The following is a 141,755-nucleotide window of genomic DNA, read 5'->3' as shown; positions in this document are numbered from 1 at the left end:
AATAATAAGAACCAAAAATACATTTTAACCTAAAAAAAATATTTTAAATTTTATAAACTATTTACTTAATTAGACTTTTGGCATAGAAAAAACATTTTTAAATTTTATCAATTAATTAATTTAATTCCTAATTTGATGAGTCAATCAATTTCAGTTTCTCTGGAAAGAGACAACTATATTACGTTGTAGTGTGGTACCATTCTCAAAAAGTACAATCTGCTAGTGTAGGGCACAAAAATTCACTATTCGCTAAGGTTGCAAACTCGAAGATATGGATTATCGAACATAACATATCTGGACCAGTACGATTTATATTTGGAAACAGCAAGATTCAACCATGGCTTGTAGTTTCCATTGTAGTGAATGACAGCGCCATTCTCTATCTCTGTTAGGTTCAGAGCCGGGTCATAGCCAAGTCCCAAAACATGCCAGCCTCGATCTAACGGATAGGTCAGATTATAAAAGGTGATTAGTCCTGGGGGTAAGGTTCCAAGCTTCCAGAGGGTTCTATCCTCATTCTGCAAAGGATTAATTCTACATCAGATAAGAAGACAACACTACTATCTACATGCACAAAACAGTAAACTTGGCCTTCCAGTATTTGAAGTTGAGGCCTGACAAGAAAATAAACATTGGCATGATGCACACATAGGAATCTTCAGGCAACTAATTTCATAAAATCAATCTTCAGGCAACTACTATATATATATATGGATAAACTATAAAAAGAAGGAATAAGATCAGTGAAATTTACCATATCTTGCCACCGATGATAGATACCAGTGATGTTTCGTTTCTTCCACTCCTTCAAGTCAAACATATTCATGCCAAATGCCCAGCCACACGCCTCAGGACTGAAGTTGTTGGAAATCAGTGGATTACTAAAGTTTAGGTATTTATCAAACCTATGGAAACTCTCCTTGCATGTCTCCACGGCACCATTCACCATACCTTTCAAATCAATTGACCAAAGAGGTGTCAAATCTCTCTGCACTACAATGTCATCATCCAAGAATAGAATTCTGTTTAATTTTGGATAAACTTCAGGAAGGTAGAACCTTAAGTGATTTAGCATTGACAAATATTTAGGATTTCTATATTTTAGATTGTCAGAACCAACAGAGAGGGAAGAAGGATGATTAGCCTTAAAGTAATATTCCTTGATTCTTGCCGATTCAAGCTGACGTAGAACAGAACAATATGAGGAATTCAGCCACTTGAAATCATCAACATTCTGAACTTCAATGGTTGCTTTAGAAGGAGGGTTGATGAGAAACCACATTCTCATAGCTGCAAAATTCAATTTATCCGTCACTATATGGAAAACATGCTTCTCAGGTTCCTTTGCATTCTGTACAGTAGAATTAACAACCACAGATGCAGCCAGTACATTATCAGAGAAGATGGCATAATGATAAAGAGATGGATCTTCAATCTTTTCTTTGTCAAGATTTCCTTTCTTATGATAACCCTGCAGGTAATAATTCGCTGCAAGTTGCAGGGGAAGGCAATGCAATGGTCTAGGCACAGTTTTTGCAGCCAGCTGAATCAAGAATGCACTTCTTTTCTTCTGTATATTCACTTTATCTTCAGTTGATTGAAGCATTGCCCTTAACTTCCTTGACACCAAAAGGCAGTCATAAAGTTGGTCCTTTGCTATGGAAAGAACATGACCCATAGCTTTTGCTCGATCAAGTGCTCTAGCAAATGCAATAAATGGTAACCTTGCATGAAAATTGAAAAAAATCTAATAAGCCAGAGAAAGAAGACCAAGGAAATACAAAAATACCCAAGGTGAAGCTCGGTATCAGAACTGGCTTCTCCTATAGCTTGTTGACTATCTCTGGAGTGCTTGATAAGAGCTTCGTATAGAACAATTTTATTCTTAGACTTTGCAATGTTGGCATAAGCTTTGGCCATTATTATTTGATCTTGCATGAGTTTCAGCGTTGAATCGGAATTTGGGTTCTCATATTCTCTCCTCCATATACCATACTTTCCCTTGATAGTGGTATCAAATCCTTCAGTGTGTTCAATTGCTGCTGATACAATGTGATCGTCATTTTCTTTGTCTTCCCGAGTAAGTTCAGCTGCACGAGCTTTCCTTCTGTCTTGCCGCATTACCTAAGGGATTGGAAAATATTTATAAAAAAAAATCAGCAGGGAAAAAAGAAAATAGAACAAACACTCTTCCACTTATCTCTATCGAGGCAAGATTAGCCATTTTTATTTCTGAAGGGACCAATCACAGGGACAAAATAATTGAGCGAACCAAACATAAAGAAAATAGAAGACATTGATTAAATTTTAAGAAACACTACAAGTAAAATTATAAAAATTCATATATAAGATTAGATTGAGAAGTGGCACCCCTGTCCCTATTATTTTTAGATTGGTTAAGTAGTTAAAGACAAAATTAAAAAATTACCCGGCGCTTGATCTTCATGGGCGTCATAGTCATTGATGAGGAACGGGGAATTTGAACTCTGCTTTGTTCAGGATAATGTTCATCTGTGGAGTGGTTGGGATTGGATTCAGTTTGAAATGATTCCATGAATTCCTGAATAATTAATATTAGCAGACAGGGAGTAGTTAATAGGGGAAAAACCATTTACAGCACAAGACAGTACATACCCGGGAGGTCTTTTGATATTGATGAGTAGGGTTTTCCCAAATCCAGGAATCAGATAAATCCCTCATTTTCAACCTAGCGAGTCGAACATGGCCAGAAGCAGAATCACTGTATGTTGCAATTATACCAACGTCCTTTTCATCGCGGCTTCTAGTTGTAGAAACATCGCGTTCCTTGGTGCGATGGCATTGGTCACAGTCATAGAGGAGGGGAGAAGATCTGTAGAAGAGAAGAGAAAAGAAATGAGGGGTTTGGGAGAAATAGAAAAGCAAAGACTCAAAAAGGAATTCGGAGTTGTTTGTTACTTGGAGTCTGAAGAATCTAGAGCAGAAAACAAAAGCTGCGCAGGTAATTGAAAGAAAGAGTTAATTAAAAAAAAAAAGAGAGAGAGATGGGGGGTGTAAATGCAAACCCTAAATCCATACATACCGAAAAGACGAACAAGATAAGTGGCAGTGGAAGTGGATTAGTCTCCATGCCAATCAATCTTGTGTGATGTGATGATAATAACTAGTTGCCCCCCAAAACCAAACACTTACGAGTAATTTCTGACAAATTTTGAAGTGTAAGAAAATGCAATCACATTGTTAAACAACGTTAGCAAACACTCAAGAATCAATCACATTATCCACCACACAGGACGGAAAACCAAGCTGAAAACCAGAGATCTGAAGGACAGCCACTCCAAACCTCAAATCTGAGATCTCTCACAACAGAGACTCCTCGCCCTCCAAAACGCTGCGTTTGTTCATGCCCTTACTCTCTAATTTTTTGCATTTTTTTTAACTTCAGGTTGTAAGAAGAGACTTAAAAACATTTTTTTTAATTATGTTTAGGAGGTAAATTGTATGATATTCAAGTTGGGGAGACTAAAATAAGATTTAACAAAAATATAAGAATTAAAAAATATATTTCACTTAAAAATAATTTTTTTATTGACAATATTAGTGATTAATTATTAGTATTTTACTATCGAGAGAAATCAACCTCATCATCTTTCTCTTTTTCCTTTCTTTTTTTTTTATCACCAATTCAACCATAAAAAATGTAACTCATATTGAACTTTAACAAGAGATGAATGTGAACTTTAAATATACTATTCTCTTTTATAGTTTTATTTGCTTATGATTATAATTTCATATAAGGAGATAATGTGGCCAGTTATTTTAAAATGAAATTTATCCTGTAAGAAGCCAACTACATTAACAAATAAATAAATAAGGGAGAACAATAAAAATCTACTAATATTATAAGTTGAAATATACAATTTTGGGAGTGAAAATTTCTCTCCTACCTAGTCCCTACTCTCTCAATTGAACGTTATAAATATTCTCTCTCTTTTCTGTTTTGAATGTACATTTTACATATTACTCACACAATTGGCCCAAAATCATATCAAACTACCATTCTTTTATATTTATATGCATAACTTATATTTTTAAATGTTTACCCCTTTCAATTTATCCCTTTTTTATCTCTATCTTTAAATTGAATTTTTTTTTTAAATGTGTCAGTGATTAAAAATAACCTTACACTATAATTTAAATGGTTCATTATAAATCCACAATATATTTCATATATTTAAAAATATTTATTTATTCTGAATTTTAATTATAGTATAATCTACATATTTTAAAAAAATATTATAAATTTTAATTTTATAAAAATAAATATTTATCTTTTGTAATATATAACAAAAATACTAATTTTCTTTTTAACTTTTCCGCACAACATTCATTTTTTCTTTTTTCAATTAAACTATACAATAATCTCAAGATTAACTCTTGCTTTAAGTTTGTACTCCTCGGATATGGGAGATATCAAACTTTTTAATTTTTTTTCTACAGAGATGATACGTACATCTTACTAATGATATTTATACTAGTATCTTTTACGTCTTACAAACATAATTTCACTAATGATATTAGCTTTGTCGTCCTTGATAATTATAGGACTGAATTTTTGCAGGGACTTGTTAGTTATTGTACATCCTATGTGTAAGAACTAAAAAGAAGAACGCCTCTCTATTCTCATACTCGTTTTAAAGTGGCAACAAATGATACGTGATTCAAACCCTTTGCATTTATAATAATAGTTTCCATTGACTCCACGCTTCGCAAATGTTGACGGTGCATATATTATTCAACTGGTATGTTAGACCGTGACTTGCACGGTACATGATTTGATTAGCATATGTACAAAAGAGTTTTCAGAAAATGGGTTAGGATCTTCTCCATTACTTTCTTTTTATTGCTTCTGTCAACAGTCAACTTTCAACCATTCATACATAGCGGCATTCATCAATTCCGTGTGAAAATTTTATGTGATCCAGCAGAATGATGCACGTGCTGCGTTTATTAATGTAAATACATTGCAGATTTGAAGCAGATAAAGTTTTAGGCACTTCAAAAGTAAAAGAATACGACGTTTACAGCGCGCCTCGTCACGAACGAACATGTGCTGATGTGCATCTTTCTGGCGCATGCCAACAACCATCACACCAGGACAACCAATCCTAGGAAACACACCACTTGGGGGCTGCTCCAGTTTAAGATTCCAATATCTGTTGTAAGAATCTAATTATTTTTCGATAACGAAAAATTCTTAAAATACATTTTTATCCTTTGTATTTTTAAAAATGTTTAATTAATTCTTTTATGTATTTAAAATGATTATTTTGAGATAATGATAACTTTTTATTTTGGGATACAAATTCAATTTTTTTAATTGATTCAAAATATCAAATTTGTTGTATTAAAGTTATGTATATGAAAATTATAAAACCCAATTGATATAAAAAAAACACATGATGAAAATCACATGAATATATTGAATCTAATAAACAATTGAAAAATTGAAAATTCCAATATCATATATTTTTTTTATTGCTAGTGAGACTATTTTTTACATAATTTTTATTATGTTTATGACTTTTTATTTCAAACATAAGTTGAATTTTATAATTATCATGTAACCGAATCTAATTAGACAAGTATTATGTCTCAAATTAGTAAAAAAAATAATCAAAATCATGTCTCAAAATCAAAAATCATTATTTCAAAAGGATAGACGCGGTCCTAAGATTTTATGAGCCTAAGACAAATAGGACTCCTTTATATTTGAGTGTTTGAAAACATAAATACATATTATATAAAAATAATAGACACACAATTTTCATTAAAAATGATATGTTTTGTCTCATTTTTTTAAGGATATGTTTTGTTACATTAAATAATACGTTAGCTTTAATAAATAATGTATGTGATATTTTTTTATTCAATTTACTATAGTATTATGGTTTTAATGTAATTTTGATCCTTCTATATTTTAAAATTTGAATTTTAGTTTCCTTATTTTAAAATAAAGACATTTAGTTTTTTATTTTTTTTAAATTCGTAATTTTATTCCTTCTATTTTAAAATAGAAATATTTAATCCTTCAATTTTTTAAATATGATAAAATAATTCAAAATATAAATATAATTTCTTCAAATTTACACATACGAATATTGTCTCTCAATTTAAAATTTCTAAATCCATCACGGCATCACTGCATCTTACCACCGTCCAACTCATGCAATCTCAAAGCATTGGTGAGAATAGTACAGATGAACTAACTTTTTCGATAAATGTTTTTTACTATATATGTACAAGTTGAAACAATGTGAACTAACTTCAATGTTTTTCTAATTTTGAAAAGTTAAATTCACCTCGCATGAAAATAATTTTGTGAAAAAACTTGTCTGAAAAACATTATGGGAAACACTCTTTCTTAAAAATGTTAAGGATATTTTAAAATCATACCAAAAGCTACGTAATAAATTACAATAAATGAATAGTTGGATGTGTATATCACACAATGTTTTAGTGTTTTATTTTTCTTAAGATCATTGAAATATCCACATAGTAAAAAAAGTCACGAGACAAGTTCTCAAAATCATTGAAGTAAATTTTGTATCTTCTAACAAAAAAAAATTCATACTCATAATCAAAGAAGGGAATTTCTATTAGCATAATTAAGAAATTCAATCATTTACTGAGTATGTATTGGATCCAGAGTCCAGAGGAGGCAGCTAGCAAGGAATAAATTAACTGCAACACCCCTCATCTTGTAGGATTCTTTTACGTGAGAAGAAGGAAAATGTTAGCAATATATTTTTTTAATGAGGAGGAATTGTGTTACTTCAAAAATTATTCTATTTATTTTATAAAAAAAAAGGAATTATTTGATTTATTTATATTATTTATTTTTTTGAAATCTAATAGGTATAATATATAATTAATTTTAACCATTAAATTTCAATTTATATTAAAAAAACTATTTATTATTTTGATAAATTTTTTGTAAACCGATAATATAAAGGACCAGATCTTGTACAAAAATCGAAGGAGATCAGCTCATGTGGACTTGGATATCTTTCGTCATGCGAGGGGAAGCTAACAACGTAAAATATAAAAAAACCAGTGAAACATGTAACTGAAGGCTGAAGCATATTCATTAAACTTGTGGCATCTGATTTATCAGACGCCAGAGGCACAAATCCAGTACAAAAATCCCATCACATATTCACACCAACAAGTTGTGTATGTTAACATAATTAAATCTCTTCACCAAAAAAACAGATACAACTGGGCCACACTCACTATCCTCTATATGACTCTATCTTTCCACTCCACCGCAGATGACAGTCCATGCAGAAACCAAAACATCATTTATTTTTCAGTTTTCTTAAGCTTCATAGTGAACTTTAATTGAGTTCTCAACTACTCTCTCCCTCGCTTTAGTTGCCTGCAGCAACCACAAAATACAGTCATTTAATTGAATTTGTGGCAAATAATAACTAGCTAGTGTCTTAAGAATATTATGTTTTCAATGATTTTTTTAGGCTCTCCTATGATCCACATAATAAATATTTTTCATTTTTAGTTCTTTAACTAATACTCTAAGAACACGGGTTAGCATTTGTGATATTTGTACAGGTTACGTAATGTAAGGTATGGAATGAACGAACCTCTTTGTGCCAATCTGTTAGTGCTGTTACAATAGCAAGAATAATGACTTGTGTAAGAGAGCCTGATAGAGTTCCCATCCAAAGGCCCTTGGCTCTTAGTTGCAGATGAAAACCCAATAACAAACCCATTGGAATTCCCACAAGATAATAGGCTCCCAGGTTCACATAGGCCCCTATTTCCTGGAATCCTCCCCCTCTCGCAATCCCTGATAGTGCTCCAATTAGACTATCGGCAGTAACAGACACACACAAGAGTGGAGCCATCTCTGCAACGTAATCGATTACCTCCTTATCATTGCTGTACGCGTATCCTAATACATGTCGGCAACTAATGAAGACACTGCTCACAATAACTGCCTCTGCCACCCCGAGAATCACAACCACTCGAACTGCACCTTTTGCTGTCTTTGGATTCCCTGCCCCCAGTTCATTTGAAACCCGAGTGCTGCAAACATCCATCATCAGATTAAGTGTGTTGGAAGCCCCAAAAAAAGGCAAATTTGGACCAAACCTTTTTTACCTTGCAGAGGCTCCAACAGCATAAGGAATAAAGTAGTGCAATGTGGTTGTGTTAAGGCTGCAAGAAGCGTATGAATGATCAAAAAGTTAATTAGAAGATCACGAGTTATTTCAGCAAGGGTATTCTTAGGGACATTGGTTAAAGAACTAAATGAAGAGTGTGAAAAAGATCATGAACAGTGAAATTTTTCATCTCTCAATAAAAATATTTTTATTTTAATTTCTTAACCAATATCCTTAGCGCACTATTAACTCATGCCTTTAGAGCACCGGTTAACATTTGCCTTTGAGTAATAATAATGGAAAAGAAATTTAATCCACACACCAGACTGACAGAACTGCGGTTTCGAGTTGAGGATTAGGCAAAATCCCCGCAAGTAATGTAAGCACCTCAAAGGACCACCATTCAAAACTATATACATACATAGAAATTAATGTGAAAATGTAATTAATTAATTAATTAGGAGAATTAAAAATGTTATATAAGAAATAAACAAATTTACCAAAACATGAGTCCGGAAGGGATAGCTAATTTCAAGAACTCTGGAATGCTAAGTAAAGCGTTACTAGAAAAGACAATCTTGGTCTTTTGACAAGCCGGAGAGAAGATCATATAAATTGCAAGCCAAACCACATTCAACCAATACGAGACTCCAATGGCTAATGCAGCTCCAATGTGTCTCAGTCCCAACTTAAAAACCAGACCCCAACAAATAGGAACATGCAAACACAGTGCGGTGATTGAGCTGAAAACCATGGGAAAGATCATACTCTGAGTCTGGAAGTAGCGAGTGAGAGCTTGAAGAACAGCATGGCCAAATAGAGCTGGAATAAGGTATATGCAGTACTCACGAGCTGCATGAGAAATTTCAGGGTCTTGACTAAACAGCATGAGTATTTTATCAGTGAATATCCACACCAGAGATATCGGGAGACAAACCAATGTCAGAGTCACAATCGCACACCAAATGTAGTTTCCAAACTTCCTATACTCCTCCGCACCATAGGTTTGCCCACATAAAGTTTCCAATGCACCGGACATTCCCAACTGCAACACAGTACTCATCAGTCAATCAGATTGACTTTGGCATTTCAACAGGGTAGGGTAGCATTAATTAATAATATATAAATATATGCACACAAAGACTAATATTAATGGCTAAACTAGCCAAAATATTGTTATGTAGAATGAGGGCAATTTTTTAAGTTCTCAACCTTTTCAACTGTTTGTACAGATCCAGTTTCAAAAGAAGGGTTATCAACCAAACTGAACTGTATCAAACACAAATAACCAATGGAATGCTATTTATTTTCTATATTAAAATCCAATCCAGCCCAAAATATGGCTTATTAATTAGTTAACTGGTAAATTTATTAAGAATCAACATAAATGATAACCTTAACTGGATCAAGAGCCCTCTGCCCAAGAATCAGAAAATAGCTTTCCAATAGAATACAAGCTTATATGTTTAAAAGATGCTATAGTTGAATGCAAGCAAAAGCTAAATGGCACCTTTTTAAAGTTCAATGAAAACTGAGAAAAACAAGAAAGGGTAGCAATAGCATATATAGAATGAAAAAGAGAGAAAAAGGAGGAGTTGTATATATTTACAAGGACACTAAATCCGGTGACTTCAGCAAAAGAGGTAGCAATAGCAACTCCAGAGAAGGAGACCAGTATCCCAAGATGTCCCACCATCATCAAAGACACAACTTGTAGAAGGTACTGCGACACCGTGACAGCCACCATTGGAGCCGCCATGGAGCTTACCCTCTTGAACTCTTGGCAAAATGTACTCTCCACCCCATTATTATTCTCTTGCTCGCCACTCTTTCTCAGCACTAGCAGTGGTGCTGCCAACTCTCTGGAGCTTTCCATATTGTCAACACTGGTCAATGTTCATGCCACAATGTGTGTTGTGAAGAGAGGAATATATAGGAAGAGAAAGAGAAAGTGGTGCTTCTTTCTTCTACTTCTACCTCTTTTTACCAAACAATTATTTTGTGGTCAACCCAGCTGCGCTACTGGGAAACGCGCAAATAAACTAATCTTGCTACATGCATTATAGCCTCCTTGTTTATTTATTTCAATTATTTATCTTTTTTTGTGATGTAGATCACATGGCCTTTTTGTTAGAGACAATCGAGTCAGTACAACTATTTTGAACAATAATTTTTTTTCAAATATTTAATATAATTGTATATATCTAATGCTCAAATCCAAAATTATTAAGCTGAAATAATCACACACATTAATTGATTTACTGTTTAGCGGTTATTTCAATTGTTTATCTTATCATGAAACTTCCTTATAATTTTAATATTTTATATTTCTTAAAGATCCATGCGGATGCGGTGTATCACAAGATTGCGCGAGATGGTACTAATGGTAATACAATAATGTAATATAGAAACAGAAGCTGAAAGAATAATGCATATAATAAGAATGCAGCGACTACTTCAGTCTATACCTCTTGGCTCTTAGGAAAAGATAAGAGAATTAGCGAATCGTGACAAATGCAGATACCGTAATGGTTCCATAACGTGCATCAAAAACTTTTCTTTTACTTTTCTTCCACGGTTGGACAGAATGGTGTGAAGGTTGATGTTTTACAATATGTTGATAACACACTTTTCTTTGGAGAAGTATCTTTCAGTAATGTCCTAAAAAAAGGGTATGTTGAAAGGGTTTAAGTTGGTTTGGTAAACTTCTTTAAGAGTGCCTTGGGGGAGTAGGGTCAAAAGGAAACACCTTAGATTCTTTTACTAACATTTTACAGGTTGATGTCTTTGCCATTTGTTTATTTAGGGGTACCAGTAGGGGCTAACCCAAGGAAGATGGGGACTTGGAGATCGATTATGAAGAAGATTGACAGAAAATTGGTAATGTGGAAGAATAAGATTTTATCTTTTGCCAGTAAAGTGTGCCTTATTAATTTTGTATTGTCATCTCTTCCTTTATTCTACTTATCTTTTTTTAGATGCCTATGGGTGTTGTAAAATTGATAAGAAAGAGGCACATAGATTTTTTGCGGGGGTGTGAGGAAGGTAGAAGGAAAATTACTTTGTTAAAGTGGGACAAAATTTGTTGCCCTAAGGAGAAGGGGAGATATCGATGTGAAGAATATTAAGATTTTTAATGATTCTTTACTTGCTAAATGGAGGTGAGATATGGGTGTTTAGGAGGATGGTCATTGGAGGTGGATTTGGTTTGGAGAAGGGGGAGATTTGAGTGGGAGAGAGCCCAAACTCGGTAGCTAGAAATGTTTTAGGGGGGTGATTACTCTTAGAAAAGAAGAGACTAATATGTGGCAGTGGACTGAGAATTCTAATGGGGTATACTAAGTTAGTTTCTTCATATAGGGCTCTGCACAGTTTAATGGTTGGAGGAATGGAAGATAAATTCTTTTATGTCCTTTGGAAGATCAATATCCCAACTAAAGCGATTTTTTTTGTGTGGAGTCTCACGGTTGGTATTCTTCCTACTAGAGATAATAAACTTCGTATAAGGAATATTGCGGGGGGCAAGATGTCTTGTGCGTGTTCTGTGATCAACTTCTAGAGCCTATTGAACAATGTATCTTCTCTTGCTCTTCTTTTCATGCCTTATAGAAACAATGGTTTTCTTGGTTGAATTACCCTTCAATGTTAGCTTGCAATCCAAAGGACCATTTTCTCTAGCATCCGTGTTATGGGCGTTCAATTAGAGATATTAACAGATGACATGTGTTATGGTGTGTTATTTCTTGGTGTATTTGGAACCTCGGGAATAGATGTATCTTCCAAGGGGTTGCTTATGATAAAAAAAATTCTTGTAGACAATTTATCAAAGCGTAATGATCATAAACAACTTGATGTTGGACCGCAAACCGGTCACACTAGGCCTGTTAGAAAGAAGCAGCCATTAGTATGGCTGAAGCATTATGTTTGACTCAAGTAGTTGTTAAACTATTTTTTTTATCTATGTCTTTCATTGTCTACTAGACCTTTTTATATTTGGGCTTGTATTTTGTAATTCCCAATCCTAGTATATCATCTCTTACGTGAGAGACTAGGGTAAGCAAAAATTGAATGTTGCCGTTTCCATTATGTCTTTTCTCTAAGATCTTTATGGTTTTTCCCTTGCAATTATTTTTCTTAGTTTAATCAGTAGCATATTCTACCAAATTGGTGCTTCCATCTACCTTTTTCAATGCCTCCCCGCTCAAGTAAGGATGTTGATGATCCATTCAAGTTTGTCCAGGAAACGTTGGCTATGATATAGTCCTAAATGGTAACTCAAGATGCTCGCCAACAGGTGTTGGAACAGAACATGGATTCCAAGCATGACACTCTCACGTCCATCATGTCCACACTTCAGTAGAAGATTACTTCTATTTCCATTCCATTTTCCAATTTGCCTTCATCCCCTAACCCTATCCTTACGTCCCAACCGAACACCCTTAGCATACTCATTTCCACCAACCTTATTATACACACCCAACCTATATCTCATCCAATGGTCATCCCACACACCATCCAACCTATTACCTATTTAGTAGGCATTCCACAAACTATGGGTTTATCCCTACCATGGGAATGCCTCAAACCCTTGGTTTCCAACCTATTTTTGGTATGCCCCATATCCCAGACATAAGTTTAACTACAGATGTCATTCCCACCTAATCATCTCAGCCTTGCCTCAACCCAACCCCTTTCATCATTTTTTCCTTTCCCTCATCCACCCTCGTTGATTACATCCTAACACTAACCTTATTTTTCCGAACTTTAATTTTATTTTTTTTCCCCACCCTCCTCAAACAATACATCATATGTTTGTCCCCCTAAAAATGTAGTTGGTTGTTTTTTATGGATCTAAACCGCTCGATTGGTTGTTACAGACAAATCAATTTTTCTCTCTTTATCAGGTTTTGTTAGACCAACGATTTTATATGGCCTCATTCTACATAAAGAGAGATTCACTTAGCTAGTTCAAATGGATGCATCATAATGCCCAATTTGTTGACTGTGCCTCTTTTATGAGGGCCTTAAAGGTCTGTTTTGGGTCATCTTCTAATGAAAATCATCATGCAACTTTGTTTAAGTTGAGACAATATGGAACTATTGGTGATTATCAAGCCAATTTTGAAAACAAAATGCAATCAAATCGTGGGTCAGCCTCAAGATGTCATTTTAAATTATTTTATTTCAGGACTTCTCTATGAAATCAGATGTTAATTAGCTATACAGAAACCTTCATCCATTTCCCAAGCAATTAGCTTAACTAAATTAATTGAGGCTAAGATCAAAGACTCAAAGCCTAAATCCACTAGATCCTTCCTAAATGCCAACTGAACCTTAACTCTTGTTAATCCTTCAACTTTCATCCCAAACTAAACCCCTAAACACTTATCCATCCAATCTTCCCATTAAATATGTAAACTCCACTCAAGCCGAAGATCGAAAAGCTTTGGGCTTATTGAAAAAAAAAATTATGGCCATAAATGCAACAACCAAAATTGTTTCCTCTTCTTGGTAATTGAGGATGAGCTTAAAACACCTATCAAGGAATCAAAGTCCCCTAACCCAATTATTAAACAACAAACTCTAACCATTTCCACCTATCCATCCAAGCTCTTATAGGTTCACCTTCCCATCAAACCTTACAATTTCAAGGGATTATTGGCCAATTACTAGTTATTCTTCTAATTGATTTTGGAAGCTCTTACAATATTATCCAACCTAGACTTACCTAACACCTTTAATTGGAAACATTACCCACCCCTCCTTTTTTCGATTATGGTTGGAAATGGTGAACACATACAATGTCAAGGTTTCTATCCTAAAGTTTTAATTCATATACAAGCTTCAATTTTTTCTATTCCCTTCTACTTTCTACCCATTGAGGGTGTTGATGTGGCGTTAGGGATTGAATGGTTGCAAACCTTAGGTCTTATCACAACAGATTTTTCTATACCTAGTATATCTTTTACTCTTGACAATACTCCATTCATACTTCAAGGAGACCCTCCAAAACTTCCCTTCCCTACTACCTATCAATAATTTTGCCATCTATTGCACAATGATAACATTGCTTCCCTTCACCTACTCTCCTTTCAAACCACCAACCTTTCCCCCACAAAACCCAATCCTGAACCACCTTTAAATAGCCCAAATTCCCTAATACACTCCCTTCCTCACGAAATACAACAACTTTTATTAACCTATTCCAATGTTTTTAACACTCCACAAGGACTACCACATTCCCATCCCTATGATCATCACATTCCTCTCTTACCTAATACTACCCTTGTCAATGTCAAACCTTATCGTTACCCTTATTCTCAAAAAGAGGCCACAACCACAATCATCAATGACATACTCCAAGATGGTATTACTCAACCCACTACCAATCCATTTTCTTCACCAGTTCTATTAGTTAAAAAAATGGCTCTTGACATTTTATGTGGATTATAGAGCCCTTAATGTTGTTACGGTTAAAGACCAATTTCTTATCCCTATCATTGATGAACTACTCGATAAGTTAGGTGTTGCTATTGTTTTTACTAGGATTGATTTATGCTCGGGTTACCATCAAATTAGAGTTGTACCTCAAGACACTCACAAAATTGCTTTTTGCATAGTTAATGGACATTATGAATTCCTTGTGATGCCTTTTGGCTTAACTACTGCGCCCTCTGCCTTTCAGTCGAGCATGAATGATTTATTACGATCTTACCTGCATTAGTTTGCTATTGTTTTCTTTGATGACATTTTAATTTATATTCCTGATTTTTCTAGTCACTTAGAACACTTGCATGTAAATTTTCAAATACTTTCTAATCATTAATATGTTGCTAAGTTACCTAAGTGCGTTTTTGTTGTATCTACTGTGCATTATTTGGGCCACATGATTTCTTCTTGTGGAGTGGCCCATAATTCAGAGAAAGTTCAAGCTATTCTAGATTGGTCGAAGTCACGTTCTTTCACGGTGTTACACGGTTTTTTCGGCTTATCTGATTTTTATAGAAAGTTTGTATGTCACTATATCACTCTCGTTGCTCCTCTCACCGATATTTTAGGTTCCACTAATTTTTCTTGGAGTATAGAGGCAACACATGCCTTTACAACATTAAAAAAACAAATGACTTCACTCCCAATCCTTGTTCTGCCAAATTTTTTCGAGCTCTTTGTCTTAGAAACAGATGCTTCTACAATGGTCGTTGGAGTGGTTTTATCTTAGAAAGGGCACCCCTTTGCTTTCTTTAGTAAAAAAAATGGGTCCCCACCTTTTAGATTTCTTTGTCTACATTTAGGAGATGTATGCCATTTCTGAATCTGTAAAAAAATGGCATCAATATTTGTTGGGAAGACACTTTCATATATATACTGATCAGAAAAGCTTAAACACTTTACTTTCCCAAACCATTCAAACACTGAAACAATAGAAGTGGATTTGTAAGTTACATAGATTTCAGCTTGAAATTTTTTATAGACCTGAGAAAATGAATGTTGTTGTTGATGCTCTCTCCCACAAGTTTACTACTGACACACCCATTTTTGTGTCCATTTCCTTTCTAGTGCCAAAAATCCTCACCACATTACAACATTACTATGCAGAGCACATAGATGGAAAAGAATGGGTTAAAAAATGTGCTACAAAGGAGACCATGAAAGAGTTTTTCAGATTCAACAATGGGTTTTTATATTTTAAGGACAAGTTGTTTATACCTAACTATGTTGATTTAAGGACCACCTTCCTCACAAAGTTCCATTATACTCCCCTTGCTGGTCACTCTAATCTTAAGCCCACTCTAGATTGCCTAGCTACTTCCTTTCACTGGCCCAGGTTATCTCATGACACCAAAAACTTTACCAAGGCTACTCGATCTACTAAAGAGCAAGTGCCTCCCAATAAAGAAACAGGGGTTATTACAATCTCTATCAATATGGAAGGAGTTGAGTATGGATTTTATTACTCGCTTGCTGAGTTGATTTGACCATAGTGTCATTTGGGTGATTGTTGACAGGTTTCACCAAATATGCTAATTTTTTTGGCATTGCCCACCAAGTTCATTACTCTAGCCATTGCAACTCATTTTTAAGTGGAAATATGTCGTTTGCATGACTTGCCAAAGTCCATTATTTTTTACAAGGATCTACTCTTCCTAAGCACATTGTGGAAGGAATTGTTCAAATTAAAATGGGACCACATTAAAGTATAGTATGACATATCACCCGAAAACAGATGGTGAAATAAAGGTTCTTAACAAAAGTTTGCAGTTTTACCTTCATTGTTTTTGCTGGAGATCGTCCTCGACAGTGGTACAAGTTCCTGCATATGACAGAGTTTTGGTACAACACAACCTTTCGCTCTGCCATCCAAATGACTCTGTTTCAAGCTTTGTATGGTTAACCTCCCCTGAAATTCCTTGATTACATTCCTAGTTCTTCGTCCGTAGGAACATAGTGGGTCAAACAAATAAACATCGCATGGACTGTACCTATTCTATATACAACTAGGTCTGGTTGAAGCTCCATAACTATCGCCAACACACTATTTCACATCGCCCTTCTAAAAAACTTGCTCACTATTTTTTCGGTCCCTTTTGTGTTCTTTGATGATTAAGCGCTTCGGCTTATGAGCTCTAGCTCCTAAAAACATTTTGTGTTCACCCAATGTTTCATGTTTCTCTCCTACGACCCTTTCGTGACATTCCTCCACCATATACTCTACACCCTCTTCCTTCTCAGTTGGTCCACTCTTTGACCCATGGCTCTGGTTCTCTAGCTTCTGGTGAGAACTCAGACGTGAACCCCCCTTAGACCCAACTCTGTTTACTTCGAAGTCTCTCCCCATTTCTAATAACTTAAACTCAAAAGTGAATGGGTTGGGAAGTCAGACTCCCCATCCCTTAACTCAAGTTACCCCTCTGACGCAACCTTTTCCATGTTTTATTCCCCACTGTCTTGATCATCACATTTCCTAATCCCACCCCAATTCTCCACCCTCTGATTTGAACTTAGTTGGCACCCACCAAGAGAGTTACGTTGAGATTCCCTAACGGTCACTATCAACCTATCTTCTCGAGGACTTTTCCTCTTCCCCGCCTAACCCTTCATTAATTACTCAACACCAAACACAACCCTTTCCCCAAGTTCAACTCCCATTGTCCAATCTTCCCCCTATCAAGGGTCGAGACCATTCCTTCCCTTTCCACTTCACCAATTTGTGCCTTTGCTTCTCATTGGCCTTTCTTTGTGGACCCCACACCTTCCCACTTTGAGGACAAAGTTGCTTTTGGAGACGGCGGTATTGATTTTCGACCATAAATGGGCCACATTAATCCTATTAGAAAAAAACAACCATTAGTATGGCTAAAGCATTATGTTGGGCTCAAGTAGTTGTTAGTTATTTTTTTATGTCTTTTATTGTCTACTAGACCTTTTTATATTTGGGCTTTTATTTTGTAATTCCCAACCCTAGTATATCATCTCTTATATGAGAGACTAGGGTAAACCTAAATTGAATGTTGAAATTTTCATTATGTCTCTTCTCTAAGTTCTTTATAATTTTTTCCATGCAATTATTTTTCTTAGTTTAATCAAGTAGTAGATTCTATCAAAACTTCTCATTTTTTTAATTTCTTTCTTCTTGTAATATTACATTACTTTTACCATTCATATATACCTTTCTCTCTAATTAGTAATTAGGTGCATATTAAGATTTTTTTTTCCTACATCATTTGCATAGGATGCAACCTTTCTTTATTTTGCAATTTAGTTAAAAAAATAAAAGTATTTAAATCTAAAACAATTTAGTTTAAAATCAATTAGGTAAACATTCCACCAAGTATATTAAAGTAGTTAATGTAATTATTATAAATGTCAATAAACATGACAATTAATGCACCCTAATTAAATTCTTAAATAAAATTGATTTGTATGTTTAATATATTAAGTAAATGTGTTGTTTCATACTTATGAAGAAAATGGTGTAAGAAAAGATGAGATTATTGTTATTTTAGTGTGTGTGATTATTATTGGTTAGACAAAAAATGAGACAGGATCTTTAGGAAATGATCCGATTCGGTTCCATGCTTAAAAATGCAGAGGGACTCCTTTCTTTGAAATAATTAAACTTTTAAAATAAAAAGTGGTAATATTATATAATCTAATGAATAAAAAAGAAAAGAATAGAAAATTGAAAGAAGGTGTTGAATTTGCATAATGAGGAAAGCGATGGACGGCGTATTGAAAAAGTAAGACGGGGAGGGGAGGGGGAGTTGCCGAAGCGGACTTTTGAAAATTAGAGAGAGAGAGAGAGAGAGAGAGAGAGAGGGGATCTGTTGTTGGAAGGAGGTGAAGTGATGGGGGTGTGGGATGGAATCATGCAAGTAACTAAGTTGGCGCAGGAGAAGAAGACAGACCCTCTTCTATGGTCCATCCAGGTCAGCTCCGCCCTCAACTCCGGCGGCGTCTCCCTCCCTTCCATCGAGCTGGCCCACCGCCTGGTCTCCCACATCTGCTTCGACAATCACCTTCCCATCACCTGGAAGTTCCTCGAGAAAGCCATGTCCCTCCGCCTCCTCCCTCCCTTCCTTGCCCTCTCCCTCCTCTCCTCCCGCGTCCTCCCTCTTCGCCGCCTCCACCCCTCCGCCTACACTCTCTACATGGACCTCCTCAGCCGCCACGCCTTCTCCCTCCTCATCCACTTCCCCAATTACCCCTCCGTCATGTCCTCCATCCATCATCTTCTTCACTTCTCCCAACTCTATTCCTCCCTCGACCCTCATCCCGGCGTCGTTCTCGTTCTCTTTCTCTTCACTCTCGTCTCTCAGCTTCTCGAAGCCTCCTTGTCCGACGAAGGATTGCTCCAGCACTCCCCCCGCTTCCTCCCCGTCGATCCCGCCGATATCGTCATCGACAACACCGATGCCTTGCGCCGGAAAAACACTGCTATGGCCATTCAGATTATTTCTCGCTTTCTTCACCACAAACTCACTTCCCGGATCCTTGCATTGGTTCAGCGAAACATGTATTCAAACCCACACCTTTCATCTTTTTCGCTTTGCTATAACTTTGAAACATATAACTGAATTTCCCTTGTCTGGTTACTCATGATTCATTGGCTGCGTTTAGTATACAGGACAAGACTCATATATTGTTCCTTCCTTACGTGTTCTTCTATCTTAGGAATTTAAGTTTTTAGGTTTTCTCTCATTAGGATGTTCACATTTTTAGTTGGTGGATGGATGTTTATTTGTAGGCCAGCGCATTGGGGACCTTTTCTTCACCAGCTGCAGCGGCTTGCAGCAAACTCCACCTTGTTGAGGAGCTTGAAGCACGTCACTCCTGAGTCCCTCTTGCCTTTGGATTTCAACTCCCCTACTGGGATTAAGCTTCTGTGTTCTGAGTGGAAAACAACACCTACACTGGAACTCAATGCTGTCATGGCCGACTCTTGTGCTGTTCAGTCTCGTCACGATAGTTGGTCTTTGCTTTGGCTTCCTATTGATCTTATCCTTGAGGATGCAATGGATGGCAATCATGTTGCAGAAGCTAGTGCTGTTGAAGCACTTACTGGTATGCAGAAATTTCACTGTTGGAACTGTTACTGAACTTGACTGCATCTAACATTCATAAGACTTTTTGGTTTTTGATGCATGATTGAATTGCTTCGTTGAAGTGGTTGTTGGCTTATTGCAGGGTTGGTTAAGGCTTTGCAAGCTGTTAATGGTACTGCATGGCACAGTGCCTTTTTAGGTTTATGGATTGCAGCACTACGGCTAGTTCAAAGGGTAATATATTGCAGCATATCTATTCTATTTTTATTATGTTTTTAGGTTTACATTTAACTGATTTACTGGTTCTCCACTAAATCCAACCAGTGACTCTAATTTGGATTCTGTTAACTTGTTTTAAGTACATTTTCTCCCCCTTTTTTTAGGAGAGGGATCCAGGAGAGGGGCCTGTACCTCGCCTTGATACCTGCTTGTCTATGTTATTGAGCATTACAACCCTTGTAGTTGCTAACCTTATTGAAGAAGAGGAAGGCGAACTTATTGAAGAAGCTGAACATAGCCCTGCAAATCAAAGGATGGACAAACAGGCTTTGGGAGAACGTCATGGGGAATTGGTTACCAGCTTACAGCTATTGGGTGATTATGAGAATTTACTCACTCCTCCTCAATCTGTTATTTGGGGAGCCAATCAGGCTGCTGCCAAGGCTACCTTGTTTGTATCAGGACATAGTGGATACTTGGAACATACGAATGTGAATGACTTGCCCACAAACTGTTGTAAGTAATTGCTTCTATAATATGAATCTCTAATGGTGTTTGGTTGTAGAAAGAACTCTAAGTTGGAGAGGTCCTAAAGTAAAAATAAATGGACAGTTTTAAGAACAATTAAAAACACTTGTGTCCAATTGTATCTTCTTCATACAGTTATAACTAAAATATACAGCAATTTCATGATAAAAAAATTGACAATATGGTCCACAATATGAGCCTGCTTTCATTTATCCTCATAATTGTTCCTTAATGAATTTCAGGGGCATCCAACTTGACCCTAAGATTGGTCATATGGGATTTAATCATATTTTTGTTGTCAATGATCTATTTTTCTGTTTTCTTCTGTTTATTTTGCTCACAGATGTGGTGGTCTCATAAGGGTATTTTCATGTTTATCTCGGGCTCCTGATTAAACCTCTTTGGTTTGTGAGTGACAGTTCATCATCTTGTGTTTTCTTGCAGCTGGTAACTTAAGGCATCTAATTGTTGAGGCTTGTATTGCAAGACATCTTCTTGATACCTCAGCTTATTTCTGGCCTGGTTATGTGAGCGCACCTTTCAATCAGCTGCCTCATAGTATTCCTAACCATTTACCTAGCTGGTCATCATTGATGAAGGGATCACCACTAACTCCTCCATTGGTTAATGTCTTAGTTGCAACTCCTGCTTCTAGGTATGCTGCTATGTCATGTATCATTTTCTGCTCTCATACATTACATGTGTTCTGTGAGAGTTGCTATTTCCACATGGCAAATCAGCGATGGCAAAACTAAACAATTATTATCTTGTCTAGTTTTTCCATTTCACTTTTTCGTTTCTGAGTCAGTTTCACTGTAATAATCTAATTCCTACTACAGTATTTATCCTGCTTCAATTTATATTACTCAACATCATTTAGTGCTGTACTTTTGGGGAAATCTTTGTTGTTTCTTGTCTAATGTCCATAGTTGTGGTTGTCCTTTTTTTGCAGTTCTGTCTACCTCCCTCACTCCCCCTGAAGGAAAAACAATAATTTTATAGTTATAGTTGTTAGAAAATTGCATTATCATGAAATTTAATAATTTATTCATCCTGAACTGAAGTGGGGTTGAGATGGTTGTTTATTTGGGTATAGGTCCTAATTTCAAGTTGTGGTAACAATTAACAACACGTTATCTGTTATCTCGCTATTGTGTTTTTGGGGTCGGCTGCTACACGCTGCTATCCAGGATTTAAAATATTGGATTGTATGGTTTCCTTTTCTTTTTTTGTTTTTGAAATAGTTGAGTCTTCTCTTTAATAAATAAATATTTTTTTTTATAAAAATAGTTGAATCTTTAAAATATATTATGTTATTAGAAAAATGATAATAAGTGAATGTGATATGCAAAATACAGTTTATGGGTTAATTACTCCCATCCCATGTATCTTGGATAAAGAGGCTTATTTTCATTTAAAGAAAATAGAAAATTACTTGTTTCCAAGTCAAAGTAGAAATATTCGTAGATATTAAATAGAGACACACCGTCAAAGAAATGACTGTGTTTGAAAGTGGTTGCTGTCTAATTGGCTGTAGTATTGCTTAATACCTGGGCTTCAGTTACACCTTTCTGTTTCATGAAGTCAGGTATATCCGATGCTCTATTTTGTATATTTACTAGTGGTAATGCAACTGAATTTAAGCTCATGGATGTAATGGAAGCTTAGCAGAGATTGAGAAAGTATTTGAATTTGCAATCAAAGGCTCGGATGAAGAAAAGATATCTGCTGCTACCATTCTTTGTGGGGCATCTTTAGTACGTGGTTGGAATGTGCAGGTGATCCCAACACCATTTTAATTTGATTTTCTCCATAATTAGAAAATCATACTAGACTACACTTCTTCTTTGTTTTTTTTTAAATAATTTATTTTGTTTGCTTCCCCTTCTTTTTCCTTTTTTTTTTTCTTTCATGATTATAATGATTATCATTGTTTGCAGGAACACATAGTATTTTTCATCATAAAGATGCTTTCACCTCCAGTTCCTCCTAAATATTCTGGGACAGAAAGCTATTTGATTAGCCATGCTCCTTTTTTGAATGTCTTTCTGGTGGGAATTTCATCTGTTGACAGTGTTCAGATATTCTCCCTACATGGCGTGGTATGTATAGCAAGTGGTTTACAATCTTTTTTACTCAAAAGAAAAGGGAAAACTAATATGAAGAAGAAAATGTTTTGGAGAACATCCCTCCCCAATACACACAGACAAGAAAAATTATGTCTTATTCAATTTTAAGGTACTATCAATCAAAACCAATTTTAATATTTTCTTTTCAGAGAAGGGAATGGTTGATAACTAAACCTCACAAAACTGGGTTGTAAGATGAGGACTGGCGAATCATTTTAAGATATGGGATTTCAACACCCCCTCTCATGCAGGATTAGACATCTAGAGCATGGACAAATGTGGGTGGCCCAATGACAACATCCTCTCACACCTCGGAATAGACATTTTGAATGGAGACAAGTATGGGTGGCCCAATGACAGGTCTAGGATAGGTTCTGATATCATCATATAACATGGGATTATGGCAATCTAAGTCAAACCCCACAAAACTAGCTTGTAAAGTGAGGATTGTCCAAGTTTTATAAAAACCACATTGATCATATCTCTAGTTGATGCACACCCCTTCATAAACACTAAGACTGGACATCTAAAGCTTGGGAAAATGTTGGTGGCCCTATAACAACATCCCAACACTTAGGAATAGACAACTAGAGTGTAGATAAATATGGGTGACCCAATAACAAATCTAGAATATGCTCCGATATTGTTTTAGAATTTAAGATTAGGGCCTAACTCAAGCCCATAAAACCGTCTTGTATGGTGAAGACTGCCCAATCCTTATGAGAACTACATTGGTCATATCTCTGGTCAACGTTGGACCTCAATAATAACTATTCCTGCTTTTAGTTTGTTGGCTGATTCTATGCATTTACTTTCTTTCAGGTTCCACTACTTGCAGCTGTCTTAATGCCAATATGTGAAGCTTTTGGATCATCTGTTCCTAATGTCTCATGGACTGCTGTAACCGGTGAAAAACTCACTTGTCATGCAGTGTTCTCTAATGCATTTATTCTCCTGCTGAGATTATGGCGGTTTGATCGTCCACCTGTTGAACATGTGATGGGGGGTGCAGCAACCCCAGCATTAGGATCACAATTAGGTCCTGAGTACCTTTTATTGGTTCGGAATTGTATGTTAGCATCCTATGGGAAATCTCCGAGAGATCGAGTAAGAAGTAGAAGATTTTCAAAAATGATAAGTTTTTCTCTCGAGCCCTTATTTATGGATTCCTTTCCAAAATTGAACATTTGGTATCGGCAACATCAAGAATGTATTGCTTCCACCTGCAATACTCTTGCACCTGGAGGGCCAGTTTCTCAGATCGTTGAAGCACTACTTAGCATGATGTGCAAGAAAATAAATAGAAGTGCTCAGTCATTGACGCCTACAACTTCAGGAAGCAGCAATTCATCTCTTTCTTCATTGGATGATGCTTTGATGAAACTCAAAGTGCCTGCATGGGACATCCTTGAAGCAACTCCATTTGTTCTTGATGCTGCTCTCACTGCTTGTGCTCACGGAAGACTCTCTCCTCGTGAATTGGCTACAGGTTTGCCCAGTTTACTCATGGATATATTCAAGCCTTTTTTAAATTGATTTAATCATTATGTATTATTGAGAACTATTTCAGGATTATACTAAGGCTTTCATGTTTTAAAATGTGAGAATGGCAGAGCTGTGGAATAAAGATGTCCTGTGAAAAGATGAAAGAAAATTGAACATGACCTGTAATTCTTGGAATAACTTGGCAAGTGAAGTGACTATATATATAACAAAAATGATATTATTATACCAAAATCTCATGTAATTGTCTTCTCATTCACAGATTCACTTGATTATCCTTGTTCATTTGTCAGTGAGATAAATACAGTATTTGCCAGGAGTTAGGAAGATAAAGATAGTTAGGACAGTTATTGTAATTAGTTAGTTAGAGGTGATTTGCAAGGTTAATGAGGAGAGGAGGATGTAAGAGAAGAGGAATTCTATCTTGCATGTCTAACTAAAATTGGGGAGGATGTAAGAAAATAGGTATTCTATCTTGATAGGTAGGCATATAGAAGAGATACTCCAAAAGATAATATTGCATGTCTAACTAATGATTGTATTGTTTGGTTCCCAGAGGAAAAATAGTAAATTCCAATTCCAATACTAGACACTTAGGTGGGATCTTGTCACTCCCAGTCATTTTTATTTTTAGCTCACATCAAATTATGAATCATCATTATCATCACCTTCGTCCTCCTCAATTTTAGTTTTCAAGCTCCTTAAGCTTCCTCTCTTCTTTGTTTGGACTGGACACCGCTTTGTTGCAATAGTTTTTATGCCATGGACAAGGACAATTGGTTCAAGATCTTTGTTTTAGGACTTACATTCTCAAATAAGTAGTGTTTGACCTAGCTTTTTTTAGAGATTCTCTTTTCCTTAAAAGGAGAAGTTGATGTAAACATAATTTTAGAGTTTAAAAATAAAAGGAGCATTTTTTTAATGAAAATAAATAAATAAAAGATGGAGCTTTCACATGAGTTTCTGCTTCTCTATTTTGAAAACATACCTCCCTTGTCCATGGCCTGATTGACAACCTCCATGTTTGTCACAAAGCTCCTCTTTGGTGATCTCTTGTTCAACCACCTGCTCTCGCCCAATTTCTATTCCTTCAAAGTTGTGATCTGCTACTATTTCCTCATCAATATGCATGCCCTTGTTTCATTCTATTACCTCATGAGGCTCATTCTTAGTCTCGGCCACGATCCTATCATCCTCAAAGCTTGCTCTTAGTTAAGTGATGTTTTCCTGGGTATCAAGCTCCATATGCATTCTCAAAACCATGCCTCCTGAATCCCAATAGCTTTGTGCTCACTAATCTTGATGATGTGTACTCCAAGTATTGACATGTTTGTAGTGCATGCCAATTGTTTGACAATCACTAGTAATGTAGAAGTTTGCAATTAAGTTAAAAAACCATAAAATACCAAACAACATTAGAATTTTTTTTTAACTTCAACTTAGTAGTAGTATCTTCAAAGATAAAAGCTAGGCCAAACGCTAGGTAAGTTCATGCTCCTTTAAGTTGGCATATATTAACTTATTTGATTAAATGTATGTTAATATAAAAATTGTATGTTTGGGAATTCATTAAACTGGGTTGCCAATGTCTTAACCTTTAAACTTTTCTAAGGCTGTTTGCTTAGGAAGTTATCTGCTTGATTTTATCTTAGGTCTCAAAGATCTTGCTGATTTTCTTCCGGCAACTTTGGGTACCATTGTAAGCTACTTATCATCTGAAGTAACACGTGGCATATGGAAGCCTGCTTTTATGAATGGAACTGATTGGCCAAGCCCTGCTGCAAATTTATCTATTGTTGAGCAACAAATCAAGAAAATTCTAGCGGCCACAGGTGTTGATGTCCCTAGCCTTGCTATAGGTTTGTTAAGTTTACTTTCTTTATTTGTGGAAATATTAATTAAACAGAAATCCTTAGCTAAATCCCTCTTTGCACGTTCATTTTATCCTTTCCTGGGTGATTTTTGCAGCATTGTCATTTTCTCCCTATAGACCAACTAAGTTGTCATGTTTTGCATATTCATATAAATTTTTGGGAGTAATTTGTGGGTGATGAATAAATTCTCAATTAGCTACCTGCTATATGTTGACAGAGAAATATCAACTCACTGTCTTGAGTTTTTGGCAAACCGTGTTTTCATTTTCTATTTATATGGACATCACACATCAGGTTTATTAAATCAATCGGTTGACACTACATTTTTAACTGCTGTAAACAGATGGGAATGCTCCAGCTACACTTCCTTTGCCATTGGCGGCTTTTCTGAGTCTCACAATAACATATAAACTGGATAAATCTTGTGAGCGCTTCGTTGTTTTGGCTGGCCCATCTTTGATTGCCCTTTCTTCTGGTTGCCCCTGGCCATGCATGCCCATTGTAGGTGCTTTGTGGGCTCAGAAGGTGAAGCGCTGGAGTGACTTTTTTGTATTCTCTGCTTCTGCAACTGTATTCCACCATAGCAGGGATGCCGTAGTTCAGCTCTTAAGAAGTTGCTTCGCCTCCACCCTTGGGCTTGGTTCCGCCTGCATTTATAACAATGGTGGTGTTGGCACCCTCCTTGGTCATGGCTTTGGTTCTCACTACTCCGGAGGGTTCACTCCGGTTGCTCCTGGGTTTCTCTACTTAAGAGTTTACAGGTCTATTAGAGATGTGATGTTCTTGACAGATGAAATTGTATCTCTTTTAATGCTTTCAGTTAGAGATATAGCAAATGGTGGGTTGCCCAAGGGTGAAGTGGAGAAGCTAAAGAAGACTAAGTATGGAATGAGATATGGACAGGTTTCTCTTTCTGGATCGATGACACGTGTTAAGCATGCCGCTCTTCTTGGGGCTTCGTTTCTTTGGATATCTGGTGGTTCAGGTTTGGTTCAATCTTTGATTACAGAAACTCTGCCTTCATGGTTTTTATCAGCCCAAGGGTTAGAGCAGGAAGGGGGAGAATCTGGAGTTGTGGTTGCTATGCTGAGAGGTTATGCACTTGCATGTTTTGCGGTACTTGGTGGGACATTTGCCTGGGGTATCGACTCTTCGTCACCAGCATCAAAACGACGGCCAAAGGTCCTTGAGATTCATTTAGAATTTCTTGCAAATGCACTAGATGGAAAAATATCTCTTCGCTGTGATTGTGCTACTTGGCGTGCGTATGTGTCTGGGGTTATGAGCTTGATGGTGAGTTGCACACCACTGTGGATCCAGGAACTTGATGTGGGTATATTGAAGAGAATGAGCAACGGATTAAGACAGTTGAACGAAGAAGACTTGGCTCTGCACCTATTAGAAATTAGAGGGACAAGCGTCATGGGTGAGGTAGCTGAAATGATCTGCCAAACTAGATTATAACCGGGCAGAACTTGGGAGCATGGTGCATATGTGATGATACCAAGACCTTATGGAAAATGACACTTGTTTTGCTAGCTACCTTCTACCATTTCTGTACATAGCAATGTAAATTTCATAATTTTGTATTACCCCCATTGAATTTAGATCAGTTACGTTTAGGTAATAGTATAAACCTTTGATCATAATAAGTATTATAGCAGATATTGTCTTCATGTGTACTTGTAGCGTTAACAGATTTCCTAAACTGTGAGCAGTTGGTTATACATTTAGCAATAGTACTAGTATGTTTTCGGGTATTTTTAAATCTGGATTTTTTACACAAGAAATATCACCATGATTAAACGATGGTATGAAATATATTGTTAGAAAGAAAATAATAAAATAAAGTGTCATTATTATCAAGACAGACGATTTTGTTTTATCACATAAAACTAAATTGAAAAATACTTCTGAAATTAAAGAGTAAATTGCGAAAATAGTTTGAATTACCTATGGTTTAACATGGTATTAAAATTCTATATAAGCTAAACCATAGTATTAAAATTCTATATAAGCTTAAGCAAGGACTGCTTTCAAGATTAATATAAGTTAACAAAAATAAAGGTAATTGAATTGGTAGGGGAAAAAAATAATGATCCAATATGATATCAATGAGTTAATAAAAGTTTCGAAACACATACAGACAACAATAATGAATAACCGCGTAGACCAAAGGAAGATAATTTGCTTTGATTGATATAATTCATTGAAAGCCGCGTATATGAGATGCCCAAGGAAAATATAGAATTTATAATGGGATAAGAAAAAAGAAATAAAGAGAATTAAGAGATGTTAATGAAATGTTTAAAATAAATAGGTGTTCGTGTATCATTCTTCTTTGTTAATATGAGATCATGCAAAAACCCATATAACCCATATAAGCAAATCATTAGATGCTGGACAGGCGGTGCAAGTTTTACAGCTTCATTATTATTTTCTGACACGATATTCCTTCCTTCAATCTAGTAAACGACAACCAAGTTTTTTCAATTAAATCTTGCGATATATGTGAAACGATATACATCTAGCTAAAGTTAATATTAGACACCAGACCAAAGCCAAATGGACATTAATTATAAAATTTCGCTCTTAATATATCCTATTAATCGAAAACCTACTATTGGATTGATGTTTTATGAAATGAAATTTAACAATTGAATATAAGAATAGCCTATTAGCACATGCCTAGAATTAGTTTTAGTAATACATACAATTCCAATCCTACATTAAATGGTGTCGTGTACGTACGTAACTGGTAACTGAACATGGAAGGCAATGAATCACAAACTGAGATAGATGGATCATGATGATCTTGAGCTCACAGGTTCTTCTGCTATGGTCTCAAGCAAAGGCTTCTTTGACCTGCTCATAGACAACCTGTGCATGAACTCGGGGCTAGAAAACTCTTGAATGTCGTCACAATCCAACTTCAACTCAGGTTCTTTCTCTGCAGGAATCACTTTTTTTGCAGATACCCTTTTGGCAGTGAGTAACAAGGCACCCATGTCAGATGCTTTGACCAAAGAGTTAAGCCTCTTCATGGGAAGCATCACATACACGTTACCACACTCAAGCTCTTCATCTGCGTTCAGTGCACTAAACCTTCGTCCAATTTGTAGAGACCGAGTGTCCACCACAAAGAAGCTCGGCATCTCAAGCATCAGTTCTGCTGCTTTAACTCCTTCTTCCAACTGCTCAATCTCCCCACTTGGGAATATCACCTTTATGCCTCTCCAGTGCTTGCTGCTTCCTGCTGTTGATAGAGTGCAAGAAATGTAGTTCCCCATCTTAACTCAACGTGTCTTAGTAATATATGTGTTTTTGAGACCTTCAACTTTCAATGCATGAGATGAAGTAGTGATGTACTTATATATATATACAAGAGGGTGTCAATGTCATGTGAACAAGTCCAATAAGAAATTTCAGATTCAACGGTGGCAGTTAATTAAATACACATAGGGTTGACAGAGCCCGCGTTAGGATTAATGAAAAAGTACCAACGGGAAGCTTCTTTGCCATCTTCGTGATAAGCTATTTGCTTAATTATTCTTTTACATTTAGACAAGCAAGCTTATGAATTATGATCTGTTGCTATGACAATGTACGTACGCGTGGAACCCAAATGCAATATTTCTTATTATTATGCATGCTCTTGACCACAAATCTCATTACCAGTAGCACAAAATAAGGAATTAAGGAAGAGACTTTGTTTATAGTATTTTTGGACGCAAAAGTTTAATTAGAATGCATGTGAAGTCACAGGATTGACATTTTCTAAAATACTATAGAAAGCATTGCGTGACAGTACTATTCTTTTCGGTGACGGTGTCGGTTAGCTAGTCATAATATTAATCCACCACATGATTGGTTTCACACATTTCCAACTTTCCAATACATTCTTTTCTCCCACTATTACATATACATATAATTAAAAAGAAGCAATCATATCATGATTGCAATGAATAATAGGAGGAATATGCTTCCTTGCTTGCTTCTACGCTATTGTTTTAATAATAATATATAGGACATGTTTTTCCATCTAATATATTACTGGTGGTTTATTGGATGACATCTCATTCCCTGTCAATGGCAGGGAGGATCTATCAACTGATATTCATGATTAGATACACATGTTCCGTACACCATTGCTGTGATATTTCTTCTTCTTCATATTAGCAAGATTCTTTTTGCATTGTGTTTCGCGCAAGTTTTGTGTACGTGATGATGGGAAATCTCACGCTGCCTTCGTAAGTATTCAATAATTTTGCTTTTAGTGAGTGAATGCGATAGAGTATCAGCCCATGCCACCACCAATTTTTTAGGTTGAGCCATAATTTCCTTGGCTCTAAATTTCATGTAACGTTAGCCATATCATTAGGAATAAAAAAACACATTACTTCTGTGCCAATGCAATCTATTTAGGATGAGTTTGATTTTGTAGAAAAAAATGAAAAAAAGAGAGAAAAAAATATTTGAATTAAAATAGAGATATAATATTAATTTATTATCATTTTGGGATTCACATTAATTTTTAAAAAAATTTCTCATTTTTTCTCATTTTTTCTTTAACCAAACAAAGGACTAGTCTTAATCAGGGAGTGAATAGTACTAATCCAATACTTTCATCCCTATTTTGTGAAGTGCTTCATGGGAAAAATCTAAATTAAAAAAAAAATCTTGTATCTCTTAGCAATCAGATTAATAACATATATTAAAACAGCACCACTTTTTATTATGGAAAAAAAGGAAAATTTGTCTTTCAACAACACTAACAAAAGCATAGGATGCTAATGCTCTGGTTGGTTAATAGGAGTAAAATAGAATTGAGAAAAATAAAAGAGACATAATTATAGAAAAAGAGAAATCGAGTAAAAATAAATTTGAATTTATGTTGTTTGGTTTAAGGAAATAAATAAAAAATAAAATAAAAATAAGATAGTAAAGTTGTTTGGTTTAAATTAAATGAAAGGACATAATCTAATAAATGTAAGAAAAATACTTCTTAAAAAAAAAGATCACATCTGTGTCATAATTTAGTTTAATCGATTAAAATGTTAATATAATTTTCAAAAACTCGATTGTTATAGAAAGAAGGGAGGCAAATCTACAACAACGTTGGTAAGTTTGATGCCATGTGTAGTTGAAATATTTGTGGATAGGGGACTTTCTCGTGGGGTGCACTTTGGCTTCTCCTTCTACAAATTAACCACAACGTGTCCATGCTCTTTCTACAAATCACGTGAAAAAAGACAGAAATAAGAGCATAATTGATTTTCTCTGTATAACTTAAAATGACCATTTTTTACCGACAAAAGTGTGAAGATAAAATTAAGAAATTGACCCCACACAATTCAAAATGATTTCCCTTATACATCACCTGTACCAAACAACTAACAACTGTCGTCGTTTAAAAGCCTTAAAAACAATATCTCAAGTAAGCATGCTCAAAACTAAATAATTAAACATATTAACTGTGATCCGCAAACATAATAAAACATGACATGCACATTGTCTTATTACAAAGAAACTTAAATAGAGTCTCTGACTTTTCTACACTTTTTTCTCTTTCCTTTGTTATTAACACTTATTATGTTCCTTTATATTATTCTCCTAAAAAGTCATTTGTTTAGCTCCGTTTGGTTCATGTGTTTGCAATAACTTCTTTATCATTGTTATTTGGTCATTTCTTAATTTTGCTTTTCCAATGAACCACATTTTTAAACCCAAACTTTCTACTTCCTTTTCCCCAACACAATTATGTTTCTTGTAGGGACAAAATTCATATTCCTCTTAATCATGGTATAAACTATTTATGTAGACTTATCTATGGAAACGAATTCTACTTACGGTGTCAACTATTTTCATACAAGCAGTCTTACTTGATATACCAAATTTTCAAACAAGTGATGCTTTAGTAAACTAGCTCCTTATCCACACCTATCCCCGAAGGTTAAGAGAAAACTTTGTCATTCATTTGATAACCGATGAACCAACTCTTCGCTTCAATACTATGATCAAGTCTTATCGGGGTATTCATGAACCAATTTACATTGCTAAAAAAATTATTTTTTACTACGTATATTCTAACACGATTATCCAGAATCGTTTTAAAATGTCATACGTTGATAATTTTGTAAATAAGATATTGTTCAACAAATATTATGATCAAGTCTTAGAATGATTATCATTCCTAGACAATTTTCGTAAAACCATCTTAGAAATTAGTGTTTTTATTTTTAAACTCTTTGTCTCCCCTCTCGTGTTTCTCACTGTCTCCCTCTCTTTGTTTCTTACTCTTCCTTTCACTCTCTAACTCTTTCCTTCTCACTTTCCACTGCCAACGCCACTACCACCGCCATCGTCACCGCCTCATGTTCAACCTTAACCTCAACCTCAGTAAGAACAACAACCATAATAGCAGACACAGCAAGGGATGGTTCCATCACAGGCGTCGTCATCGTTTCAGATACTATCTTTGCTTGTGTCGTTGGGGTGTTTGAATTTGTTGCTGGCATCCTACCCTATGCTGTCGTCGGGGCTTCTATTTTCCCCAACCTCCTGTCAGTTAGGGTTTCCACAGCTTTTGCTTTCGCCCACTGTGCCGCTTCCGCTTCCACTTCCACTTTTGCAACAACACAAAAGGTTTTGTAAATTCTTTTTGAAAAATTAGTCTTGCTCATAATTGGTGGCTTGCTACCAGGTTGGGTGGATATATGGTTCTTAGACAGAGGATATCTTGATTGGATTCTCTTCCTAAAGTAATCAGATCGAGCATTTCACATTATCTTTTTTATTCTCTGATTGACAAGGTCTACTTGTTTCATGGGGTTTCAAATGACTTACTCTTTCAATTGATAATTGGGGGGGGGGGGGGGTATTTATTTTTATTAAGAGATTTTTTTATTAATGTATTTTGAAATCTTTAAAATTTGAATATTTGTCAAAAAGAAGTGCAATGTGTTCTAGAAATCTAAATCAAAATGCATTTATTTTTTTTATCATCCTTTTGATATATTTTCCCCCATTTTGCTCAGCACTTGCTCTCATCTTCAATGGACAAAACTGTGCGGCTGTGGCATCTATCCAACAAGTCTTGTTTGAAAACATTTTCACACAATGACTATGGTGAGTAAATTCAATGATTACATGTTGCAGTGCTCTTGTCTTTGCTCTCCCATAATCTAAGTAGAAGTCATATGGGATACTTATGATAAAATGACGGAACACTCTTACACTTTTATTTATTTTTACTCTTTATCCATATTTCTTCTGCTTCTTCCCTACCAAAAATTGAATTAGATTCCGAGTTCATCCTATCCCTATTCAATATACTTCAATATACATCCCGTCTTTGAGGATTGGACAACCACATAGTGGCACACATGCATTTTATTTAAATATCATCTTTATCCCAGATAGGACTAATTGTACAAGAGTTGTTTAATGTTCACTAGGGTGGGTTAGATTTATTAGCAATGAAAACAGTCTCATTCCCTTCCTCTCCTGTTTTTGTTATTTGCTAATTAAGCCTTTTGCCTCAATCTTCTCTCTCTGGCATAGTAACTTGCATCCAGTTTAATGCTATTGATGATAGATACTTCATTAGTGGATCTTTGGGTGCTAAGGTTTGCATATAAAGCATTCATGATCGACAAAGTTGTTGATTGGACCAATCTACATGAGATGGCCATTACTGCTTGTTATACAAAGACGACTCATAACCGTCTTTGAATGTGCCATAAAATTAACGTAGAAACATCTTTTTGTAATAAACTGTAAAATAAATAAATTAAAAGCCAAAATTAACAGGACAAAACAAAAATATTGTGAAGTTTTTTTTATTCAATTAAATAATATTTCAAACCCAAATTTAAAAATTGATCCAATCCACAAATTAAATTGAATTAAATCAGAAACTTTGAAATTGTTTCCTTGCTTGGAAAATAACAGATCTTTCTAATTCATTGAAAGCGAAAGTACAAGAAAAGGATATCTCCTCAGAACTTTAGAATGTTTAACTTCAAGGTGCAGCATATTAATATGTAAACCTTACTTAGAGAATCAGATTGACACGTGAATTAAATCGCTTTAAAAGAATAATGAGGTTAAAATTGTAAACATGTACCATCAAACAAACACAAACAACTGAAACACGGTTATGTCTATTGTTCGACAATCATTTCGATAATTCCCATGTATCAATTTATTTGTCAGCATTGTAAAATTAAAATTGAGAAACTTTGTTAACTCACAGGATATAAAACAAAACCTTAGTAATTATAAAGTGACGCCTACGTGGTTCAACTATCAGGCGAGTGAGGCAGAACAAACTAATACAGTCGAACAGCAACAATTTATGTTTTCGACTCCAGAGCAAAATTTTCAACTGAACCGAACCTGTACCTCATCTTCCCCGGGAGAATAACGGAACATACATGTTTAAATATCAGCTAGAGAGCAAACGCCTTAAAAACAAAAGCTGAGCTCTCAGGGTTTCCTCCCTGAATAGACAGAATCACCTTAAACTTACGCAACCTGAGCAACAGTCTCAGATCTATCTGTTTCTTGCCTGAAAATTGTAGATGGTCAGTAAAATTTTTAAAACAATCAAAAGTACGACCAACCGAGTTCTCAGACATAAAAAACATAATGAGAATTTGATCCACAATTTTATTCTCATTTGTTATTGAGGACATAGGAGGGGATCAGTCACGGAATAGGATGCTGGAAAGCTGAAAAGAAATTAAACTGATCATGAAGTTTCTAAGGATGAAGACATACAATAATTTTAGGTAGGTGAGGTAAGAAATACTTCAGGTTCAGGCTACACACATTATCATATAAAATGGAGAAATTCAATACTTTCAACTGACAATGCCACATTGTTAGAGACACATCAAAGTAATCTCAATTTATGCATGCACTTTAAACCCAAATCCTGTAATTACTGCATGATAAACAAATGCAAAACATAACTTATACAGTAATACATCACTAACTAAACCGCAATATTTAATACAATCTGATTAAACCCTTAAACCACAGAGCAATTCCAACGATTTTTTTCCGGCAGTACACAACTGGACTCTAAACTAAGATAGGAAAAGAAGAGTATCCAAAAAGGTACTGGTTTTACCTTGCAATTCCTTCCCTGACTTCCATTCCGAGAAAGTCAACAACCCTCACAGATGAACCCACCTCCTTGGATAGATTATCCAGCACCGCCTACAAAAAGGAATGAAAGATATTACACAATCAATTATCAAACAAACAAATTGGCTCCATAGATGGATGCTTCACCAAAGGTACACACAATTGTACACAATAAAAACAGAAAATACACATCTAAAGAGAATGTACTTCATAATTCCACTAAATGTATTTTTAATGCTAGTCAAAGGCACAAAATCAGGAAGCTTATCATGAAATCCTACATTGTATTCCTGAGATAAAGAAAAATGCTTACTGGCACCCCACACAACAGAACACCTTCATTTGCTGATTAGTGTCCAGAAGACATATTGCAAATGGCTACTCACGGTTCTATATTGCAAATTTAACCACAAGAAAATTCAAGATTCCCAGCAGCAAATATAGGTTTCTCATTTCCTATTTCTTATCCTTGACTCAGAAGTGAAAGAGACATCATCATTTAAATGATTTGGATTAGGGGCATGTGGGCTATTATGCCTATATGTAAGTTCAATTTTTTTTATAAAAAAAATAGGTTCTAACCATAATCCATGAATGAAAATAGGATCTCAATTATGTGATAGGAACAGGTGGCTTATGGCATTTCCAAGAAAGACAACCAAATTCTTACTCTCAAGTGAACCCTCTCTTTCACCTTTTTCAGCCGTGAAGACATTATAATTGACACCTTACACCAAATTCTCAAGTTACAACCTCCTACCATTTGATGCAGGAGCTGTTTACATATTACTGAATCTCTCACATATCAACCATGGTACTGAATAGTGAATACATTTGATGGCAGCGTAACATACAAAAGAATTATAAATACTACAGAAAACAAATCCTCACACTAATAAGTTTATATTAGTTCAGATGCTCCTCAATATCTTTATTAAATTATTCTATACTGACTGCCATGAAGCCAAAGTCGAGTATCTCATAATTCAATCGGGTAATCATGAGAATCAAACAAGGAGCCACTACTTAAGTATATTGCAAACTTAGACGCAACAAGCTACCTTTGATCCTGAATGAAACTCAGGTCTATATATCTTTGATAGACAATAAAACAAATTGGATATCCATATGGATTATTTCAGCCATTAAAATCTAATTGTGAAGTTAGAAATTGGGGAAAATCAGAACTCTGAAGCAAGATCCACATTTGCCTGTTATGTTTGTTGACAGCTAGAAATCATCTCACAATATGTTTGTTTCAATCCCAAATTCAGCCTTATAAATTCATAATTCATGGACAAACAAATGAAATTAGCATCTATTTCTCAACCCAGGAACTAGACAAACTTTGTTGTTTCCCGTGTTTTATCATTTTTTTTCCGCTAAGCTTTACTACTTCAGGGCCAAGAATGACTTTTCTTTTATTATATCAGTACAGGGTCAGGGTCAATGCTCAATACCGAAAGATCTTTTACTTTTCCATAAAAAAAAACTCATATGCTCATATTGTTGAAATGAAAAATGGTAATTACCACTGTAAATGGCACATTTTCCCACTCTAAGAATAAAGAGTGTCAAATAAAATAAATAAATAAATAAAGAGGGTGATGGATTATGAATAAACCGATGCAGGGGTAGAATTTTCATTTCTTTCATCAATCAAAACAATGACATTGATCAATAAATATAACCATCCTAATTTCAATTCTAAAAAAAATCATAACTGAATCCATTTCAATTCACAGAAACTTCACATACCTTCACATTCATAGTATCATTCATAATAAACTTTTGGTCCATAAATACTGCATTCTCAAAATACTTGCGGAGACGTCCTTCAACCATTTTCTCTATGGCCATCTGAGGCTTACCAGAGGCTTCTGCCTGAAATAATAAAACTGCAATAGTGTTAAAAGTTTTTGTTTGGTTTATCAAATTGCATGAGAACTATATGAACTAAGAAATCCAATATGAGAAAGCAGATTGCATTTGCCAAACCAAGTTTTCTTCAATTCTGAATTTTTTAAGTGCAAGTAAAAAGTGGTTTATCAAAAAGTTGAATTGGTCTAACTAGGTCAATCCTAAACTCTTATTCTATTCATCAAGATGTATGTATATATAGTGAGGGAAAGGAGAAAGAGAAAAAAGGACTATAATTATGTACAAAGGGGTTATCATTCTTGTGCAGGTGTACCTGGCCAATGGCCATAGTCCATAAAGAGAGTGGATCAAGAGTCCGTTTTGCCAAGTGAACCAAACCTTGCCAGTGGAAGTATATTTAAAACCTATTAAACTAGAAGCCAGCTTAAATCACCCAGAAACCCCACAACACAATCTTAAACAACCCATTGAAGAAAACTTAGGGTAGTTTCCATTTGCCATCCATGCAAGCATTGCAACTTTCGTACTCAAATAAATGATGAATTTTCGAACAATTCTTAAAGATCAGAACTTACAGAAGCCTGTCAAGCAAGACTATATCAATTACAATTCATATATTAAGCATGTGCCTATACTTGACTCGTAAAGAAATGACCAAAAACTGAGATTTAAGAATTTCCCGCTCATTTTCTAATGCATCTGAAGGTACAAGTTCCTTTGTTAAAAATAATGGCTTTGCTGCAACTACATGCATGGCCGATTCTGATCCAACACGATGAAGGGCTTCCACTTGCGTTTGACCGTCGTCTACTTGAAGAGACAAAATTCCAGCAATGCGACCCAAACCTAATCGAATCAAATACAGTAGGAGGGAGGTGTTGCAAACAATTTGGTACTCAGCACAAGATAATAAAACAAAATGATAATGGCTTAATTTCAAGAACTTAATGAGTGTAAATAGCGAGCACACTTGTTACGTTGAGGAAAGTCGATATTTAAAAGCATGCGTTGTAAGTATGAAGTGTTGAATAAAATAAATAAATGAACCTGGCTAGGGGATGGTGTGAAGATATGTAGAAATGAAGAAGACATTGGAGGATGAAGGGATGACGAAAACATCTTCGAAGCATGGCATTATCACCCATGATGGCAGCGACATCGGTGGTTGCGTTGTGAACAGTAATATGAAGAGTTTAAATGTTTTGGGTTGGTGCTTTTCAACCTATTTATTATCTATCTTAGTGAAGATCATAGTTTCAGCTATCTAGTAGACTATGATCAAGCAAATTTTTTAACACATGAAAAGATTCAAGTGATTAGTTAGACTTTAATTACTCTAATTCCTAAAGTGGGAAACCTTAGCTGGCTGAATTTTTTTAACCTATGAGTCTTTATAATATTTCCTAAAAATATTGTTACTAAGATATTGGCTCAAAGATGATGAGAAATAATGGACAAGATCATAGGGCCTTATCAATGAAGTTTTGTTCCATGAAGAAGGTAGAGACAATATTATTGTGGCGCAGGAAATCATTCATTTCAAGAAAAAGAAAAAAGAAAAAAAAAGCTTAAAAGGTTGGATGACCATTAAGAGTGACCTTGAGAAAACTTATGACCATCTTAGCTGAAAATTTATTGGAGACACACTTGGACTTAGACATGTCTCACAACTTGGTGGTATCATATGGCATTTCATTTCTATATCTTTCACGAGGATTTAATGGAAAGGAGAAGCACTAGAGGAATTTCAGACTAGGGGAATCCTTTAAGGGAACTGATAAGAACGTGGAAGTTGAGTACGTTTATCACTATAGACATTTTTCATATGTAAATGAAAAAAATAAAATAAAAAAAACAGAAAGGATTATAAGTCACCTTTTATAATTTGAGTACGTTTATCAGTTTATGGATGGGGCTTTAAAGAAAAAATAAACGACACATTTTTTTAAAAAAAAATTGAGAGTTATATGAATGAAAAAGTAAAATAAAAAAAAACACAAAGGATTATAAGTCACCTTTTTATATTCTGAGTACGTTTATCAGTTTATGGATGGGGTTTTAAAGAAAAAATAAACCATAAATTTTTGTAAAAAAATTAAGAGAGTTATATGATATTTATAAAAACAAATAAAAGTTTATAACATTAATTTTATATCAATATATCGTTTAATCAAAACTAGAATGTTCTTTAAATTCGGTGTTGATTTCATATAACTCTAGAGATATCTTTAGTCGTCATTGATGAATAATTTGGTTCAAAGTAGATATGGCAGTGAAACCCGTACTCGTGAATATCCGTTTAAACTCGTTTTGATTTTGATAGGAAATAGAGTTGATTAGGTAGAGGTTCAGGATTACCCCGACTTTTTTAATTGGGATCGGGGATGGAGATGTCATTACTTGTCTCATACTCATTCTCGTATCCCTGATGATAAAATTATTACAATTTTATTAATTATTTATTATAATTTGTACATAATTTAATATTCTTTTCTTGATGCTTTTTTAGACAAATACACTGCAAGTATGAGTCGTTAAAAATAAAGGTGTAACAATCAATCTTTTTAAAATCAGATTTTCAATATAATTTTTTTTACAAATTTAAACCGAGGATGGGATGAGGATATTAGATACCTGACCGGTACGGGGTGAGATAACAAATTTAACCTATGGAGTATCAGGGACGAGTGAATCGAGATCGAGAAATGGGGAGGGAATACCCATCCCTGTCCCGCCCATCCGTTGCCATGTCTAGTTCAAAGTTTACCTGTCAGTTGTCATAGTTCAAAGTTTAGTGAAAATCATAGTATTGCAAAGAAGAAAAAAAAAGACGGAATAACTTAAAAAAAATATCATTATATCATTCTCTGTCTACACAAGATTGGATATGAATTATGATCGAGCAATTAATATATCCATTAATCTCTTTATTATAAGAATAACATATTAGACATTAGAGATAAAATAAATACAAAAATTTAAGAAGCTTAAAATGAACTGCGTGCGTAACATTAAACAAATTTTTTAATTATATTTAATGTATGTTTAAATAACTATACAATTAAATCAAAATATACTAAATAAACCAAATATCCCAAATGCAAGGCTAATTTTGCTGAAAAGATTTAAATGTAGCATTGCATTGCCAGTTATACCCCGGAAAAGGCATATATAATGATTTGAACATTAGATTCGAGCCGCGGCGCACCATCGCAAGGTTTTCTTCTTCTTCTTCTTCCTCTCCTTCACGCCTTTTTTCAATTGCTTCTTGCAGGTACCCTTTCCTTATTCTCAATATCTCCTTTTATTTTTCCTCCGATTAAGATCTACCTATTTTTTTGCATTTTCTCCGATTAAGATCTATCTACACACATAACTAATCCTTATAATAACAACAACATTTATTATGTCTAAAATCAATAATCTGGATTGCGATTTCCAATAAATCTTCTCATAAATCAACCTTTTGTTTGCTTTTTTTAATTTTTTATTCATCTGTTTCGGTGATCTATAATAATAACTACATATTGTGTATTGCCACCATTGTGGGGTTGATTGCTTTGAAATTGTCCCCTTCTGAAGGTGTTAACACCATACGTTTTCTCTGTTGTTGTTGATTTAGGATTCCTGCAAGTACTGCTGTAGCAGATTCCAAGGTGAAAGGTTCACGTTGAACTTTCTTTCATGTTTGAACGGGCTATTATCCATTTGGGAGCAATTGAGTTGCTTGGAGAGTGTTTTTCTTCTTCTAGAAAAAAGAACAGGCCCTTGCCTACAAGACCCACCTGTATGCACTGCCAACCGTACCCGGAATACCCCAACTTTTGTTGTTGTTCTTGACAGCCTTCGCTAATTGCGTGATTGCATTTGCTGCCCAAGGCGTCTGTTGTGATTGTTTTTCTCTTTGGAACTTTTTTTTGTTTAAGTCATCATGGCCTTGCAGAACATTGGTGCTGGAAATAGTGATGATGCCTTCTATCGGTATAAGATGCCTAAAATGATTACCAAGATTGAGGGTAGAGGGAATGGCATCAAAACAAATATTGTCAACATGGTTGACATTGCCAAGGCATTGGCAAGGCCACCCTCTTACACAACCAAGTACTTTGGTTGCGAACTTGGGGCACAGTCTAAATTTGATGAGAAAGTTGGGACTTCTCATGTTAATGGGGCACATGACACTGCAAAACTTGCAGCTCTTCTTGAGATCTTTATCAAGAAATACGTCCAGTGTTATGGTTGTGGAAACCCTGAAACTGAGATATTGATTACTAAGAACCAAATGATCCAGCTGAAATGCGCTGCTTGTGGTTTTGTGTCAGATGTGGATATGAGAGACAAGCTGACTAGCTTTATTATTAAAAACCCTCCTGAAACAAAGAAAGGATCCAAAGACAAGAAGGCTATGAGGAGAGCCGAGAAGGAGAGACTGAAGGAAGGTGCAGCAGCTGACGAGGAACAAAAGAAAATGAAGAAAGAGACTAAGAAGAAAAGCTCGTCCACTTCCAAGGATGAGACCACAAAGTTGACCTCTACAAAGAAGAAAGCCAGTGGCTCTGATGAAGATCATCGATCTCCAGCTCACAGTCAAGTTGATGAGAAAGAAGAGGCTCCTGATGAAGATGATGATGATGGTGAAGTGCAGTGGCTAACAGATACGTCATTAGAGGCTGCTCAGCAGCGTATCCAAGAACAGCTAAGTGCCGTAACAGCTGATATGGTCATGCTCTCCACAGATGAGCCAGAGAAGAAGGAAAAAGCATCAAGTAAGACAAGTGATGGTTCTGAAAATGGTAATGCGATGCACTACAGGAAACTGGTTGGAGAAGTGAAAGCAATCTTGAACAAAGGTGTTGTGGCGAGTGAATTGCAGTCCCATATGGAAGCAATTCCAGCACCAGCTCAAGAAAAGATCAGTGCTCTGATTGAGGCCTTATTTGAGGGTATTGAGAAAGGGTTTGCAAAAGAAGTGGTCAAGAAGAAGCGCTACCTTGCTGCTGCAGTTTCCATGGAGGAGGGATCACATTTGCTATTGCTTCATGCAATTGAGGCTTTCTGTCTAAAGTCCACTTCCAATGCTTTGAAGGAAATTCCCATTGTTTTGAAGGCACTTTATGATTCTGATCTGTTGGAGGAAGAGCACATCGTGCAGTGGTATCAAGAAGGGCTGAATGGCGACAACAAGGACTCTCAGATATGGAAGAAGGCCAAACCTTTGATTGAATGGCTTCAAAGTGCGGAATCAGAAACAGAGGAAGAGTAATCTGCACGAATAGTCTTTCATTTCAGTTTCTTTACTTGTGTCTTTTATTTCCAATAAAGGGTCTTGCTGTAGTTGGCCCATTGAGCGTTGTTCCGTGTGCCTGTTTTTGTCTGGATTTGAGTAACATTACGAGTCTTTTGTGGTGTCATCGTGTTTTATTTTCGTTGCCTATGGAGTATGTATGCAATTTCTATTCTACCTATGTACTTGCAGAAGAAGTCTTTTAGGCCAATTTCAGAATACTTCGAGAAAACAATGGACAGTAGGAAAGTTAAGGGGGTATTTGATTTAACTGTTTTCTATTTTTATTTTCACTAAAAACAGACAATGGTGATGAAAATGTGTTTGGATGGATTTTTAAAAACATTTTCAGTGAAAATGAAAACACAGGAAACAATCAGAAAATGAAAATAATAAAATTTTATTTTTAGTGTTTTTGGTTGAAAACAGGAATCTCATTTTGGGTAAAATGAAAATACGATGACAAGAAATGTAATTTTAAGTAAATCTAAAAATACAAAAAAGACAAAAAGTCAATATATCATAAATTTTCAGTGTTCTTATTTTTTGAAAACAGAAAACAAGAAATCAAATTAAACATATTTTCAGAATTTTAATATTTTGAAAATGAAAACAGTTTTCGAAAAATAAAAACAAATTAAAAACAGAAAATAAAAATACAAACCAAACAGATCTTACGAAATTTAGAGAATGTATTTGGATTATTTTATTTTATATTTAATAATTAATGTTTTTGGAGAATGGCTTTTCATAAATAAAAAAAACCCGCAAAAGTATGCAAAACCAAACATGTACTTAAGAAAATTTATATTTGGATTAATTTATTGTGTTCAAAGTATCTTATGATTGAAATATCTAGTTGAGTGAGTCTAAAAAGTAATCTAATTGAATGACGACTGACGCAAGTTATTCTTCCAGCAGAAAAGAAAGCAGCAATCTTTTTATTGCTCCTTCGGCTAATCCTCATAGCGAAGCAGGAGATTGAGCATCCTTTGTTATTACAAGCACGTTACAAAACAAATGTCCGATTAATTATCTGATTTTTTGGTGGTGTTGTCTGCGAGAAAGGCATCACGACGAAGGGAGAATGTCCACCACCCTACCAGCTACCACCATAGTATCTCATCCTTCACTATAGGGATGATAATGACACGAAAGCACAAGAAATTAAAAACATGAAAATTTTGCTATTGAAATATAATGATCATAGTTTTGTTGTAAAAAAAAAACACTAGCATATTTAATTTATTCAAAATGTATAGTAAACCTTGTTTGATATAATAAGTAATACAGTTTAATTAAGTCCAAAAGATAGAACTAATATTAGCAACTCAAAGAATTGTTTGCTTACGTGCTAAATGCTGTATAGATATATGGTAAGTATTACTGAAGTTACAAAAATTTCTTTCCAATTTCAATCCAAAATCATTTCATATTCAGGACTTAAATTAAATTGAATATTTAAACAGTTCTTACATGGACGTACACAAATAGCATGTTCATTACTCCTCTACAAGTCACAATGTAGAAAATGAACTACATAATGTCGAAATGCAGAAATTTTCATGAAATGAAATGGGGGAAGGGAACTCATAATAAGGCATACATTTTGTCTCAAATAGGATTAAGCAGGCTTTGCTTCCACGACGGACTCACTAGGTAAGCCTTTTACCGTGATGGTTATATGACAAGTGCGCTTTTTAATTGGATGGGCACGCCCTCGAGCTACAGGTTTTACCCTTTTCATTGTTTTCCCTTCATTAACCTCTGCTTTACTGATAACTAAACTTCCTTTGCTTAAACCCAGATTATTGCTAGCATTAGCTCCAGCCGAAAACACTATTTTGAGAATGGCTTCACAGGCTCGATAAGGCATGAGTTCTAATACCATAAGTGTTTCGTCATATTTACGTCCACGAATCTGATCGATCACTCTCCGAGCTTTATTAGCAGACATACGAATATTTCGTCCTACAGCATAGGCTTCCACGTATTTGTTGCTCTCCTGTTCTGCACCATTGAATTAAAATAACTGTCACGTATTTTCCCAATACATTCTAAGCTGCAGATCTCTGACTAGATTAAGATCTATACATGATGGAATATTAATTTAACACCTGAACCCTTAAAATGTAAAGCTAAAAAGTTGACTGCCTAAAATATCTAATTTGAGCCTTTTGTTTTGTGATAGAGGGAGACTCAGAAAGACCTCATACTCATAGTCACTCACACATCTACTTTCCATTTCACACACAAACAAATAGGAATAACTTTCACCCTTAAATTGAAAGAAATGTACATGCATTAATGGAGGTATGCTACACAAGGATACAGTAATTGAATCTAACTAAAGGATACAGTAATCTTTTTTATCCTACACAAGGACTAAAGGCATTGCCACTAAGTTTGTACTGGAAACAGTTTCAAGAAGTAAGTGAATAAAAGGAAAAGACATAAAAAGCACTAGACAAGAGACGTGGTTAACGTGCCCCATGGAAACCTAATGCACATGTTAAAGCCCTTTTAGAAGTTAGAACTCTCATCCACCACAAACTCAACATTAGGCAGCAAAAGGAATTGGGAATTCACAATGCAATACTGAATATAACCATATTCACAACTTGACCAACAATTTTGTCAGCCTAAATACCCGAGTAAAACAATCTGAATGAAGACACAGAACGTGAAGGAAAAGGCCAGTTTGATTCTCTTCTCACTTTTTGATTTGAAAAAAAGTTTTCTAGAAGAATTACACACTACTAAACAATCATCGAAAATCTATTTAAGTTTTGAAAATTAGTTCCAGAATAAGTGTTTAAAAAAAAAAAAAAAAACAGAAACAGCCGGGGGATGTTTTCTCATCTTATTGAATATCTCCTTCAAAGTCCACACTCTGTTGCATTATGAAAATAAAATTGAAACACACCCTAAGTGAGGTTATCTCATCTCATCTAATTGGGGTCTATTATTCTAGGCTGTAGACTAGCAATACTGGGTTGCAACAAACAATTTGAGCATTTAAGAAGAAATATGGTTCCGGGAAGGAGGAAGATATATACCTGTCAAAAACACACAATCCAATCCGTATAGCAAACGATGTGATAACTCAAATTAAAGTATTTCGAGATAAACTATACCAAAACTAGATATGAGTTGAGTCATGTTGGTTCGGATTAAATATCTGAAGTTGGTAACATGACAAGTAAGAAAAATGTACGAGAAGGGAGAGAAAAAAAAAGACGAAATGAAAAGTTAGGGTTGAGAAAAGAGAAGGAAGTACCTCCAAACTGGGAAGCGTGAAAGCGACAAGCGAGAGGGTTGGGATTGAGGTGGGAAGTGTTAGGTGTGATGGAAATGAGGGTTTTGTCGTTGAAAGGGGAGGAGGAGCATCGAATTCCGACGACGGAGGGGAGTTTGGACTTGGGTGGCCATTTGAACGGGAGGAATTGGGGATGAGCAACAGCTAATGGTACATTCTCGTGAAGACCAAGCAGAGGACGGTTCACTGCCAAAGAAACGGCCATTGCAACTCTCTCTCTAGTCTATGCCTATGCAGCCGGATAGATGGATAAGATAAAGAGAAGGCTTTCTCTTCAATTCATGTCCCCTTTTATTTTCATTATTATTTTTTTCACATTAACTGCAGCAATTAAATTATTTTGATAAAAATAAATAATATTTTTTTTGGTTCAATCACCACCCTACTTAGATTATTATGAGATTAATCCTTAATATGAATTTAATTATCTGCAAGAATATATTCCTGATACAACATTTTACAAATTATTAATTGTTATTTTTTTCAATAAATTGACTGATATGTTAGCAAAGATAAATTATGAATAGTACTAGTACATTTTGAAAATAGAAGTAAATGATGAATCCCTTGAGTTTGTGATATATAGAGAGAGAGAGTTATGAGCATGTATAGCTATAGTTGTATCTCCACAAGCACAATGATTCGTCGGTTATGGTGTTTACAGAGCGGCTCTCCCTCCGTGCCCCCCTCGAGCACCAAGAAGAAGAAGCCCCTTGTCTTGTTGGGCGCACCTCATGTAGGTAACCTTTTTTTTTCTTTCTTTACTTGTTTCATTCATTGATTGTCTACTTTACTTTACTTTTCAGGTCTCCGCCATCGTCCTTGAAGCCCTTCTGAACGCTTCTACTTGTCCAGATTCTTCATTTGAGGTTGCGGCTATTGTGACTCAACCTGCTGCCAGAAGGGACAGGGGGAAGAAGCTCTCTCTCTCTCCCTTGGCCTCTCATGCTCTTCAGAGGGGCTTCTCTCCTGATCTCATTTTCTCTCCCCTCCGTGCTGGTGACGTATGTATCTCTTCTACCTTTCTTTATGCTCTTCTTATTTTATTTTCTCATCACTTCTTCCTGCAGGATACTTTCTTGTCTAATTTAAAAGCTCTCCAACCTCACTTGTGCATTACCGCAGCCTATGGCAATATATTACCCACCGACTTTCTTCATATTCCATCTTTCGGTCTGTAACTCATTTTCAAACTCTATCACACTCCCCTCCAATTTCTACATCTTAACACCCAAATTTCTCTTTTCCACTCTCAGGAACAGTCAATATTCACCCTAGCCTTTTGCCATTGTATCGTGGTGCTGCTCCTGTTCAAAGGGCATTGCAGGTTTCTGTTTTCCCCGTCAATCCACAAATTCTCAATGCTTTTATTTCATTAACTTATTTCGGTGCTGGTATACTAGGATGGTGTTAAAGAAACTGGAGTATCATTAGCATTCACTGTCCGTGCCCTCGATGCTGGACCTGTCATTGCTACTGAAACCATTCAAGTTGATGATCAAATAAAGGTATGATTTTCTCTTTGTTACACGTGGGAATGCATCGCGAGCTTTCACTTTATTTATAAAACTCGATTAATGTTTATATATTTAGTCTTTATCCCACATTTGTAATCTAATTTCAAATGTTTCTACTTCTGATTTGAATGTGTAAAACTGGTGCATATTATATCAAGGGTTACAATCTCCTTTGATTGCATTAATAGTATTTCCGGTTCATAATCAGTAAATTTTTCTTGATTTTTGGTATTGTTTAGGGGTTTGGATCTGTTCTTGAATACCCCTAACCCTAACTGTCAACTTGTTTGGTGAAACTTATGAGGCAGTTACTTCTTTTTCTCCCTGCTTTTGACAAAACTTTAGATTTCTATGTAGGCCCCTGATTTGCTTGAGCTCCTGTTTCATAAAGGTATGATTTCTTCTACTTTTGTCGTCCTATGTGCCTTTCTCTTGGTGTTGTATTAGGCTATTCTTATTCAGTCATTTTAATAGAAAGTGTTCTTTACTGAATGAGTTCCTATCTTTATTTGACAAAGCAGGATCTAAACTTCTGATTGGAGAACTTCCTTCTATACTTGATGGATCAGCAAGAGTAAAGGCACAACCTCAAGACGACTCTAAGGCTACATTGGCTCCAAAGGTATGTGATTGTGAGCCTTGATTATGTTACTAGGAAGCTTAAATAGAAAAACATTTCCTATTGATATCAGTCCAATATATGTCAGATCCTCCAAATTTTTTGTCCAATGCTATTTGCTAGACTGGTTAAAGTTTATATTGCATATACTTTTACAAATCTATTGTATTTCTGGCAACAAATTGATGCAAGTCAGTAACATATGTTCCCTTGAAATAATAATCAAAAGAGCACGAATGAGAGGCCACCAGCTCAACTTTATACTATAATAAATTCAAAGGCTCTAGCAAAAAGACACCTTTGAAGATATGGTATTCTGTATTCCTCTTTACACCATACAATACACATTGCCTTAATTTTAGCCTCCATATTCCTGACAAAACTCATACATGAGAATTCTCAGAAGTGGAAGGACACTTCTAGTGAACCCTAACCAATGGTTAGTAAGTAAATTCATGCTAGGGTGGGGGGATTCCTGGTCTTACCAAAAAAAAAAAGCTTCACGATGCAAAAAAATAAGTGGACTACTGTTTCTGGCCACATCTGCTCATAACACATTAGGTAAAATAGCTGTCATTAGGTCTACATCTACAAATTGTCATTTACATTGATCCTATTGTTTAGTGTGTGCCAATATCCAAATGAAAGACTTGACCTTACAGGTTGTTTTGGAGAGCTTTGGTGATTAAGAAAATGAGTTAGAGATCAAGAACAAGATATAAGACTAACCAGAAGAATACAAACACCAAATTGCGTCTTGTTGGAAGGAGAGATGAGTAGAACTGAGACATGGACTTGTTTTTCTATAACTCAGTTTGTGCGAAGAGAGTATAAACTTTTTTTTATGGGTAAATTATGCTTAGAAACAGAGGTGACCATGAACCACTGAAATGAATATTACTCACTTTCCTTCCAAAATGGAATATGTGAACCTTCATCCAACTCAAGAAACCAGTAGCCTATAAGAAGTATTTCCTTGAGAAATAATCTTCCAGGGTGTTGCATAAATTGCAGATATTTAAGTGTTTTCTTTTTCTTGTCTCTGATAGCTTTCTACTGTTGGAGCTCCTGTTGATCAGAAATAGGGTTTCATGCTATTTATTTTTACATGATTTCATTAAGCATTTAGCTGCAGTTCAGTTAAACAATTGTGAATGTCAAATATTGAATTGGGGAGAACTTGTGTTATGCGCCTTTCTGTTCGGTGCAGTAAATATCCTGTTATTCGTAGAAAGAAAAAGAAAATACTCCAGTATATACAGTTGGTAAAATATCTTTCTTACAGGGAGTTGCTCAACTCATACCTTTGTTTTGCTACTTTATGCAGATAAATCCAGATGAATCATGGCTATTCTTTGATCAAGAAGCATCTGTTCTACACAATAAGGTAAACTTCATGATCTTATCTGAACTGCTCAGTTGTGACATAAAACAATTTCAGGTTCGTGCCTTTTCAGGGTGGCCAGGAACTAGAGCAAGAGTGTTAGTGGTTGAGAAAAATGGTCAGCAGAAAACTTTGGAGATTAAAATTATAACCACACGAGTTCGCAGTCATGAAAGTGTGCAGTTCGATGAAGCAGATGACATTGCATTCGTTGAGGGTGCGTTGGTATTTCCATGTGGAAGGGGCACCACACTTGAGGTATGCTTAGTTTTTAAATCTATCTTGAAGTTTCTATCATGTTTGCACCACCTAGGTAGGTGATGATGGGTAGAAGCACAGGTTTAGGTTGTATTTGAGAAAGCCAAGTCAATTTCTATACCTCCAAAATAAAGAAAGAAAGAAAGAAAATAAGGAGCAGTTTTCAGACACAAAGAAGACCAATGTATATTAAGAAAACCAACAGAGAACTACTCCCAAAATTGATATTCTAAACTGCTGAATTTCTTTCTATTTTTTGGTAGCTCTTGCTTATTCTTATATAGGTTTCATTCTTTAGTTTCAGCTAATTTCAAAGTTTTGGCTAGTGACTTCCAGTGCGGAGATCTCCTTGAACAGTTTTTTTTACTCATTTCCCCTCAAACAATTCTTTTTTGGAACTAATTTATCAATCAGATTTTTGGTTCTTTGTTTCTAGATTTGTTTCAAAACTATTTAGACAACAATTTCGGGGAATTAAAAGAAAAAGTTTCCTCCCTGTTAGAGATGGAAATTGGAGACAAATGGATTGTTTCATGTTAATTTCAAATATATTTTTGGTTAGGAGCTTTTTTTTTACTGCGGTAGTTGTTTATTTGCTTTTAAAAAGTAACAGGTAAACAATAATTTAAAGCCAAAAACATAACACTAGTTTGAAAAGTTGCATTTTGAAATTTATTACTGTAGTATGTTCCCTTAATCTGAATCTGCTACTTAATATCTTTTACCGAAAATCACTATTTAATATAGTTCATGCATGAGCCTTCATAAAAAATGGGAAATTCCCGTGCCTCTTGTTCTCATTTTGTCCAAGTACTCTTTGAAATTCTCTAACTGTCTTGCATCTTGAAACTAATATCAAATATAATATTTATGAAAACAAATGTTTATGCACACTTTTTATTCATAGAGAATTTTGTACTTTGAAAATACAAAATTTCTTAGTTTGTAATTATATATATAAAAAAATTGTAATACAGTCAAGCACGTTAGTGAAATTTGCTTGCTTTCTGGGTTACTGTTAACAAGTGTTTAATTGAGGAAGTACTTGCTTTTCAGTCTTCAATCTAAACAAGAGCACTTTCTTACACAAATTTAGCATAGGTATGCAAGACCAGTATTCTTGCAAATCAAATATGCCTTTCTGAATTCAGTGATGTTGTAACACTCAGGTATTGGAAGTTCAGCTTCCTGGGAAAAAGGTAGTAAACTCAGCTGCTTTCTGGAATGGGCTGCGGGGGCAGAAGCTGAAGAAATTATGAGAGGTGGTTCATCAAATAGGAAGCCATATTTTAAATTATTTTTGGCTGTTTAGGAAATCCATTTTTTTTTGTTTTGATTTGATTCAAATTTTTATTTTCTTCTTTCACTTTATATATGATTTATGCTGCTTTTTTTTATGGACAAATTTTATATGATTTATGTATAACTATCAACCTTTGCAATCTCTATAGAAGGGCTTCTCAAACATGCATATTTTTCTATTTTTTGCATCTTTTATTAACACATTGTATGTGATTCCCAAGATAGATTGATAGTTACTTGCTCCAATTACTGAAGTGATTGTTGGGGATAAATATGTATGTCAAAAATTCAATCCATCATATTATCAATTTTAGTAAAGAATTATTTTTTTATTTTATTATCATATTTATTGTTTTATTAAATTATTAATTTGACAAATCTTTGATTAAAATTAGAGACTTGTTATTATGAAAGAGATCATGACAATGAAAACAAGTCTTTTGTAATTTTAATTTAAATTATTCTTAATCGTAGGATTATTGTAAATAAGACATCAATAATTCAAATAAATCAATATATATGTAATGATTTTTATTGGATAAAGATTAATAAATCTCATTTATTAATGTATATGTGGTCATCATTAAATTGACTTAATTGAAAATTCATAATAGTTAATATATCTTGATATGTCAATATGAAGTTCTCAAGAAGAAATATAACAATTTCTTTTGATTTGAGATTATCATAGATTTAACAAATTATTTTTATATTTTAATTCCATACACTTAATGCCTTATGCACTAGTTAAATGAATATTGGATATGATTAAATATTTGTTGAATTAATGGTTAATCAATCAAGAAGGAATCCATCAACTCTAGGTCATGAGTTTGAGCTCTATGATAGAAATAAGACCTTATCGAGACAATTGAATGAAAGAAGAAAAGAGTTTTTCGAGTCATTCATTGATGAAATGTGTTAGCTTATTAGAGTTTGACAATAATACTATACTCTAGAGTTAACCTTGAGCTATAAATGATGGAAGAAAATATTACATCATTCTTTTATTGGTTCTTGAAGGAAGTAAAAGATATTATTTTATGTTATTTGGATGCTAAGGGGTGTTGTTAGACACCTATCTTGATTAGTAAATTAACTATGATTAATTTACTATCAGTTTAGTATTGAACCTATGGAGTCACACAAATGAGTATTCCAATTTTTATAAAAGAAAATAATTTATTTGATAATTAAATTAAAAAAATTTAATTTAATCAAAGAAATATTTTAGTAGAATATTATTATATTTTTTGCTAGCACCAAGAATATAGTTAATATAAAAAGGGAGTACTATTTTATGAAGGTGGAAGTTGTTCATAAAATAAAAATAATATTCTATTGCTACATATCAAGATTAGTCATGTGATTAATTATGAAATATCTTTGTCTTATAGGATGAAGCTTCTTATAATAAAAGGTATGAGATGATTTTTATTTTAAATAAAATATTTCTTTTTTTCTTTAAAAGAAAAACTTAAATCTATATCTCTTTAACATTACAAATAGAAGTATACCTGAGACAAGTATACCAGGTTGGGATCTGGGTGTGGATACGCATAAAGTTTTTGCATTGTTGAAGAAAAATTTTGTTGCTTCAAGAATGCATATCCGGGTACATAAAAATAAATCATAATTTTCACTGCAAGTGTTGGAAACATTTCTATGTAACCATCAGTCCAATTTGAAAAGGAGTAAGAAGAAATGGTTTGATCTTCTTAGTTTTATTTCTCGAACAGAGAGATCCATGAATTAGGATCCTAGTGCATATAGATACAAATGGTTCAATGGGAGCAAAAATTTTGAGGAACATTTGGACTATTTTATTTCTGAACAGAATAAGTATTTTCAAGTAGTGTTCGATTGATTCCATATTAATTAATATTCGATTGATTGGTTTGATCAACAAAAAAGATCTCACCGAAGTTATAATATTCATTGCTAAATGCCTAATTGCATATAAAAAGGTCGCTTAAGGGTTAGATTTACTTCGCTCATTTGAGCCAATCTAACATGAAGTGTTTGGATGGGGGAGAGAGAGAGGATTTAAAACCATTACACAATACAAAAAGTCATTGCAAGAATTTATGCGCGTACTTCCGTGAACCATATAGTATGGGCTTTGTATATTTACATTTGCCATCAACACCGGCTGAGCTTAACTCAGTTACCAGCAAAGAGATGTCTACTTCATTTGTTGCCTCATATCTGTCACTGGTCAGCCATTGTTTTACTCACAATAGGTTTCAGCATTTTATTTTATTTTCACTTTCTGATGATATTTATATATAATTTACTTTGTCTTTTTTACCATTTTTGCACATTCGGAAACTAAAAAATAATTTTAGATCTTTTGAAAATAAGATTATCAATGTTTGACACTTTTAAGGATGAAATTCGATATTTATCCTAAAAAATTAATAATATTTGATAAACAATGAGATCAATTCTAGAGAAGTATTAAGCTTGTCCATGCTAAAATGACCAGATCTTTTAGTTGGACCTCAATGTGTTTTTAAGAGGCCTAGCAAGGTTTGTTATCAATAAAAAATTATTTTAAAATCAAAAGTTTAGGTGAGTTTGATACTTATATATTACTTACCAATATGGTCCTCACATTTGCAACGAAAATGTAACTTGCATTCTTGTGATGGTGGGATGAATCAATTCCTTTACAACTTTCAATAAAAAAATTAAACTAATTAAAAAAAGCAATAAATTAAAAGATCTCCAATAGTAACACTCACATTAATATATATTTTTAAAATGTATACCACCTCCTTCTCATATATTTTGATGTTTAAGATTTTTATTTATAAGGAATTGGTGTTTAAGGTTATTCCACATGGATTAAGAAATATCTAAGGGGGTGTTTGGTTTGGTTGTTTTCTATTTTCATTTTCACTGAAAACAGAAAACGGTGATGAAAATGTGTTTGGTTGGATTTCTGAAAACATTTTCAGTGAAAATAAAAACAGAAAACAACTAGAAAATGAAAATAATAAATTCTCGTTTTCAGTTGAGAAAAGAAATCTCATTTCGGGTAAAATGAAATGGTGGCAATGAATGTAATTTTAAGCAAATCTAAAAATACAAAAAGACAAGAAGTCAATATATCATAAATTTTCAGTATTTTTATTTCATGAAAATAGAAAACAAAAAGTCAAACCAAACGTATTTTCAAAATTCTAATCTTTTGAAAATGAAAACAGTCTTCAGAAAATGAAAACAGGAAATAAAAATAGAAAATGAAAATGCAAACTAAACACATCCTAAGGGACCTAAAAATTGCTATACTTTGACTATGTCTTTATTTAATACTCCCCCTGTTCTCTCTTATGAGAAAAAAAACAAATTTTTGTTGTCCTTTATAAACAAATTTTCACTATTTTTACTTCATTTAATGAGATTCTAATCAAAATAACCTTCATTTAATAAAATATTTATGTTCAATATCAAGTTCCAATAAATGGTAGTTTAGAAAAAAATATTTTTTAATTAAAAATAACATAATTTAATGAAATTAATTAATTTTTTTAATAAGTGTAAAATTAAATTTTTTCCTTATAAAAGAGAGCGGAGGCAGTACATTGATATCTGATGCCTAGAAACTAAACACTAGTAATGGATATTAAATAAGGGTATATTTAAGAAGAAGAAAAATATTAATTGGACTTTAAAATTCTAGAACATCAATTATTTTGTGAGAAAAAATTTGATTGTCCTTATCGTTGCTCCGTCATTAGTTATCCTATGACTGGTTCAAAATTTCGAGATCCAAGGTGAATCTCTGATTAGAGGGCTTGTGATCATGTCCATGGGGATACTGAACTGGTACGCAAAGAAATTATCCCTGAATTTCCATGCTAAGAGTCAATCAGCTGGGAAGAATAGCAATGCTCATATTAGCCGTACCCTCGACTATAAAAATATGTAATGCAAAAGATTGGGATCATAAGTTTGCATACCATAGTTCATTTAATAGTTTATGCTAATTCAGACGCATAATGAATCTCAAAAAAATAAAAATATATAATAATAGTGAAGAATTGCACTGTTATGACAAAACAAACTCCTCGCCTTCTCCAAATCACCACTCCAGAGAATAACGTGAATGAGTAACAAAAGTTAGAATAGAATGAAAGGGTTACAAGCAAGCAGCATTTCTTCCCGAGGAATAAAACAACTATCTTTTTCTTCAATAACCCTATTGCTCAAACAATTTAGAAGCACTTTCTATGAACAATTGATGGTCCAGACTCGTCGTACTCTGCCTTCGCAATCCACATCTGCACTCAAGCGATAATTTGTATCATTAGCAAGCATTCAAAGCAATAGTTCATTAATCATATTAAAGAACAGAAACATACCTGTTGGAAGGTGCTCAGGGATGCCAAGATAGAACCTCCAATCCAGACACTATACTTTCTCTCAGGAGGTGCTACCACCTTGATCTTCATGCTGCTTGGGGCTAAAGCAGAGATTTCCTTGCTCATTCTATCAGCGATGCCAGGGAACATGGTTGTACCTCCTGAAAGGACAATGTTACCGTACAGGTCTTTCCTGATGTCAACATCACATTTCATTATGGAGTTGTATGTCGTTTCATGAATGCCTGATGCTTCCATTCCTACCATGGATGGTTGGTACAAGACCTCCGGACACCTGAAACGCTCAGCGCCAATAGTGATAACCTGCCCATCAGGCAACTCATAGCTCTTCTCCACTGAAGAGCTGGTCTTGGATGTCTCTAGCTCTTGCTCATAGTCGAGGGCTATGTAAGCCAGCTTTTCCTTCATATCCCTCACAATTTCACGCTCTGCTGAGGTGGTAAAAGAATATCCACGTTCAGTCAAAATCTTCATCAAGAAATCTGTGAGGTCACGGCCAGCCAAATCAAGACGAAGGATTGCATGTGGGAGGGCATAACCCTCATAGATAGGGACTGTGTGGCTGACACCATCCCCAGAATCCAACACAATACCTGTAACAAGAAGAAAAATAGATCATCATAATGGAAAACTGAAATGGAGAACAAAAAAAAAACAACATATGAGCACCTCCTGGTTGATGAGGACACTGATTGTTTTAAAACAATTTTCTACAATGAAGAATCATTCCATTGTAAACCAGGTGCATGCTGTCTAATGACACTCTCATTCTATAGATAAGCTCAAACTTCAGCCTGAACCTCACAAAAGCAAATAATGTTCAAGAATATCTTACCAGTTGTACGACCACTGGCATACAGTGAAAGAACAGCCTGAATAGCAACATACATAGCAGGGGCATTAAAGGTCTCAAACATAATTTGGGTCATCTTCTCACGGTTAGCCTTAGGGTTAAGAGGAGCCTCTGTCAACAGAACTGGATGCTCTTCTGGGGCCACACGAAGCTCATTATAGAAGGTATGATGCCAAATCTTTTCCATATCATCCCAGTTGCTAACAATACCATGCTCAATGGGATACTTGAGAGTCAGAATACCACGTTTAGATTGTGCCTCATCACCAACATATGCATCTTTCTGGCCCATACCAACCATCACACCAGTGTGACGAGGACGACCAACAATGCTAGGAAACACTGCACGTGGGGCATCGTCTCCTGCAAATCCTGCCTGAAAAGACACATTGCAATTTCAATGAAGGGCAAAAGTTAACGCAAAACAATTCTCTCGAGAAGCATCAAACCAAAAAGTATGCATTTTGTACCTTCACCATTCCAGTTCCATTGTCGCAAACAAGGGGTTGAATATCCTCAGCGTCTGCCATCTTCTAATATCTGCTCTGCTGGATAAACAACACACTATTTTATTTATTAAAATTAATTGAAGATTAAAAAAAATCCGGGAAAAATTCATTATATAGGATATGTGATCCACAAAATTTCATGATTTTCAATAAATTTCAACTGCACAACAGGAGTGTGTTCTTAGCCTTTCTCATATATTTTTTGATTAAATTAGAAGAACAAAGTAGTGACGGAACAATGCACTCACTATTTAGCCACAAATCAATTATCTATTACATATTGAACAAACTAAAAATAAATAAAACTAGGTCCAAGGAAAAAGAATAGTCATGAGGAATGATTTATGAAATCTCCTATCCTGTCATGTGGGATGGGATAAATCATAGGCAGTAATTTACAAAATTAACAAGCAGATTAATGGTGTGAATAGAATGACCTGAGCATTGACAAATCCAGCCCTATCCGCAAAAAATCAAAATAACTAGAACACAATGACATTGCAGAGAATTAAACAAGGCAAAGTAGATGAATTGAAAAATTGACAATGGGACGGAGAATACAATGCCTACCTTGGGAAATGCAGAGGGAGAGAGAGAGAGGAAAGGATGGAAGAAGAGTGATCCTCTAAGAAAGTCAGACACAAAATGAACCAAATTAATTCAAATGAATATAACAACCATTACACCCAATCGGGACCATTGGATTCTCGCTCCCTGTATTAATTTTAGAGAGAGAAAGAGAAATTGACGGAACAGAGCTACTACATTTATATTACCCATTCATTCTCTCTCTCTCTCTCTCTCTCTCTCTCTCTCTCTCTCTCTCTCTCTCTCTCTCTCTCTCTCTCTATGCATACCAAATAGAGAGGAATTTACGGAAGCAAATAATGGATAAAGTTAATTTCGGAAGAAGATAAAAAAGAACGGACAAGAAAAAGGAAAAGATAAACACCCCACCCCCACCCCCTTCTCTTCTTTTCATCTAATTATGGAGTCAGGAGTGTCAAGGCAAAGATGTAATGTAAGATTTAAGAAAATACATCAATGATTCTACACATAGCCTTTCAAATGAATCAACTTTTGAGGACCCACTTTTGCAACCACAATAGTAAGATTTAAGAATGCCAACAAAAAACATTGAAAAAGGTAGCAACAAATTATGACTTGTTTGAACCTAGTCATGCCTAGAGATTAAAATTATGCGACTTTGCAACTACTACAAACACCAAGTGGTCAATTTCTAACTGCTAAAATTGGATGTCATTTGCAACTGAAAGTTAATCAATTCACAAGTAGGCAGATCCATATTTCTGTTGTTAATGGTTGTCCATTATAGAAGTTGATGCCATGTCATTTATTTTTGTGCAAAAATAACAACCATTTTTTGTAATATAAAAAACTGTAATACTTTCTAGCTATGATCAATAGTAGTGGAGTAACCCATACTATCATTTTCTTCAAAAGAAAGCTACTGAGATGGAGTGACCATGGACAAAGTGGAGCCACAAAACCTCAGGTGTCGAACAGGTCTTGTCGTTGCATAAAATAAAAGTCATTTCGTGTTATCACAATTAGGTGTAAGCCTTTGCAAAATAAATAATTTTGAATGGAATTAGTTTTATAAAATTATTTTAAAGTTAAATAATTCATATGCAAATGTTTTATTTTAAAAATAAGTTAGAAATATAACAGTTTTTTTTTTAATTACAAAAATTATCTTCTAGAACAAAATCAATTTCTCATCATAAAATCACTGATCACACGGTTAAAATAAAAAACAAATGAAACATGATTCCTAAAAATATAAATTAAAAGACGGTATAACAAATTAAAATTACCTAACAAATTAATACTAGATTCCTTGTTTATTTCGAATTATTTTACAAAAGGCTTCATAATCTTTGAGTTGAGTTTCAAGCATTGCAGAAGTGTCCTTCATTAAAAGGTCGTAATACTCATTTTCCAATTCTTTCTCCCTTAAGGCTGATAGTTTGGTGTTGAAACATTTTTTTTTCCTCATTGCTTCCTCCACACGATCAACGGTATTGGTAGATGTTCCTTCTTTTTCCCCCTTGCTCTTCCTTTTGGTTGCCTTTTGCCCCATTGGACGGACTATTGGGGACGGTATGTTAACTTCAACATCTTCGACTAGTGTTTATGGATTAGATGATGAAGAATATGCCATAGATATCGAAATCTCCGTCCTTTTAGAACAATTTTCAGTGAATTGCTCTAACCATTTTGGTTCATCTTTCAAAAGTCGTCAAACATGTTCCAAATTAAAATCAGTTCCTTTGTCTTCCTTCCAAATGGCATATGCATTAAGCATGACATCATTATTTGTGCAACCACTTTTCTTCAATGATACCGCTTGCTTGTAATGATCCTTGAATTTTTGCACCCAAATTAATTTTTTGTCATCGTAATTTCAATTGATTAACTACTCTTTCACGGAGTTCACCTCGAAATTTGCTGTAATTTTTCATGACTCTCAACCAAAACGCTTCTTTTTCTTAACCAACACCAACAATTGGATCAATTGAGATGTTGAGTCATGAACTAATGAGGTGTGTATCTTCTTCATTTGCAAAGGCGACTCGAGGCTTCCTTTTTGTCAAAGACCTTCCAATTTCATCAAGAGCGATCTTGTCTAGCCCAATTTGGGTACCAAATTGTGGAAATTGCAAACCAACGTCATCATTTGAAACCATCGTAGGACTGTTTGCTGGAATTGAAGGAAATGTCTGCGAACTTTAAGAATTAACGGTAGAAGGGGTTTGAGTGTTTCACATAAAATAATTTGATGGTGGTGGTGGTAAAAGAAGGAGGGGAAAAAAAGGAGGACGATATTGTGAATTTTGGGTCGAAGGAGGCATGTTGTAATCTTGTAAAAAATTTATATAACTTTATTAGTCAAATTGATTTGGAATAAAAAACTAACTCAGCTTGAACTTGGAAAAAAAATTAACTAAGATTGAATATGAAAAAGAAATTAACTGAGCTTGAATTTGGAAGAAAAAAAATTAACTAAGCTTGAATTTGGAAAAAGAAAAATTGAGCTTGAATTTGGAAAACAAAATTAATTGAGCTTGGATTTGGATACTAGAGGTTCACACATGAAAAATGAGAATGCCAATTGGGTGTAGAAATTGTTACTATTTGAACCAATTTATACTGTGCATAATCACTTTTCGATCGCTCAGATTTTTTTCAGCCATTGTACTATGTAAAACATTTTTTTTCCGACCGTTACACTGTGCAAAATGCTTACCATTTGCGTTTTCTTCGTCCAAATTTTCAAACATTATTGTGTATGTTCACTGTATACACAATAACTACACAATGACCATTTTCACTCCCTCACTCAATCTTTCTCCTTCCTTAATGTCCACTCTCCTTCCCCCGACGTATCACTTTCTCCTTTCTTCTTTTTTTTTCCACTCTTTCCTTCTCCCTGCCTCTTCATCTTTCCCCCATGCTCCACTCTCTCCATCCCCCACTTAGTTTTATTTTTCACTTTTTTCCCTTCCCCTTCTTCCTTCTCCACCACAACCTCCCCCTTCTTCTTCCTTCTGCGACTCCACCTCCCCCTCCCTCTCCCCCTTCTTCCTCCTTCCCGCAATGCCCAACATCCACTCAAGGAAGGTATTTTTTTTCCTTCTTCTATTGTTTTTTTCTTCTTCCCGCGGGTTGGTTGTTGGTTTGTTGATTGTTCTATTTGTAATTTTTTATTTTTTTTCAAAGATTGTGCAAAGATCTTCAGAGTTCTTCTACAAGAATCCATTCTCCACCTTCGAGATCTCTGCATTATCTTTATTACAAGATCTCTACAAGATCATATCTTAAGCACAAAATCCTTGCTCAAGATATGATACTAAAGATATTCTTAATGCTTGTCCATTATAGAAGTTGATGCCATGTCTTTTATTTTTGTGCAAAAATAACGACCATTTTTTGTAATATGAAAACATTAATACTTTTTGGCTTTGATCAATAGTAGTGGACTAACCCATACTATCATTTTCTTCAAAAGAAAGTTACTGAGATGGAGTGACCATGGACAAAGTGGAGCCGCAAAACCTCAAGTGTAGAAGGTCTTCTCGTTGCATAAAATAAAAATCATTTCGTGTTATCACAATTAGGTGTAAGCGTTTGCAAAATAAATAATTTTGAATGAAATTGGTTTTATAAAATTATTTTAAAGTTAAATAATTCATATGCAAATGTTTTATTTTAAAAATAAGTTAGAAATATAACAGTATAATTTTTTTTAATTACAAAAATTATCTTCTAGAACAAAATCAATTTCTCATCATGAAATCACACATAAATTTACCTAAAATCATGTTAACTAATCCAATGTAAATCTAAACAGGCAATAACCCAGAAAATGACTTTGGGAAGGTAACTCATTTTAGCATAATTTCATTAACAATTATTTTAAAAATAAATAAAAAATATGACTCCCCCTGGCAAACTTCTCGTCCCAGCAGTTTGATTTGGGGGGGGGGGGTGATAGACACGATGAAAAATTAGTCTGCGAACAATAGAAGCTCGATTGATTTGCAAAAAACAAAATTCATACCAATACTTCACTTGATAAGTGCATAAACTGCTTCATACCGTGTCTATCTAAAATCCATGTACGCACACTTGATAAGGTCACTAAAAAGAAGAAAATATAGGAATAGCATAATCACTCGAGGATTACAACATTATATACCATCAGACATCGGCCTCTTCTATCCTCCACCCTACCAAGTATGTAGGATATCAAAACTTTCATATTTATTCCACCATTGCATCAGCCGAAACATCAGCAGGCACATCAGATTTTCTTTTGTTCTTCCCTGTTCGATGTCATGGAAAATATTAAAAGTTAAAACACAGAATATTTTGCAAAACCAATTCGAAGGTTATTTTTTAAAATGTCCTACTCCCCAAATACGAAATTATATAACAGTCAAGTTTTTATCGAAGATTAAGCATTTTAACAAAGCACCAAATGACAACACCATATTTTCTACTCTTTAAGTTTCCAATTTGACAAACCTTCTCAGCATACTTCATTTAACATAGTCCCACATGTGCAATCAAATAGCTACAACCAGTTCCTATGTAGTTAAATTGATTTCATCATGTCATTTTGCTTATGTGATTGACATAAGAACCAGCCATCTTATCACTAGTATTGCAGATGTGAACCCAACAATGATGGACTGCCAGTCTGGCACAGCAATGGGCAAGCCATATGTGATATGTGTACAAAGTAAAAACAAAGATCCAGTACAACACTATTCATTTTACTTCTAGTTCTAGATATATTTTTTAATTTCAACATCAGACATGATCAGATGCAACAAAGATATGCATCTCAGCAAGTTAGATGGCTCATATTTTGAATCCCATCCCAAACAAAGCAAATGGCTGCAGTAGATGGACCCTCCCCTGAGTCCCCTTTATATCCTCAAAGCGAACCCATCATCACTGGTTTCATACTTATAATTCCCATGTGAATGACAGAAGCAGAGCAAGCATGTCTTGACTCTTGACTAAATCTAGATCAACTCAAACACCAGAGGGAATCTTTTAAACCCTTCATATAATTTTGTAAAGCTGGATACAAATGTCATTCTAAATTATATTGTAATGCAATGGTAAATTTAGTTTGGAATATGGGTTCTATTTTTGTCCAATCCTCATACATGCAGCCCAAAATTTAATTTTATTCCTTTGTATATGTCAATGTAAATTAAATCTTGTTGGTTAGTCCTATAGTCAACATAAAATTTTCACAGGGTATATGTGCCTTGCCAACTCAAAAATAGTCGTCCAATTTTTGCAGTATCAATCATGTTACAAGTACAAGGTGAGATCAAATGTACCAAGGATTAAAGTTAAAATTGATTGTAAGAAATGAATTTTGGCTGAATTTTAAGGCTCACAGATAGAGTATTGAAGTCCCCTTATCCAAGTCGAAGCTTAAATCTACATTGGAATGGGATTGTTGTTACATAATTGTAACACATTCCACAAGTTATCAGAGCATTCACATAGATAGATATATTTATTATTCCAATTTTTATTGTAATGCCCTAAGAACTATAAATGTAATTTTGTGCAAATGTATTCCAACCCATACATAGAATAGAACCTAGTGCGAGATAGAGTTACCTTTGCGCTTGAGCTGTTTAAGTTTCAAGGCCTTCTTCTTTAAGTGAATTTTTGGTGAAGGTCTAGGGGTATCTTTGGTATCCCCTGCTGGCAAAATCAAACAATGTCAGATTAAGCAAGTCCATGAAACATTTCACATACAAAATTTGCAAGTACCTTCAGCAACTGCCATTTGAACATCTTCCATGGTTACCAAACCATTCTGTAAGGCGTCCTTTTGGTCCTGAAAAGTGAAAACGCGAAGGGTTAGGGTTAGGGTGGGTCAAGATTTGAAGAGAAAACAAGGAAAGAGAAAGAGAGAGAGAGTACCCGGCGCCATTTTTTGAAGAGCTTGCGTTTGCGTTTTCCGGATAGGGAAAGGGGTTGGTCCTTGATCTTGAGCTTGCCGGTTAAAGGGTCTCCGTGAAGCTGTCTCTTCTTCTCTGCTATTAGAGCTCTCCTTCGCTTCTGCACCACATTGAACTTCGCCATCCCCACTCACTCACCAAATCCTAACCTAAACCACCGCTTCCCTTTCGATTTCAACTCAATTCCTCCTACCTGCAAAATTTTGTAAATTTGGTTCCTTTATCTCATAATTGTAAATTTAATCCCCTAGTTATGAATTTAATCTCTTGATTATTTTGCTTATTTTAGTATTCAATTTTAAAATTGGATTTTAACCCTAATTTGTTAACGTTCATCATCATATGTCATGTTTTTATTGCACCGTCATGCATAACAGGTTTATTGACTTTAATCTCATGCACCTCACTAACCTTCTTATGAAAGCGCTACTCTTGACGGCCATAAAAAAATTGAGGGACTAAATTAGATTACAAGAGAATCAATATCAAATTTTAAAACAAATCTGGGGATTAAATTTATAATTTTATCATATTATTTCGATGATAATAGATTTTCTAACACACCAGAAAATAATAATGGAATAATTTTGTATTGTTTTTTTACTCATTTTTTTTACTTTACTTTAATTAAAAATAGTTTTGTTTTTTTAATTGTTATCCTCTAAATCAAATACACGTTTCGTCTCTTAGTGTTCTAATTCAAAAAATATTTTTTAAAAGATAAAATAAAAAAGTACTAGTATTTAAATTTTATTTTTTTGTAAAAATTTAAAAAACAAATACAAACTAAGTCCTTTGAAACCTTTTTTCTCTATTTCCGTAGTATTAATAATAGTAATAATTAATTTTAAACATTATATTATTATTTTAAAAATGCTAACAAATGAAATGATGCAGTTTCAAATTTAAAGGTATAAACTTTTTTAAGTTGCATTTTGTTTTACAATTTAAGGTATAAAATTTATTTTCAATAATTACAATTCATGCAATTGAAACAAGGAGTCCTTATTGGCGTGCAAATATGGTTCAGTGGTTAATAAAGGATTTGTGACTCTTTTATGTTCAATAGATTGTTGCATTCAGTTTTTGCGGACCGGTAGTTTCAGTTTCAACCCCCTATCAAGTAAAGATACTTTTTATTCATTTTTCAGTGACAAAAATTTTAAAGCAATCAAACTTTAATTTATCAAATATTATAAATAAAATTATTTAAATGTTAATTATAAAATACGACAAGGGTTTTTCTACAATGTATATGCATTCACATAATGTTATAATTAAGTTAAATAATTTTATTATAAAGATATTTAACAGAAGAATTTGTGCTCAATTCTTTTCTTTGTATAAAATTTTCTTAAACTAGTTATAGTGATGCATGACATGCAATATTAGTTTTTGATGTAATAGGTTGAAGAATATTTGTCATCTCTAAACCAATAAAAAAAATAAACCAAATTCTCCAGTTGAATTTATAGAATTTTGATGAGAAGTGTGTTATATAACATTTTTAATTACAAAAATGATAAAAAGTTTTATCTAAACTACTCAATGTTTTATTAGTTAATCTATTAGTTAAAAATCACTCTTTCATCATAAGCCCATTATTACTTGTCGTCAATAAACATAATAGACTAAAATAATTTTTTTTGTTTTTATAAAATCCAAATAATAATATATTTCAATTTTAAAAGGACTAAAAACATAAAAAAAATTATAAGAAAAAAAAACTATTAGAAAAGCATATTTTAACTTATTTAATGGGGGCTCCTTTTTTCGACTATTATAAACCCCCGAAAATCTTTGGCAAAGATATTAAATTTTCAAGGATCTAACCTTTGAATATTTTTATATTATCTTAATAATCATACACACTAAATTTTAAATTAATCAAAACCGTTAAAATTTTAAATTAATCATACGTTTGTAATTAGATAATTTTATTGCAGAAAATTTCATAAATTTTAAAAAGGTGTATTATATGTTAAATAATTTATTTAATAAAGTATCAAATAATTTTAACATTTTATAAAAAAAATTGTAGAGTTAGCCTATTTAGTATTTTAATAACCAAATTATTTAAAATTAATATATAGAAAGAGTTGTTAAATAACATTACAAAAAATCATAAAATAATTTAAATGTCTCACTTAAATATATTATATAATATTAAATATACGTATTTTAATTATTACTCCACAATTAAATACATTAACAACAATTGAGAATAATTTAACTATTAAATCAATTATATGTGAACCACTCAATTTAAATAATAGGTCTCACTTTATAAAAACAATGACAACCTTTGAGAACGCATGGTCCATACTCCATACATCGTTGGACCAAACTTTGTGACGTTGGCCAAATATGAAATATCTTGATGCCTATTCTTCGACTTCCATAATCTTGGTCACTGTTAGTTCGTCAGCTAGATCTTGCTTTCCATCACTACCTCTGTGTTTTGAATTGACTATTGAAGTAAACTAAATCAATAAAATTATTCTTTTATTATAATTTTAAATATTCATTTCAGAGAGTTTTTTTTTATACTCTCTTAATTAAATTATTTTTGTTTTTTTTCTCCCCATATTTGTAAGATTAACAAAATGGTATAGAAACTCAAACGACGTCAACAAAACAACTAATAACATGTATTTTATCACAGACAATTAATCGTTCATCATATATTACAATGTCAAGAGTGACATAATAAATCTGTAAAAAAAGTGACATCATAAAAACATGTTTAGAATTTTTATTAGTATTAAGTAGGATGAAAAATATCATGGTGCATTAAAAATGCAGTCTATATATAATAAACTATTTACTAAATTACCTCAATATAGACATTTGATACGTTTTATTCTTTACTAAGAGACTGAAAATGTTAACGCCTTTAATGAAAATATTATGTAAACAATATTGTATGAAGCTGAAAGGAGAAACAAAATATTACAAAATAATCATAAACTATAAATTTCCAAATTTATGAAATCATCTTTTTTTTTTGAATTTTTTTACCAAATTTTAGCTAATGTCCCAAACAAGTTGTGGGTGTGTTTGGGATAATTGTAAGAATGATACTATTTCAATAATTGATTATAATCAAAATTAATTTTTGTTTAAATAAATTTATTGAAAAGTAATTTTAAGATAATTAATTTTGTGTAGATACAATATAGTAATCAGCTTTTACACGCTAAATTATAAAAAAAGGAAATGCAAGAAGTTGAAAGAGAACAAAATTGTTGGGAAATTTAAGAGTGATTCAGGGATAACGTATTAACATGCATGAGAAGAAGAAAAAAGTTGTTAAAAAATAATCATAAGAAACAAATATCTAAGTGCATAAAATTTACTTGAGATAATTGCAAAAATAAATTATTTCAATAATCCATTATATAAAAATAATTTATGTCTGAATAAATTTTGTGAAAAATTGTTTTAAGATTACAAATTTCCGCGGATAATTTTTTTTTTTACAAATTTCCGCTGCTGATTACGTGCATCGTAAAGAAAGGAAAGCGTTGATAAGCAACAAAGTAGAAAGTGATTCTAGAATACCATTCTTGAGAGTCACAGGCAAAACCGTGGGGCGCACACCGAAGTAGACCTGCAGAGTCCAAACCGGTGGGCCCGAACCCAAGGTGTTGGGCTGCGGATTCGAAAGCGAAAGGACGCTCTAATACTATTTCTTACTATTACATATATTATTTACGGTAAATAAATACCAATCTTAGGTATTGGCAATAGAAAGAAAGAAAAAATATTACTAAAATGTAGTAGTTTTTTAATAATAAGAAAAATTAATAATTTTTTTATTAGTATCCTTTAGGTATTTTTACTGTAAATAGGAAGAATGGTTATTTATATTTAAAAAAGGAATATCCCACTGGAAATGTAATATTCGCTTCTGGAAGGTAAGTCTGGGAATGAATGACCGGTGTGGGACTCGTGGCGACTTTTAGATTCAAACAAAAATAAAAATCGCACGCATACTACAGTAATAGGAAAGGAAAGAGGAAGGTTGTGGTAAATAAATAACCTAACCTAACCCTTGCGACTTGCGACTTGCGAGTGAGACTGAGGTTGGGTTTGGAAGGCAAGGGCTTGTGTTGTCACAATCCAAGGTTTGTTTGTGTTTGTGCCACTGTCCTGTCTTTGTTTATATATCTTAGTTTCGTCGGTGTTTACTTAGATGTATGTGTTGTTGTAGAGAGAAGTAATGGCGAACATAGACATCGAAGGGATCTTGAAGCAGCAGCAGCCTTATGATGGGCGCGTTCCGAAGACGAAGATAGTGTGTACTTTGGGCCCTGCTTCTCGATCCGTAGAAATGACCGAGAAGCTTCTGAGGGCAGGGATGAACGTTGCTCGTTTCAATTTCTCTCATGGCACCCACGACTATCACCAGGAAACCCTCAACAATCTCAAGACTGCCATGCACAACACTGGCATACTCTGTGCCGTCATGCTTGACACTAAGGTAGGTTCTTCTATTCATGTAGCCAATGATTTTGATGATAATAAGCATGGTATTGGTCTACATTTCTTGTCTTTTTCTGATCTGTTGTTTCCATATAACTATTAGCTTCAAAGTGAATGTTGTATCTCGTTGGTGTTAATCTCTCTTGACCTTTTAGTTTTACATTTAATCCTACTGGATTGTGCAGTAGTTGGACAGCTTGCTGCTTTTCTTTTTTCTTCGTAAATATCTTGTTGAGGAGGATGGCTCGTCCTGTTTCTCTTGTATGGTTGTCAATTTCTTATTCCATTAACGTTTCTGTCTACATCTGCTTTGTGCAGGGACCTGAGATTCGGACTGGTTTTCTGAAAGATGGAAAACCTATTCAACTTAAAGAAGGGCAAGAAGTCACCATAACTACTGATTATGACATTAAGGGGGATCCGGAGATGATATCCATGAGTTACAAGAAGCTGCCTGTCCACTTGAAGCCTGGAAATACCATACTGTGCTCTGACGGGACGATTACTCTCACTGTCTTGTCTTGTGACCCTGATGCTGGTACTGTTAGATGTCGTTGTGAAAACACTGCAACGTTGGGTGAGAGAAAAAATGTTAACCTTCCTGGTGTTGTGGTGGATCTACCCACACTTACTGAGAAGGATAAGGAAGACATTCTTGGATGGGGTGTACCCAACAAGATTGACATGATTGCTCTTTCATTTGTTCGTAAAGGCTCGGATCTTGTTAATGTCCGCAAGGTTCTGGGGCCACATGCAAAGAATATTCAGTTGATGTCAAAGGTATTTTTTGTTGAACATTCTTATTCAACTTCCATAATAACTACAGGTTTTTTCTATTACTTGTGATCTATTTTTCATCTGTGGTTTCTCAGTTGCTTTGGCAATGGCTGTTTTTTTTTCATCATACATGAGTTGCACATTGATAATGGAATTTATATTGGTTAAGTGCTCCATAACTCAAGACTAATAAGTGGAAAACCCATGCTTTTAACCTCCACAGTATCCATCACACAGGGATAAAGGAAGAGAATTTATGTCCTTGTGTAGCAGACTAGCTTGATATCTTTTATATTCTTTATAACACAAGTTGCATGCTAGTTTGTTTGGTTTTTTTCCATATGCTGAAGATACCAGTTCTTCTCTGATTTTATGCTATGCTATTTAAAGGTTGAGAATCAGGAGGGAGTCCTGAATTTTGACGAAATCCTGCGGGAGACTGATGCATTCATGGTGGCACGTGGTGATCTTGGAATGGAGATCCCAGTAGAAAAGATTTTCCTGGCACAGAAGATGATGATATACAAGTGTAATCTTGTTGGGAAGCCAGTGGTGACTGCTACCCAAATGCTTGAATCAATGATAAAGTCTCCCAGGCCAACCCGAGCTGAAGCAACTGATGTAGCTAATGCAGTTCTTGATGGAACAGATTGTGTGATGCTTAGTGGTGAAAGTGCTGCTGGGGCATACCCAGAACTTGCTGTGAAAATCATGGCTCGCATTTGCATTGAAGCAGAATCATCCCTTGACTATGGTGCCATCTTCAAAGAGATGATAAGGTCTACCCCATTGCCTATGAGTCCATTGGAGAGCCTTGCATCATCTGCTGTCCGCACAGCAAACAAGGCCAAAGCAAAACTCATTGTTGTGCTGACACGTGGCGGGTCTACAGCCAAGTTAGTTGCCAAGTATAGGCCAGCGGTTCCAATATTGTCGGTGGTGGTTCCAGTGTTGAGCACGGACTCATTTGATTGGACCTGCAGTGATGAGACGCCAGCAAGGCACAGCCTGATATACAGGGGCTTGATTCCTATACTGGGCGAGGGATCTGCAAAGGCTACCGATGCAGAATCCACAGAGGTCATTCTCGAAGCTGCTCTTAAGTCCGCAACAGAAAGGGCCCTTTGTAAGCCTGGTGATGCAGTTGTTGCCCTGCATCGTATTGGAGCTGCCTCTGTCATAAAGATCTGCATAGTCAAATAATGCATGCTCAACTCAACGTGCCGCCAACTAATGCAGGGTTATGTTTTGCCTTTTATTTCTTTCTTTCTGCTGTTTATCCGTATCATAAAATGGAGGATTTAGTTACTAGCTGTAGATCGAGTGTTTTTTGGTATACTCTGTTTATATTGCGGAGTACTTCTAAATCAGATTATCATGGAAATAATACTCTTACCTTTTAAAATGTGATTGGTTTTGCGGATAACCCTGTTTCACGCCTGCTGCCACCAGTTTCCTACTTCTTCCTTGTATTTGATGATACATTAACAAGCTGTAAAATATAAATGCTCATTATCCATTAGGGTTCATAAGGTATTTTTCAAGTTTAAATTCTTTGGAGTTGTTAGAAATAAAAAAATATATTGTTCTATGACACACTGCCATAATACCATTAGAACTTACTGGAATAATTGATAATTGTGGAACCAGTTTTTATATAAAAATTAAGTTTTTAAGATTAAAAAATTATTTTGTTTTGAGAATAAAAAAAAGATGAGACTCATTGTAAAGTTTTTAGAAGTTGAATTATTAGAGTAATAGATCGGCGTAAATCCACCCACCGTTGGTTCTATAGTATTTGCGAATGTGCAATTTTTCTTATTCCTATACAAATTTACTTGCATATTTGGTCTTAGCGTTTTTAAAATTGAGTATTTTTTTTTACAACAAAGTCAAATAATTTCAATCATAATCAACTGAGCAATACATTGGGAAACTTTATAAAAAAAAACTTGGCGACTAGTAAAATGTGGGTTGCCTTTGCCAAAACATGAGCAATTCCATTGCCTTGCCTCCTCACAAAACTAACAAAAACAATAAAGATCGGCTTAAATCCACCGTTGGTTCTATAGTATTGCGAATGTGCAATTTTATGGTTCCTATACAAATTTAATTGCACATCTGCTCTTCAAAATTTTTAAAACTGAGCAATCTTTTTTTACTATAACAAAGTCGAGGAATTTCAATCATAATCAACTGAGCAAATACATTGTGAAACTTGCTAAAAAAAAAAAAAAATACTTGGTGACTAGTAAAAAGGTGGGGTTGCCTTTGCCAAAGCATGAGCGACCCCATTGCCTTGCCTCCTCACAAAACTAACAATAAAGCTTGGATTTAAACAAAGTAACCTCTTACGCTCAGACACTATAACTCCCAATTTAGAATAATCTATACAACAATTATTTATTTTGTCAGAAATTCCTTTGCTATCAGTCTCAAAAACCACATTATGCAATCACAGATTTGAAACAAATTGCAACGCCAACATTAAACCGTAGGCTTCAACCTCCACAAATTGCATGCATGGCTTAACACAGCACGATCTGAGCACCACCATTCTAACCTGAGGATCCCTAAGACGAAGACCAAAACCAGTAGAATTGGTCTCCTTTAAAAATGCAGCATCAACATTGCATTTTAATCTTCCATGCACTAGAGGAATCAATCTATTTTGTATAACATCTTCCACTGAAATATCTCTTGATTTGTAGGCTTCCTTTGCTCGATCCCAGTCTTGAAAAAAGGAGTCTCCCCGCCTTATGACTAATTCATAATCACACAAACTTCCTTCCCAAACTGCATCATTTCTTCGTTGCCAAATGTTCCACAACGTCACTGCAAAACGTCATCGCTGATGTGAATTAAGGGATTGCATGATAGAGAAAAAAGATCACTGAAATTTTCTACCTGCATGATTAAGTCCTCTATCTGTTGCTTCATACCAACCACATGCCAACACTCCAACGTCTTAGGGCAAGATACATGTGAAACACATTATCCATATTAGAATCACATAGAGAACAAACCGATGGGCACTCACTCTACATGTCAATCATGAAGCTTGTCTCTAGTAGGAATACAACCTCTACAAACTCTCCAGCACAATAGTTTAACACGCGGTGGAATATTAAGCGCCCAAATCCGAGACCAATCTTCAGGTAAATCACAATCAACTTGATGGACGAGTTCATTCATGAGTAAGTTGTAGGCACTTTAAACAATATAACCTCCATCCCTGCTAGGCTGCTACCCCTCCAAATATGTTTGTCCTCTTCATCAAAATACAAGAACTAGATTTTGACTATAACTTCAACATCCCTCGGCCCAAATAAGTTGTGAATTATACTTAAATTCCATGTCCCAGTAGCAATGTCTACAATATTTGCAACGACCAACTTCTCTGCCCCTTGCACAATAGGAGTCTCAATGTAAGGGTTTCCTTCGAACCTTAACCAAGGATCAGACCACATGTTGACTTCCTTACCACTACCCAACCTCCACCGAAGTCCCTCTTTCAACACCACTTGCGAGGACAACAAACTTCACCAAACAAATGAAGGGTTATGCCCTAATAACTTGACACCCATAAAATACCCTCTTGGGGTAATATTTGGATATGAAAATACGTGATGGCAAAGTGCCCTGTTCCGATACCAACCTCCAGGCTTGCTTACCTAGCATAGCAATATTGAAAGCATGCAAATTACAAAACCCCGTTCCCCTTTTCTCCATCCTTCCACATTGTTTATCACATGAAATCCAATCTATACCTTTTGAATCTCGTTTCCCTCCACCCCACCAAAATGAGTTCATCATTTCTTGCAACTCATCACAAAAAGAATGAGGAAGCTGATAAATACCCATCCAGTAAGTTGGCACTGCTCAAACAACAACACTTTCCTATCAGCCATGGATAGAGTCTTACCCTTCCAATAACTCAGCCGCTTCCACACCCTATCCCTAATAAAATTAAAAATAACTTTTTTACTTCTCCCCACCAACGCAGGAAAACCCAAGTATCTTCCACCGCCAAAACTCTCCATAACTCCAACGTGGCAATCAACGTAGGTTAACGGTCAACGTCTAAATCGGGTTTCCTGAACCAATTTTGTAGGGATTTATAAAATTGAAAGATCAAATTTGTGAATTAAATTATAGGAAGACCAAATTTAAAATTGGAGATAAACGGGGACAAAAATGCAATTTTACCTAATATTATATTACTCTAAAATATGTTATTTGATCGAGATTCCTGATGGTACAATACATTTTAGCTTTATACATATCTTACAGGGTGGACTTGGGTACATCTGATTATTTTGCAATTGATATCCTCCTCAATTGTCTAACTGTCTTGAGCTCGGAGTAAGTTCGAATACCAAACTTCATGTAACAAAGTAGAGATGCTTTGTCTTGTTAGTTATTTTGGAAAAGCAATTGTGATTGACCTTTTCCTGAATGGGGGCAGATATCTTGGAATCCAACAAATTGTTTTCGGTGGTCGCCGCATGGGTGATTGGGAAGGGAAGAGGGGATGACAAGCCCTGAGTATGGTTACAAATACTTCAAGATTTAAACTGGGACTGGTTGCAGCTGATTTCATTTCATGCATTGTACTTTCCATTTGGTTCAGAAAGGGTTGTAACACCTGTGCATACGGAAAGGTAAACTTTATGGGCGAGTTTAACTTTAGGGTCATTCCTTTTATTTGGTATTGTTGTCATTTGGAGAAAAAATTTTGTAGGAAGGAATAAAAATTGCATAAATAAAAACAGAACCCAATAAATCGAAAACAGTAAATGGCAAGATTATAAAGGACTTGAATGTGGTTGAAAACAGTAAATGGCAAGATTATAAAGGACTTGAATGTGGTTGAAAACATACATATTGTTCATTAACTTGGTCATTATATTGCGACGTGAGTGGTGTCGCAAAGATTTGTATAAGTATTTCAACAAAAAAAAAAAAAATCACTTTGCCGTTGCCGTTTCATAATTTTTTAGCCTTAACGATGGAAATTACAAGTGTTGACAATTGCTTAAAATTGACCACCTACGATGTAATTGTCTGGATACGTGTCCTCTTGACAACCACTTGAGACTGTTTGTCAGAATGATGTTAGATTATTCCCATATGTTCGTGATTAGAATGAATTGATTTTAAAAGAAAAAATCATCTAATCCTATCATTTTGCTCTTTTTTAAAAAAAATATTAATTATTCAATAGATTTTGTTTAAAACATTAATCCAATATCATCTAATTTAATTTAAAACGGTTTAAATTGGATCAATTTTTTATATTTTAATCTTACTTTTATTTCTTCCAGATAATATTAATAAATGATAACATATATAATAAATATAAAAATAATAATTTTAAATATCAAATATTTTAAATATATAATTTTTTAAATGTATATCATAAACAGAATATATATAGTATATCAAAACTACACAACTTCAAATTTTATTTATGCATCTTAACTCAAACAATCAATAAAAATTTATCTTTAAATATTTTTTCATAAATAAATATATGCTATAATTTTATAAATATATAAGAAATAAAAATCAAAATATAAGTGGTATGATTTAATTATGGATAAAAATATATGCTTATATACAAATTCAATTTGGATTGGACCGGATCAATTTTACAAATCAAATTCAAAATATGTTCAATTAAAAATTAATCTATTTTTCAAATTTTATATCTGCTCAATTTTTTTTTCAAATCTCATTGGATAAATCAATTTATGAATGCTCCTAAATTGTAAAATTTCATGTTTTTGAGCGTTTTTTACATTTCAGACTTTTAGCGACTTCCATATTCAAAGAGTCTCCTCAAATATTTCCATACTATTTTTCTTTTGGTTTGAACGCCTAAAGTTGAGGTTTGCCTACATAAGATTTTTCGAGGATTAAATATTACTTTTAATCCATTATATTTTAGTATTTTTCATTTTGATACATTAAACTTAAAAATTCTCATTTTAATACATTATTAACAATTTCATTTTCATCTTTTATTTTTTTTTAAATTTTAGTTTGATCATTTATTTTATTTTTAAAAAAAACCTTAGTACTCCGAGGTTTTAAATTTTGACGAAACATGAAATATAAGTAAAATAATTACTTAAAAATAATAACGGCTAAAATAGTTATTTCAAAATTTAAAATACACAGAACATTAACATTTTTAATGAAAAACAATAAAAAAATAATCAAAATAAAACTTTTAAAAACATAAAAAAGACTAAAATAAAACTTTCAAAACTTTGATTACCAAAGTGAAAAAAAAAATACTTAAACATTACGAACCTAAAGTGACATTTGATCTTTTTGGAGTACTACCTTCGTTATCCAGTTCCCACCTTAGTCTGGATACATGTAGTCTCGAAAGCCTTTTTTGACAAATCCTCTCTACACATGGAAATAGAGTAACTTTCTACTATCATGTCTCAACAATTAGAAACACTTGGGCTATTTTCTCTTATGAAGAATCACACTCAAGTGTCTAGAAGATTAGTCTGAATAAGTTTAGACTGAAAGCCCGTTTTATAAATAACCCAAAGCATGGGAATTCTAAACAATTCATATAGTCCATAAATATATCAGATCACTCTTATCAGTTTACTGAGTAACTTGTTGGCTTGGAGCTCATGCTCCAACTTCAAGTACTCGAGTACTCGAGGTTCGAATCTGGCATCCTAATGTTAAAAAAAAAAAAAAATCAGATCATTTGGCAAAGCTGTGATCTCGTTTCTTAGCGCATACATGACACTAATCCATCGTCATAATTCACCAAAAGCATTGAAAGAAAATCATACAAGAATATGCAACAAATAGAAATATGAACGGCGCTACTCACTAAGTATAACGACACTTAAAGAATCATAACAAAAATCATGAAATTTTGAAATAAGATTAGATAGGCAGTAGTATCTTGCGCCGCATATTAGGTTAGTTGTCGAACGGACTGAGATCTTCACATTAAGCAGATGACGACAGGTTATAGTCAGCTGTGCAACCATCAGCAGAGGGACATGTCTCAAGCTTTGGCTTCGAGTATATGTCGGCAGAATTAGCAGCTATCAGTGCCTCCACTAATCAATTGCCTTGAATTTTTAGCAGCAATAGATGTACATACAGGAAAAGGCTTTCATTCGATGCCAAAGGACAATGCATCAAAATATTCGGTGGATTGTATAGAGGTTTAAATCTTTAAAATGCACAAAACCCCCCAAAAATCACCGGCAAAAACTTGAGCAGCAGAAATAATAGAATCAGGAAAGATCACAAAACATCCTGCAAAGCCAGATTCAACTCTTGTGCAGATTTTGCAATTGATCCTCCTCTTCTACAGGAAGAGACAACAAATAATGAGAAATTAGCACAAGAAATTTTAAATCACCCTAATAATAAGTCAACTCACTGACCCTCAGTTACTTGAAAGTATTCATGCTTTTTGAGCTTTCAAAATACTAATGTTTCTACGTTTCTTCAGAGAATTTCTAGCTAAATATTTGAAACTATTTACAACTAGTCCACTACTAGCATTGTCAAAACCTGCTTAAATAAAAGGATTTTTTCTTTCAGAAAAGCCAAATAAATAAACTTGAACTGATACCTTGAGAGAGAAGGTAAAAAACGTTTGACTTTTTCAAGCTCTGTGAAGCAGAGGTTGCAACGCTCTAGCCTGAACCTCATAAAAAAACAAAAGATGAATGAGTATATATGCAACACACACACACACACAAAAAGCCCTGAGGAGTTAACACCTGTTCTCTGCCTCGATATCGACACCAACAGGTTGTGTAGCTGATACAGTTGAATAGATTACTGAACCAAATATTCTGACCAGTTTCAATAGCATTTCCAAGGATATTCCAAGATGTCTACAGATATATAAATATCAAAATTGTCAACACGACTAAATCTATAAAATTGTAATTTTTTTATAAAAATACACCAAAATTCTTCATGTTCTATGTGGATATAATTACAAGTCACAACACTGATTAAAACTCTGTAACTGGAAAAAATTAAGTAGAGTCTTGACAGCTGATCTAAACAGGAAAGCCAAGACACATTACAAGTGATTACACGCAGAATTTATTAGAAAAATAATCATATATTATTGAAGCTGAGACATATAACATGCAATAAAGAGCCAAAGTGCTTGTAGCTCAATTGACACCAGCTCACAACTACAAGATAAGAACTTGTACTTCCCCCACCCTCACAAAGGTTAAGTTATTTGGTAGGTCTTTATAATTTGTTGAATTTTCAGGGTAGATTCCAATATTTTTAAAGTTAACAGAGCCCTTGTATTTCTATCAATTTTTAAATAGGTTGTACTTGCTGGCAGTCATTAACTTTTGCTAAATCATAAACACCTATTTTACAAACACAGATAAAGTCTAAAGATTCATTAACTTGGGCTACACTGCTACGAGTGTCAAATAAAATACCAATGGTTATCTAAGTTTTCAAAGAAGTCTTTATAATTTAGCAAAACTTAAATTGTTAAATAGGTAAATAAGGACTTATGGAAAAAACAAATAGAAGTACAGGGATTCTGTTAAAAAAAATTCAAATTATAGGGAATTCATTTAAAAATTTAGCAAGACTAAGGATAAAGGATCTACTAATTAATTTATCCCAGGAAAAAGAAAAAGACAATAGACAAGATCCTTGAAAGAAATAACAAGTTAATAACTATTAAAATCCAGCAGTTCCTTCACCTTGCGTTTGACTCCTTCAAATAGAAGAATTCAGTTTCCCAACCAGGTTCCTAAACAGAACTAGGGTGCTTACAAGAAAAGTGAATAAATAATGCCTCAGCCTGTCATGTATGTCACTCATCAATTGTATTCTGAAACAAACATTAACAACAAACTTGTACTTGCCTGAGAATAGAGTTTTAACATATCACAGAATTAAGGGACTGTTTGGTTTGAGAAAAGATCTATTTCACTTATTACAAATACCACCATGCTTGCATTTTGTTTCCTATTTTCAAAAATTGTATAGGAAACAGTGAAAATAGAAAACAATAAAAAAAGTTAATGATTACTATTTTCTATACAACATTTGCAAACAGGAAACAAAGTATAAACAAGGTGGCATTCTCATAATTAAAATCAAAATAGAAAATGTTTTCTTAAATTAAGCAGCCCCTAAATTACCGACTTATTATCATGTAAGGATCAGTTGAAGTTTAAATTAATGATTACTGATCAGTGTCACTCTCCTTGGCTCCCTATCGCTTTTCTCCTTGGATAAATTCCTTCCTCTTTCTCTCTCCACAAAATATGAAAAACTCATAATTAATAGTTACTGCATAATACCGTTAAAAGTATCCTTTAAGCTGCTGGTCCAATGCACACAAATTGAGGGAAATTATATTTAATAAAACATCAAACTGAGTGAATCATCACTTTTATGATTCACCCCTTTCCCTTAAATCCCTAAAATGACTCCTCATTCTTGCTGTTGGGAATACCTTCTACACTGGTTAGTATTCATATATTGAGAGAAAATGATATCCAATGAAATTAAGACAAGGTTAATTATGGCCCTAATTACCCACACATTGGATTATTCTAACACCATTTTGCTCCAAAAATGGTCTTCCCCCTCATTCCCACAGAAATCTGGTTATTATTGCAACTGTTATAATAGTGCTGGTGACACTGAACACATGAAAGAAACATTTAACAAACCATGTAACTATCATTTTATTCTTCCTCTTCTCAATTTTGACAATATTTTATGCCCTCGGTTATGCATTTGTCCAGCACAATGCATTTAAAATGCTGCCTTGTATCAGAAGAGATATCACTCACCTTTCCATTTCACTTTGTAGAAGATCGGTTAGAAGTGGCAGAAGACCAGCACATATCTCAAGTGTAATGATATCAATTTTTTCCATTATAATGCTAACAACATCAGCAATCACCTAGAATAAATACAAATAAGACATGAGTATTATAGGAATTTAACATTTGCGAGAAAAAAAATGCATAGTATGTCATCAATACCATAACAAGGACACAAAATAATACTGAGATGCTGTAATGACAAAAAAAAAAAAAAGCAAACTCAAGATTCTCACAGCATGATCATCCATCTTGGCCATTATGCCAATGACCTCCTTAACATCATTTCTTTCCCAACATCTGAAGACCATCTGCAATATAATGCTTTAAAAGTTCAGCAAATGTACAATTGTAAGTAGGTCTGGTTCAGTTACAAAAATTCTATTTTAGTCTATAGAAATCGTAAATGTTTATTGAAGGGTGTTTTTTCTTTTTATATAAAAACCAATGTTCTCATTTTGCTTGTGCAGGAAAATTTCTCTGGGTCAGGCTGTGGATCCGTCAAATTGGTTTTAAGAAAAATTCAACTCGCCCTAAGAAAAAAAGCTTGCTTCAAACTTCAGAATGGTTAAGTTGGTTGTAGTGATTTGGCATATCTACAATTATAGAGGATTGAAAGAATTTTCTGGTATAAATATTTGCTATTTCCTATTTTTATGGGATAATTCTGGTATAAATATTTGTTATTTCCTCCTTTTATGGGATAAAATGGTCTTAGCTTCTCTGTGGTGCTTGGTGAATAGCTTTCTAAGAGGGGTTCTTCATTTCATATACAAAGTTATTAGCAAGCATTGTCAAGTAGATATGTTTTTTTCTTGTGCGCTCGAGGTTATGTTTGTGGTAGACTCGAAACTCTATAGGATGGTATCGTAAGAAATCAAATATAGAAAATGTCTCATAATATCATCATTGCATCATGGAATATTTTAGAGTATCTAGAATGATTTCTTAGGGGTGCTTTCCACACTTCAATATTTCATGATCAGTTTCCTCAATTAATTAGGATTACGAGTGTAGTATTAGTATAAATAAGGATTACAGAATTAGTATAAACACCATGTATGTATATTATATTATATTATTGGGAGTTTGTTCTCTCTTTTTCTCTTTCCCCACCTAAATCCTTATAATTTCAACAGATATATTATCATCTGATCATGAACTTCTCTCCTCTTCTAGAGTATTTTCTTTTCTCTATTCTAAGAGAAGAAAAAGATGCCGAAGCACATCGTGTTCATCCAAGTTACCTTCCTACAATCCTGACCTGTTGACATTTAATAGCATTCAAAGACCCTTGCTCGTTATCATATAACAGATAGCCGATACACAAATCAAAATAAATTCAAAGAACTCAGTGAAAACTATTAATAAAATCATCAATACCTGTAACTTAGCTGAACGAGCCAGCATTGAACTGAGAAATTCATCATGCTGTTCCATCACATCGGCAATGGAATCTTCATCGGTAGCAGAAATTGTAGCCTTTTCAGTTGATATAGAATGTGCTCTCTGTTTAACTTTGAGGAATAAGGAAATTACATCCTCCAAGAAAAAGAAAACAGGGAAAAGGACACAAAAGACAAAAGCAAACAACTATGTCTCCTCAATACAATTAAATCAAACATTAATAGTGTGTTTGATTTAGAGGATGGAAATAGAAGAATTTTTTTTGAATTAAAGTGAAATGTAAAAGGTGTGGGTCTCACTAAAAAAGTACAAAATTTGTTCCCAATATTACTTCCATCTTTCCTTCCCAACACACTCTGAGGAAGTGTTTGGAAGGAGGATTCTTTTAAATTTCTCAAGAATCTTAGGTTGTGAATGTTAAATTCCCATGTTCGATATGACAATTTTAAAAATCATTCCCAAGAATTTAGCATTCCCAGGAATCATTTTTTAACTATGTTTCCCAGTAAAAATTTCCTATGGGAGGGGTGGGAGTCCAAGATTCCCATGAAGGGCGGAAGTTTTATGTAATGTAAAAACACAATTATTTCATTCAATTCCAGTAATATTTTAGACATTCCCAGGAAATATGATTCCTAGGAAACATGATTCCCAAGAATGAAAAAAGATTTAATACACCAAACACCCCCTAAGTTGCTTCTAAATATACGAACTCTCCAAGTTCAACACAACTGTCTTAACTCATTAAGACGTTGCATATATTTTGCTGATAGAAATGTGCACAATTAAACTATTTTTCAATAGAAATCCTTTATATCATAAGAAAATTCATTAAGAGAACAAAAGTACAAAGGAGGCTATATCCTCCCTGATCAACCAAAACAGAAAAAGTTAAAATAAAGAGTATAAAACAGCATATCCAGCTATCTCTTAACCATATATAAACTGTACTCATCTAGTGTTCTTAATCATAAACAGCACCCATTTAGTCTTAATGGTAATGTATTGATGTATAAGCAAGGTAAAAGACACATTCTCTCTCTGTGATTCTCTTAAAAATTAATTTCAATAAGACAATAACAGCCAGGAAAGAAAAACAAGGCCAATGGAACACATAATCTGGTGGTCATAAGTGTCTGATGAGTGATGAGGCCACATCAGGTTTGAGATGAAGAATATCTCACAGCTTATGTATCAGGTTACATGATGTCCAGGCGATATGCTACTTTCTTCAAGCCAGGCAAAGCAGCATGCAGTTGAGACCAAAGCATCTTTAAGACTAAGGTTATTAAACTCCATGGGTTTAAAATTTTAGAGAAATGCTAGCAACAAACTCTTTTCTATTAGTTGAAATTTATTAGAAACAAGATCATAGGCCCTGTGTAAATGCACGGTTATTAACAAAATCAACAGGAAGAGAAAGAGCAAAAGGAGTGACAGAGTAGAAAGTGAAAAAAATAAAAATAAAGCATCAATTACTGTCCAGTCGACATGTGGCGACGGCTGGACAGATTTAATATATCCATTGATTACAAAATTTTGTAGGTTTCACTTAATGAGCCCCACTAATGAGATTGTAGTTTTCACTAGGTTTTAACCAATAATAAAGAGTATGTTAGAAGGAGTGAGTTACAGAGTATGTTACTAGCACTCCTCAAAATTTTTAGTAAACTTATAAAGGAGAATAATCTCCACTTGTATACAATTTTACTGTTTACATACTTTAAAAAAAAATCCTATACTAGAGTCCAAGAATTGATGGGTAACCCTTTAGTTGCTGGAACTGATGTTTGGTTGACTTGTAAGCAAGTGCCCATGTGCCAATCAAGTGAATTGCCAGCACGTGACAACTATATATAAAATTACACTACGAGTGTGTTTGGATAGATAATTTTAACTGAGGAAAGTAATTTATTAGAGAATTTAAATTTCTTTAATCTAAAATTCATTGTTTGGATTTTTTTATGAAGAATTTAAATTTTTAGAACTTTAAAACAGAATTTTAAACAACTAAAAATGAGGAATTTAAATTTTCTTCTAAAAGATGAGAAATTGAAATTCTCTTCTTGATAGAAGAACCTTCCAAAACGTTTGTGTATTTCCTTTATAACCTTCATCTTCTCTTCCACCTGAAAGTTTCCGAAATCTCGTTCTAGAACTCACAACTCTTCTCTCACGCTGATGATCCTCTTCAAAAAACACCATCTAAGCTCGCGGAGTGTCGACCGAGTGCAGGCGTAGGGGGACACGTAGAACTACTCCCGCCAGTCATGGGAACAGTCGTCGATGCCTATCACGCGGTGGAGGTGCTTGCCGATGCGGAGGGGTCTGGGCCATACCTTGCACCGTTGACTGAATGTTGTGGTCGGGTATAGTGTTGTATGCCGTCGTGTTCCGGTTCCCCTACGACTCTCCATGCCGCATCAATATTCTTCTCTTTGGAAGCACACCAACCATATATTCTCTTCTCTTTGCATTCATTTTCTTTCACACTCACAATTTTGATTTTTTTTATCTAAACACAATTTTGAAAATAAATGAATTTCAATAGAAGTATTTGAAATTCTTAGAATTTAAAATTTCTCAGAATTTTAAATTCCCTCATCCAAACACACTCTACGGGAATTTCATAGTTTACATAACCAGTTATATAAATTACTTTTGTAAAAAGGCCACCTATAAAATTTTTAACTAAACAGATCCAACCATAAATAATAAAAGGATAAAATTATTATAAGAGTCTAAGAGAATTCAGAAATCTAAAGAAAGGTGAAACTGTTGATTATATTCAACCCAAAGAGAAACTGAGTACAATACAGTTTATATAGCAGTTACATTACTGTAACTGTCAACTAACTGTCTAACTAATACCATCCAACTATAGTTTTTTTTTTTTGAAAGGCCACAAAATATTATATATATATAATTTCAAAGAAACAAAGCAGCACCAGAGGTACTGCTGGTGGTTGATACATCTTAAGACATAGGAAAAAAGCCCATCAAAACAAAACTGAGAAAACTCAGATACACCCTTCCCAAACATAACTAAAGAAATACATTAGCCAAAGTATCGCACTATATTGGACGACCAATAGTTAAAGGAGTCATTAAAGTGCCCGTCTCTGGTTTTCAACCAAGACCACAACAGGAAAAGGGAATCTTCCATCACTTTTGTAGGATCGAAACTCTTGCCTTGGAAGACCAAAGAATTCCTATGCTGCCATATTGTGGAAGTTAAAGCAATCCACCAACAACGTCGGCGAGTTTGGTTAATGGCAGATCCAAAACCATCACAGAATTGAATGAAATGATCTGCTGGGGATGCTGCTAAGGGGCCAGCCAACTTAATCCAACTCATAGACTCCCACCATAAAACAGTAGTGACTTTACAATGGAAAAACAGGTGACCAGCCTCCTCTTGATGAGATCTACATAAAGGGCATGTTTGATCTTGGATGGATATATTTCTTTTTAAGAGATTGTATCTAGTGGGTAACCTGTTTTTTAAAATTCTCCAAGCGAAAACTGCAGCTCTAGGGGGAATGTTAAGTCTCCAAAACAAGTTGTAGATATTTGGCTGAGGAATATCTCTATTAACAGAGATTAGCAGTCTGTAGGCTGACTTAGAAGAGTAAATCCCCGAAGGATCTGCTGACCAACGCAAGGAATCCTTCACATGAGGTTGGATCTGGACATTACTGATCAGCTCCATAAATGTCACAGCTTCTGTATGTTCATGATCAAAGAGGTTTCTTCTCCATTTTAAGTCCCATCGCCAAGTACCGTGGGATAAGCTACCCATATCACAAATCTTACTATTCTGCTGTCTACTGATGAGGAACATCTGGTTAAACTGCTGATCCAGGTTAGAACCAGTCCCCAACCATTTGTCCTTCCAGAAGTTAATTAAACTCCCATCCCCTACCTTCCATTCCATGTGCTGGGTAATAGGGCTAAAATCAGGCTGCTTAACTAACTTTCTGAGGTCCTTCCACCATTGAGAATGCCAAGCCCTGTCTCTGCCATTGATTAGATCTGTCCAGCCCCCGTACTTGGATGATAAAGTTCGAACCCAAAGCTGATCTTGGTTAGAAGATAAATCCCAAATCCATCTTCCCAACAAGGCTGCATTGAATCTATTAATGTCCTTGATCCCAAGGCCTCCAAACTCCTTGGGGAGGCATATAGTGTTCCAATTTACCCATGCTATTTTCTTATGTTCAGAATCCCCCCCCCATAGAAAGTTCCTTTGCAAGGAAATCACTCTTCGGACCACCTTATGAGGAATTTTGAAAAAAGACAGGAGATATATAGGAAGAGCATTGAGGACAGAGTTAATCAAAGAGACCTTCCCAGCCATAGATAGAAATCTCTGATTCCACTTGGACAGCTTTGATTCGAATTTTTTGATGAGAGGTTCCCACACCATCCAGCTAGAATGCTTAGCCCCTAAAGGAATCCCCAGATATAGAAAAGGGGTCTCCATGGTTCTGCAATTAAGGAACCGAGCTGCCTCTTGAACCCAATTGGAGTGAGCCACGAAAATTCCAACACTGCTTTTGGAAAAGTTGATCTTCAGCCCTGATGCCAATTCAAATCCTCTAAGCATTGTCTTCATAACAATTACGTTGTCCCAAGTAGCTTCTCCCACAAAAATGGTATCATCCGCATATTGCAGAATATTTATTGGGACCTTCTGCTTCCCTACCAGGTAGCTGCTATAAAGGCCTTTGTTCAGAGCTGTCCTCATCATACCATTCAAACCCTCAGCCACAATGTTAAAGAGTAACGGGGCTAAAGGGTCCCCTTGCCTCAATCCCCTTGATGGAGCAAATTCTTTTGAGGGGCTGCCATTTATAAGAATGGAAATAGTAGCTGATTGGTTGCAAGCCTTAATCCATCTCCTCCATTTGAGGCAGAATCCCATTCGCTCCATCATATAATCCAAAAAGGACCATGAAACAGTGTCATAGGCCTTTGCAAAATCCACTTTAAACACCAGGGCTGGCTTCTTACTTCTTTTAGCTTCCTCCAGAACTTCATTGAGGATTAAAATTCCATGAAGGATGTGTCTATCCTTTATGAACGCAGTTTGTCTCTCATCAATGAGGGCAGGCATCACTCTCCTTAACCTGTTAGCCAGTAATTTAGCTATGATCTTATACATACACCCAATGAGGGAAATGGGCCTGTAATCATCAAAGGACTGTGGGTGATGTGTTTTTGGAATTAAAGCCAGGAAGGATGCATTACTACCCTTAGGAAAGCTACCATTAGCATGAAACTCATCCACAAACCTCCCAAAATCTGGTTTTAAGACCCCCCAAAACTCCTTAATGAAATTAAAATTGAAACCATCGGGCCCAGGGCATCTATCTCCACAGCAGCTCCATACAGCCTCCTTAATTTCAGGTTCTGAAAAAGGTGCAGTCAAATCCTCCCTTTGAGTTGAATTAATTGTGTTGAATTGGACCCCATCCAAGGTAGGTCTATCCACTTTTTCCTCTGTGAATCTGGCATTAAAGAAATTAACAGCTTCTTGTTTAATCAAGTTTGGTTGCTGGACCCATGTATCTTCAACAAAGATACCTTGAATTGCGTTGTAGTGTCTCCTGAAGTTGATGGATTTGTGAAAAAATGCAGTGTTGCTATCCCCCTCTTTGAGCCATTTAATTCTAGATTTTTGCCTCAGAATTGATTCATGAGCAAGAGAAACCTCCCACAATTCCTGCTGAGTGGATTTCATTGCCTTGACTTCATCAACCCCCAGAGTTCTGACCTGAGCTATAGAATCAAACTGGTGCAGCTGCTGCTTCAATTGATCCACTTTGTTCTTATGACTATCCCCATACTGAATACTCCAACTTTTTAGACTGGATTTTAGGGTCTTCAGCTTGTTTTTCAAAACGATACTCCCCCAGCCTGATTGCATTTCCCCACTCCACACTTGCTTAACCAGAGCTTTATACTGATTATTTTTCATCCAGCAATCCATGACTCTGAAAGGCCTGGGACCCCAATCCAGCATATCAGTTTTCAAAAGGATTGGACAGTGGTCCGAATAGTCTCTATTAAGCACATGTTGAGAGGAATCAGGCCATTTAGTGAACCACTGAGCAGATACCAGACATCTATCAAGTCTGCTCCTTGCAGAACCATTTGGTCTACACCAAGTGAAAATACTGCCATAGCTTTTAATTTCGTGAAGGTCTGTATCAGCTATCCATTCATTGAAGCCATCCCTGTCATGAACACCCACAAACCTCTGGGAGGAACCAATTCTTTCATCCATACTTCTTATACTATTGAAATCCCCCAGGAAACACCAAGCAGTCTCAGGGTTAGAGGCTTTTAGCTGCTTCAAATGATCCCACAATTCTCTCTTCCCAGCTATATCACACGGAGCATACACATTCACTATGTTCACCAGCGTGTTGTCCTTAGTCCATCTTCCTGTCAACAACAAAAAATTCATACCCTTCACCCTCCTAACTACTTCAAAGGCTAGAGAATTCCACAAGCAAAGTAGACCTCCAGCAGTGTTAATTGAAGGAACAAAATCCCAGGATACATTAGCATCTCCCCAAATAGACTGACAAGCATTCTTAGTAACAGACTCTTTCTTAGTTTCCTGCAAACAGACTAAATCCACCTTATGTTTTATATTGAGCTTACGGATAGCAGCCCACTTCACCCCCCTCCCCAAGCCTCTACAATTATATGATAAGATTATCATTAGCACAACTGTCATGTCCCTTCTCTGCTACCAGGTCAGAATCTCTCTGCTCCATGTCAACCAAGCTTCCCATGAGTTGCTGAAAGTCCTCCCCGCAAGTCAATCCCATTTGGTTTAGGAGATCACATTGTCTCACGAAGGCTGCTTCCTCTTGATTCTTTGACGATGCAGAGTTATTGTGAGTGACTAACTCCTGATGGGCTTTTTTCTTTTTACACCACATTCTTCTGGAATAAACCTGCAAGCCACTAGATAACATCTGCTGTTTCTGGTGGGGGCTATGAGAAACCGTTTGTTGGGCCACAGGAGTGCAAGGCCCATTAAGGTGGTGGGTCTGTTTATCAAAAGATTCAAAAGGTGGGGTGTGAGAACCGTTGATGTGGGAATTATTTTTTAAAATTCGGCCAGGGCTGGGGATATCTCCCTCCTCAAAAGGGCCATCTGAAAATGCTTTGGGGGAAGATGTGGAAACTGTATTGGATAAATGAGGAAGGTTTTGACCTTCGAGTACTGGGTCCGCTACATATTCGTGAATGGTTGCAGGATGTGTTGGCTGGGGAGCTATGGCCAATTCAAAAAGCTTCCTACTTGGGCTAACAACAGAACCCGATGGAGATAAAGTGGTCAAAACCCTGTCAGGTAGGTCATTAACCGCAGGGTCCACGTCGCGCGAACACCCAACGGGCAAAGGTGATGATCGCGCATCCCGGCAGTCCGCGGTAGTGTCGCCGGCAGATATCCCAGCGTCCCTGGGCGGAAATGTTCCCGACGGCCACGAGATGATTGAATCCATGTCGTCGTCTGCTACATCGGAAGGCACTTCTTCAGACGAACTCCATAGGTTCCTCCCATGGCGGGTATCGCCTAACTCCCCTCCGCCGTTTTCTTCAACTATATCAATGCGATGTCTGACTCCGTCAATGAGGACATGCGCAACGTGCTGGATGAGCGGCGGTCGCGGCGTCCTTACCAGGATCCTGGCACGGTCTAGGCGCTGCATGTGTTCCACGTCGTCATCGACGTCAACAAAGTCACCCACTGCGGCCACCATCCTACGCATGAAGTCCGTCTTCCACGCGAGGAGAGGGATACCCCAAACTCGAAGCCAGACAAGTCTGGTTTCGGCCCTCAGTTGAGGAGACCACTTCGTCAAGGAGTAAAACAGAGAGGAGGACTGTTCTTTCTCCTGTCGAATAATATCCGCCGCTTTTTTCTCTGATAGACCAAAGAGAATGGCCATATCATCGCCCATGTAACTAGCCGAAATGCCTGAACCCACATTCCACACCATTTCCTCTTCCAATCTTTCAAAAATCGCTATGTTCTTCAGCCTTCCGACCCAGGCGTTTTGGTATCGAGCCTTATCTTCCACAGATATGGCTAACGAAAACGTGGAGCAGGTGCTAGTGTTGTTACCGAACTGGTTGACTTCCTTTGTCGAAGAATTTGACTTCCTTCCCAGCGCCATCACTGCCTCTGCATATGATTTTGTGGTTGATGTCCCCACTACACCTTTGCGAGAAGCTTCGTCCGTACATGGCGGTCCGTCCTTGCCTATCTTTGCCCCCATAGGCTTCTGTTTAATGTGAACCTTCATCATCTCTCCACGTCCATATTTGGGAGTATTAACATGAAGTTTTACCCCCCGGATGAAGCTATTGTCGAGAGCTTTCTCTACATTTCGCACGTCTGTTACACCTCTGAGACGCACAAAACCATATCTCTTCCCCTCCTTGTTCCTCCGATTGGGGATGAAGACCTCTTTAACTTCCCCCCACTGATTGAAGTGGCTCCATAGCTCCATCTTGGTTACCTCCTCTGAGAAATTGGTGAAATAAAAGGAGGTAATGTCTGCATCATCCCTCCAGTTTCTCCGGTGATACTGCTGCCGACGTCCGTTCCCGCCATGTGTCTGTTTGGCCGCACCTCTATGCTTCCTATGGCTCACAGTTTGCCACTCATATACGTTAGCTCTTGTAGGCGCTTCGTCATACTTAACGAAACGGTCGTTGGCAAGGTTCCTCTCTCTCACAGAATCACTCACTCTCGGTGTTTCCCTCCGATTGGTGTTCTCCCTCACCCTGACTGTCTCTGTCTCACTCACATTCCCTCTCTCTCCCCCTCTGTCTAACCTTCTCTCTCTATCTCTCACTCTCTCTCTCTCTCTCTCTCTCTCTCTACCTCGCATCTCTCTTCACGGCATACCATCCAACTATAGTTAGACTAACAACATGACTAAAAGAAAAGAAAGAGTTACACCGATCCTATACCCCCCGCAAGCTCATGAAGGGTTGGTACTTGGCAGAATGGTTTTCAACCACTATGAGCTTGGACCTATAAGTAGTGAAATTAGCAGGAATAAAGGACTTTGTTAGGATGTCTGCTCTTTGAACAACAGCTGGAACATGAACCACTTGAAGGTGCTTGGCAATAACTTTTTCCCTAACAAAGAATAAATCCAGCTCCATATGTTTGGTATGAGAATGCACCACAGGATTGTGAGCAAGAGCAACTGTGCTCATGTTATCACAGAAGATGATTGGAGTTGCATGAGGAATATGAAGCTCAGACAGAAGGGATTTTATCCATGTGACTTCTGCTGTTTTCAAGGCTAAGCTGCAATATTCAGCTTCTGTACTGGATCGTGCAACTACAGAATGCTTCTTGGACCACCAATACACCAAGTTAGAGCCGAAGAAGACTGCAGCTCCAGAAGTTGATCTTCTGCATCACAGCAAGCATGCAGAGAGAATGGAGGTCCAGAAGAGGGAGGAAGAAAACCAAAACCGAAATTGATGGTGCCCGCTAAGTATCTGAGAATCCTTTTTACTGCTGCCCAATGTTGCTCATTAGGTTCTGACATGAACTGACACTTTGTTGACAGAGAAGCTAATATCAGGTCTAGTGATTGTTGCATACTGCAAAGCACCCACAACAGACCTGTATAGAGAGGGATCTGAGGATTCATACCCTGACTTGGTTAACTTGCACCCACCAACCATTTGAGAGGAGATGGGGTTAGCTTCATCCATCTTAGTACTGATCAACAAATCTTGAATATACTTGGACTGACTTAGAATAAGAGCATCATTGGGTTGAGATCTGACATCAATACCCAGAAAATAATCAAGAGTCCCTAGATCTTTTAGGGAAAACTCAGAATTGAGTTTGGTAACTAGAGATTTAATGGAAATGGGGTTGTTCCTTGACAATAATGTCATCAGCATACACTCACATGTAGATCACAGTGCTGGAATCAGTGTAGACGAACAGTGAAGGGTCACACTTGCTGGACCTGAAATTAAATTGATGTAGAGTAGCCTTAAGTTTATCAAACCAAGCTCCAGGAGCTTGTTTTAAGCCATAAATGTAAATGGCTTTGTGCACTTTGCACACAAGATGCTTGTTGGAATCCTCAAATCCAGGAGGCTGACTCATATAGATATCCTCTTCAAGAGTGCCATTCAAAAAGGCATTGTTGACATCTAACTGTTGAAGACCTCAGTTGAGAGTGATGGCAAGGGATAGGAGGATTCTGACAGTTACTGGTTTGATTACAGGAGAGAATGTCTCATTGTAATCAGAACCAAGTTTCTGATGAAATCCCTTTGCCACAAGTCTGGCTTTATACTTGCTGACAGTCCCATCAAGATTCTCTTTTATCTGAAAGACCTACTTACAGCCAATAGAGGATCTAGAGGGAGGAAGGTCAGTAAGAGGCCAGGTGCCATTGCTCATCAAAGTTTCATATTCAGCCTTCATTGCTGCATACCAAGTGGGATTGGAAAGTGCTGTCTTGGTAGACTTTGGTTCAGAGTGTGCTAATAGAAGAGTAGGATGTAGTCTGGGTTTAACAACACCAGCTTTGGCCCTGGTGCACATAGGACGCACATTAGCAGGTCTGATAGAAGCATCAGGAGGAGCAGTGCCTTGAGGTAAGGATTCTGCAGCAGGAGAAGCAGAAAAAGACTGAGGTTCACCTTGCTGTGAAGGAGAGGAACTACATGATGAAGAGGTGGATAAAGCTGGTGGTACTGCTGCTTGTGGAGCAACAGATGCTGTCTGAGAAGTATTAGCAGAAGAGGCTAGGGAAAAATTCTGATGAGACTGCAGAACAGTTAAGGTGCTTGGATTGGCAGTCCTTGTTGATGAAGGCTGATCAGGTTTACCCATCAAGTGAGGAAAGGGAAACTTGAGTTCATTGAAAACATCATCTTTGGAGACATAGATTCTGCCATCTGCAGCAAGGCACTTGTAGCCTTTATGAGAAAGAGAGTATCCCAAAAATACACACTCTCGAGACCTTGGTTGCAGCTTGTGTTGGTTATAGGGTCTGAGGAGAGGAAAGCATGCACATCCAAAAAATTTAAGAAACTTGTAATCTGGGAGCTTGTGAAACAGCTTTTGAAAGGGACCTTCATTTTGGATTGCTGAAGAGGGAAGTCTGTTTATTAGATAAACACTGGAGGTGACAGCATGATCCCAATATTCAAGAGACATTGAAGCTTGAGACAGCATAGTCAAGGCTGTTTCTACTATGTGTCTGTGCTTTCTCTCTACAACACCATTCTGATGGTGTGTATGAGGGCAAAGAAGCCTGTGCAGAATGCCAAGATCTGCAAGATACTTAGAAAAAGGTATATATTCCCCTCCCCAGTCTGATTAAACAGCTTTAATAGGCAAGTTAAATTGAGTTTTAACCATAGTTTGAAATTGTTTAAAAATACTTGGTGTGTCTGATTTACTTTTCAACAAATATAGCCAAGAAAATTGAGTGTGAGCATCAACAAAGGTCACATAATACCTATAACCTGAGCTAGAAGAAATGGGAGAAGGACCCCACAAGTCATTCTAAATGAGCTCAAAAGGTGAGGAATAAACAGTAAGGGAAGGAGAAGATGGTATATGAGACTCGCCAATGCAACAATGTGAACAAAAATCAGAACCTGTTTTATTGATAATAGGAAGATTACAAAGTTGAGATACAATTTTCATAACACCAGCATTGGGGTGCCCCAATCTGGAATGCCAAATGGCAAAAGAAACATCACTACTAGAAACAGTATTTACATGAGAGGGATTAGTAACCCTATTTACAAAAACCGAAGTAGAATTTGAAGACAAGACATCAGAGACAGGTTCTGAAATGGTATTGACAGTGAAAGGAGGCTTGAGTTGCTGGCTAGCTGACTGAAGTAAATCAGGGAACTGGTAAAGACCATCACAGCCAACCATCCCTTTGAGCAGCACCTCTTTAGAACCCTTTGACCAAACAAAAAGCAGGATGAAACTCAAAAAAGACAGAGTTATCGTTGCAAAGTTGACTCACGCTTATCAAATTTTTAGTTATGGAAGGAACAAAAAGAAGATTATAAAGAACAAGAGGAAATTTAGAATTAAAAAGAGACTTGAAAGATGTTACTCCTGAGGAGTTTATATTCAACCCTTGACCATTACCAGTAGTGATCTGGTCTGGTCCTTCAAAAGGTGTGGTTTGCTGAATATTTTGGGAAACATTGGTGACATGATGAGATGCCCGGGTCGGGATACCAGTTCTGTGAAGGTGCAGGTTGAACACTGGTTAGATGGGCTTGTGGAGGAGGGAATGAAGGCTGAGGATTGTTGGGATATTGGTTTGGGTATGTATTAGAGTACTGGAAACTGGGATTAGAGTTCCACTGTTGATTGGAATTCTGGTTTGTGTATTGTTGAGCCATTGGCTGGGTAGGAACATAATAATCATCAACCTTTTGAGAAATACCACGACCGCCGCCACGAGAGAAATTCCAACCACCTCCACAGCCATTGTTGAGATACCGATTACTGTCATAGTAATTGTTGTAGTTCGAATTAGTATCACGAGCAGAACTGTTTTGAGCCTGAGCAACCTTGACTTGCGGCTCTGCAGTGACAGTATTGTTGGCACTCCCTTGCTAAGAGGAATTGGGGCTAAAATTAGGTTTAGCAGCTTCTGTGAGATTAATTGAAACAAGCAATTTCTTGCGAGACTTGGTCAATCCGAGTTTCATGAGCAAGGAGAGTCTCAACTTCATCAACAGAAAGCAGTTCAAACCTACAACTGATGAGAGCAACGAGAGACTCAAACTCATCCGGTAAACCATCAAGAATTATGTCAACATGTTCACTGCCCGGAAAAAACTCCCCAATAGATGAGAGAGAATCAATTAAGGTTTGAATTCGAAGATATTCAGAAATGGAACAATTATCAAGTGAAATGTTTCGAAGATCATTGCGAAGTTGCTTCTTCTTCGCACAAAAAATAGACTGGAAATGTGAATGAAGCTTATCCCAGAGATGCCAGGAGGACTTACAACTAATGAGTCTAGGAAGAACTTCGCTGGAGGTCATGGACTGAAGCCACGAAGTCTTGTTGTTCCCACAGCAAGAACTCAGACGAAATGTTGCCAGCATTGTGATCAGCGAGCGACGCAAACCACGGTGGAATTTGGGGATTTGCGAGAAGATAATGGAGTCAGTGTCCTTTGATCACATGCTCAACCTGTTGACACTACAGCAGATAGTTGGAATTGGTGAGGTTTTCCAAAATTGAGTGCAAGATATCCTTTGCAGGTGTGAAGGAAGAAGTGGCAGCGACCGGTGTAGGCGTCTCTACATGCACTGGAATCGCGTTCACCAGAATTGCATCATTTACCGAAACTTCATTGTTCCCCGGCAGCAGAGGAGGAGGAGGAGGAGGATTGTAAGAAGCGGAAGCCATGAAGAAAAGCTAAGGATCAAAAAACTAGCGAAGGATCGAAAACCAGCTCTGTGATACTATAAAAGAGTTTAAGAGAATTCAGAAATCTAAAGTGAGGTGAAACTGTTGATTGTATTCAACCCAAAGAGAAACTGAGTACAATACAGTTTATATAGCAGTTACATAACTGTAATGGTCAACTAACTTGAGTTAGTCAGTGACAGCTTTCAAACAGCTGTCCTAACTAACTGCCTAACTAATATCATCCAACTATAGTTACTGACTAACAGCATGACTAAAAGAAAAGAAAGAGTTACACCGAGTAAGTATACCCCTATATATTAGATGTACACTATCCAATAGGAATCAAGAAATGAATCATCCTATTTTTAGGTAAATAATGAGTAATGCTTCCTTTAGTAGTTTCTCAATGTATACTTTATGTGGATGCAATTAGCCAATTATGCAGCTTTGTCTCAATTAATTAAATTGACTGTTAAACTTTGAACTACAGCCTAACGTTTCTACAAAAGAAAAATACACTAATATTTAGATCAAAAGCTTCCACATGTTGCCGAAATTGCAAACATGTAATACCAGCAATAATAGAATATATTGAGGAGATAAGGAAAAAATGCACATCTTAAACATGTTTAGAATTTGTATAATGTTTTATACAAGGAAGAATAAGAATAAGAACAGAAACAGAAATACAAAGGAGTGGTAGGTGAATGAAAGAAGAAAGAAAAGGGAAGCTAAGAGAGTAGTATCCTAAAGAGATCAAGGGACAAGAGAGGTGCAGTCAATTGAGGTGTTAGTTATGGGGCAGGGAGAAATGATAAATTGAGGAGAAGGAAGGAGATATAATAGTATGAGTGGAGGGGGATATATGAGAAAGGTAAGGAGATGAGAGAAGGGTGGGAAAAAAAGTAGTGAATAGAGGTAAGCTAAGGTAAGCCTATTCTTAAGCCAAAAGTGAGGTTCAAGGACCCATTAAAGCACTGTCATTTTCTTCCATTCAGCAATCTTTGGTTGCAATCTGAGCTCATAGTGTCTCTTATTTGTATATTTCATCGGTCATTAGTTCCCATCATATTACATGCAGTACTTTTCACAAGTACAAACCAAAAGAAAACAATCACAGTTTACCCTTGGCCCTTATAGTAGAAAGGGTAAGCATACAAAAGAAGTATAACTATATAAGAGTCCACTTATTCTGACACTAACTTGAATGCCCTCACCCTAATAAAATAATTTTCTGCACATTCTTACAGAAGAAAGGTTCAATTACACAAGTATTTTTTGTGTTCTTTAAGTTTTATGTCTGTAAACAAAATTATGATGCATTAATCATCACGTATAACAGAAGGTAGAAATAGAAAGGCAAGAAAATTATCATAGCAAACAATACGAAAAGGTATAATACCCCACTGAAAGGGAGCACATGAACTGATGATATCCTTCCATGAGAAATCCCTTGTCTAGGTCCCTCATAATTAAGAGATCGTTCCCTCTTTTCTAAATTGAGAAGTGATCGCATTCTCCCTATATATATCATAAATGGCATAAAATTAAGAAACCATCTAAATTAATGACAATCATCAACAATTTACACAAAGAAAGATACCTCCTTTTTGTACTTCGACAGAACATACATCTCTGTTCACTTTCAGGCCTCGAGCTTCATCTGGCACAAGACAGAACTCTAAACACTATTAATACACCATCCAACAGAACAAAGACATCCAGATTTTCACTAACAAATGCTCATCAATCATTGTAACAATCATAACATGGTGCAGTGGACTTTCACACCATTTTGGGGCTTTAGGTTACTTTGGCTAGGTAAGTTTCTGTTTAGTCTCATTATATCCTTGAATTCAGTGTCCATGTAAATTCACAAATCAAAACAGCTACATGCAGAACACTAAAGAGAAGACATAAGCACAGGCCCTTCCCATGACAGGTTGAGACACATTGATAAACCCCTAATCATTCCTAATACGCAAATCACATTGGAAAGTTAAAGCTTCCTGCAAATTAACACTGTTACAGGAGACCTATGCCCCACAAAATTATTAACAGCATATTAATGTTAGATGATAGGATGACTGGGAAAACATGTTATCTTTTCTTATAACATCCCATATTCATGGTAGCCCAAAAAGCATAAAACAAGAATCGCTTGCTATAGTAATTAAAGGTCAATTTCTGTTATTGCAGATTGGGGCTTCTCACCATAGCACATGACTCACTTGTATACAATTTTTTTTACAGGTGTGGTATGTAAATCAAACTATGTTTATCTTCCACAAAACTAATTTCCATCCCACACTTGTATTACTTTCTTATTGTGAGTAACACAAGGGCTTTCTGGCTCAGGCACAAGACATGTATTGAAATAAGATAATATCTAGAGAAGCAAGAAATATTATCTGTATAAAAAAAAAAAACACTCAAAAGCTTAAGTCAAAAGTACTTAAAAATGGCCTTGATTAGACATGTCACCATCCACATCTGATTTGAATGTAGCAGAAATGTAATCTGAAACTTGTACCTATTAGTACCTCTGGTACTCATTTAATACATATATATTATTTTGGCTGATAAAAAAAAAAATGTCACCATCCACATGAAACTTTGTTACATGTAGATATTAGATAAAGCACATTAATTCATAACTTGGCCGAAGAAATTTTTTTTAATTCATACAATAAATCTGTTGAAATTATAAGATCTAGATATGGAAGGAGTAAAAGAGAGAAAGCAGACTCCTAGTAGTTTGTATTAGATTAATATGGTGTAATAATGTGTTAAAATACACTAAAATGTTCTCATTTGTTTTTCAAGCTCAAAAGGTAAAGTCCTCGGCATGAAAGGTTGTGCTGGAATCTCAGATTGACTAGTAATATGGCCAAAATGGTGTATACAAGTGAGGGTAACCCTCACTGCAAGCCCAAATTCTAAAAAGTGTATTACAATTTCAAGTGCAAGTTCATGCACACAAATACAATAAGAACACCAAACCTAATCAGAGAGGGTACTAAATTCGGAAACAATGCCCAACATTGCTTGTTCATTTAAATATTAATTGATTCCACGATACTTTTTTATAAACAAAGAACTTAATTTAATAAGAAACAAAGGAGAGGCAGAAAAGCTAGAGGTTAATAAATCCTCAAAAACTAAACCAAGAATGCAAGGAAATGAAGTAATGAACAAAAAAAAAGGAAAACGATACATGTAACACAGCATGCTAATCTCTCTAAAGATATAATCTAATGATCTGTGATATTTGTACTTTTGTAGATATTCTTATTTCTTACAACAAGATCATTTGCTTAAGTGATTCCAATACTATGGTCAACCAACCATTTGACAAAAAAGTTGTTAAGGACTTGGACAATTGCAATAACACTAAAAGTTCAAGTTACAATTAAATAGATTATGACAAAATAACATATTGCATAAATACCAATGGAAAACAAGCATAGTTGTGTTGTTGTCGATATAGGATTTGTGTAAAACTTCATGCTGATTACTAGCACTGGGCTCTATCAATTTATTCATATTTACTAGTCTCAAGAAACCTACTATAATTTAAGCCTTTCAAAGATGTAGATATACCTTGCATTGAGCTGACAGAAACAGGGAAATTATTTTTATCTGCAAAACCACTTAATTCAATACCCTTAGAAGCTGCAGATTCGTTTACAGGAGAGAGGGGCTTATCCACATCATCTCTGTTGTTTGGAAATTTATGTATATCTTCTGCCTTTGACTGCAAGGGGAATGGCATTGTTCTTCCAGAAACACCAACTTCTTTTCTAGAATCAGCTACAGGCTCAGATCTCATGCTAGTTCTGGGGACAATTATGGGTATAATATCTGATTTATTGATAAGTGGAACACTGGATGCTGTATGAGATTTCAAAGAACTCCTTTTCTGAGCTGTTGTATTAAGCACTGTTGTTGAACCACCGGGTACTGCTTTGGGACCAGAGTTCAAATTGATCCTTTGAGGAGTACTTGGTGCACTTCCTGTGGCTTCATGCAATCCATAAGATCACATAGTGAGCAAGTAATGATATTAATTGACAATAGGATCCAAATGGATCCAGATAAAGATTAATCAAACAATTCAATCAAAACAAATGCAAAAAAATAAAATAAAAGATTGAAAATAGAGGAAGAATATATACATGCCAAACATTTCCCCTCCTTTAAGGAGTCTGAATCTTGAGAAACGGACAACCTTCCAAGAGACCTTATTTCTTTTAGTAATTGATCTGGATTTTGTGAAACAGATAGCCTAGCCTTAGCAGTGATCTCATTCAGTACAGTCATATTTCCACTTGAAGATTTAGTTTCTGAATGGCCATTTAGATGGTTCACATTATTAAGTGCATATGGTTCTATACGCTGGACAAGAGGTCAGAAATGTAAAAAAGACACATTAGTATTAAATGGTATCAAATACAACATTCATATAAGCAGAAAAAAATTCTCTTGAAGATAAGTGCATTTACCGAGATGTCCACAACCCAGACTCCAACACAGCTTTGATTGTATGAGCAACCAAGAAGTTTTCCTTCATGAACATTAAGATCTGACAATCTAGACCAACCCACATCCACCATATCATGGCATCTTATAGGTTCCCAAGAGAAAACCTAAACAGAATCAAGCAGAACATCGTTACCTTGATAAATGATAACCTTAAATAAATCAACTAAAAACAGGGCTTACCTTCAAACTCTCATGTAAACCACAAAGCAGGGTCCTCCCATCAGGACTAAAAGTAAGAGAACGCACTCCCGTTGTCTAAAAATTAAAAATAAAAAACAAATAAAACAAAATTAACTTGATTAATTGATCCTAAACTGATCATCCAGGTGAAAATGGTATATGTACTAAACAAAAAGTACCTCAGGACCAGCTGAACCAATAAGCTCAAAGGTTTCGAGGTCCCAGAATTTAACTGTTCTATCTGCTGAGCCTAAACCCAGGAAAGAGATAAATGAAATAAAAATTACACTTGACTTCATTCAAATTAAAAAAAAAAATAGATACTTCCAAAAGAAAACACAAGAACCCGGCACTGTATGTGATGCAGTATAAATAAAATAACATAAAGTCATCAACAATTATTATTATTTGTTTATTTTTTTATAAGAAAATTTCTTAGTGTTTAAACTTAGGGTATCCCATGTTAAATATTATTGTGTTCAGTAAGTTATATCGTGTTAAGTGTGATTGATAGGGTGTGTATGTTAGGTAAGCCCAATGTGCGACTGCTGTTTTCTGTTAGTTAAGGAGTTTTGAGTTAGTGATTTTTAGTTAGAACTTTAACAGAATATGACAAAGATAGGCTATAAAGAGATAGGGAGAGAAGACCAGAGGTATTCTGTTTGGAGATTGATTGTGGAGGGAGAGATCTAAGGCTCTTGAAATCCTGAGAGGAACAACTTGTATTCATCCTTTCATTTCCTAACCAGGGTTCACCATTGATCCAGCCTGAGGGAAATCTCATCAATAAACTTTTATCTTTTCTTTCATTCTTTCTCTAATATCTGAACCAATAGTATTTATCAACTGATAATAGAGCTCCCACTCTGAGAAGTCTTTCATGGTGCACACAAGAATGAAAACCAAACTGGAATTCTAGGGAGAGGGCTCAAATCTTCAATGAAACAGGTGGAAGAAGACAGCCAGCAGACAAGGAGAGACAAGGAGCTGTAGTAGGTTGAGTGAAGAGGCTGGAAGATATCAGAAGGGTTATCTCAAAATATCCAAAGGGGGAGGGGGTAGCATATCCTTTTGGAGGAATTAATGCTAAGGAGGTTGGTTTTGGAGGGAGAAATAGTTGGCCTGTCACACCATGGGCCTTGCAAGTTGAGTATTTTATGCCATGCCAACTATTCACTATAGAGCTAATTAACAACTATTAAACATATCAACAAACAAAGAAAAATCAAACACACCCTTGCTTGTCAAGGTAGTAAGGTACTAATTTTCAAGATTTCATCAGAAAAGTAAGACTAACCTGTTGCTAGTAGAAACTCATTGGGATGAAAATCTATACATTGGACCTGGCCCTCGTGACATTTAAAATCATGCAAGAGTTTCCCCGCAGTCAGATCCCATAACTGCAAACATATATACACTATAATTTACATCATTTTTTTCCAAAAAAAAAAAAAAGGTCCTCATTTACAAGTGTAGTACAACCATGCAAGCCAAATTTACATTAATCACAAACCATAAAAATATTAAGATATACATATTGCAAATTATGCATTAAGTCCATGATAATGAGTAAAGAACTTTACAGACTTTCAAGAAGTCATACTGAAGTTTAAAGGAATAGAACATGCTTAGCCAAATCTTCTTCATGGAAAACCTGCTTTATTTAGATGGGGAAAATCATATGGTTTTATGAAATCATGTGCTATTGCTCGAATCCGTGGTCAACCTATTTCCAATAGGAGCAGTTGACAATTGAATCCTAAAGTAAGTCAAGATTAGATAGCTCGATCCAAAATACAGTGGCAAAGGGGACATTTCTTTTATATATATACACACACAGACACAAAATGGAGAAAAAGATGCAAAAAGTAATCATTATAATTTATAAGTAGACTTAAGAAAGCAGCAAGGCTGTCCAATCTGTCTGTCACTAGGAGCAACTTCTTTTTTTTTTGCTCAGCAAAAGTAATTATGTATTATATATTTGAAAGAGTACCAGTGGTACTGTAGTTACACGTTAATAAATATGTGTCTAGCAGGATTACAGTTTGTAACTGAACCTAGCTGAGAGCACAATAAAAAGTTACAGGATACATCTTCACCCATTCCCTCCTAACTACTAAACCCCTCCTAGGAGCAACTTCTTGAAATAATAGGACATATATCCTCCAAAACAAGGGGGAAAAGATATAAAAAAGTAATAATAGTAAGCATACTCAAGAATGCAGTAAGGTTGCTCAATCTCTGCATGTCAGTAGGAGCAGGCAACTCCTTGAAACAGCCATAAGCTCAACAGCAAAGAAAGTCCAATAAACATTATCCTATCCTAAAGCAAGTTTATGGCAAGGGACATCCTTAAAGAAAATGCAAGCATTTCCCTCCAATCAAATGCACCAAATAACTGCAGCAATAGCACACATCCACAAAATTAGCCTCCTTATTTTTGCTGAACCTTTTATAAAGAGAAGTGCAAAGTTGAGGGACACATTCCATGTTTACAAAGAACGTCATCTTTTTCTTTGGCATTGTTTGGATTGTGAAAGGTAGAGCACATGATAAGCTTCAATAAGACCATTCTACACACCCCTAAAGAGCAGCCACCTCAAGAAATCTACAACTAAGGTGAAAAGAAAAGGAGAAAAAGGGTCACCCTGCCTACCAAACCAAGATTAGATTCCTGTTCACAGTCAATGAGAAAGTAGCAGTCCACAATAGACTTCATAGTACACCAAGAAAGTTGCAAATCCCACCATGAACAGCTTAAATTCTTACTTTATCTTTACTACCATTACCGTGTGACCTCAAATTATCATGTTTATTATGTTCACCTTTTTTATTTGTTCTCTCTTCTTACTGAGAACCCAGCATTTCATGAAACATTATATTATGGTTACAACAGTAGACAGCTGAACTTGCCCTTTACCTTTGACCCGGGCAGTTTTCATTACATCCTCCCCGACATGGAGCAAGCTAGAACCATGATTCTTAATTATGGTTTTTTATTAGTTTCTTAATTATGGTTATTTGAGACTCTTAGAAAGTGGGTTATGGACCTAACTCAACTCTACAAAACCGGCTTGTAAGGTGAAGGTTGCCCCCCACTTATATACACTATATTAGCCTCATCACTAAGCGATGTGGGACCTCCAACAGAGACAAAACATGCAAGATGCAACTATATATGGTTCAATATGGTTGACTACTTTCTCCTTTTCTAGTTGGCATACAATATTTAACAATAATAAAAACTATTTCAGTATTTCTTTGAAATCTGTCGTGTATAAGTTTGAAGGGAGGCTCTGTAGGCATGTTGGTTTCAACAAACATAGATAATAGATAAGTTCAAATTATTTATGTACATCAATGATAAATAACCATGTTAGGGAATCTGACTCTGTTAATAACCATGTTAGGGAATCTGACTCTGTTAATATCATGATTAAGGAAGTCAATTCTAACCTTTACAGTATTGTCCTCTCCACCAGAAACAACCCAGCGCCCATCTGGGGTAAACCTAATTGCATTTACCCCTCGAGTGTGGCCTTTGTAAGTATGGATACAACCCTTCTTTCTGATGTCCCATATCTTAAGATTAGTATCTAAAGAACCAGATGCAAAGAACTCTCCAAAAGGATGGAAGTCCACTGATGTACAATTGGACCTATGACTGGTAAGAGTACGAACAACTACCAAAGAAACATAGCAAGTCAAAGATCCAATTTAAAAATTTTATGGTAAAAATAATGAATATATTTTGTGAGACTACTCAAATCTCTTTTCATTGGTGTTTTAAAACCATTAAAGGAAATGGCAAGCAACTGCATACTCTTTGCCTCTTCTAAGTCCCAAAGTTTGATGGTACCACTCGCAGCTCCAGCAGCTACCAACACTTCAGAGGAATCAAAGCTTACAGAATCTATTCCACTTGAATGTCCTGACAGGCTCTGCAAGAGGAGAAACAACTCTTACTGAAAATAGATAAATAAATATTCTCTCTTTTCTGTTAAAGGAATATATTTTTATGAAATATGAATGAGACAGACAAAAGCAAATAAAAAGATGATAGCAGTATCATGTTTTTTTTTATCAGCAAAAATATAATATATTGATAGCAGTATCATGTATATAAAACCAAGAAACAAAATGCATCTAGACCAATCAGTTGTCCACAAGGGCCAAGAAGACATCCCAATAGCTAAGAATTGAGTAACATCTTGAAGATCTAACGGGGGTAGAATTTATCAGAAGGGGATAAGCTACACCTGTTGTGTTGTCTTTAACTGAACCCAGAAAAAAAATGGAATCCACTCTCTTTGAACATCTTAGAGAGGAATCCCTTTCATACTTCATGAAATAAATACCATAAAAATGCCAACAAGACAAAAAAAACAAGGGGATATATTCTAGCCTTAAAATTTTTGGGCGTGTTTACATTTGATTCCAGCCAACTACACCAAAGCCCAGCATACAAGGAGCATATTCACAATATGTAAGAACAGGCCTAAATAAAAGAAATAGAAATGATGATGTCATGATGATACATCAAGTATAACTGAAATTAATTCAATCCTACCTTGACAAGAAGTTCTGATGCAAAAGCATCCAAACAACATTTTCCTCACAGTGACCATTTAATGTGCAAGTTAGCTAAATGTGAAAGGGCACAAAGAAAACAATGCATACGAACAATGAATGACATAAAATCCTTGTCCAGAGAAGAGTAGAGGAGAACGAACCAGTATGGCATTAGGTTTGCCAATAGCCCAAAGATTGACCTTGTGATCTTCACCTCCAGTGACAAGAACCCTGGATGATTTCCGTCCAATCTTGAGGCAATTGACGGTAGAAGCATGTGCTACAAATTCCTCTGGACATAACTCGTCAAGGCCAAGTCACACACACCAAGTAGAGAGAGAGAGAGAGAGAGAGAGAGAGAGATCTGCAGATAGAAAATGGAGGGCAAGTGCATAGATCAAACAAAATGTAAAGCACAGACAAACAAGAGATGAAGGATACGAAGCTTGTAAGCGCGTTTGGTAGTCATCAGTATGAATCAAAACCCTAGCAATTGTAGTTGCGACAGGAACAGCGGCTCTCGATTTGAGACATTCGAGAGATCTAATTTGGTACTCTAAGATTCCCAGATCTTCACTACCCACAGCTGCCCCCAGCGCCGACAAAATACAATATACGAGTTAGTTAGTCAGTGACTGCAGATCAAAATCAAAGTGAAACTGAAATGAAACAAAGACGAACCTAACCTTTATTTTAATTCTTTTTTTGTTCGCATTCGGTGGTTGCAGTTGCAGTGAGCGAACAAATAACTCAGATAAATAGATACATTCACTTCCTAAACTTGTTACAGTTTTAGCGCGCGCGCACTAGCAAAGAGAGTGTTGCACAAGATAAGCATGAAAAATTTAGGAGTCTAGACAGAGTAATATTGCTAATGCCACCGTGGCATGGAGCAAAGGCTTCAGTTTCCTCTATCACCGCAAGCGCAGCGAAGATCTGCGACTGTGTGCCCAAACCCAAAGCTCAAACAAAGAAAGAAGAGAAGAGAGTAGAGAGGCGCTTTCACGATTTGTGTGTGACTGTTTCCCTCGGTAGTCGGTAATGATAATGCTTATGTTCAAATTAACCTGAGAGTGGGAAGGTTCAACATCTAAATATCAAAATCTATTTATTATCTATCGATAACACACATTTTTTAAATGATTTTATTCTTCATCAATGTATTCTTTTCTTTTTTTACAATTATTCTACTACTTTTTAATTAGTTACTTTATTTTTTTTCTTTTTTTAACTTCTAAATTTTTCTTTTTCTTTTATTTATTTAAAATATATAAAGAGACATGAATTATCCTCTTCCCCTAATAAATACATAAGGAAAATGGGTAAATATATGTCAAAGCTACGTTCCTCGTTTAATCCTTTGCCTCCCTCCTTTCGCAAATCAAAATTGAAAGACCACGCAACAAAACTCAACTCCGCTTCACCTTTCTGATCTTTACTTACCTTCTTTTATCATTCATCTCCCACTCAGGACCACAATTTGCTTTCTTTTTCATTGTCATAAATTGTTTCGGTTTTTTTCAGTTTAAAATATGAAATTAGTATTTTTTTTATAGCTTCTACAGTTTTTTGGGTAATATTTTCTCTCTCTTATGTGTGACATTTTCTTATATTCAGCTTTAATATTCTAGACTCTGCAATAATGTGTAATAAAAAAAAACTTTGTACTATTTATACAAAAGGAAATAGATGTTTGATATTAATGGCCTTAAATGTTCAAATCTAGACATTTTAATAGAAAATTTATTGCTGGAAAAATCAAATGGAATGATCCAACTATAATTGGGGTTAGATTAGGGTTAAGACACACCATATAAAAATTAGTCTTTTTGGTTCGGTCAGGATGACTCGACAGACCACTCATTAGTCCGATTAGTAATATATAATAAATATTAAATAAAAGATAGTAACTTATTAATATTATTTGTAATTTTATATTACAATTTTGTATTTTTTAAAAGAACACAAAATGTATAATGTAATAAATATAGCATAAAATACATAATAAATAATTTGTTGCCTTTCAGAAAAAAATTATATATTTTTTTCACATAGAATCAATTTTTTAACTTTTTTATTTCTAAATTGGTCTGAATAGGTTCGGTGGCCTGGTAGCCTGACATAGGACCGGGCCTAAGAAATTCCAACTCATAAGAATATGGATTAGGCTTGGATTGAATCATTTTCATTATTTTTCTGATGGACCGAGCCGACTAACTCGACCTGTCCATTTTACTCACCCTAATAAAATTATAGACTAAAATATTATTTTAATCCATTACATTTTTGTATTTGTTTTAAAAACTCCAAATCGGTTCATTATGTTTATTAATGGATCCAAAATGGTTTATTCATCAATTTTTTGTTAACACTAATAGTATTTTTTGTTTTAAATAACTAATTTTAAAATAGTAGTGGCTTTTAACCGTCATTATCTTTAGACGAGTTTTTGCATCACTATAAGTAATTAACATAACTGAGAGACTAGATTTCAGAGATTAGGCTTTAAGGGGAAGTGAATTAGATGGATTATAGGATGTTTGGTGAGTAGTAGGGTATCGGTGTTGGTAAATGGAAGTCCAACAAATTTTTAATGTCTAAAGGACTTATACAATAAGACTCATTGGTCCCTTTCCTTTTCAATTTTGTTGCTAAAGTGTTGTGCGGATTGATGAGAGAAGCAATCAAGAATAATCGTTTCTCTAATTTCTAGGTGGGAGAGCATAGGGTGTCGGTAACATACTTCAACAAGCGGATGACACGATCTTTATGGGTGAGGCTACATTGTCTAATGTGGTAACTATCAAGTGTGTTCTTAGATGCTTTGAACTTGTATACGGGTTAAAGGTGAACTTCTTCAAAAGTAGCTTTGAAACTGTTAGGGTGATATTGGAGAAGACAATGAGGTATGCTAATTTGCTAAATTGTAAGATTCTTAGCTTTCCATTTTCTTATCTTGGCATACTGTTTCACCCCCGTACTACTTGTTAAAATTGGTGATGTGAAATCTAACCGACAAGTGTACCGAGTCATGCAAGTAATAATAAAACGGTAAGAACCGAGTATCAAACTCAGGGAACTTGGTTTATTTGGCAAAGCATCATTCAATAGGTAGACATTTGTGCAAAGAATCGATTATCATGAATTAAAAACAAAAGTGATTTCTATTCTAATTGAAGATAGTAAATATGAGCAAGTGGATGTGAAGGAGTTTGCCTTACGCACCCTATCGTCGTCATCTTTCACTTGTTGAGGTTTTATGGTACACTTCTAAATATGTTTCACTGGCTAAGATATTGGATTTTATTGCATTGGAAAGGTGTTTCCTCAATCCAACAATATTTATCTCTATTACCACTAACATAAGGACCAACTCAAGCTTTTTGTTTCCGTAGTCCATTTCATTGTCATAGCCTCAGCTAATTTTGGGGATTGCGTGTTGCAGTTGCTAGAGCATTTCCTCTGCAAACTAGGTCCATGCCTACACAACAAAGACCCTAGTATGGCAAGGTTCTACATATTCAATATCACCAAATAACAACAAGTTACTAATGGCATGAGGACCATTCCAAGTTAAGAGATTTTTAAACAACTTCATTATCATACATGCATGTTACCATTTGAAACTATTATTTACTCAATTTATTATGTATAAAATTCAAGAGTTTAATAAGAAGCATTGTTAGTTAAAACTATATTGTTATCCACTCATAAATCATCCTTAGTATACCTTTTACAAGGACAAGGTATAAAAATTAAAAGGCACCTGTCTTACATTTTGTCTCTGTGGCAGAGGAAAAAAGGGAGAAATAAAAAAAATTACCAGCCAGGATAAGAATAGAAAAACATCTTGTGCATCTATGATTCTTGTCATCTTTTTCTTTAAATGAAACTAAATACAATACAATATTTAAGTTTCATTCTCTCCTTTAGACCTATGTTGTAATCTATGTCATTTGTAGTCAAATCAATATCAAGTATAGTTTTGTGCGTTGTTGCATTTATTCTTTGGAGAGTAAATGTCTCACATCTTAATGGAAGCTCATCTATAACATTTCATTGAAATTATATGTTGAGATTGTTAGTTGTTAGGTTTAAAAATGGAAGACGTAAAGGAATTATTTGATTTTGAATTATCAATTTTTGGATGTAGCTAGTTAGTCAATTATATGGCACTGACCTTTTTTTTTATTTCAACATCCATGCTTCCATAAATTTTCTCTATGGAGGATCAAAAGAGTGATTTTATTGATGAAGTGAAATTGAACAGAAACAATGAGTCGGGTTTGGGTTTCAGGTTATCACTCACATTTTTAGGTATGGACTAATCTCTAATAGTTTTAATTTTCTCACCATCCACTTGGACTCCCTTAGCACTCACAACAAATCCTAGAAACACTATTTGATTAGTGCAAAATGTGCATTTATCCCTATTAGCAAACAACTTTTCATGTCTAAGCACTTTCAAGACACTCCTAACATGGTATAATGGATCATCCATTGTTAAACTATAAATTAAGATATCATCAAAGTAAACAACCATAAATTTGCCAATAAAGTGCCTAAAAACATGGTTCATGAGCTGCATGAAAGTGCTTAGTGCATTGGTTAAGCCAACAGGCATGACCAACCACTCATAAAGTCCAAACTTGTTTTGACAGCGGTTTTCCATTCATCACATTCTCTTATTCTAATTTGATGGTAACCACTTTTCAAGTCTATTTTGGAGAAAACACAAGAACCATGAAGCATATCATCAAGTCTAGGGATATGATGTCTATATCTCATGGTGATGTTGTTGATGGGTCTACAATCTATGCACATCCTCTGTGTGCCATCTTTCTTGGGGACTAGGAAGATTGACATTGCACATGAGCTCAAGCTCTCTTTCACCCATCCTCTTTGCATCAACCCTTCAACTTGCTTTTGGATCTCTTTTGTCATTTTCAGATTACTCTTATAGGCGGCCCTATTAGGAAGTGAAGCTCCTGAAACAAAATCTATTTGATGTTCAATTCCTCTTAAAGGATACAAGCCATGGGGAATGTCTTGTGGGAAGACATCCTCAAACTCCTTTAAGAGTGTATCAAAACCTTGAGGCAACTCAAGGGTACTAGAAGACAAACACATGTAATTTCGAATGAGTAAATACATTGGTTGTCTTGCTAGCATCACTCTTTTTACCTTCTTTGATTTGATGAACAAACTCTCTTTTATCACTGATTGTTTTTCACTCTTTTTCTCTTTTTTCTTTTGTTGTTTCTTGTCTCTTTTTTTGCCTTTTTTTTTCTTCTTTGGCTTTTCTCTTTCAAAGGACTTTTCCCTTCTTTGTTTTTTTTTCTCTTTCTCTTTTCAATCTCATTTTTATTTGATCCTCACACACCTCACTTGGAGACAAAGGTGAGAGATCTACCTTTTTACCTTATGCAAGAAAGAATATTGATTGGTGACCCCATTATGAACAACATCTCTATCATATTGCCAAGGTCTCCCAAGCAGCACATGTCTGGCTTCCATGGGAACCATATCACGAAGGACATCACCAACATACTTTCCAATGGAGAATGTAAGTAACACTTGCTTTTCCACAACCAACTTGCCATTGTCACTCAACCATTGGAACTTATAAGGTTTAGGGTGAGGGGTGGTTTTTAAACCAAGTTTCTCCACTAATCTAGTGCTTGCAACATTGGTACAACTTCCACCATCAATGATTAGAGAAAAAACCTTTCCATTCATCAAACATCTATAATGAAAAATGTTTTCTCTTTGTGTATCATTTCTATCTTTGCACAAGCTTCCCATGAGTCTCCTTATCATCAAAAGATCTCCCTCTTTCGGTGGAAGAAAACCATCATCCTCTGCTTCACTAGAGGAACTATGAGAACTCTTAGATGGATCACTATTCACCCCTCCATTCTCCAACACAATCATGGTCCTTTTGTTAGGACATTGGGATGCAATATGATCCTTTCCCAAACACTTAAAACATTTAATGGAACTAGATTTATTGGGAGGGGGTTGAGTATGAGAAGTATGATTACCTCTTGAAGACTTCCTTTCAAGATGTTGTAAAGAAGAATCCTCCTTCTTGGAAGTGTCTTTATCCTTCCAAGATGAACAAGTGTATGAAGTCTTCTTGTAGGTTTGTTTCCTATTCAATTGTTGCTCCAATTTCATAACGCTATGTATAAGTTCATCCATGTTATTACAACTTTGAAGCTCTACAACATCTTGAATGTTCCTATTCAAGCCATTCAAAAGTATAGCCATTGTAGCCTCATTAGTCTCTTCAATGTTTGCTCTGATCAAAGAAATTTCCATCTCCATGTAATAATCATCAACACTTTTACTTTCTTGATAGAGTCTTTGTAGTTTATTATGTATTTCCCTTACGTAGTAAGGCAAGACAAATCTCTCCTTCATGATTCTCTTCATTACCATTCAAGTGTCCATTCTATGTCTTCTCAATCTTTCTTTATCCACTTGAATTTGATCCCACCACACCAATGCATATCCTTCAAATTCTAAGCTTGCCAACTGCTTTTTCTTTTCCACTAAAATTGTTGCAAATGAAATTTTGGTCCACTTTCATCTTCCAATCAAGGTAAGCCTCTAGATCATAAGTACCTAGGAACTTGGGAATTTTGACATTCACATCATCCATTCCATCCCTATTCCTCCTATGCCTTTGCCTTTGCCTTCTACCTTCTTTATAGCCATCATCAGTTCCTTGAGAAGAATAAGGTGACCTATGATGCCTCATCCTCTCTATGTCTTCCATTCTACCACTCAACTCTTGAGTGCTTCTTTGTATCTCTCTCCTATCCTCCTCTCAAAATTTCTTTGCAACTTATCTATTTACTTAGCCAATATTCCAATAATTTTTTTTAACCAAACTCATAATTTTTCCAGTAGTGCTATGAATGTCATGAAGAACAACCCAAACTCACATTATGACCAAATAAACTCCAAATTCAACAAAAAGATAGGAAAATCGAAGGTACATGCAAGATTGACTCAAAAACACACAATTAAACAAGAATCGAACAAAAATCAGTTTCTCATTTTTTCGGAAAACTCAAAAATGAAAATGATAGAGTTGCACCTAATTAATAGATATAATTTTGAACTGCTCTTCAGATTCAAGCTCTGATACCATGTGATGCAATCCAAGCCATGGACGCTTGGTTCGGATCGTTTCAGATGCAAATTCAAGAACCACTATTGTTGACCTTCCAAGAACTCAAGAACAAAAAAACAGAAAATATGGATAAAATGAACAAAATGATGCCATGATCCACGGAGAATCGATAAGCCGAAGAAGGATTTGCCACAAAGGAATAACTTCCTTGATAAGAATCAATTTAGTTTTTAGTAAAAAACCAAAGAAGAGGCTAAGCTCTCTGTAAGCACAAATTTAATTTCAATTATGTCAAAAAAATTTACAATTAAAAGTTTATGTGTATTTAAAGAATAAGGCTTAAGAAGATAACTAAGCCTCTAATAAAGCATATTTACATCAAGCTCAAGCCCATTATACAAATAAACAAAAATTATGAATTTTCATAAATTAATGCTGAAGGTATGCGCTAAGCCTGACAGCTCGCGCTAAACACAATTTTTCCTCGGGTTGGAATTAGGCTAAGCTAGATAGCTTGCGCTAAACCTTAATTAGTCAAATACCCCTTAACCCTAATTTTTCAAATAACCTTAAACCTTAATTTGTCAAATACCCCAAAACTCTAATTAGTCAAATAACCCTAAACCCTAATTGATCAAATAACCATAAACCATAATTAGTCAAATACCTCTAAACCCTAATTTGTCAAATAAAATCTTCTGTAATGTTGTAATTTATTTTTTGGGCTAAGTATAAACCACTACAATTATGCAAAACAAATGAAAGTATTGAAAAGCAACAATAAGCACACACTAGGAGAGAGAGCTAAATTTTGATTGTAATTTTTTTTTAAACTTCTAATGTATATATAACACTAATTTTTTTTATGTATATTTAATACATATATAAGTTTAGATAATAAATTTTATAACAATTAATGATGATATAATAATGTATTTTTTTTACATATATATATTTTAAATAAAAATCATAGGTTTAATAAAAATTTATATATGTAAAAATCATAGGAATTTTCTTGACTCATACAAATTATAAATTTATACGAACCATACTGATTGTCAATTCGTAAGGACTCATATATGGATTGTCAATTCGTATGACTCATAAGAAGAACAATGTTAGAATTGTCGAAAATCTATTGGGTGTAGAAAAAAAAAAGTATGAGTGCAGAAAAAAATGCCTTAAGGTGGCACAAAATCTACTCATGAATGTTCAACTAATAAGAGGTTTTTTTTGGTACCGCTCATAAATTTTGTATTTTTTTTAACAAAAATACCCTTCACGACTAATGTTTGTTGTGTATTTGATACATGAATACTAATTTTTGTTTTCGTGAAAGGTATTTTTATAAAAAAGATTACAAAATTTTGTGAATCTTAATATGATCAATCAATCATAAAATGTTTTTAAGACTTTGTTGTTAGTATTTTTTAAGAGAATATTAATCTTGTATGAGAGTATTAAAAACATCCTTATTCAAACATAATTTTTTAATTGATTAAAATTTATTAAAAAAATAAGAAAAGAGATTCATTAATATTGTATGATTTATATAATTTTATCATTTCAATCAATCTTCTTTGAAAGAGTATCTCAAAGAATACATTTTTACTATTTCTGTAGTCTTTTATATCAATAAAACTTTCTTTCTAACTTTCGAAAAGTTAATTTGCAACTTAAAATAAAAATAAGAGAGCAACCAAGTAATTTTTCTTTTTTAAAAATAACATTAAAGTGTAAATTAAATTGTGACAAGTCTAATCAACGACGCAGTCGAAACGTCTCGACAGTGAGAGTGTGACTCACCAAGCTTAAATATCAACGAATCAATCTCACAGTAGCACTATTTATTAACCATGGCTTCCAACGATGATGAGTCCGTTCTCGATCCCTGGGCCTTCATTTTGGAGTTGTCTCACATATCTCCATCCCAAGAACAAATCTTGGCCACTGCTCCATTTGTCGGAGCAGTACAGGACACCGCCACCTCCGCCTCCCATGACATCGACATGCTGCCGTTGCCGGACTCCGTCCCCGAAGACGTATTCCACACGCCGGAGGAGGCCTCGCTTCCCACCTCCCCCTCCGAAAACCATTGCGTCGTTAATTACGCCTTCATCGACGTGGATGATGTGGATGCTTGGTTCGAATTGGGGAAGGATTCCGAGTTAGGGTCTTCGGATGTTCACGTGGAAGAAGTTAACGGAGAGGAAATGGGAAATTTAGAAACCCTTAGTGGGGATGTGAGCATTAGCGTGTCTGAATCTGCTGAGGGGCCCAAGTCAAGTGATGGGGTTGTGGAATCGCCGGGGAAGAAGAAGAGTGAGCAGGGTAAGAACAAAAGTGCCGTTTCTGGAGAGCAGAAGACTGATAAGGAAGCAGGGCCAGGGCTGCGTCGGGTGTTGCCACCCTCCACTGCAGCGTCGACGCCGATGACTGAAACGGGAAGTGGAAGAAGTGGGAACGGTGGGGGTGGGGCGAAAAGGAAGTTTTTGGATGCTTTTTTTGCTGCGGTTAAAGCTTTCTCAGAGTTACAGAGCACTGTTGAAGAACTTAACGAAGACCATAAGGAAGCAGGGCCAGAGCTGCGTCGGGTGTTGCCACCCTCAATTACAGGGTCGACGGCTAAAACGGGAAGTGGAAGAAGTGGGAACGGTGGGGGTGGGGAGAAAAGGAAAGCTTTTGATGTTTTTGCTTTGCTTAAAGCTTTCTCAAAGTTAGAGAGCACTGTTGAAGAAAATAACGATGACCATCGCACCCTGTTGGATGTGGCAAGAGCTAAGGGTGTTACCTTTCCTCGGCCAAGGTGGTGGCCGGAGGGGGATAACTTTGACCCGCCGCCACCACAATAGTGTGAGAAAATGAAGGTAGATGCTTTTTTTTTTAAGGTGATCTGAATAGTATATTTTGCCCTAACTGTCTTGGATGTCTATCTTAATTGTATATTTTACCCTTTCAAAGGGGTTTAACTGATGTTAATTTGGGATGTTACTTGACTCTTTTGTAGCTCTGGTCCTAACTTTGAATTTAAGATCACCAATTTCTTATCCATATGTCTTTGTGTTGTGGCTGGTTACATTAAGAGTTTAATTTCTATACTTTGTCCTTGTAAAAGTTATACTAAGGATGATTTTGTGAGTAGTTACAATATAGTTTTCACGATGTTGCTTATTAAACTCTTGAATTGTATACATAATAAATTGAGAGATAAAATTACAAGTAAATAAATTGAGAGGTTACAATATTTTTCAAAGGGTAACATGCATATATATTCTTTTTATGATAATCAAGTTGTTTAAAATCTCTTAACTTCGAATGGTCCTTATGCCATTGCTATGATGCACAGTAGTAACTTCTTGCTGTTATTGAATATGTAGAAATTAGAACATTGCGATATGGGTTTTTTTGTTGTACTTTGCAGCCTTATGGGATGCTACGATATCTTTGTACTACTTCACAGCATTATGTATTAACCTTTGGTGTTACCTTTCTTCGCCTAAGGTGGTGGCCGGATGGGGATAACTTTGACCCACCACCACAAGTGTGAGGGAATGAAGACAGATGCTTTTTTGAAAGATTATTTGAATTTTTTCTTTTGCCTTTGGAATTTAAAATCATCTTCGATGTCTATCTGAATTGTATCTTTTGCCCTTTGATGTAAGTTTAATTGATGTTAGTTGTTAGTTTGGAATGTTGCTTGTCTCTTGTAACCTAAAATAATAGTGCCAACATCATTTTTGTAGAACATGTGGCATTTTGAGTATTAATATGGGCAATGACTCCCAAGAGTTTACAAGAAAACATTTATGAGCAGTAACAATCAAAACTCGAAACATGGTTAGAATTATGAAGTTAAAACCAATAAGAGAAAGGAATCGACAATCGGCAGCATTTTAAGCAAAGAAAACCAAATAAGAGATAAGCAACTACGGCCAGAAGAATTCTATCTCTATCATCATAGCAACCAATAATTTATAGTTTCAATGCAAATACGCCAAATCAATGAAAACTTTCTGCTCAATGCATAAATTGATTATATATCTAAATTCCTATGTAACAAAAGCACAAGCATGACTTAAATATATTTAGGAATATTAATTGTCGAACAAAATTAGGTGTTCTGATTGGTTAGGCTTATGAACTCACATTGTGCAAAGAATGATCAGAGACTGATGATCTACTTTGAACATGATAAGCTTCTGTGCTCATTGTCAAAACTTGCATGGCACTAATTGCAGCCAATCTATTTCCTTGCTGCAGACATAACCGTGCAATCTGCCTTGAGAAGAATGCAGCTTTTCTCTGGTATCCAAGACTTCCATATAGACGAGCTATTTCAATATATAATATTAGCCTATCACTAGCATCAATTGAAGATTTAGCACCATCTGCAGCACTGGTCAACAACTCCACCACCTCCTTGGCCACCTCTCTCCTGTTGATTGATAGAATTTTAGAGAAGCTGGAAAGCTGAATTTTATCATTGATTGAAAATGAAAAACCAAGTTACAAAGCTCTATTACAGCTCTTTATATAGAGAGTGTAACTGAAAACTAACTTTAACAGTTTCTATCTAACTACAGTTAGTAACATAACCAACTGACCAATTAATAGAAAGACAAAAATAGAGAGATTGAAAGAGAGGAAGATATTATTATTCAATCCAATGAATAGAGGTTACGTGCTCAGATTATATAGAGCTTAACTAACATAACTGCTCTAACTGTGTGACTAACTAACTGAAGTAAGTTGGTTAGTTACAACAGCTGTCAGTAATGATACAAAGAAAGAAAAGAACCCATCAACGTAGGTATACTCTAATACCGCCTAAGTTGGGGGGAATCTTAAAGACAGTCTGAGATGCTTTAAATTTTAAGATATAATCAAGATATTATTGGTTATTTTTCATATTTTCTAACACTTTCATGAATTATGCTTTTTGGCCAATGATTTTCCATAATTCCATTTACTTCATGGCAGAATATGACATGTATACTGCAGTTCCTTTTCGAAACAGAGAACGGATAACATTTGATCACTTGGTGTCTATGAAGAAACCTAATGAAAAGGCATTAGTCAGAGTTCTGCGGGATGGGCAAGAGCATGAGCTTAGTAGCATACTCCAACCTGTAAGTTATTATGTATTTTTTTTGTTTAATAAATAATGATTGTCCTCAACTTGCTATAGAAAAGGATTGTGCATATGCTTTCTCTACGGAGCAAAAACAAGTTGAAATGCTTTCTGTCTTTGGTGTTTGACTCTCTAAATTTTAATTTAATGGAGTAAATGCTAAAGAGATGGAATTCTATGTCTGATATTGAGTGTTGAAAGACTACGCAAATTTTTGTTCAGGTTCTTTTTACCGCTTAAAACTTGTAAAACCTTGAATTTAAGTTCCAGGCTATGGTTCTTTAGTCACAGTAATTTTACTGTTTTGTCCTACTTATAATGGATTAAGATCCCCTGCAATTTTTTTCTTTTAAACAGAATGGGATCGCACCCTTAATTTAGTTTAAATGTTTTATAATGTATGAAGAAAGGAGAGATTTATTTGAACGGGGAGATTGTTAACTGTACAATGCTGCATTTTTTCCCCCTGCAAAGTGCTGGTGGATCCATTTCCAGCTAGTTATAATTGTGTTACCAACTGGTTTTAAACAATAGTTTTGTTAAATATATTGCTATTGACATTTCAGATCCATCCCTTAGTTCCAGTTCATCAGTTTGATAAACTTCAAAGTTATTACTTTTTTGCTGGCCTGTTATTCATTCCACTCACTCGGCCATACCTTCATCAGTATGGGGAGGACTGGTATAATACTTCACCTCGTCGTTTGTGTGAACGGGCACTGTGAGAATTACCAAAGAAAGCAAATCAACAACTTGTTATCCTGTCTCAGGTGAAAGTCTTTTTAACTCTAGTGCAGATCTTATATAGTTGATGTTTTTGCTATTCCTACCTTTCTTAGTAATGTGCTTGCCCAGTAGCAGACTTGCCCCTGTTTACTGCCAAGATATGGCACAGGTTCCTCATGCATTGTGCCTTTCTCGATTGCTCGGGCTTTTTTGGGTTTCTTAGTTTCTTCTAGGAGGATTATCATCTGCTCTTGTGCTTCATTCCTTAGCTTTTCCAATAATATTTCTTTTCTTAAGATTATAACAGTGTCTCTACCTTTGTAAAGCTTGTTGACATGATTAACGGCAAAATTGCAAAATTGGTCCCCCACTTTATCTCCAATTATGGATTTGGTTTCCTATAATTTAATTCACAAATTTAGTCTCCCAGTTTTATAAATCCCTGCAAAATTGGTCCTTAAAGTCTGATTTGGACGTTGACTGTTAACATCAGACATTGACTGTCACGTGTCAATGTCACGTGTGACTGCCACGTGTCAATGTCACATGTCAATGTCATGTGTCAACGTCTGAGTGGTTTCCCGTAAAGGTTTTATTTTTTGTAGGTAAAATTACACTTTTGGTCCCTTAGTTTTACCCCAATTTCGATTTTGGTCCCCCTATAGTTTAATTCACACATTTGGTCCTCCAGTTTTATAAATCCTTTTATAAATTCTTTTTGCAAAATTAGTCTTTTGAATGGTTTAGCCACTCGTGCTAAAGACATGGTAGGTCTTGATAAATCTCGCACTTCTTTTTTATCACAAGTTTTTCACTGATTTGGAATCCAGAGAAAAATCACTCTTTGTCTCTCTCCCACTTCCGGACTTGTTCAACTTGGGAAAGTGACGCATGAATCCTAACCTGGGTTTAAAATTTTCAGATCTCTTACTTTAACAGGTTCTATAATAACTCCCTCTTTGTTTTCTTTTTTTGCTCCCCCATGCGATATTATGTGTATACGACCACTTAAGTGGCCTATGTATGACAATGATATTTTTGTTTGAAATTTGAAATACAACTTCTCCAGTAATGAAATTTGGATGAATTTATAAAATTGGGGGCCCAAATATGTGAATTAAATTATAAGAAGACCAAAATCGAAATTGGAGTAAAATAGGGGGACCAAAAGTGCAATTTTACCTGCAAAAAATGAAGTATTTACAGGAAACCACTCATACGTTGACACGAGGCATTGACACGTGGCAGTCAACGTTTGAAGTTAATGGTCAACATCCAAATCAGGCTCCCAAGACTAATTTTGCACTAATTTTGCAGGGATTTATAAAACTGAGGACCAAATTTATGAATTAAATTATAGGGAGACCAAATCTGAAATTGAAGATAAACTGAGGGACCAAAAGTATAATTTTGCCCATGATTAACCCCACGTGAATGTTACTTCTTTTGCTAGACTAAAAAGGATTGCCATATGATGCCTATGCAGAAAGTATCTTGTTAAGTAGCACCATATAAGTTTTTGTCACTATGAATGATATTTATATTTAGGCTTAAATATGTTTCTAGTCTCGTGAGTATTTTCATTATAGTACTCTAAATTTAAAGTTATTTTTTTTTCTAATTTGTAAAATGCTCTTTTTTGTCCTTCGCAAAGTGTGAATCAAATAAGAAATAAGAGATTCATATTTTTTGACATTTTTATCATAATTTGATTTTTTATTTTATATTTTAAAATATTATTTTTTGTTGGCTTGAAACGATCAAAATCAAGTCAATAAAAAAATTAAAGCAGTTTTTGAAGTTATTAATAGATTTTTAATTTTTTTTTACTTGATTATGATAATTTTTAACCACTAAAAATGTACTTCAAAATATAAAAATAAAAAAATTAAATTTTGTTGGTAAAAAATTATCACAAATTACAAATTTCTTATTCCAACTCATGTTATACAGGACTAAAAAAGAGCATTTTATGAATTTTAAGGGAAAAAAAAGTAACTTTAAAGTTAGAGGATAAAAAAATGACTCATTATATTTATAGTACACTCAAATGGGTAGAAGAAAACTTGCATCTCCTGATGTTTACCGTGTCAAATTAATATTAAAATTTAACTCAAGTAGAAATAATTTGGACAAAGGAGAGAAGACGCAAGAAAATAATTTGCCTAAGTTCTATGGGGATCCTACAGTGAACTTTCTCATTAAAAATAACTATTAAGTTACTGTGTGGTAGAAATTCCTTATGAGTTTATTTTAGCAAATGAATGCAGATATTTGGTTCCGGATTCTTTAATAATATCTTGATCGTTTTAGGTTCTGATGGATGATATTGATGCTGGATAAGAGCGTCTCGCAGAATTACAGGTGCCAACTTGTCTATGGTTAAGTTATTTATTGTTTTATTCTTTTAGTAAATCATGCAATGGCCATAGTTTCTATTCACTATACCCCTTAGTCAATGCTTACTAAAGTATGCTTTAGAAATAATTCAGCATAGATCTATCCTTTAAAGACAAAATAGTTAGCAAAATCAGTTATTGAGTGACAGATTTTGATTTTATTTTAAGTAGATATTGAAAACTAAAAGCTTATAACTATTCGCTTCAATTATCATCAGAATTATATATTTATATTGTTAGGAAGTCTGGTTTTTCTAATGTGTGCCCATGAACACACGTTAAACATTTGAAACCCGTGCTGCATTTTTACGTTTGCCATTTCTGCACTTTTTCAATCTTCATTACTAGTTCTATACATATTTTGATTACAAGTTAACACTGTTCACTTAAAATGGATGATCTTTTAATGCCTATTTGCTTTAACATTTATATATTCTAATTGATAGGTTTTGAAGGTTAAATGGAACCGAAATTGACAATCTAGAACACTTACGCCATCTTTTTGAAAGTTGTAACGCAGAATTATTGCGGCTTGATTGGGAGGATGATTGAGTTGGTCTTGAATTACAGAACAGCAAAAATTGCCACTTCTAGAATTTTTAAGCTTCACAGAATACCTTCATCAATGTTCGTTGATCTTCTTGATACATAATTACAATTTAGACTGAATGGCTCATGTTGAGATTGCAATGGCTTTTACCTGGTATTTACTTACTAGCATATTTGTGATCGGTGCCTAGTTGATCCTCGTAAAACTTCAAAAAATTTACTCGTAGATTTTTCAAAATCATTCCTAGTTGTTTTTTATTTTTTAATTTCTTTGGCTTCATTGTGAAACCTACCCTACAAGGTTACGACTCTTGAAACTCTTGAAAAGATTGAAAGGACTCGTGATAGGCCTCAATCCAATTAGTAAAATAGATGACTTTGTGAATCAAAAACTAATCATGTCAATGTGTTCGTTCTGATGCTCTGAAAGAATCTGTAATTTCTTTATAAACATGACTTAAGAGCAAAAATCTGTAATTTCTTTATGCTTTGCATGCTCTGTTCCACCTAATTATTGGATCAAAATGAAGTCACGCGTTAATGTAACATATAAACACAACAATATTTTCTAAAAAAAATAAGAAATCATACTGAGAAAATGGCAGAAAGAAATGAACATGGTAGCTGGCCCAAACCCCATAGTGACATAAAACCACGTTACTCGCAAATATTATGCACAAGAAAGTAGAGGGATAAGATAAGAGTGATTCATTTCTACAAACAAAAACAACCCTTCATTGTAATAGTCCAACTAATCAAATCTATTAATGTTTCATGTTAAATGGACAAGCGACAAACTTTAGATATCAGCAAGAAATACTCGGGAAAACTACTTGCCTATCAGTGAATGTTGAGTACGAGGTATTCTCCCATTAATTTATACAATACCAGAACACATAATGCTCTAACAAAGAACAACAGGTATGAAATTTAAAAACCACAAGTTGTAACGTTAAAAGTGAACTACTACTACGTACTTGAACCAACCAAAATCCCAATAGTTGCTCTTTCCAGTTTGTAGAGACTAGAGACTAACATGAAAGTGGACAAAACATCAGAGTTCAAAAAACAGATTTGCCGAAGGATACGATTGCTTTTACAAAATACTAAAGAATATTAGAATGATTGAGGCTACACCATAAAATCATCAAAAGAACAATAATTAATAAAATAAAAAGAGAAGGATTATCTTATAGGGAGGAGGAAATGGAAGTGTTAAAACTAGCAGCAACACAAGTGACAGGATGACTGTATAAGATGAATTCATATGATATAATTCATTTAGCCTATCGTCGAAAACTTGCAACAACGATAGCAAATATCCAACACAAGATTATTTTAATTGATATTTATATGAAATACATAGTAATAAGGGAGTCAAAATTCAGGGCAGGGGATTAAAACAGAAACGAGTAAATAAAAGGGAGGTGGGTTGATTACATACAACAACAGTGGGTGATTGACTAAAGATAGTCGAATTCATCTTCCTTGAGGTGGGCAAAAAACTTGACAGGACCACGAGCTGGGATGTCGGTGAGAAACTGAACCTTGTAAGGAAGATTGGCGGAGATTCGCTTACCGTTCCAGAGGCCAACATACTGCTTGATCTCGCCTTCCAGACCCGTGAGGTCAAGCTCGGCTACTTTGGGGACGTGGTACACCTTTACACCCGCCTTCACCTTCACACGCGCTCCAATCTTCGACTCCGGTGACGTCGTCGACTCATCCACCGCATTAATAGCCACCTCGCACCTAATACCACCCCTAGCGCTCTTGCTTTTCATCCACAAAGGAGCCACCGCCGTCGTCGTCTTCTTCATCACCATCATCGATGAGCAATTGCAATTCGGGGACACGCTCACCATCGGCGATAGCCTTATAGTGCTGCTGGCGCCGCTCATCTTCTTTGTTCTATTCCACTCTCGCTCTACTCTTCTTTTGTTGATTAGATTGGATTGGATGCGCACCGAGGCGAAGGGTTTCCTTATTCCCCTTCTTTTCTATCTAATTCTAATTGGATATACAAATTGATGTTTGAACCTCCCAAAATTTCATTTATTATTGCTTCCAAAATAAAATATTTTTTCGATAATATTAATATTTATAACCTAGTTACATTTTTGTAACCAGCCACTCCCGTCCCGTCGAAGAGGACACGTGACCCATTCTGCAACACACCTACAATATCCATATCCATCCCTTCGTCTCCAGCTAATCTTCTCCTCTGCTTTCTCATTTTGTCATCATTATTCTTGTTCCTGTTTCTTATTTTCGGAGGTTCATTTCTTTGCTAGAAATTATCGATAATATTTATAAATATGCCCAGTCACCAAAATAATGTTCCACGTGTCACAAAATTATGCTCTAACTTTTTTATTTTGCATTTTGAAAAAAACGGACTCTGTTTTGCTTTTCCGGCCCGTGGTACATTTTCGGTCGTTGTAGCGTCTAACGAAATTTCTTTTACTCTATAAATTTTAGGAGCAAACTATTTCTATACAATATTAATATATTTAATAAATATCCATTCAAATGCTGTAATTTCATTGAGTATAAAACTGTACACCTTTTCTTTCCACACAAGTGTAATATAAACAAGTGTGAAAAAATATTGTAGCAACACTTTTCTGTTTTAACAATTGTCTTTTTCTTTCATTCCAATAATACGAGGAGAGTGAAAAATACTTCTTTAATTTTTCCTACTTTCTTCCGATTTGTCGAGATTTAACATAAAGTGTTATTAGGTGCACCAGTTTTATTACTTGTGTACCCAACATTTTTTGTTAATTTCAAAATTACTTTACGTCGAAGATATGTGAGTTCATGGTTGATTTGTATGATTTTTATAGATGAACTTGATCCGTAAGTATAATTTAAACATACAGAACAACTTCATCTGTATGATTCATATGGATCAACTTGATCCGCATGATTCATACAGACGAACCTAATCTGTATGACTCATACAATTTAACTTGAATAACAGATTTTTTACCCATTCACTTAAAATGTTACATGCACCAGGAATAATGCTAGGTGCACTTAATATTACCCTTTAACATATGCTTCATTGCTATAGAAATTCATCTCCATGCTTTTTTCTTAAGCTTTTACTTTATATGGCTTCCTTCACCATCCCCTTATGCTAAATAGTTTCCTTTCTGAATGGTTGATCAATTTTAACTACATCTAATAAGAATTGTGAAAGACAAAATTTAATAAAATTTAGAATGTAAATTGATTTGGTCATGTACCAAAAAGATCACAAAAGATATGTCCCTTAAAAGAATGGGTTATATGATATTTAACCCGGAGAAAATGAGAAGAGGGAGACCCAAAAGACTATAGGAGAAATTCATTAAGAGAAATCTTAGAGTTAATAATATTTTTGAAATTTTGATTTTTAATGGTATCAAATCACGTCTAATAAGCCCACTTATTAGGATAGGGCTGTTGTGGTTGTTAGAATGTAGACCTAACAACATCTCGAGTTTAACACCAATACACCATGTTGTGTAAAGCCGTAAATGGATGAGCCAAAACATGATAACCAGATATCGAAAAACAGGATCACAATCAAAAGCTTTAGAATAAGAAAATCAATTGACCAGTTCGAGGAAATGGTGATCAGCAATACATTCAGCTTCTTGTTGCTGGAAATGCATAAATGTACAACTTGTTTTCTTTTTTATAAAAAGCAAAATAAAGACAGGTAAGCAAGCAACAACAGATACATATAACCGGAACAAAAGATTTACAAAGCTCAGCTGTTACAGCGATAAGGAATTTGCAAGACAAATTGGGTATCTGGATTCATATATATGAGAAGGTACATGAACTTCCCAGAACCCATGAAAGAATTGAAAAGAACTCAGTTATCATATACGAAAGCGACCAATAAGCCGGCACTGTTCTGGAAGCAAAGAAGAAATTACTTGTCCATTGAGTGGGAAAAGCTCCCCATCAATACCACATCCATTGTGAGTGTGCTTCCCAGGCTTTATCCTCACAGACTTTACCTACATCCAAAGGGACGCAGCATTTATACAACTTTAACAGATACAGATGCACAAATTACAAGGACAAAAGAGAATGTGTAGCTTCTGCACATTAAATAACATAGCCAGATATGGCGACCAAGACATCACTCTAAAAAAGTCAACTACGCATTACACAGTCTAAAACTAATCACAATTGTCAATTATAGTTTTCCAAAAAGGAAGGGAAAAGATTGGAATATATACTTACATCATTAAGGTGATTTTACCAGTTTATAGTCATCAGAATATAGTAGTGTGATTGTGTGAAAAATAATTATGCAGGCATCAGTCAACAGAGTTTCACTGAAAAAATCTTGGGAGTAAAACAACTCTAAATATAAATACCTTGACATATTCAACATATGGCAGTGAAAGATGTCGACCCATTTGTAGGAGTAAGAAAAATCTCAACAGCCTCAGCCTTCCACTCCCATGAACCAAGAGCAAATCTAGTGTGTTATCATCGTGCTCAGCTTTGGGAGCAACCACCTGAGAGCTCTGAACAGTTCTACATGCATGGTTGCAAACCAGAATGCCAAGAAATTGTCCCTTTGACGCAACCCATTTATCTCCAAAACGGGGCACAACCTCCTTTGCAGATCCTATTTCTGTGTCATCTGATGGTCCTGGCAACTCAATTGGATTTTCCACATCCCAATTACTAGGTTCAGCATCCCATTTTGGTTCAGCATCCCAGATAGGACCTGGATCAGACAGTGTTGATGATATATCCTCTCTATCATTTGTCACAGTATTTCCCCGTCTAGAGGTATCATGTGTTGTGGTCAATCCAGTCCATCCTTTATCATTCCTTGACTTAGATCTGGTTCTTGGCCAGTTTGGAGTTGTTGACAGAGGCAGCTGCGGATGGATAACTTCTGGCTCTGCTATTACATTGCCCCTTCCAGACGATAGGCGTTTGGACTTTGGATCTAAGCCACGCACCAATTCAGAAGGTTCAGTGCTAGCATGGGTACTACTACAGGTATCCAGGTCTACACCAGATATATGACTTGGAGTCATTATTGAGTCAATACTAGAAAGACTAGATGCTCTGGGCATTCCATCCTTATTTGATCTGCTCATGATGTCAGTATACAGATCTGACATGTCAACTACTTCCTTTTCACCAGAAAGCTTTCCTTCTCTCTCAGTCTTTGAAGCTGGAAGATATTCAACTTCATAGTTGTAGCGTGGTAAGCATAGGAACTTGAAGAATCCAGCAACAAAATACCGCAGCGGGCCAAAGCGCTTCTGATATTTTTCAGAAAGTTCCAACACTGAAATATGAAAAATACATAAAACACTTAATGCCCATTTAAAACCGGGCCTTAATAATTTTGTCACTGCATTAATCAACTGCCTTCAAGTTCAAATACTAAATAAAGGTTCTACTTTTCCCTAACTTTTTCTTCTATTTTCTCAATTGATTAGCTGAGAGAGTTGAGATAATTTTAGGGTAAAAAAGCATGAGTGTGTTCTCTCTACACTCAGCTAAGAACATTTTATATATTAAAAGAGAGACCAAAAAGGTCAACAAGTACAAATATAAAATAATAAGAAAAGGTATATATAAAAAACATAAAATAATCTAACATTATTTATTCTCACATTTTTCAGTTAACACTAACCAAGTGCCCATTGTTAAATTATCATAAAGGTTACAAACTTCCAAATGGAAAATTGGTCAATAATGGAAAATATACCAGGAGAGCATAAATGCAGCATCCCTCCATTCTTCCTAATGGACCTAGCCCTTAATTTCTTCAGTCTCCACCACCAACCCACATTTTCTATATTTTTACCAACGGTCAGACATGTCCATGTCATGTGTATTGCAGATAAGAGTTCATACAACTATCTTATTAATTACCAAAAGTTCCTATCAGCTCCTAAAGAGAAAATGCTTTAGTTAAATAGTTTATATAAAAGAACCATTCAGGAGCCTTCACTTAGAATGGTCGGTTCTTAACATTGTATAACTAAGTGGCCAAGAATTAAATCATGGCCGGACCCATTTTTCTAAAAGTGGAATTTCAACACATTGAAAGGTGGGCCTGTGCATTGTTTATGCTTCAAGCCCAGAGGGCTCTTGTTTGGGGAGCCATGTTAGAGATAAAAATTATTCATAAACCTTCACCTAATAGCTTAAGCTTTTGGGGTGGTTGGTTCTTGACACTAAATTCAACATTAAGGCTAATTATGGCAAAAAAAATTCTAAAGCCAGACATTGTCAGCAAAATAGGGAGCTAAGAGCTAAAATTCAGCAGCTCAAGAAATCTAGCAACAAGAAGAAGCAAAGGAGAGAACAATGTAATAAAAGCAAACAGTTTCCCTCATGTATCCTAAAATTTCTGCCTTCAGTAATAACAAATAAGAATTTTATACACTGCATTGACTTACCATCACCAACAAAACCATAATATGAGACTGTTAATCCATAGTGAATTTTATTAGTCTGAATCCATTCAACAGCAAAGACATCTGTAGCAGTAAGACCACCCTGAATCAAGAAACATAATTAGTGTACTAAGTAACTGCAAGAGTTTATTAAGTACTACCTACGGTCCTAAATATGAGAAATAAATTTTCCTTTTTACCCATAATTAATTGAGGTCTATTAATGCCATACACTCATTTTCCTATGAAAATGGATGCATTTATTGAGCTATCAATGAAACAAGGTATGCTCATTGGTTGAATTTGAAAATAACCACCTCTTAAACCATTTAATGACATGGGTAGTCTTGGAATAAAATTAAAATTTATGACAAATTAACTAATCTAACTACTTTTATTGGTCTTGATGAATTAGGTAATTGTTTCTTATATATAGGACCGGCGGTAGTATAAAACAAGCGTGGCATATCAAGAAATCTACACAATTGTTGACATGGAAAACAGAAGTGGCATATAAAACAAATAAATCTTCACCTATTTAACCAAAAAAGAAAAATGCCCATTGACGTTTAATTCATTCACCACACATGTTTACCTAACAGAGAACAATAAGATGCCATTGACCAAAGAAAGCAAAATTTTCATCCAAGGGAATTAAGTACACTCCTAATAATTTGGAAACAATTCTTCTATACAGGTTGTAGGAGGAGGAGGGTGTAACCCCCTCCACACACACAAAGAGCCATGTCCACTTTATGGGAACTAAATGTCCCACTTCCAATACTTATTTCTACTTTCCTGTCTGACTATGACTAGAATATTATTTTATAAGAAGATGATGCTAAAATGGATCAATCTAAATAGAGAAACCACAGCACATTATTCAAAAAATATTAAAGACTGACAAAAGAAACTGAATGCTGACAATGAATGAACAATTTTATCAGGAGACGGTGTCATAAACAGGAAGAATATTAATACACAACAAAATATGGCCAATGTCTATCTAGAACATGGATATGAACTTCAAAGTTATCAATACGACAATACCTATTTCTCACTATAAAATTTATTAATTACATGCCAATCACTTACTTGAGAAGAGAAAAAAAATGAAAGAATGCTACCTTTACAATAGCCATTGCTGCAGAAACTGGATCTCTAACTCCAAGAACAGTCCATACCAACGAGTTATCAGAACCAGCCGGTATAATTCCAATTGGTATAGATATTCCTTCCTTTTGATTGTCTCTACTAAGGAGACCATTAAGAACCTACAAACCAACCATGTCATATAACTTGCCCATCATTAATGATGTTTGTATGTGTGTGTTTAGAGCAGTACTCCTACAAAAAGTGCAGCCTTTAATATCATTGTTCAAAAGATGATGGGTTACAAAATACACCATATTTGTGACAAGACACAATACCTTAATAATTTGAAACAATTTATATTAATTATGAGTGACTGATAAGATTCTTATAAAAGGAACAATTCTTTATTTATATTGAAGGTATACACAATGATGATAGACATCCAATATGTCTTCATGAAAGAAGATCTTCTTCTCCTTTTTCTGTATATTCTAATAGATGTTCTCAATCAGATGATTTCAATGTCTGTTGATTGAGATAATAATCAAGGGTAGCAAAGCAGGTTCAAATGAAGTTATGATTTTTCAACCCAGTTTGTAAATGATACTGTCCTCTTGTTGAAGGAGGAAAGCAAAAATGTTGATGATGTTCTCTCCAATCACAGATTAGAAAATCAATGAGACCAAGAGTGGTATGGCAGATTTAAACTCTGAATATTGATAAACAGATTCTTTCTTCCAATGTGTTGCAGACTTTTTTTCTTTTGCTCGGCAAAGATAACTTATATATAAATAATCAAGTACCAGAGGTACAGTGAATACATGAAGATAAGCTTCCAGGCAGATGGTTCCAAAATCAGACTATAAACAGTCTCGACAGGAACCAAAAGCTGGGAAAATACATTGAGAGGATATTTGAGTGGGTAATATGCTAATCTTTGAGGCTTTCCTCATCTCTTTTATCTATCAACCACCCATATCTCTCCTGTACAACAACAACCACCAAGCTTAATTCCATTAATTGGAGTCAGCTGTATGAAATAAAAATCGCCACCAGGCTTTTATGAAGACCAAATTTCCGCTAAATACATTTAGAGCAAAGCTTTCTAACTGGAGCCTTCATCGATGATATCTTAAATGACCAAATCACCTTAGGCAAGTTTTTTATATCATCTACTCAATAGACTCTTATCTCTCCCATAAAAAGCTTTTATTCTGTTTGATCCTGTCTTTTCTTGAGATCTTCACTTTGGCAAAAGTCTCTTCCTATCTTACTTGACTACTTATACTCAAATCAAGAAAGGCGAATGAAGACTTTTTCCAATGTGTAAACTAGTAACTCCTTTTTCCAATTTTAAACTCATTTATAGCCAGGTTTGGAGGTTGTGTCATTTTAACAATTCCCAACGTAATGATGGAATGCAATTTTCTCAATCAAAAAATTCCCTAGGAGCAGCATTTAATATTAAGCACGAGTATTGTGTACTCTTCTCTTAATGGTAAGAAAGAGAAAGTGCTGGAGCAAAAAAGAATAAAAGAAGAAACAAGAATCAAATAAAAAATTAAAAACCTAATATGAAGCCTTGAGACAAACTTTTACAACAGCTGATCAGTAACTTTGGCCTATTGAACGTTAGATTATTCCAGGTTGGTCTCCTTGAACAGCAAGACTCCTATCACTAAAGTGTATGTGCAAAAGAGGGATATGGACTGTGGGAAATCAAATGCTTACGTGGGCATGGGACACATTGACCACAGCTGAGCCAACTACCAGCTTGGCAGGGTAGTGGGAAGGAGGGCTGAAATTCTGCTATGATCTATGTGGATATAAGAGGAGAGAATGGGGGAAAAGAAAGAGTCAGTGGTGCGATTGGAGAGACAACCAAGATGCTTGAACTCATGGACTATCATTGAGTTTTCTTTCCATCTATGTTAGTTTTCATACTAGTATACACATACTTGACCCCATCCCACTGATCTAATACCAGTTCAGAAGAGGAGATGCATATATCAGTTTCAGTGTTCTGTGTAAATCTAATCCAGTTCCTATCAAAACAATTAATAACTACATCATCACATTTAATGTGATAATGAAAGAAGCCTTGAGCCACTGGAATTAACAAGAAAGGTAACCAACATATTTCAATCAGTCCTAGATAGCTTATGATCCAGTCACAGACAACATATGAAAGACCTTTTTGGAGGTAAAACAAGTAAAACACACAAAGAAGTTAGTATTTTCATCAACAAACCAATACATAGAATAAGCCACTGAATCATTAAAATAGTGTGCTGACCTCATTGATTATCCCATCACCACCAACACAGATAATTCCTGAAAGAAACACCAGAAAAGTGGCATACGTGAGGAAACATTTAAAAAGTAACAAAATATAATCAGCACAAGTTCAGACTATAGAACAATGATTTTACCATCAGGGCAAGAGCTGATGTCTACACTTGATGCAAGATTTCTCGCATGACCAGCAGATGTTGTTTTGACTACCTCCAATCTAAACCCAGCAAGCTGTCATAGTACATGCCATACATATAAGTAAGAAAGTCGCATGCTGCTTTACTCTATCCTGCCTATTGCATGTTATATATAAAATATTGCAAGTAATTCAACTATAATGGTTGAAATATTGGAATCGGACTGAAATGACATAATATTGATAATGATAATAATAGTAATAATATGAAAGAGCAATGTGTTGAAAGACATTTGAGAAACTAAACATAAAATAGATATTAGTATTAGTCTTGCACATGTCCTGCTGTTTTACACAGTAAACCTTTCTAATTTTACTGCCAAATTTGAAACCATAAAATATGCACACAACCACAATGATGAAAATAACAACAATCATATGCAGGAAATGGAATCCAGGAAAGAGTGCACCATACCTTGAATATGGGTTCCACAATGCCATGGAAAACTTTACTTGAACGACCCCGACCTGATCGTGGGTTTAAAATTACAAGCATCTTAGGTGGAGTTTTACATCTAAAGAGCAATTCAGGAGGGGTATCTGTATGAAGTAATTCTGAGGATGCTTGCTTCTTTGAAGACAGTAAAGGGTGAGGAAGACAATTCACGAAACAGTGTTGATCTGCAAATCCACCAACCCATTGAAGTGCTTCTTCTATGCTAGAAGCTACAAAGCGAAAGTCCTTGCGACTTCGTCGAGATTTTATAAAGCAAGAAAGCCCACATGAAGCTTTTTTCAATGGGTAGGAGTGCACTGTGAAATGTCTGAGACCAGCATTATAAGAAACCTGTTTAGAACATGAGCTAAAACTAATTAGTCTTTTTTTTATTTTGTTTTCTTCCCTAGCACCTATGACAGAAGTATTCAACCATCCACCTGACATAGAAGCAAATGCATACCGAGATAACATCATCAAGATGCAGCACTTGGGATCCCCAAGCCATGGCCTTGCTTGTTAGTTTGGCATCTACAGCATCTTGGTTGGTAATCTCCGAAGTTTGTTGGGCATCAGCATTATCATTTGTAGCAAGTTTTCTCTTATCCAAAATGAGTTTTCCAGAGAAAACGACATATCCTAACAAATCAGACTTCTCATCTCCTCCTCCAGCTCCTGCAATGTCAATCCTATGCTCAAAATTCTTGGTTATGTCCTGATCATCTGGACGAATGGTAGTGGGGACACTGGTCTTCCTGGAAGCCTTGACTTTGCCACGTTTTTCAGGGAAGACAATAGGAGAAGAGTGCTCCCCCGTTGCTATCTGGGAACACAATCCCAAGCGTCTTAGAGATTGTTGAGGTGAGGACAGCCTCAGTGCCGATGGTATCTTATTAGTGTTGTTATTAGTACTACCAGTAGAATTCCGGTGCATATCTCTCATAGTACCATCAATCTGACAAACACGCAAGGAAGAGAACCTAGCATGCGCAAGCGCATGACGCACCTTCTGTATACCGGGATTAGGGTTTTTAATTGTCAGTCTGCAGCTCAGATCGCGAATCGACGACTGGATCTATAAGCAATCCGATCTGAGGCATCGAGCAAAATTGTCATTCCGCAGCTCTCTTTTTTTCATAGTTAGATAGTCCGTTAGCGTTGTTAGGTGATATGAACTAAATCTACAAGAATGAATAAAACAAGGGTGGGTGAAGGAGCCACGAAACACGCATACAGTAAAACAGATAGATAGGTAGGGATCGAGTAGCAAACCAGTGATCGAGTCGAACACATACAGAGACAGGGCTGATTCTCAAATGAAAAGTTGCGTTCCTTCCACCTTGAATTCAATTCAGGCTTCAACTTTCTGTAATGGACGCTCAGGATCTCTCAACCTCAACGGGCTACCCACTTTCCTTCGCCGTCATCCGGGTGTGTGGTGAGTTGTGACAACATTTTTTTCTTCTTCTTTTTTGATACTAAATAAACTATTCAATCCCAAACAAACACAACACCTGCCACTGTACCAGCTCAAACTCAGTAGCACTGGCACTTTTGTGATGATGTATTAATCCAACTCCATTTTACATGAATGAAATGGAATCAAATGATTCGATCCAATCACTTGAATCAATCTTCCATAGTGGATTTACTTTCCATGACTCACATTATATTTATTAATACTTTATACTCGCCAGATGTTTTAGCATTTTAATCTTATTTCAGAATTATTAATATTTTACAAATTTAAGATTAAATTGTAATTTTTTTTATCAATATAGCCTTGCTTACAATGACTGATGCATTTCTTAAAAAATTACTTAAATAACCTTTCGATTCCTATAAAATAAAAAGGTTTTTATTTTTTTCAATTTAATCTTTATAATTTTTTTTTTATTTCAGATGTGTCATTACAAAATTTCACTAAAAACTCTCATTATCATATAACTAATAATAATACATTATCGCTATCACGTCATCAAGGAGTGATGATATCATCATCACATTACATCAGTAAATGATGATGATATCACTTGTTCATGTCATAAAAGTAGTTTAATTAGTAAATAGTAATGATGATGTCATACAAAATGTTATGTTACCCTATAATTAGGGATTAAAATAAAAAAGTATCATATTTTAGGAATTAAAAATAGAGAATTTGATGTTTGTAAGAATTATAAAAAAAGAAAGTACAAATACTAAAGTAAAAAGTGACATACTTACTGTAAGATATTTAAACATTAATATCTAACGATTGATGACCAATATTTAACAACTAAAATTTGATGGTCAATGATTGGTAGCAAATAGATGATTAAGTAACCTTAGTTTTGGAATCAAAAGACAAAAAAACATTTTGAGAATGGAATTTTGAGAACATAAATGCAAGATTTGAGGATTGATTAGTGATTTTCTAGACGGCTTAGTGTGGCCTAGCAAAGGTAGACTAAAGGTGGTCTACAACCAAGGTCAATCTAAAAGAAATTAAAGTGGGAAGTAAAATCTAAATATGGGATGCAATTGGAAGCAAATTTTCAAGATTGGCATAGATTCACAATCTTAAAAAAAAATAGTGGTTATTATCATATGAAAATTGATTGATGTCGATTATATTGTATAAACAACAAAAATACACGATATCCATCAGTTTAGTTTTGCTAATAACTAATATTCGTTAGGGAACCTGACTGATCACTTTTAGTGGAGTCGCTCCTCCCAACCATGATTTTTTCATCCGTAAGACTCGAACCCAAAACCTTGCTTAAAATAATCGAGCCCAATATAATTCATACAAACAACTTATTGGTATTTATCAATCAAATTTAGCTTAACGCTTAAATATCATTTTTCAAATATGACAATTTTTGTTTAAGTTATACTCTTTGCTTGCAAATATGTCATTTTTCGTTTTTATACTCTAAAAAATGTGACTTTTTAATTTTATTCCTAAAAATATTTTTTCTTCCATTTTAGTCATTGTTGATGTGACACTCATGATGATGTCATCATTGTTAGCCACTCAATAACAATGTTCACTAAGGACAATGATTAAGATAAAAATATAAAAAAGAAACTAGATTTTCCAAGTAGTAGATTCAAAACAACTTTAAAGAATTAAAATATAAAAAAGGCTATTTAAGTCTTGATTTTTATTGTTATCCAAGTTAAGCACTAGTATCGAAGCCAATTAGCCAACCACTCATTAATGAGAAATGTCCACTAACATAGTTTTTAGACTCTTTACGAACTTGACTTCTCTACTATCCCTTTTCAAGTTGTCCATGTGCTTCCCCTTCTAAATGATATCGTTTTCATGATTTTCATGGGATGGGTTCACGATTAAATATTAACACAACTGTTATGCGCCGTTGTTTTGAATGAGCAGCACAGGGACAACTTGAAAAGGAATAGCAGAGAAGCCAAATTCACTCTTTACTATTCAAATATTGATTTTTGTTTTTGGGAGGACTATCCAAACATTGATGATTATCTAGTGGTTCCAACAATATGGTTAAATAGGAATATTTTAATCTAAAAAATATATCAATTAATATTTTTAATAAGAGTGTAGGAACCTTGATCATCTATAGTTTAGAAATGGAGAAAGTATATTATTATCAAATTCATTTTACAAGGCTAACTCAAATATTATTTTATGAGTTAAATATATAATGTAAAATATATGATATAAAATAATGTTACATCATTAATCAATTTAGTATAATTTTTAAAGTCATAATTTTTAAATCCACAAATTGGTCCTTTTATGTTCACAAATGGACTCAAAATAGTCATTTTGTCATATTTTTGTTAACACGACAATGTTTTGTGTTTTAAATAATTAATTTTTAAATAACCATCACTATGGTTAAATGGGTTTTCTTTGTCATTATAAGTAATTAATATAATTAAGTTAAACAAAGTGTTGATTTTTAACCGCCACAATCTATTTTAAGAAAATTTTCAAAATTTTATATCATGCTTCATCTCTACAACAAGCAATCGATTGAGATTCAATTCATAAAAAATCTCAAAATAATTAGATTTTTAAAATTTCATAAATAGATAAAGATTCTCATCAAATAATGAAATTTTCAGCCACACGTAGTAGATCATCCATATATCCTGAACCCACATATAGTAGAACAAAGTGAGCATAATAGACTCATTATGATCACTGTAAGATGGACAATGAAAATCTCCAAGTCTAGCTCCCACATTCCTTCTCATAAGATTATCCCCATTAAGAAGTATATTCCTCGTAAGCCTCCAAGAAAAATATTGATCTTTGGTGGGACTTTGAGCTTTCAAGTTTGGACCAAAATATCATCACTGGAAGATCCAAACTTTTGTTCAACTAAAGCCAAGTATTGGCTCTAATCGAAAAAAATCCCAGTTTGGTCCAAAACCCAATTCCATGAATCTGACCTATCCTTTTCTAAAGATACACCTCTCACTAACACCACAAGCCTATCTACCATTTCCTCTTCTCACACAAACCACTCCCTCCTTCATGAGAAATCCCACCTCCACACTCCCTCAAACCACACACGACACATACTCCTCTTTTTGTGAAGAATTCAAATATAATCTAGGATTTTTATTTACCAAGGCTTGATCTCCCACCCAAATATCACTTCAAAATTTAGTGTTGTCCCCCCTCCGTACTTTCGTTCTCACTATATCATCAAACCATTTTAAATTACAACACCCTCCACAAATTTTACACAAATCTCTCCGCCAGAATGAAGCATGTTGAGTTGCTTCCTCCCTCTTAAGCCTCTTCCACCTTCCATATTTTGTAACTAATACCTCACTTTGCACCCCTCCTTTCTCACTCAAAAATCCCATCTCCACTTAGCCAAAAAAGCCTCATTGAAAAGGAAAATATGTTTTATTCCAAGACCTCCCATGTTTTTAATCCACAAATTGATATCACATTTTTGAATAATAAAAATAATAATAATAATAATAATAAAAGAATTGTCAATAATTAGAATAATTACCTACAATATAATGAATTAAAAACATAATTATTAATTAAAGTAACATATTTTTATTTTAGTATTTAAATGGATTGATTGATTCAATTAAATTTTATTTTAACAGAATCATAAATAAATCATAACATTTATTATTTTAAATTTGAACTACTTTGAATTAACTAGTTAAAGTAAAATCAATGACATTTAATTAATATTGAATGAATATGGAGTTATTATACTCATTGATGAAATCTTCTTTTATATATACATAGTAGAATGGTAAATTATTTTCAAAAAGTGTTTAAGAGAGTTTACAAAAATTATTATAATTTATTTATTTATAAAAAGTTTTAAAATTATTTCAATAAGCTTTTTAAAATAACTTATGAAAATGTTTTATTGTTATTTGTAAATTGAAAACAATCCGCTTTCATTTTCATGACTCCCTCCAACGACACTACCTTATACAATATTCGGCTTCTGCTTTCTCTCCCTCTGCATCTTTGTTTTTCGTACCATATGCCTCTGTCGGCAAGTTTCTTCAAAGGATTCCACGATGCCAGATTTGGTGAACCTATCTCTCTCCGCGGCTCTCAAACTCTCTCACTGCTCCTCCGATGATGCCCTTGACGTTCCTGTCAAATCCCTAACCAATGGCTTCGGTTCCGAACCTGCCTTCGAACCTCGGGTTTTGAAGCGCACCCGTGGCTCCCTGGATCGGGTCAAGAAACCCCCCACCGCCGATAAGGCCTTCCAAGATCGCCTCAAAGATCCTTTTCTAGTTGGCGCTCCCAAGATGGTATTTTTTTAACAATCTTTAAATTACTGATTAATGGATTCGGCATGTAATTGACTGTTTTTGTTTTAACTGATAATGGATTTCATTTAATTTTTTGTTATGTGTCTGGGTTGAGGGTGAATGTTGTTTTGTTGCCATTTTATTTACCTGGAGATGATGAGCTCTTGTGTTCTGTTCGAGGAAGTGACGCGTGTTACCATTCTGAATGTGCAAAAGAAGCTGTTGGGTCTTCCACTCTGAAAAGATTCAAGTGTCCACTACATGTAGGTTTTTAGTGACATGACCCTCACTTCCTTAATGCACTGATTTGCCTTTGCACATGAATTTACATGTATTGGCTCCTACTTTATACACGGTCTTAAAATTAAAACCGCATTTCATGGGCAGCTCATATATTAGTAGTATTGTTGTGCTCTATTATGTGAATTATGGTTTCCTTTTGATTAATGCAATTTATAGAAGATTAATTGGATACTTAATGTATCATTTAGCTTATATTTAAAACTGGGAGCGAATGTTAGATTATTTGTGTCATCTGATGAACTTGGGGTGGTATGAACACATGTGAAAGCAGAGATCGATCACAAGTTCTAAACTTTTTATGTGTGTAAAACTTATGAATAATTCTCACTTAGCAAGAGCTTATTGAATCAAGCTATTTACCCAACACCCAACAACGTCCACACTCCACAGTCTTTTTTGTTTATTTTGTCCTCCTTGTCTTGCCATATTCATATTATGTCCTTCAATGAACAGGTACGCTTCATTTGCAAGAAAAAGAAGCAGTTTTGGTGTGTTAGGTGTAAAGTAGCTTTCCATAGTAAATGTGCAGCATGGTCAGATTCAGTGTTGCAACTAAAAGATCATCCTGGGCATACTGTTTGCTGGAGGCATCCTTATGATTGGCACTTGGATTGGAAGGTCAATTTTTTCTTTTCACCATAATGTTTTACTGTTATTGTTTATTGATTATACTGCAAATTGCTGTATGCCCTTCCATTAGATTCCCACCCACATTCAAATTCAGTTATTTGTTGTGCTTGGGATATCTATTTTTTGTTTCTTTCTTTACCTCGTGATGTCTTTCCTTTTATAAGCTTATTTGATGATGTTTGATGTTTACATCGACTTAGTTGTCACATCTGCAATATACTTCATAAGGTTTTACTGCTTCTAATTGGATTGATATATTTGTAGAATATTTCTCACTAGATTTAGGTATCTCTTTTCAAAGTTTTATTTTTTGATTGGTATTTTTCATTGATTAGGTTGGCTGACAGGAATGTTGTATTTGTTGGATGAGTAGCCTGATGCTTCGACAAGTGACATTTCTGTAAGGCTTATGAAAAATGTTTTACATCTACTGAACTTATGTATATATCTTGTGCCGACCCTTTGCTATATATTTGGCATTATGGATATCTGTTGTAAAATGAATATTATATAGCATGTTTGAGAAAGAAAGGAACTTGTAATATTAAATTAATACAAATTCTGAAGGACTCTGTATTACAACGACTTTGATTGCTCATCATATATACTGGTTCCTTGTATGTTTGAGTGAGTCAAACCAGCTATTTACATAAGAATTTTTGTAATTTTGTTAATATCAATTTTGAAAGATTTCTTACCCCACCTTTTTCCAGGAAGTATTTTGTCAATTGCCTGTTCCATTTATCAGTGAAGAATTTAAGATTGACTTCATTTGGAAAGACATGGACGCTAAGATGGAGCAGCCACTACCATAGTACACATCAGATGCAATATCCTACATGTTTTCTTGTTATCTTGTGAAACTACCATATTTAATAAAATTAAAATTAGTGTAGCCCTTCTAGAATGCTAAGTAAAAGAACTTTAACCTTCAAAAATTACATCTTAAAAATTTAATTAAAAAAATATCACATAGGTCCGTAATCATTCAAACCTAATTCTAGATGAAAAACTAGTAAATTATAATTTTATAGGGGGTGAAAAATATACAAAAAATGATAAAAAATAAATTTGAACTGTAGTAATTTTAGAAGGATGAAAAAATATTTCAGCATTTTATTTATAAAATAAAATCACAAAAAATGAATAAATAAAGTCAATATCTCAACTATATGTGAATTTAATATATATATATATATATATATATATATATATATATTTATATTTATAAGTAACTATAAAAAATCTTTAAATATTTAAAGTAAGAAAAATATTTTTTAAAAAAATGTGTAAAAATATTCATAATGGTTGGTTAACTATTTCAAATAATATGGATGTTAACTACACTTCATCTATAAGACACTTTTTTTAATATTCTCTTTACAATTATTAAAATTTATTGAAAATTAATAATTTTGATAAGACCTAACCTTACTAATATTTTTTGTATAATTTAAAAATTAATAATATATGAATAACAATTAGGGTGGATATGAATTCCCTTTTTTCACATATTTCTCCATGGGTTGATATAGTTGACAACACGTTTTGTGAGATTGTCATTCTTTTAATGCTTGTTTGTCTTGATCCTTTTGTAGGCTTAATTTGGGTTATTTGGTGTTGTTGTTCCAAGGTTTGAAGATGTTTATTTGGGGCGTTGAGGATCTTTATCCTTTGTTTGTCATATTAACATTGTTGTGTTCTCAAAGAAAATGGAAAGCTACTTTCCGGACTTGATCAAGATTTAATTTTTGAAAACTAATTTGCTTTATTTGTTGTGTATTGTTCAAGTCACTGTTCTCTCTCTTTGCATATTTTCTTTCTCTCTATCTCTAATGGTAGTTTAACCTATAATTATATAATTTTGTTATTTTGTTTTCCTGTTTGTTCTCTATTTTATCAAGAGTTCCGTCTGCTAAGTTACTTAAGTTGAAGGGCCGAAAACTTGAAACATGATTGTTTAACAGTTGTCTCGTATAATAATCTTTGCAGCTTCTTTATATCAAGATTTTTGTCTTAAAAAAGTGGAAGTACATAAAGATGCCTGATGTTTTGAAAAGGTGGTTATCGTGGCGCATGGTTTAGATGCAAGGTATAAATTCTTCCTTCTCTAAATTTGTTTTATTGTGATAACATGCAAAGCATAGGAACCTAAATAAGAAAAGAATTTTTGGATCGACATTGGCTTCTTATGAGACACTTTTATCAAATGTGCATTAGTAAAAAGTAAAAACCAATTATTTGTGGTTCTTTCTATCAATTGTTAAATTGCAACCATTTTATAACAATATACTATAATATGGTTATGACATTGTGTAATTCTCATGGCTGCTGCAGTGATAGCAAGAGGTATGGTGGGGAAAAGCAGTACTTATTCTTTTTTTTTAACACAAGAGATTCTGATTGTTCAGACTTCAGTGACTATTCCCTTGCATTGAGTGTTCTTTAAATGTGGTTACTACAAGTGTTCTTATATCTTTCACAAACTCAAACCCATGACTTGAATAAGATATCTTTGATTGAACACTTCTACCAAATTTTGTGACAGACTCTGCTGTGAACAAACTATTTTGGTTTTCTTTGGTAGCTTGTCTATTTAGAGTCTCATTCTTTGTTTTCTTCTTTTTCTCCAATTATTTCATCTGTTTCCTTGTTTGTTCTCTCTATTTTTTTTATATTCTGTAAGAGATACTCATTCCTTTGTTTTTTGTGTTTATCAATTCCTATGTGTTCTAAGTCTCTACTTCTCTTTGTTCTCTGTTCTGTTCTTTTTTATTCAGGATTAGTCGTTCTCTGAAAGGGTTTGGGGTTGAGGGTTTGGGGTTAAATTTATAATTTTCACACAATTATTAAAGAGTAAGATATATCTTTGTTAACAGGGAGATTTTTATTAAGTTTCCGGTATATTTTGATTTTTTTTAAGAGAATAGTTTTTTAGTAGGAAGAAGACCTTTTTTGGTGAATATTAACACCTTTATAATTACTACTTCCATCAAATAATAATTATCTATAAAAGCTACAACAGTTTAACTCAATCATAATTTAGTTCTTAAAAAAGAAAAGGTTTGTATTATGATATAAACTGACCCATGAACTTTCTTATAGCTCTGGACCATGGTTATGGGTTAATAAACCTTTGATTTTTGTGAATGATCAATTCATGTAAATATTCATTTCTTGTTTGTGCAAGCTCCCTGCTGTTTTATTTTTTTCCCTAAGAAAAAGTAGTACATGTTGCAATTAAAATGCTTTTCTTTACCCCTGTTGTCTTGTTTTATAGCCTCATATCAATCAGTATATTGATCCTCCTTTTATTTTATAACTCATTTTTGCGTTTTATATGTGTGTTCTTTTGATGCTGATCGCCTTCAAAAGGTCTTGCAATGTGTGAATGAGGTGCATTCTCTTTGTAGTGTGCTTGTGTTGGATTTTGGTCAGACCGTGGGTGATGTTCACCCAAGTTTGCATGGGACTCAGGTGGAACAGTCGACTAATATTAGCAATAGCACATTGGAAGGTCTAGAGCAGGCCATTCTCAAGTTAAAAATAGAAAGGAAAACTAGAATTTCAGAAGGTGATTTTTCTGCAGCATACTTAATTGCTTTTCGTTTGATTGGTTGTTGTAATTTCTTCCCTTCCTTTAAAAGTACACTATTTTTAAAAATGCAGTTGAAGGATGTTGTAGCAAAACTATTTGAACTTTGGAATTTGATGGACTCTTCAAAAGAAGAGAGAAACTGTTTTATGAAGATTACTTCTATTGTTGAAACCTGAGAATCAGAAATCACTGAACGAGGTGTTCTTTCAACAGAAATGATAGAGAAGGTCTGGAAGCTTCTTTCAGTTCCCTCTCCCTTTGTTATTATTATTTTTTCATTCTTTGCAATTTATTCTGTGGAGATGGAGCTCCTAGACTGAAAATTCCTTTTTTAGGATTCAGCAGAAGTGGACAGGCTTGCCAAACTAAAAGCAAGCAGAATGAAAGAACTTGTTTTTAAGAAGAGGTCAGAGTTAGAGGAAATATGCAGATTGACTCATATTGAACCAGATCCAAGTATTGTGGCCGAGAAAGCTAGTGCATTAATAGATTCTGGTATGTTCGTGTGCATTAATAGATTAATTACCTATAACCTCCTCGTAGCTTATGATTCAGGACGACTTTCTTCTGCTACATACTTTTGTTTTTCAAAGCTTTTAAGAAGCTAACAAAAATAAGGGATTATTTCTCTTAAACAAGTTGAGCCAAACACATATTTAGTACTTCTTTAAATATTTTTTTTTCTTTTCAAGATTTACCTGGAAATGATCTGAGTATCTGACATTATGCAATGGTACTGTTTTTTGTATAGGATTGGTGGATCCTTTTGAGCTATTAGCCAAAATCGAAGAACAGATCATTAAGGCAAAAAATGAAGTTTTGAGTAGAAAAGAAGTAACAGATAGGATTGATAAGTGGTTTGCTGCATGTGAAGAGGAGAATTGGCTTGACAAATATAATCAAGTAAGCCAGAAATTATATTTTATCATTTGTATAGCTTCATAATCACGCTGGTAGGACACATGCCTCTTTGTTTTTAGATCTCTTTATTTTCTTGCCCAAACTATTGTACTTTTATTGGAAGTTTCAAATGATATTGAATACATTGTATTTTTCATTTAAAAAAAGGGAGATTCTTGCATGGATTAATCAAAAGATCACTTGCACCAGTACACCATAAAAAGTTGCATGTCAGATGAACTGAAGTGGACTACACCATAAAAAATTGCATGTCAGATGAATTGAAGTGAAAGTTGATGTAAAAATAGTGTGGAAAAGTGAATCCAAATATATCAAGATATTTATTAATCACAATTTTATTGTAAGCTTGAGTTTCCTGTTTGTATCTATGTGATTAGTTAGTATAATTGGTCTCACTTTATGCTGTGTATCTTGTTCAAACTAATTGTTATTAATTTAATTTCATTTATGGACAACTGTTATTGTTAGATCATTTAGTTTGTTCTCTGAAGTATTAAAAACAATTACAGGATGACAACCGTTACAGTGTTGGGCAATGCAATCACATTAATCTTAAACGTGCAGAACACGCTAGAATAACTATAGGCAAAATTCCAGGTTTGCTTTCATGAATGCCTATGAAACTATTCATTATTGACAGTGCCATTTGAACTTTTGATGACAGTATGTTTTCTTTCAGCTATAGTTGACAATCTTATAAACAAAACATTAGCCTGGGAAGATGAAAAGAAGACATATTTTCTATATGACAGGGCGAGCTTTGAAGTGCTGTAATTAATTCTGGCAGTGTTCTCTATCTTGAAGCATTTTTTAATTAGGTAAATTTGATTGTCAATATTATCTGTAGGTATATGTGGGTGTCAATGCCATGCAACAGAAAGAGGAAGATAAGAGAGACGACAGAGGGAAAATTTACTTGTCTATACACATTTGGCAATTATTTGTTGTTCGTCCACAAATTAACTTGTCTGTACACATTTGGGGCTTGGGGTTCATTAATCAATTCAAATACTATTTTAGTATATATATATGTTTAGCGTTTTTTGGTTTTTTTTTTAGAGATTTTAGGGTTTAGGGTTTTTTTAGGACTTTTTTTGAGTTTTTTAGGGTTTTGGAGATTTTTAGGGTTTAGGGTTTTTTTGGGTTTGGGGTTTGGGGTTTGGGGTTCGGGGTTTGGGGTTTGGGGTTCAGGGTTCGGGGTTCGGGGTTCAAGGTTCGGGGTTCAGGGGTCAGGGTTTAGGGTTTAGGGTTCGGGGGTCAGGGGTTTAGGGTTTACGGCTTAGGGCTTAGGGTTTAGGGTTTGGGTTTAGGGTTTAGGGTTTAGGGTTTAGGGTTTAGGGTTTAGGGTTTAGGGTTTAGGGTTTAGGGTTTAGGGTTTAGGGTTTAGGGTTTAGGGTTTAGGGTTTAGGGTTTAGGGTTTAGGGTTTAGGGTTTAGGGTTTAGGGTTTAGGGTTTAGGGTTTAGGGTTTAGGGTTTAGGGTTTAGGGTTTAGGGTTTAGGGTTTAGGGTTTAGGGTTTAGGGTTTAGGGTTTAGGGTTTAGGGTTTAGGGTTTAGGGTTTAGGGTTTAGGGTTTAGGGTTTAGGGTTTAGGGTTTAGGGTTTAGGGTCCCGGGTTTAGGGTTTAGGGTTTAGGGTTTAGGGTTTAGGGTTTAGGGTTTAGGGTTTAGGGTTTAGGGTTTAGGGTTTAGGGTTTAGGGTTTAGGGTTTAGGGTTTAGGGTTTAGGGTTTAGGGTTTAGGGTTTAGGGTTTAGGGTTTAGGGTTTAGGGTTTAGGGTTTAGGGTTTAGGGTTTAGGGTTTAGGGTTTAGGGTTTAGGG

At 35.0% G+C, this 141,755-nt stretch overlaps 15 protein-coding genes across 39 annotated transcripts; 6 read left to right on the top strand and 9 right to left on the bottom strand.

The window, feature by feature from the left end:
* Positions 1–148: 148 nt before the first annotated feature.
* LOC100781749 (probable galacturonosyltransferase 3) lies at positions 149–3,424 on the bottom strand. Its single transcript, XM_003525635.5, has 7 exons — positions 3,062–3,424; positions 2,938–2,972; positions 2,635–2,851; positions 2,429–2,560; positions 1,790–2,124; positions 755–1,700; positions 149–518 (listed from the first exon to the last, which is right to left on the bottom strand). Exons 1-7 carry the CDS (start codon positions 3,107–3,109, stop codon positions 243–245), a joined length of 1,989 nt encoding a protein of 662 aa, XP_003525683.1. The 5' UTR covers positions 3,110–3,424; the 3' UTR covers positions 149–242.
* Positions 3,425–7,105: 3,681 nt separating this feature from the next.
* LOC100782284 (protein DETOXIFICATION 14) lies at positions 7,106–10,173 on the bottom strand. Its single transcript, XM_006579734.4, has 6 exons — positions 9,775–10,173; positions 8,666–9,210; positions 8,488–8,574; positions 8,164–8,220; positions 7,644–8,088; positions 7,106–7,420 (listed from the first exon to the last, which is right to left on the bottom strand). Exons 1-6 carry the CDS (start codon positions 10,039–10,041, stop codon positions 7,361–7,363), a joined length of 1,461 nt encoding a protein of 486 aa, XP_006579797.1. The 5' UTR covers positions 10,042–10,173; the 3' UTR covers positions 7,106–7,360.
* Positions 10,174–18,358: 8,185 nt separating this feature from the next.
* LOC100783353 (mediator of RNA polymerase II transcription subunit 33B) lies at positions 18,359–27,721 on the top strand. The gene is made up of 10 exons (XM_003525638.5): positions 18,359–19,179; positions 19,411–19,727; positions 19,851–19,942; positions 20,092–20,443; positions 20,900–21,110; positions 22,119–22,233; positions 22,396–22,557; positions 23,407–24,073; positions 25,740–25,946; positions 26,305–27,721. Exons 1-10 carry the CDS (start codon positions 18,512–18,514, stop codon positions 27,423–27,425), a joined length of 3,912 nt encoding a protein of 1,303 aa, XP_003525686.1. The 5' UTR covers positions 18,359–18,511; the 3' UTR covers positions 27,426–27,721.
* Positions 27,722–28,765: 1,044 nt separating this feature from the next.
* On the bottom strand, positions 28,766–29,251 carry LOC100783889 (uncharacterized). The gene has a single exon (XM_003525639.4). The coding sequence runs from the start codon at positions 29,249–29,251 to the stop codon at positions 28,766–28,768; it is 486 nt and encodes a 161-aa protein (XP_003525687.1).
* Positions 29,252–40,153: 10,902 nt separating this feature from the next.
* Positions 40,154–42,461, top strand: LOC100796565 (eukaryotic translation initiation factor 5). Its single transcript, XM_003524521.5, has 2 exons — positions 40,154–40,272; positions 40,621–42,461. Exon 2 carries the CDS (start codon positions 40,930–40,932, stop codon positions 42,259–42,261), a length of 1,332 nt encoding a protein of 443 aa, XP_003524569.1. The 5' UTR covers positions 40,154–40,272; positions 40,621–40,929; the 3' UTR covers positions 42,262–42,461.
* A 1,233-nt stretch (positions 42,462–43,694) lies between these two features.
* On the bottom strand, positions 43,695–45,866 carry LOC547945 (50S ribosomal protein L22, chloroplastic). Its single transcript, NM_001317543.2, has 2 exons — positions 45,563–45,866; positions 43,695–44,292 (listed from the first exon to the last, which is right to left on the bottom strand). The coding sequence occupies exons 1-2, from the start codon at positions 45,804–45,806 to the stop codon at positions 43,907–43,909; spliced, it is 630 nt and encodes a 209-aa protein (NP_001304472.2). The 5' UTR covers positions 45,807–45,866; the 3' UTR covers positions 43,695–43,906.
* Positions 45,867–46,058: 192 nt separating this feature from the next.
* Positions 46,059–50,979, top strand: LOC100798000 (methionyl-tRNA formyltransferase-like). 4 transcript variants are annotated; one of them, NR_183201.1, is made up of 10 exons: positions 46,059–46,337; positions 46,408–46,605; positions 46,672–46,774; positions 46,858–46,928; positions 47,005–47,109; positions 47,464–47,509; positions 47,640–47,740; positions 49,065–49,124; positions 49,179–49,379; positions 50,549–50,979. NR_183201.1 is itself a non-coding variant. In NM_001255139.3 (10 exons), exons 1-10 carry the CDS (start codon positions 46,200–46,202, stop codon positions 50,636–50,638), a joined length of 1,101 nt encoding a protein of 366 aa, NP_001242068.2. In that variant the 5' UTR covers positions 46,121–46,199; the 3' UTR covers positions 50,639–50,979. The 4 variants fall into 4 exon arrangements, 2 of the variants coding, with proteins under 2 accessions (NP_001242068.2, XP_040871143.1); NR_183202.1 differs by having other exon boundaries at positions 46,121–46,337; positions 47,476–47,509; positions 49,195–49,379; NM_001255139.3 differs by having other exon boundaries at positions 46,121–46,337; positions 47,476–47,509.
* Positions 50,980–54,689: 3,710 nt separating this feature from the next.
* On the bottom strand, positions 54,690–57,417 carry SOY69 (actin). 5 transcript variants are annotated; one of them, XM_041015211.1, is made up of 6 exons: positions 57,005–57,397; positions 56,872–56,916; positions 56,396–56,473; positions 55,908–56,301; positions 55,052–55,665; positions 54,690–54,970 (listed from the first exon to the last, which is right to left on the bottom strand). In XM_041015211.1, exons 3-6 carry the CDS (start codon positions 56,453–56,455, stop codon positions 54,905–54,907), a joined length of 1,134 nt encoding a protein of 377 aa, XP_040871145.1. In that variant the 5' UTR covers positions 56,456–56,473; positions 56,872–56,916; positions 57,005–57,397; the 3' UTR covers positions 54,690–54,904. The 5 variants fall into 5 exon arrangements, with proteins under 5 accessions (XP_040871145.1, XP_014630825.1, XP_006579420.1 ...); XM_014775339.2 differs by having other exon boundaries at positions 56,396–56,470; XM_006579357.4 differs by lacking the exon at positions 56,872–56,916 and having other exon boundaries at positions 56,396–56,470; positions 57,005–57,417.
* A 3,579-nt stretch (positions 57,418–60,996) lies between these two features.
* Positions 60,997–63,339, bottom strand: LOC100500554 (uncharacterized). Of its 2 annotated transcripts, none has more exons than XM_006579307.2 (4): positions 62,918–63,339; positions 62,765–62,831; positions 62,609–62,692; positions 60,997–61,284 (listed from the first exon to the last, which is right to left on the bottom strand). In XM_006579307.2, the coding sequence occupies exons 1-4, from the start codon at positions 63,077–63,079 to the stop codon at positions 61,223–61,225; spliced, it is 375 nt and encodes a 124-aa protein (XP_006579370.1). In that variant the 5' UTR covers positions 63,080–63,339; the 3' UTR covers positions 60,997–61,222. The 2 variants fall into 2 exon arrangements, with proteins under 2 accessions (XP_006579370.1, NP_001236027.1); NM_001249098.2 differs by having other exon boundaries at positions 61,034–61,284; positions 62,609–62,695; positions 62,918–63,177.
* Positions 63,340–67,033: 3,694 nt separating this feature from the next.
* On the top strand, positions 67,034–69,621 carry LOC547791 (pyruvate kinase). The gene is made up of 4 exons (NM_001251039.1): positions 67,034–67,085; positions 67,172–67,441; positions 67,762–68,223; positions 68,611–69,621. The coding sequence occupies exons 2-4, from the start codon at positions 67,181–67,183 to the stop codon at positions 69,421–69,423; spliced, it is 1,536 nt and encodes a 511-aa protein (NP_001237968.1). The 5' UTR covers positions 67,034–67,085; positions 67,172–67,180; the 3' UTR covers positions 69,424–69,621.
* Positions 69,622–74,961: 5,340 nt separating this feature from the next.
* Positions 74,962–103,362, bottom strand: LOC100784946 (katanin p80 WD40 repeat-containing subunit B1 homolog KTN80.4). The gene is made up of 19 exons (XM_003525641.5): positions 102,976–103,362; positions 102,731–102,875; positions 102,451–102,581; positions 101,541–101,658; positions 101,174–101,400; positions 99,012–99,114; positions 97,894–97,964; positions 97,715–97,789; positions 97,495–97,638; positions 97,168–97,387; positions 96,593–97,012; positions 94,593–94,652; positions 94,392–94,510; positions 79,488–79,613; positions 78,341–78,415; positions 78,072–78,184; positions 76,002–76,118; positions 75,851–75,919; positions 74,962–75,580 (listed from the first exon to the last, which is right to left on the bottom strand). The coding sequence occupies exons 2-19, from the start codon at positions 102,756–102,758 to the stop codon at positions 75,517–75,519; spliced, it is 2,280 nt and encodes a 759-aa protein (XP_003525689.2). The 5' UTR covers positions 102,759–102,875; positions 102,976–103,362; the 3' UTR covers positions 74,962–75,516.
* A 7,785-nt stretch (positions 103,363–111,147) lies between these two features.
* LOC102664979 (uncharacterized) lies at positions 111,148–118,365 on the top strand. Of its 7 annotated transcripts, none has more exons than XR_005891674.1 (6): positions 111,148–112,300; positions 113,694–113,738; positions 114,435–114,562; positions 115,131–115,334; positions 117,604–117,654; positions 118,136–118,365. XR_005891674.1 is itself a non-coding variant. In XM_041015826.1 (2 exons), the coding sequence occupies exon 1, from the start codon at positions 111,290–111,292 to the stop codon at positions 112,283–112,285; it is 996 nt and encodes a 331-aa protein (XP_040871760.1). In that variant the 5' UTR covers positions 111,148–111,289; the 3' UTR covers positions 112,286–112,300; positions 112,855–113,124. The 7 variants fall into 7 exon arrangements, 1 of the variants encoding a protein (XP_040871760.1); XR_001388217.3 differs by having other exon boundaries at positions 114,414–114,562; XR_001388219.3 differs by lacking the exon at positions 113,694–113,738.
* A 1,126-nt stretch (positions 118,366–119,491) lies between these two features.
* Positions 119,492–120,139, bottom strand: LOC100799564 (ferredoxin-thioredoxin reductase, variable chain). The gene has a single exon (XM_003524526.5). It carries the CDS (start codon positions 120,137–120,139, stop codon positions 119,702–119,704), a length of 438 nt encoding a protein of 145 aa, XP_003524574.1. The 3' UTR covers positions 119,492–119,701.
* Positions 120,140–121,953: 1,814 nt separating this feature from the next.
* LOC100800104 (sphingoid long-chain bases kinase 1) lies at positions 121,954–130,354 on the bottom strand. Its single transcript, XM_003524527.5, has 9 exons — positions 129,973–130,354; positions 129,164–129,881; positions 128,680–129,051; positions 128,206–128,299; positions 128,070–128,107; positions 125,806–125,952; positions 124,682–124,781; positions 122,624–123,558; positions 121,954–122,257 (listed from the first exon to the last, which is right to left on the bottom strand). The coding sequence occupies exons 2-9, from the start codon at positions 129,641–129,643 to the stop codon at positions 122,117–122,119; spliced, it is 2,307 nt and encodes a 768-aa protein (XP_003524575.1). The 5' UTR covers positions 129,644–129,881; positions 129,973–130,354; the 3' UTR covers positions 121,954–122,116.
* A 3,757-nt stretch (positions 130,355–134,111) lies between these two features.
* On the top strand, positions 134,112–141,057 carry LOC100786007 (65-kDa microtubule-associated protein 6). 11 transcript variants are annotated; one of them, XM_041015784.1, is made up of 12 exons: positions 134,112–134,487; positions 134,672–134,750; positions 135,244–135,408; positions 135,756–135,820; positions 137,413–137,512; positions 138,796–138,994; positions 139,090–139,245; positions 139,354–139,513; positions 139,770–139,921; positions 140,449–140,536; positions 140,619–140,704; positions 140,787–141,057. In XM_041015784.1, the coding sequence occupies exons 7-12, from the start codon at positions 139,234–139,236 to the stop codon at positions 141,012–141,014; spliced, it is 726 nt and encodes a 241-aa protein (XP_040871718.1). In that variant the 5' UTR covers positions 134,112–134,487; positions 134,672–134,750; positions 135,244–135,408; positions 135,756–135,820; positions 137,413–137,512; positions 138,796–138,994; positions 139,090–139,233; the 3' UTR covers positions 141,015–141,057. The 11 variants fall into 11 exon arrangements, 9 of the variants coding, with proteins under 9 accessions (XP_040871718.1, XP_040871715.1, XP_040871716.1 ...); XM_041015781.1 differs by having other exon boundaries at positions 134,641–134,750; XM_041015782.1 differs by having other exon boundaries at positions 134,603–134,750.
* Positions 141,058–141,755: the final 698 nt, after the last annotated feature.

This window comes from Glycine max, chromosome 5, assembly GCF_000004515.6.
Source record: "Glycine max cultivar Williams 82 chromosome 5, Glycine_max_v4.0, whole genome shotgun sequence".
In the NCBI taxonomy this organism is placed as follows: Eukaryota; Viridiplantae; Streptophyta; class Magnoliopsida; order Fabales; family Fabaceae; genus Glycine; species Glycine max.
This window is presented reverse-complemented; position numbering and strand designations above follow the sequence as displayed.

Excerpts from the sequence above, each read along its gene's own strand:
- LOC100781749 (XM_003525635.5), bottom strand. The coding sequence starts at position 3,109 with ATGGAGACTAATCCACTTCCACTGCCACTTATCTTGTTCGTCTTTTCG. Across the intron at positions 2,125-2,428 it reads CCATGAAGATCAAGCGCCGG|GTAATGCGGCAAGACAGAAG; the intron begins GTAATTTTTTAA and ends CCAATCCCTTAG. Across the intron at positions 519-754 it reads ATCATCGGTGGCAAGATATG|AATGAGGATAGAACCCTCTG; the intron begins GTAAATTTCACT and ends AATCCTTTGCAG.
- LOC100782284 (XM_006579734.4), bottom strand. The coding sequence starts at position 10,041 with ATGGAAAGCTCCAGAGAGTTGGCAGCACCACTGCTAGTGCTGAGAAAG. Across the intron at positions 8,089-8,163 it reads GCTGTTGGAGCCTCTGCAAG|CACTCGGGTTTCAAATGAAC; the intron begins GTAAAAAAGGTT and ends GGATGTTTGCAG. Across the intron at positions 7,421-7,643 it reads TAACAGATTGGCACAAAGAG|GCAACTAAAGCGAGGGAGAG; the intron begins GTTCGTTCATTC and ends TGGTTGCTGCAG.
- LOC100783353 (XM_003525638.5), top strand. The coding sequence starts at position 18,512 with ATGGGGGTGTGGGATGGAATCATGCAAGTAACTAAGTTGGCGCAGGAG. Across the intron at positions 20,444-20,899 it reads TGACTTGCCCACAAACTGTT|CTGGTAACTTAAGGCATCTA; the intron begins GTAAGTAATTGC and ends GTTTTCTTGCAG. Across the intron at positions 25,947-26,304 it reads TGTCCCTAGCCTTGCTATAG|ATGGGAATGCTCCAGCTACA; the intron begins GTTTGTTAAGTT and ends TGCTGTAAACAG.
- LOC100783889 (XM_003525639.4), bottom strand. The coding sequence starts at position 29,251 with ATGGGGAACTACATTTCTTGCACTCTATCAACAGCAGGAAGCAGCAAG.
- LOC100796565 (XM_003524521.5), top strand. The coding sequence starts at position 40,930 with ATGGCCTTGCAGAACATTGGTGCTGGAAATAGTGATGATGCCTTCTAT.
- LOC547945 (NM_001317543.2), bottom strand. The coding sequence starts at position 45,806 with ATGGCCGTTTCTTTGGCAGTGAACCGTCCTCTGCTTGGTCTTCACGAG. Across the intron at positions 44,293-45,562 it reads TCACGCTTCCCAGTTTGGAG|AACAGGAGAGCAACAAATAC; the intron begins GTACTTCCTTCT and ends TCAATGGTGCAG.
- LOC100798000 (XM_041015209.1), top strand. The coding sequence starts at position 46,200 with ATGAGCATGTATAGCTATAGTTGTATCTCCACAAGCACAATGATTCGT. Across the intron at positions 47,510-47,639 it reads TGAGCTCCTGTTTCATAAAG|GATCTAAACTTCTGATTGGA; the intron begins GTATGATTTCTT and ends TTGACAAAGCAG. Across the intron at positions 49,125-49,178 it reads CATCTGTTCTACACAATAAG|GTTCGTGCCTTTTCAGGGTG; the intron begins GTAAACTTCATG and ends AAACAATTTCAG.
- SOY69 (XM_006579357.4), bottom strand. The coding sequence starts at position 56,455 with ATGGCAGACGCTGAGGATATTCAACCCCTTGTTTGCGACAATGGAACT. Across the intron at positions 56,302-56,395 it reads ATGGAACTGGAATGGTGAAG|GCAGGATTTGCAGGAGACGA; the intron begins GTACAAAATGCA and ends GTGTCTTTTCAG. Across the intron at positions 55,666-55,907 it reads TGCCAGTGGTCGTACAACTG|GTATTGTGTTGGATTCTGGG; the intron begins GTAAGATATTCT and ends TTCTTGTTACAG.
- LOC100500554 (NM_001249098.2), bottom strand. The coding sequence starts at position 63,079 with ATGGCGAAGTTCAATGTGGTGCAGAAGCGAAGGAGAGCTCTAATAGCA. Across the intron at positions 62,832-62,917 it reads TCTTCAAAAAATGGCGCCGG|GACCAAAAGGACGCCTTACA; the intron begins GTACTCTCTCTC and ends TTCACTTTTCAG. Across the intron at positions 61,285-62,608 it reads TAAACAGCTCAAGCGCAAAG|GGAAGAACAAAAGAAAATCT; the intron begins GTAACTCTATCT and ends GACATCGAACAG.
- LOC547791 (NM_001251039.1), top strand. The coding sequence starts at position 67,181 with ATGGCGAACATAGACATCGAAGGGATCTTGAAGCAGCAGCAGCCTTAT. Across the intron at positions 67,442-67,761 it reads CCGTCATGCTTGACACTAAG|GGACCTGAGATTCGGACTGG; the intron begins GTAGGTTCTTCT and ends TGCTTTGTGCAG. Across the intron at positions 68,224-68,610 it reads ATATTCAGTTGATGTCAAAG|GTTGAGAATCAGGAGGGAGT; the intron begins GTATTTTTTGTT and ends TGCTATTTAAAG.
- LOC100784946 (XM_003525641.5), bottom strand. The coding sequence starts at position 102,758 with ATGACTACCAAACGCGCTTACAAGCTTC. Across the intron at positions 97,639-97,714 it reads GTTTACATGAGAGTTTGAAG|GTTTTCTCTTGGGAACCTAT; the intron begins GTAAGCCCTGTT and ends GATTCTGTTTAG. Across the intron at positions 76,119-78,071 it reads CTACAAAGTGAAATGGAAAG|ACATCTTGGAATATCCTTGG; the intron begins GTGAGTGATATC and ends ATATATCTGTAG.
- LOC102664979 (XM_041015826.1), top strand. The coding sequence starts at position 111,290 with ATGGCTTCCAACGATGATGAGTCCGTTCTCGATCCCTGGGCCTTCATT.
- LOC100799564 (XM_003524526.5), bottom strand. The coding sequence starts at position 120,139 with ATGAGCGGCGCCAGCAGCACTATAAGGCTATCGCCGATGGTGAGCGTG.
- LOC100800104 (XM_003524527.5), bottom strand. The coding sequence starts at position 129,643 with ATGAGAGATATGCACCGGAATTCTACTGGTAGTACTAATAACAACACT. Across the intron at positions 124,782-125,805 it reads CAGCAATGGCTATTGTAAAG|GGTGGTCTTACTGCTACAGA; the intron begins GTAGCATTCTTT and ends TTCTTGATTCAG. Across the intron at positions 123,559-124,681 it reads TTATGGTTTTGTTGGTGATG|TGTTGGAACTTTCTGAAAAA; the intron begins GTAAGTCAATGC and ends TTCATATTTCAG.
- LOC100786007 (XM_041015784.1), top strand. Across the intron at positions 139,922-140,448 it reads GGCTTGACAAATATAATCAA|GATGACAACCGTTACAGTGT; the intron begins GTAAGCCAGAAA and ends AAACAATTACAG. Across the intron at positions 140,705-140,786 it reads ATGACAGGGCGAGCTTTGAA|GTATATGTGGGTGTCAATGC; the intron begins GTGCTGTAATTA and ends TATTATCTGTAG.